Consider the following 121,896-nt stretch of genomic DNA (forward strand, 5'->3'; position numbering starts at 1 on the left):
TGTTTCAAAGGTCCAGATAAAAAATAACAGCAGAGCTTTCCTGTTCAATCAAGTAAAGCAGTCAAGGGTTGTCCTCTACTGACACAAATGATCCTCAAGAATGTTCTAGAACATTTTGATTTTTCTCTTTAAATTTTAATTTGAAAGCTAGCCTATTTCACTGCACATCAGAGAATCTAAAATTGAAAGGTAGAAGAGTAAGGTCATAAATTCAAGGCCAGCCTGTGTTTCATAGCATGCTCATGTCTAAACAAACAAACCAGAATGAAAAGGGTAAAAAGGTTCAAGAAAGAGAGGAAGCAACTGCATCTCATTTTCAGATGTATCTTCTTCACAGTTTCGCATCTCAAATTAGGATGCATCCTTCAGTCAATGGTTTCTCTGCACAGATTAGTGGCATTTTTATCCACAAGTGATGCATTCCAAAAGTGCCAATGAATGTTTGCAACCGCAGAGAACTGAATCCTGTACACTGTTCTTCCTAAGCGTTTATACAAATGATAAACTTTAATTTACAACCCTAGTGTAAGAGATTAACAATAACTAGCAATATCAAATAACTCAATTAGGATAAGTTAAGACTTAAGAGGTGTAACTGGAACTTCACATTTAGTATTTTCAGACTGCTGTCAATCTCAGGTAACTGAAGTGACAAAAAATGAAGCTGGGGACATCTGTATATAAAGCCACCACAGCCCAAATTAACATCATCTAAGATTATAGGAAACAAAAGAGCAACTCCTCAGCTGTCCTACGTGGCTTCCCAGAGTGACGACTCCATCCCATCTTACCCCCCATCACACACACAAACAAAACGTATGCATATCTGTCCACAAAATCATTTACTCCCCCACAACATTCAATAGTGAGTATCTCTGGCTCATATTTATTCTAAAAATCCCACTACTTTCTCTGAGATACCTTTTTTGACTCTCTGCTTAGCTGGTATAGCACTCCTTATGACTTCTGTAAAATGACTGCCACTACTCATATCTAGTCTTCTGGTCTGCATTCTTGCCAGATTCCTGTACAGAACCCACACATTACTCCTTTTAGATGAAGCTCTAACTCTCAGGACATAAACCACACAAGAAACCTACAGTAAAAACAAAACCAAACCACCAAGCACATCATATGAGGAAATATTCTCTCTTCAAGTACCCCCCACTTTTAAGATTTACTTTTACATGTATGTACACGCCATGCATGTATGGCATCTCCTGGAGCTAGAATTGTAAGTCATGTGGACCTGATGCTGGGAACCAAACTCAGGCGCCCTAGAAGGGTGGCAAGCTACCTTGACCGCCTAGCTGGCCCTCCAGCCTGTTCAGGAACCCTTACCTTCTCTGTAGAATATGTTCCAGCTCGGACTTTTGTTGTCAGTGCTTGTACTTGTGCAGTGACAGCCATCACCTGAAATTAGCCAGATTAAATCTGAATAGCTCACCCAGCCACACCTGTAATGTCTGTGAACAGGGGAGGATAACCACTAGATAATGCCAGTGAAGTGTTGTTGTTAAACACCACTGAACAGAGCCTTTCCAACAGTTCCCCAAGAGGCAGAAAAAAAACTTCATACTGCTCTCTAAAGCTGGGGGAGGGGCTCATTAAGAAACCAAGAGAAGGGGATGAGGAGCCAGGCAGTGATCATGAGGACTGTGACTTTTTTTTTTTTTCTTTCTTTTGTGACTTTTGCGACAGAGTTTTCTCTGTGAAGCTCTGGCTGTTCTGAAACTTACTATATAGACCAGGCTGACCTTGAACCCACAGAGTTCACTTGTCTCTGCCTCCCGAGTGCTGGGTTTAAAGGTGTGGGCTATTATGAAAACACGCTGAGGAGTGTAATTTTATCAATAGAATTTACGATGTAAGTGCTATTAAGTGTGTCACTATTGCCAACATCTGTTTTCATAGTTATTTGTTACTTAAATAAATGAGTTTGGGTATAAGTTGAAAAAGTTTGTTGGGGAGGAAGAGGCAATGGGGAGGTAAAGTGAGTGAATAAATAAATGGAAAACCAGCTTTCTGAATTTCTTTGGGTGCGGCAATGAATTACTTTGAACTTTCATGAAAAGCATGAAAGGCTTTTATTTTTCACTTAAGGTATTTTTGTAGTATTCAAATATCTGACCCGAATCATCAAAGTAGTGTGTGGATGAGACTTACAAAGCCAAAGTCAACCCCCGACTAATTTACTCTAAAAGGGAGACAATACTCACCTGCTCCTGGAGGTTTTTCAAAAGTGTTATCGAACTTGACACGTCTGACTCCAGCACCTCCTACAAAGAGGAGGGGACAGGTAAGGGTGGTCAATTTCTTACTCTAAGGCGATGAGGACGGCAGAACGCACTGCCTATCAAAGTCCCTCCTTTCCTTCAAACAGTCGAGTCTTTGGGTCGTTTTTCCCACACAGGGTTAGGCAGCTTCGGCTCAATGCCAGTCTCCTCCCACCACACCCCCAATTTACTGGAAAAGACCAGAGACTTGAGCACCAAACCTCGCGGCTGCCTTTGCTCTGCGCTCCCCGCCACATTGTACATGACGTTATCTCTGCTAATGTTCTCCGAACATTCTCCCACCTTAAGGCCGGGTCACGGCCCGCCATGGTCACGAGGCTCTCCCAACAAAGCTCATTCTGAAGAGTAATTTTGGGTTGGCCTCCTGTCTGGAACCACCCAACCCGCAGCATCTGACCCTCTCTCTCATCTGACATATGCTACTGCTGTGTCAGGGCGAGATCATCCATGAAACAAATTTCATCACTACTCTTCCATGGTGTCAATGGTTTGCCTCGATCCATGGAGTCGAAAGGAAGCGTACACATATTTCTTCCTTTCCGGGAAGAAGCAACGAGACAGAACTCACCGGAGCCGCCATCTTCACAAAGCCCACCCTTTCCGGCCCGAAATTCCTGGGAGCTAACGTGAGTTCAGAGTTTTGATAGACAATCATAGTTTGCAAATTTCAGCCAATGGAAATAAGAGATCTTTCGTTTCCGCTAATCAGAGAGGCGGGACCCCATCTAGCCAATGGAATAAAGAAACTGCCTAAATGTGTCAGACGCAGAGGCGTGCTTAATGCGTAAAGATGGGCGGAGACAGAAGCATGTGATTCGTGGTTTATAGAGAATGATTGATGCTACTACCAATAAATACTGCGTATAGGATTGATTGACAGCTAGAGCAACCAGTAGAATAAAGAAATTGGTTATGCAGCCCGAGAGCTCATTGGCTTCCAGATGCCGCAGAGCCAGTCTTTCCACGGCGTTTTCCGAGTAGTACCAAAACAGACCACGGGGTGGCGGCTTCAGGCTATTCTCTGATGCGGTAGGGTTGTTGGGCCTCCATTGGCCCCCGGACTTCCAAGTGCGACTTTCCTGGTTCTGTGATTGTCCTTGTACAACAGTGGAGCCCTTTTCATCCGTGATTCGGATGGTTGGGATGGAGGAGCCGGAAGCCACAGTTCAGAAACCGTCGGCCGCATCACTGGCCACCCTCCCCGTGTTTGTCTAGGACGCCAGAATTCCTCTCGAGGGAAAAATTGACAGGCGAGGAACCGGCTCTACCTGCGTGCCTTCCTCACTGTTCCATTCGTCCACCGCAGAACTTGGTTAAAACCCAGGCTGTGCATATTTCCATTGTCTCCTTCATCTTTTCTCAGTGCCTTCCAACACGCCCACTCCCTCGCTTCTCACGAGCTGGAGAACTCGGTGGGAGTAATACTCCCACCATCCGTCTGCATTACACAATACAGTGCTAGAAAGGTGGTGCCGGCTTGGATTTTCCTCGCGCAACCGAAAAGCGGACCTGAGCCGGGAAATCTAAAGTGTAGCTTTTGCCTTTAATCCCAGATCTCTTTAGTCAAGAGGCAAGCAGATCTCCATGAGTTTGAAGCCAGTCTGGTCTACATTGTGAGAGCCTGTCTCAATAAACAAAATGAAAACGGGGCTGGAGCGATGGCTCAGTGTTCAAGAGCACATACTGATGAGCGTTCCATTCCCAGCACCATGACAGGCAGCTCACAACTACCTTTAACTCCAGCCCAAGGGGAATTTTAGTTCCTTCTGACTTCCTTAAATACAGACATGGGCATACATAAAAGTAATTGTTTTTTTAAAGCAAAAAAGAGTAATCCTTTTTGTATCTTGAATTCTGGGTGGAACATTCTAGTTTCTACCTATTTGGGAGCTACATACAATGGGGCAGAGGATTCGCCTATGATATTTATTTGCTGTTTAAGGTTCATTGGGAGGCTCAGAGCACTGTAACAGCCTACTTAGTCAAGAGTTTTGGTATTTTTCTGTCTTTTTTTTTTTTTTTTTAAAAAAGATGAATTTATTGTATGTGTGCGGCACATGTGTGGAGGTAACAAATGGGAGCTGGGTCTCCTTCCACTATGTGAGTCCTGGAAATAGAACTCAGTTGGTCAGGCTAGTGGACAAGCGCCTTGGCCTGGAGCCCTCTTGTCAGCACTTTTTCTGTATTTATTAGGATTCACTTGTGAAACTTCTGTCTTAACACTATTCTTCCTAACTGAAATAAGATTTTACTTTTTTTGGAACTTGAAGTTTGTCATATGCATTATGGACAAACGATTACAATATCTGAAAAAATAAATAATACTGCTTTTTAAAAAAAAAAAAAGATTTGTTTATTTTATGTATGTGAGTGCACTGTGGCTGCCTTCAGACACAACAGAAGAGGGTCTTAGGTCCCATTAAAGATGCTTGTGAGCCACCTTGTGGTTGCTGGGAATTGAACTCAGGACCTCTGGAAGAGCAGTCAGTGCTCTTAACTGCTGATACTGCCTTATTTTTTATCATTAAAATACCAGTCACCTCGAGGTTGGAGAGATGACTCAGCGGTTAAGAGCATTGGTTGCTTTTTCAGAGGTCCTGAGTTCAGTTCCCAACACCCACATGGCAGCATACAACTGCCTGTAACTCCAGTTCCAGGGGATCTGACACCCTCACACCAATGTATATTAGATAGGGTTAAAAAAAAATGAAGAAAGGACAAAAAAAATTTAAAACATACCAATCACTTTGTATGTTACAAGAAATATTAGAGCTAACAATGCAATAAATCTTTATAAAGTTATTTCAGATTGAACCAGCAAGCAAGATCACAAGAGCATTAAATCTGCCTGTTTTGTCTTGTGTTGCTTTCAACAGCTCCATATGCTGGTAAGTACCCAAAACATTTACAAGTATGTACTGGACAAAGAAAAGACGTTAGGAGTACAAATTTAATTGTGATTTTAATTATTAAAATTTTTACCATTTTTGAAATTTTCATGAGTACATATTTACATAATTTCACCTCATATTCTTCCTCCTCCAGCTGCTCCTGTGTCCTCCTCTCTCCATCTCAATATCATAATTTCTTCTTATTTTACATATATACCTGTACCTGCACACACATGCAAGTGTAGATAGATAGATAGATAGATAGATAGATAGATAGACAGACAGACAGACATGCAATGCTGAGTTAGGTATAAATAAGTGCTGAGTCTGTTGCTTATGTGTGTAGGGACATATGTTGTGCTGCTTAGTTTTTTGGGAACCTCACTGAGAAAATGCCTTCATAAGATAGGCCTGTACTCAAGTCTGAATAACGATAGATGGGGGAGTGGGCACTTACCAAGTGGTCCTGGGTTACATAAGAAAACGAGATGAACAAGCCATGGGTCAAGCCAGTCAGCATCATTCCTCCACAGTTTCTGTTCTAGTTCCTGCCTTCAGGTTCCTGCTTGAGTTCCTGCCCTAACTTACCTCAGTGATGCAGAGTCAGAAGATGAAGTAAACCATTTCTTCCCCAAGTTGCTGTTGGTCATGGCGCTCATCACAGCAACAGGAAGCAAACTAGAGCTTATGGGTTTAAGGATGAACATTGGGATTGGATAACCTATGAGGGGCACATCCCTGGATTCTTAGCAACAAATGGCAATGGTGTTGTCATTGTACTAGCCTTGTTTAGACAACCATGTTGTCAAGATTTCACAGGTGCAGTGACCTGTCATGGTGAAGGCACTAGCCTCTAGCAGATGTACCTGTCCTTTGGCTCTTAAAATTGTTTTACTTGTGCTGGCTAGTATTATGTCAACTTAACACAGGCTAGAGTCATCGGAAAGGCGGGAACTTCAGTTGAGAAAATGCCTCTGTAAGATCCAGCTGCAGGGCATTTTCTTAATTAGTGATTGACGTAGGAGGGCCCCATCCATCGTGGGTGGTGCTATCTATGGGCTGGTGGTTCTGGGTTCTGTAAGAAAGCAGGCTGAGTATGCTATAAGGAGCAGGCCAGTAAGCAGCACCCTCCATGGCCTCTCCATCAGCTCCTGCCTCCAGGTTCCTGCCCTGTTTGAGTTCCTGCTCTGACTTTCTTCAGTGATGAACTGTGATGTGGCAGTGTAAGCCAAAAAGAAAAAAAAAATTTCTCCCCAACTTTTGGCCATGGTGTTTCATCATAGCAATAGTAATCCTAACTAAGACACACTCCCTCTTCCCCAAAGTTCCCCGAGCCTTGGGTTTAGGAGTTGTGCTGTAGCTGTATCAGTTAGGATGACTACCCACAGTTGTTCTCTGCATTTAAAAAAAACAATTATTTTTAATTTTAGAAATGGGTTGATTCTATATTGCTTAAGCAGGCCTCAAGTTCCTGGGTTCATGGTGGAGAAGTCTTAAATTAAAAGCATTTCCTTATGAATTTGGGAGTAGGACAAAGCCCAGAATAGTATTAATTAGGTATTATCTTAAATCGCTAAAGCTAGAGTCTGTCCAAGTTTTGAAATTTTAAATCAGTTGAACTTTGACATCATTAGAAATGTTCTGAATTTTATAGTGACTATTTGATAGTTTAAACTGAAGATCTTTAAATAGTACATAATATGTGTATATATAATATATATATAATATGTGATATATTATATATGTATATATACATATATATGTATAATATATATATTATATATATATATATATATATATATATTATATATATATTATATGTGTGTGTGTGTGTGGTATGTGTATGGATGCATGTTTGTCTGTGTTCCACATCTTTGCCTGATCCCTGAGGCGGCCAGAAGGGGGCACCAGATTCACTGGAACTAGAACAGTTCCAGTGAACAGTTGTGAACAGTTATGAACAGTTGTGAGTTGCCTTGTGGGTGTAAGACTGTAAAGCAGTGCATAGTAACTGCGGAGCCATCTCCTCAGCCCAGATTCTTCCTTTTTTCATTCCTCCTCCTCCTCATATGCATCCCTGAAACTCCCTAAGTAGTCCAGGCAGGCCTTGGACTCACAGAGATCCGCCTGCTCTGCTTCCCAAATGCTGGAACTAAAGGTGCATGGTACCACGCCTGGCTTCAGTTCTTTCAATTAAAAAAAAATCTCTTTTTAGTCTTCTCACAGTTTTCTGATAGGATTTCTGTAACTGAAATAGTTTCCTGTTTTGTTTGTTTTGTTTTCTGAGACATGGTCACATCATAGCCCAGGCTGGTCTTGAACTCTTGATTCTGTAGTATACAGACATATAATCCCACAACAAGCCAGCTCAAAATACTTGTCTGGAGGCGTATTCTTTAACCTATGTATTATTTAATTGCTGCTGTTGATTCCTGATTCAGTCCCTGTGTCTCCAAAGCAGTTATTCGTGACCCCTCTTCTTCTCAACGGTCAGGGGTGTTTACAGCATCTTGATGAAGGTTCTTCGTGAGTTTGAGTAAAGTGTGTATGTTGTTGTCATTGGATAGAGAAGTTTTTACATGTCAGTTACCTCCAATCAATTGATTACTGTTTGGTTCGATTATGTTCTTGGTGACTCTGCCTCTGAGATCTATCGTTTAGTAGAGGGAGTTGAAATCTTCAGCTGTGCTAGTGGAATTATCTAGATCTCCTTGCCCTTCTGTATGCTTTTGCTAAGTAGTCTGGGCCTTTCTCCATAGGTGTTGATACAAGGATAACAGCTCTCACTTCAAAAGGAGTAAGAGATGGTTTATTCTGGAACCATGGGTGGACTGTGGCCTGGGCACACGGATTCTGTTACCCCAGTACTGGGTTTCAACATGGTAACAGTTTGATGAGATTGTTCCAGTACCAGAACAAAAGGAAACCATAAATCAAGGCACTCTTAAATACATGGGTGAGCATCGGGGAGGCAGGTCCAGCAAAGAAGCCTCTGCTTGAGTCACAGATGCTGTGGAATGTTCTTGCCTCTGGGTTGGTGGAAACTGTATTCCACAAGGATGTCATCTGATAGTCATCAAGATGCCAGGTCAGATACAGAGTGGGCTATCAGTGGCCATTAATAGGGCTACTGATAGTTAAGGTAAGTTGGCCCTGTATCTGCAGTGTTCCAAATTCTCCCCCAAACACGGAAATTCTAATCAGTTTATCAGTCTAATAGAGTCTTTAACATAGGCAAAGCATTTTCCTGGGACTTCAGTTGCCAACAGTAGAAACTATTTTGTCTTCTGGGAGAATTGACCTCATTATTATTTAATGCCACACTTTATCTCTAATAATTTCTTTCTTTAAGGTCCTTTTAATCTAAAATCAGTATGATTACTTCATCTCTCTTTTGGTCTATTTTTCGTTATCCTTTTACTTTTTTTTCTGCCTAAGCTGATTTTGAATTTTGGATCTTTTCCCTCCTGCTTCTACCTCCTGATACAGGATATTGGCATGTGCCATCACACCTGTCTTTAAATTTGAATATATGTGTCCTTATAGATAAGAAAATGTTCTTATTTGTTTTAAAGATTTTAGTTACATATTTCTATGTGTAGGTATTCTGTCTGCATGGTGTCTGTACACCATGTACATTCAGTGTCTATGGAGGCCAGAAATAACTCACCCAGATCACATAGTACAGCTGAGATTTCTAATATCTGAAGCCTCTTCTCTTAAGCATTAAACCATTCTGCCTCATTCTAGTATAAAGCAGGGTCCCAGCTTCTGGGCTGAGACTTAGAAAATCATAACGCCAGAGAAGTAGACAGGAGCCAGAAAAACTAAGCATGAAAATGTATATGGTATTTGGCAAAGGAAACAAGACTGGGGCTCAGAAGTAGGGTGATAGTTCTTGCCTTTAATCCCAGCACTGGGGAGGCAGAAGCAAAGACAGAGAAACAGGTTTCTCCCTGTCTCACAGAAAAACCCTGTCTCAAAACTCACTCTGGTTCCCAAAAAAACTAGACCTCAGTTCCCAGATTGTACCAAGATGGGACCCAAATCTTAGGAACAATAGAAGGCAGATTTCCAGAACCAGGAGCACAATAGCAACTTGATGCTGAGACTCCAGGGTGGGTTTGTCTCCTCTAATCTTCTGGGCTCTGAAATGGGCCCAGAAACCAGGCTATGACTGATACTATGCTTGTGGTAATTATGGGAGGGAACAAAGGAATTAGGAGTCAGGACACCTCATGTTCTGCCTCCCAGGCTCATTCTCACTACTCAGAGAAGCCAGGTCTGCCTAAGGCTAAACAGTACCCTTTGGGCATAGCAGCTGCACCCCTGCGCTGTCTTCTTTCCAAATCTTCATTATCCAATTCTCTCTCACACTGGGTCCTCACATACTCCATGTTTGTAAGACAAGATTGTTATACATCTTGGGGCCTTATCATATTGACTGAACTCTGTCAGGCTCTGTCAGAATTGCTTTATAGTTTCCTTTCATTTTCTGCCTTGCCTTGGGTTCCTGGGAGGCCACAGAAACAATGAGAGGCCTGGGTTAGTTCAGTATGAGGTGGGCCATGGAAGACACACAGAGCAAGGGACACAGGGAACAGGGTGCTTCTAATGCTGTTGCCCAAGGAGCATAGTTATCCAAAGTACACAGAGTCAGCTGTGGGCTCACAGGCTGCTCTTTTGTCAGCGACTATATCAGAATCATAGAACTTTTGATTGACTCTGGGCTAAAGGCCACTTTCAAACTTCCACAACAAAGGGGAGATGCAAGAGGGGCCTTTGGTGTAAGTTAGAGTTCAAAAAAGAAAAGCGACTAGATACATTCTGAGCACGAAAAATGTAATGTTTTGGAATCAGCTTTCAAAAGCCATGATCACACATCACTGTTGGGAGCTGACTCTTAGCAGAAAGCAGCTATCATCTTTGCAGCCATCTTGAGCCATATACCCTGACAAGAGACTTGTTTTTCAATAGCCTACAGCAGCTGAGCACACTCTGATAAATATCTTGTTTATCCCACATAGCTTGTTTTGCTTTTTAGTGGCCCCAGCTGCAAGGCGCACGTGATATCCACACCTGCAAGGCGCACATGGTATCCATGCCTACAAGGCAAGTGGCAAAAGCGTATAAATACCCTGGATTTCCCTTCAATAAACAAGACTTGATCAGAACCCCTGACTTGTCTCCATTCTTCGTGTCTCTTCCCCTCCATCCCCACTCTCTCTTGCTAGACCCTGACCTGTGGACCAGAACAGCAGCTTGGGCCTAGACACATCACTACATCACTGATACTGTTGCAGCAGGAGAAAGCCCTATTAGGCCATAGTAAGATAGTTTCCTGGTAGCTTAGGGCCCACTGTTGCTTCTACTTTAGGCAAAGCCTGTCTAAGTGACCCCAAGAGAAGGAAAGTCCATGGACAAATAAGAATTGCTAGAAGTGGGTATTGAGCCAGGTGGTGATGGGAGGCAGAGGCAGGCAGATCTCTACGTTTGGGGCCAGCCTGGTCTACAGAGTGAATTCTAGGACAGTAAAGGCTACACAGAGAAACCCTGTTTGGAAAAAAACAAAAACAGAAAAGAAAAAAAGAAGTGAGTATTGCCAGCATCCTCTTATTCTTTTTGGCCAGGTTGATTCTCTTTTAAGAATTTGAGTCTTTGTGGGGTTTTTTGTTTCTGTTGTTTGGTGTTTTTGTTTGTTGTTTGGGTTATTTTTTGGTTTTGTTTTTGAGATAGGTCTTGGAATGCAGCCCAAATTGTTTTTACTATGCAACCATATTGTTTTATTCTTTTGTTTGTTTTAATGACATTGGTGAATTTATTTGTGTGTGTTCGGGTATTTGTGTGGTGAGGCGTGCCAGAGCACATGTGTTGTGATCAGAGGGCAACCTGCACCTTCTCTCCTTCTCCCATGTGGGTCCCAGGAATCAAACCCATGCTTGTCTGTAAGCACCTTCACCTGATGAGCCATCCCACGGCCCCTTGTTGGCTTGGTTTTAAATAGGATTCTGAACTGATCAGGCTGGCTGTAAGTTCACTATATAGCAGAGACTGTCTTTGAACTTCTGATCCTCCTGCTTCTACCTCCTGAGTGCAGGCATTCCAGGTGTGTGCCATGGTTGATTCTTTTCTGAGAACTGATTGTCCTCCAGCCTTTGGATCTTTGACAACTGTTCATATGCAGGTGACTTGAAGAGATCATTCTGGGATTGTTGTGACATGAGAAGCCCCTCCAAAAATTATAAACGTCTTTTAGTTTTGTTTTTTTTCTAGTTAAAAATCATCTCATGTCCTACACAGTGGCATATGTCTGTAGTGCCAGCTACTTTGGAGGCTGATCCAAGACGGATCTCTAAGCCAGAAATTCAAGACCAGCCTGGGTAATAAGATGAGACCCCAGCTGGAAACAAGCCAACAAACCATCAGCTTTAGATGGAGACTTTGAACTGCTAATGAGGCAGCACAGTGGAAGGACTTTACCTCTCTTGCAGTACAGACATCCATTCATCTTTAAAATGAGGATTGCTTTTATATTTTGAGAAAAAGGAAAAAAGGGGTGAAGGAAGGAGGGAGGAAGAGAAAGAGGAGAAAGAGATTCAAGGGAAAGACACAGAGGAGATGCAAGCAATCTGTGCCCTCTCTGCTGTGCTCTCCCTGAGTAAGGTCCAGAGAATCCCATCTGTGTCCATCAGCAGCGCGCAGTGCCACAGGAACAGCAGCTGCACGCCGCCTTTGGTACCTTATTCAGCATCCATTTATTCCCTTCAGATTTGTCAGAGGCAAAAGAGCTCCAGATAAAATACATGCAATAGCTTTTGTTATTATAAAAAAATAAATAAATCCTGAAAACAATGAGCAACACTTAAGGGGACTAAAGGCAAGAGGGAGGCCACAGGGAAAACACAAAAGGAGAAAACAGCAAAAAGACAAAGGTTGTTTCCAGCGAAACTGGGCAAGTCCCTGGCCTCCCCAGAAAACATGGAGTCTATGGCTCCCTGTCTAATATCATGGATCTAGTCCTCTAGAGCTCAGGCCACAAGACATAACACAGAAGCCACTGTCTTGGGTCTCTCTCTTTCCCTCCAGAGTGCTCACAGCACTGGCCAGCAGCCAGGGATGTGTAACCTGGAAGTCCAGTCCTCTGAAGAAGACCCCTCCGCAAGCTCACCTGCCAGGAGCCCTCCCCTCTGCCCCACCCTCCAGCTTGGCCAATTCTGCCTTTCTGTTTCTACACTTACGCTGCTACCCATAACTGTGGCCACATTGAAGATGTGTTTATTTATTGATGTGACAACTCAGTACAGGTCTTGGCTTCTAACTCTCTTCATATCAGGGGGTGGTCCACGTTCACAGTGTGTGTGTGTGGGGGGGGGGGTGTTCAGTGACCTTCCAACCCCTTCCCACCATCTTCCCACACACTTCTCTAGTGACACCACCCAGAAGCCAGAACGACCTTGCTTAGCAGATGATCACACAGACACGACTGTCTAACTCTAGCCAAGGGCATAGGGGAAAGGACAGAGCCCAGGCCTCTCAGATGAGAGGACTCAGGGCTAATAATAGGAGGGGAGATTAGGAAAGGATTTGAAGTGCATTGTTATCTCACAGGAACGGCCTTCAAGAGCCGCTCCCAAGCTTTCCCAAGAGCTGTGCCACCCCCTCTGCTGTGGGGCTGAGGAGCCACTGTCATTTCACCCTTATCTGCTCCACCCCCATCGGTTCCTCACCCCACCCCAAGTTTCCTGAACCCATTTCTCTTCCTCGATACACTTACTTCCACTACTTCCCACAAGTCTTTCCACCCCTGGCACCCTCGGCTCCCACGTCTAGCCAGTCCCGGCTCCACCGTCCCACCTTCTCTCCTCCCCAGAACATCACTGTTTCCAGTTGTGGCTTGGAGATTGGTTTTCCAGGCTTGGGCCCTTTGGCTTCCTCCCTAACACACATGTGCCAACTTTGCACCCACTCTTCCTCTGCCTCTGCCTTCTCTTACAGCTGAGCTGGGCAAACACAGGCAACAGAGGCTGAGGTGGGGCTAACACGCTCCAGTTCTAGCAATCAGTGCTTGGCATGAGGCACAGGAACACCTCTGAGAACAAGACTGGGGACAGGCTATGGCGGCACCTCCTGGAGCCCAGCCATGGCTATTTTTAGGAACCTAGCACCACAAAAGGACCTTTGCTTTGTTTCATTCCACCCTCACAGAGTTGCTCTTGGCAGCTAAGACTGTAATCTCAGAGACAAGGGGCCCAGCACGGGCTCTTGCACAAGCCTAAACCTCTGCCCTGGTTTCTCTCCACCAGGAGGCACTGCCCTTGGGCAAGGTCACCTTCCCTGTGACACACTGTGGCAATCATCTGATATTCCTTCTACAGTCTTGCCCTGATCAGATACTGTCTTAGATCTCAGTTGAGCCTACCTCAGGCAGCCCTACCTTTGCAACTTTGCAGATGGCCTCTCTGCTCCTCTCTCCTACTCTCCAAAAAAACAAAAAACAAAAACCCAACCGACCAGCAACAAAAAACTCAACCAGGCTCTCCTGCTCCCTCTCCACTCTCCCTCTTCAGAATGGGTCAGCTCTTCCAGCTGGTTAATTCTGAGCTCTTTGGTAAAGGCCCATCTCTTCAGACCTAGGGAGTCTGTCCAGCTCTCAGTTTCTGTTCACAGACCCCAGAGGTAATCTGCCTGCAGCCCCTGAAAAGGATCCTATGAAGCAAGCAGCAGCCAGACCCTGATGTCCCTTCTTCCAAATGTGACTTGGGAGCCTCAGATTAGGGGGTGACTTATTACCTTTTCCTACGGTGTGTGTGTGTGTGTTTGTGTGTTCACTGACTGAATCAGTTTCTAATTCCTCTTCCAAAGTTTCAACACTCAGTGGTGGGCGAATTGTCTGTGCAGCACAGGAATGTCGGAGAACATTCTTAAAGAACAGCAAGGGCCCAGCCCAGAGATCACAAAGTCATCTCAGGCCTAGGTTATAGGGTAAGCCTCTAGAGAAGTGGTTCTTAACCTGTGGGCCACAACTCCTTTGACAAACCTCTAACTCCACAAACTTCATAACAGTAGCAAAATTACAGTTACAAAGTAGCAATGGACACAGTTTTATGGTTGGAGGAAGTGTATGGAAGGGTCTTTGAGAAGGTTGGGAATCACTGCTCTAGGGCACGTCTGGCTTCAAACATTGTTTTTCTAGGATAAATCACAGACACTGAAGCACAAGCAAAGGCCCACCCCCAGGCTAAGCATGGCTTATTTCCCAGTCTATGGACCTCCCACTTTACCTTGAAAGCAGAGGCTGAGGTACTCAGGCCAATCAGTGAGAGCCCAAGATGGAGGGGAGGTGGCTGCAGCAAGCTCTGCTCCAAGCTGCCTCCATGCATCTGTGAAGGTGAAAAAGGAGCCAATGACCCCCGAATCTATGAATCCATCTCATAGTGTCTGAGTATTTACAAGCTACCCTCCTAAGTGCCAGAAAGAGAGCTGGAAATAAGAAAACAGTGAAGCCAAAAGGAAACAGAGAGCACACACCAAGGACATCCTTTATCACCCCTACTCCAAGTGCTCAGGGCTCCCTTATCTTAAAAACAAAATAAACCATGCTATCTGACCCACTTCCTGTCTCATTCACTCCACTGGAAGCTGTAACCCCCACTGCCTGCACTTTCTATCTGTTTCCTTTATTAACTCCCATGTACTCCGCTGAAATCCTTCTCATCCTTATTCTTTAAACCAGCAGCCAGGTGCTGCCTTGTGATTTTGGAAGCTGCTTCCTGCAAGGCTACCCAAGTTCTCTTCTCGGTCTTCCTGTCACTCTGCCTTTCTTTGGAATCTGACACTACCGGCCACCTGCTCCTCTTGAAAGACTTCTGTGATTTCTAGGAAACGAGTCTTGCCTTATTCTCGTTGACTCCTTTTTCTTTCTCTCTTCCTAATCTTTAGTGTGTGGTGATGGATGTGTGTATGCACATGCAGAATGTGTGTAGGCACTCTCGTGTCACAGGGCACACATGGAGGGCAGGGCACAATGTGTCAGAATCGGTTCCCTCCTTCCACAGAGGTTTGAGGCAAGGCTTCTCTTCTGCTTTGTCATGTTTTCAGAATTGGCTGTTCCACAAACTTTCTTGCTTCCCGAATATTCTCCTGTCTTCGATTTTTATTTTGCCACAGGAGTGCTAGGGTTACAGATGCTTGCTACCACATCCAACATTTTATTATTAAAAAATATATTTATTTTTATGCTAAGTGTGTGTGTCACATGTATGCCTGTGCACCGCTGGCATGCAGTGCCCATAGAGGCCAGAAGAGGGCATTGGCCCCAGGAAAGGAATTACTGATGGCACCATCCCTGCCTGGTGGGTGCTGGGCACTGAATCTGAGTCCTCTGGGAGAGCATCAGTGCTTTGAGCCATCTCTAGCACACATCCAGCTTTTTAAAGTGGGTTCAGGGATCAAGCACAGGTCAGGCTTTTGCAAGGCAGGTCCTTTTGCTATGGTACCACCTCACCTTCTGTTCTCTGTGAGCCTCTCTCCTTTCCTCCTTCCTTGGGCTGTGATCTCCCTCAAGCCCTTTCTTTTTCTCTCCAAGATCATCATGCCTTACACTACCATAGGATAGCCAGCTCTTACCCACCAGCCCTACCCGCCAGCCCATAATTCTCACTGCCTACTGGGACACAAAACCATCTTCCATTGGTCATCCACTGTTACCTCTAATTCACTCATACCAAGTCGCTGTCCTCCTGTCTAAGGGATTGCCCCATTTGTGCCTGCCCTGTCCTTGTTGATGTGCTTCCCAATTCCCCAGAGCCAGTCTGTTGAAATGAGTTTTATCCCTTCCTTAGGAAAGTCCTCCTCCCCCCACACATTCTGGCCCTTTCCCTTTCATATCTGCCGACCTTGACTGCTGCTCTAGCCTCTGCTACGGTCTCCTTGCCTCCAGTCTCTCCTCCCCTCGGTACCCAGCTGGCCCCTCAAACTGTGCTTTCAGGATAGCACACTGTCTGTCACAGTCGCAGGTGACAGTCTCTCCATCGTTCTCAGGATATTATCCGTTTCGCTGGTCTAAGAAATCCGGCAGATCAGTAGAAATCACTTTGGAACAAAGCAGACCTGGGCTTGAGTCCTAACACCACATTCTCTGCCTGGCTTTGGACAAACGAACACTGTTTGCCCTCTGAATCCCACTGCTTATCTAAAGAATGTATTTTGAGTGACAGTTGCTTGTACTGGCTGAGATGTATGTAGAACAGAGAGGGCTCACATATAGACAATAGGACCCTCTATCTTTTTCTTTCCACCCGATGGCTCCAAAACCATACAGCACAGTCTGACAAGAGAGATTTCCCTCATGTCCGTTCTAGCTCATCCCCTGACCCCCATTCACCGACCATACTTTGGGCTATACCGATTTCCACACAAGCTGGGAATACAGTTTGCCATACAATGCTTCTTAAAACCTTTCAAACTCCAGGTCTGTGTCCTCACCTCTAAACACTTAATGGTGTCATTCCTATAGACCAAGAGGTTCGAAGGTCTTGGCTCATTCTAGATCCAGACCCTATTTTATTGCAGACACTTGTGAGCTGCCATGTGGGTTCTGGGAATTGAACCCAGGTCCTCTGGAAGAGCCAGAGCCTGCAGTGTTCTTAACATTTCTCTGCTCACCTTTTTGTTTGTTTGTTTGTTTGTTTGTTTGTTTGAGACAGGCCTCTCTCTGTAGCTCAGACTATCTTGCAATTCAGGCTGGCCTTGGACTCACAGAAATCTACCTGTCTTTGCCTCTTGAGCACTGGAATGGCGTGTACCACCATGCCCAGCATTTTTCCTCTTTTTAAAGAAAGATTCATTTGCTTTTGGTTTTGCCTACATGCATGTATGCATATTATGTGTGTCCCTGGTGGCAGCCAGAAGAGGGCATCAGATCCCTTGGAACTGGAATTACATAAGGTTGTATGCTGCCCTGTGGATTGTGGGACTCAGACCTCTCTCTGCTCCTCTGCAAGAACAGCAAGTGCTCTAACCAGTGAGCCATCTCTCTAACCCCATCCTTTGCTCTTTTCCAGATTGCCCTCTTTTAAAAATGTGCTTACTGTCCTGGTTTTGTGGTTGTCCACTCAGCACAGCTAGGATCATTTGAAAAGAAGAAACCTCAACTAAAAAAATGTCCTCATCAGATTGTTCTTTTAATCAATTATTGCTATAGGCGGGCTCAGTCCATTGTGGTGGTGCCACCCCTAAGCAGGAGCTCTTGGGTGTTATAAGATTCACACTGAGAAAGCCATTGGGGAGTGTAAGCCAGTAAACACGATTTAGTTCCTGCCTCCAGGTTCCTGCCTTGAGTTCCTGTCCTGACTACCCTCGGTGACGGAGAGTGACCTGACCGTTGCTTCTGATCATGGTGTTTTATCACAACAGTAGATAACCCTACCAACTAACTAAGACATATACTAAAGAATTTTCTAAGTCGGCTTGAAGATAGTAACACCAGCAGAATCACACCCGAGAGCTGAGAATAAGGTAGCTACTTAGTCCTCGAAAGCTGGGTTCCTTAGCAGTCAGACTAGTGCCAAAGTGGCTCTCTCTCACTGACAGGGTCTTACTTTGTCTCCCTAACTAGCCTGGCATTCTCTGTGTAGACCAGGCTGGCCTCAAACTCACAGAGATCTGCTTGCATTCTGTCTCCTGAGTGCTGGGATTAAAGGCCTATACCACCTCACCAAGCTAAGTTTGCCCAATTTTTCATGTCAAAATACTCTAGCATTCTCCTTCAGAGGTTTCTAGACCCTTAGCATCCTTGGCTGATGCTAAGATCAGTAATATCTGAAGGGTCCCTGGCTGGCCCACCTCCTGAGGGCCATAGTTTAACCTGCCTCCTCCCCATAGCCTGGCTCCCCATATCACCAGCAGCTTTCTGCATTAATTAATGCTTCTCCTCAGCTCCCATTTGTTTTCCTGACAATGTTGCCATTTTGTTGGGCCAGCTTTTGGTGAGCTTGGGGTACACCTTGACCATGAGAAAAGTTTTACAGACAGCAGGGCAGTGGTCTCCTGACTCCAGGCTATCCTGTGGAGATGAGTTGAGTCTAGGACTACCTGAAGGTCTTGTCTTCAACCAATGAGACATGGTGGGCTGAGGAAAATGCCAGGGGCCAAAAAGAACAGCCCTGATCTCTGTTTATCCCTGTTCTTTGGGATAAAAACTTCCCACTGTGAACTCTGTTATGTGCTAATATGTGAGAGGCCCCTCACCTGTGAGTAGTCTCCATAATCCTTGCAAAAAAAGAAAAAGAAAAAAAACACCTTGATGGCAAAACTGACTCAGGGAGTTACATGACTGAGCTAGACCATACAGCTAGAAAATGTGGAGCTGGGTCTCAGAGGGGATCTCTGTGCCCCTAGAAAGCCCCCTTTTAAGCTCCCTCAAGCTTCTAGACTGGCCACTCCACACAATGCCCTCTCCAAACACTCTTGAAGGAGAGGTCTACCTGCCTACACTCTAATTGAACTGGTCTGCCTCCCCAGCTGGTCCCTGTCTATCGGAAAGCAGAAACTGGGGCGAAGAGAGTCTGGTGTATTGAGTGGGCGGGCCAGTATGCAGAGTACAAAGCATTTTGGAACCAGCCTGAACACAAAAGAATGACAAGAAGGAGCAGCTGTTTGTAAAGAGAAACCCGAAAGAGACTAGCTCAGCTCCCTAATCCTGGCCCCCCCTGGAGCCAGCGATAGGTTCCCCAAGGTCAGGGATTGAGGCAGCTAGGAGGCTGGCTTCCACTCCTGAGTCCCCTCTCCTGCTCTCAAACAACCGGGCCTCCTTCCTCCCCTTGGACCAGATGCCCTACCTCTTTTGTCTCCTCCTGACCCTCTCCCTTTGGGTTTTGAGATTCCTTTCAGAGTTCTCTTTTCATGCTCAGCTCTCTTTTAGTTTACGCCTGTGTACCCCCGCCTCCCCCTAATTCCCAGTAGTAATTTTAGCAAACTTTCCGCTGGTCTCCACTTGCATGTTCATAGCAAATGGCTCCTGTTTGGCCTGACATTTGATCTGTGTGGTGACAGAGCCCAGACAAAGCAGGCACAGTGCCTGGCGAGGGGAGGCTAGGGAGGTGGATCACCTTCCTTCCATCCAGGCCTTATTTGGTCTACCTCAGAGAAGCAGCCTCCAAGCCCAGTGCCTCTTTATTTATAGCACTTGCTGTCCCTTTGTCTTGTCTCCTGTCACTCTGTAGTGTGCTCCACAATCACCACCCACTCCTCACATGGGTTCGGGCCCCCATTCTCCCCACTAGAAATGTCATGCATGCAAAGCACAGGCTGTGCTCTTAAAGCCTGGGTCCACTGCTCCAACAATTGGACAAAGGTGCCTGGAGCAGGAATCTTTGCTTAGGTTCATTGGTACATATCCCTATTGACTATAACAGCGCCAAGCTCATAGCTGGCCCTCAATAAATACATAGGAAAGGATGGGGAGCAGAGCAGCAAGCAGAAGGAAGACCAAGTATCTGGGATATGAGAACTTAAAACTATGAAAGTGGCTTTTATACTCTGCCTTGGGGCATTGAGAACAATACTCTAAAACACCTATAGACCAAAGCCCTCCAAACCTGAGAGGAGGGGGAGGGTGTGTGACTAAGCTGTAGAGATGGCTACCCAATCCCACAGCCAAACAGGTTGGCCCCACTCAAAGGCACTGGCTTTAAAATGGCTCCTCTGTGTCCCGGTCATTCTTTATCCATCTCACTGCATGCACCTGTGCCTGAGCCCAATCCCTGAGCATGGCGGGAAGGCACCTTCCTGTGTTGAAAACGCTGGAAGAGTACAGAAGAGCTGTTGCCTTCCTCTGGCCATGGAGGTTTCTCCTAGTGAGGTTGCTCTGTTAATACCTGGCAGGGTCTGGAAAAGAGCCCCAGAATTTGTTCTGCTGGGCATGTTAGCAGTAAGACCAGCTCTTCAGCAACTGCAACTGCATGCCTGAGGACTGCAGAGCTGCAGCTGCAGTGGGATGCAGCCCCTACAGTCTCTGGTCTCCCCCCTTCTCCCCCCGCCCCCCAGCATCCTAACCCTGTGCTTTGGTTACCAAGAAATCAGACAGAAGCCCTTCCTGGAATTTTCCTTCCCTGCAGAGCCTACCCCACCTTCAAAATGTACCTGCTCTGCACCCCATCCCCCAGGCCTGCCTCTCTCTTTCAAACTGACATGTAATCAACTGGATTAATCTGCATGCGCTCAGAGCTGTGTTTGAGAAGAAAGGGGATTTCAAACTAAACCACGAATCTGTTGCCTAGACACCAAGCAGTGAAGCTTCCACAGTCCCTGCTGGAAGAACAAGAATGAGGCTGGGTGCCAGCGTTGCTTCCAGGGCCTACAAGGAAAGGGAAGATCTTTCCTGGCCTGTCCCTCTCTCCACTAGTAAGAACAAAGATTGCATCCATGTCTAGACAGAGGCCAGGTGGGCCAAGCAACTGTAGCTGTATTATCTATAGCCCTGGGAGGCTCAGGCCTCGTGCCTCTCAAATCTGCAGGGCATTGCTAGAACAGGAAAGGCTTTAAAGCAGGACCATTAAGTAACTGGTCCTCCCCCACAAACAGCTTTAACATTGCTTCCTTGGAATCCCTAGCCCTCCTCCCCGCAACTGGGATCAACTTCCTATCTGCTGAGGTTCCCCACTTTGACTTTTGCTCCCCTGAAGCTGTGTAATCTTAGAGGAAACACCCCCACCTCCATAAAGCAAAACACTTAAATGGATCACTGAAGATCTGCCTGGCTCTGAAGCTCAATGATCCCAGAGACACATTGCCTGCTGGCCCAAGGCAAGCAGCGCCTGAGCCAGAGTTCCTGTGTCTAAACTCTGGTCCTAACAGGAACCTACCTTCTATCTGCTCCAATCCAACCACCATTCCAGGGCCATGCCCCCAGCTCTGCCCTGCCCCTCTCTGCTGCTGTGACCCAACCCCTTCCCATCTCAGACAGATGCAAGGCTCAAGCCAGGAGAGTGGGGAGGATACTGGAAATAGGGCCAGGCTAGTACTGGGAGCAAGGCTTCTAAGGGGCAGCAATGCCAGGGTCAGCAGGGCCCTCTTGTAGGCCAGCCAGGGCCCTGCCTGCTTGAGGTCATGGTGGTCGTGGTCAGCTTACTAGCTAGTGAGCTATGGAATGTAAGAGATATTTTTGCTTCACTTTGAGCTGCCCCACCCCCTGGAACTCAGACCCTGAACATGCCATGCCACAACAATGACGACCACTTCCAATTGTTTCCTAGCTGGGGGAGGAGGGGGGAGTACTGTTTGGACAAGGGAAGGAGGGGGGAGTCGGGGGAAATGCTTTTAGTGACAACAGCCCTTTCTAAATCTGGCTAGGGACTGGGTGCAGGTGGGGGATGGGGCACCCTGCTGCCCCATATATACAGCCCCTGAGACCAGGTCTGGCTCTGAGCATTCTCCTGCTGTTTCTTTACTTGCTACCCTCAGGTAGGAGTGGGAGCTGGAGGCCTTCCTGTGGGATAAGGGGCTCCAGGTTCAGGAAGTGATTCCTCTAGAACAATGGGCTTCTGGCATGTAGTACCAGGTTATTATTGAACACTCCTGTGCAGATCTAAATATGCATGCTTGTGCTGTAGGAATGTGAGAGTCCAAGTGTTCCAAGGGGGTGGATATCTATATGTGTATATGGCCCAGAATGCAATAGCAGTGTCTACGTGAGCATGTGAGTGCGTGCGAGCGTGCATTTGCGAGTACAAGCACACATGTCTTAAATGTAAGGACCAGTATATATTTTATCATATAAGATACATCATGCCTAGTTACAAGCATTCTGGGGGAAGAGGGACAGAATGGTGATGAATAATTTTTAAGGAAGCCAGCTCTGTGAATACTAGAACCTGTCCATGTTTGTGGAAGTGTCTGACTGTATACGGAGGAATTATTATATCAATATGTGTGATCCTGTGTGTAGTCTCTGAAGCAGCAGCTCACAGACACGCAGGTGTGGGGGCTCTGGTCTTCGTATGCTGAAGAACAGGCAGCCACAGGAGCCTGCCTATGTGCTGGGCTGCTGTACAGGAACACTGTGTGGAGCAGGCATGCTGAGGATGGAAGAAATTTATGTTCATGTCAAGTGTGTGTGCAAACAGCAGGCATGCATGTTCATCAGAGCGTGTGCAGAGGATGCTGGGGTGTGCGAGGATAGTCAGAGGGAGAGCAGTTGGAATCATAAGACTCGAGTCTGAAGTTTGGACTCTTCTACTTGTCTTGTGCTCTGAGAAAAGTAAGGCCTTCAGCTTTGACTTCCACACGTATCCAAGGGGCAGCCACCAAGTAAAACAGTAAAAGTGCATTGTCTGGACAAATGTGACCGTTGTTGTTTTGTAGGTGGCTCAAAGAAAGGAAGCCTCGGCAGACAGATACAGGTAAGGGCAGAGCAGCCCCTAAGGGTGGAGCACTGGGGCTTGGAGACACCAATGTTGTTAGTCTTTGGGAGAAAGGAAATAGTGTGAAAAGGAAGGGTGACAGTGACCAGAAAGGCTGCCCAGCGCTGCTAATCACTTCCATGTGCTGAAGAACAGAACCAGAGAAGAGGGAGGTGCCAGAAGCCAGGCTGGGCTGCAGCCTGTCCTGACACAGTCTCTTCTCTTTCTCCAGTTCTCCTACAGGCCTGTGCCTACCTCTTTATCACTAGACACGTTTGAGAATCCAAGGTGAGAAAAGCTGAGGTCCAGATGTTGGGAGATCTGGGAAAACTGAACATAGCAGCCCAAGGCCCTCATGCTCCTCTCTGCCTGCTTGGAGAAAATGGGCCAATTTTCAGAAGCTCTATACTCATGGCCAGTGAGGGGCAGGGACTGTTGACAGTCAGAGATTGATACAGACTTCTGTCTCTGCAAGAAGCTCAGGACACACCCAAAGAGTGCCCCAGTTGAACAAAAGTAAAGCTGTCCCCTTTGCCTGGCACAGCTGCCAGGCTGCTCTCTGGTTTAGGGGTAAGCTTGAAGAAGGGTAAGCTCCTGAGTGCTGAGCATGGTGCCAGATTTGGGAGCTGCCACTGATGGGGAGAGCCCAAGATGGGGGGAGGCATGTAGGTAACAGCTGCTCCTCACCCCAGGCTCAGCCATGGCGGATGCAGAGATGGCTGCATTTGGGGCCGCAGCCCCCTTTCTGCGAAAGTCTGAGAAGGAGAGGCTGGAGGCGCAGACCAGGCCCTTTGACCTCAAGAAAGATGTTTTTGTGCCCGATGACAAAGAAGAGTTTGTCAAGGCCAAGATTGTGTCTCGAGAAGGTGGCAAAGTCACCGCTGAGACAGAGAATGGCAAGGTAGGTGTCTGTACTGGTATGGAGGACTCAAGAGAACCCTACACCTGGGGTGCCCAGAGAGGGGACATGCATGCACACCCGAGGACCCCCAAGATTCCTGTTTTTGGGGGTAGGATGGGGGTTCAAACTCTCCCAAAAGTCTCCTTACTCCCAACATCTAATTCCAGTCCCTTCTTAGCGCCTTACACTATCTCCCCTACTCCGTAACTTGCCCTACCACCTTCATGTTGATGGAGCAGGGCAGATACATGAGGGCCTATGTTGGCTGTTACAGACGGTGACTGTGAAGGAGGACCAGGTGATGCAGCAGAACCCGCCCAAGTTCGACAAGATCGAGGACATGGCCATGCTGACCTTCCTGCACGAGCCAGCTGTGCTGTACAATCTCAAGGAGCGCTACGCTTCCTGGATGATCTACGTGAGTACAGCACCAGTCCATCCCCCAGAACCTAGAGCTTCCTGGGCAACAGCAGTCTCCTGAAGACAAGCCACCCACCTGCCTGCTCTGTGTCCTGGAAGCATGGCACTCTCCCTACACCAGCCCCTGCTCTTTTGGCTCAGTTATAACATCAGAACGATTCTGAGCTTCGCCTTTTGTTTCCTTCATCTCCTGGGGTCTTTCTCTAATCCTGACAACCACCCCTAACTTCCTCTTTCTTACCCCCAGACCTACTCAGGCCTCTTCTGCGTCACCGTCAACCCCTATAAGTGGCTGCCAGTGTACAATGCAGAAGTGGTGGCTGCCTACCGGGGCAAGAAGAGAAGCGAGGCCCCACCTCACATCTTCTCCATCTCTGACAACGCCTATCAGTACATGCTGACAGGTAAGCCTGGTGCCCTGACCTGGGTCCTCTCAACCTGAATCCTCACCTGGACTCTCATCCCTCAACCCATTGCCTCTCCTCCTCTCTCTTCCAGATCGGGAGAACCAGTCCATCCTCATCACGTGAGCATAGCTCCAGAATCCTTGATCTCAGAATCCCCTGGGGAGTACCCAGACTCCTTTGCATGCACCTATGGTCCTCCACCCACATACCCATCTCTTCCTCTGATCTTTGTGCTAACTCCTTCCTTTGTGCCTCTCTCCCTTCCCGTCTTTCTCTCGTTTTCTCCTCTTGCATCCTCTCCCACTTTCCTCTAACTCTTCATTCATGCATGAGCTCATTTGGAAAAGCCCATGTATCATCCTTCTTCATTTTCCTTATCTTTCTCTTCAGAACCTTTTCTCTCCTCTCCACCTACTCTTCCCAAACAGCCCTCTCCTCTGATTGACGTGACGCCTTGTCGTCTGTGGCACCATCTTCCTGTTGACTAACCTGATCCTATGTGCCAGTCTCTAACAACTTCCTGATCAGAGTGCCTCCTCTCCACTGGAATAGATGCTCTCCCCTCCCTTGAGGCTTGCTGGTCTTAACCAGTGTTTTTACTGCCTATTAAGCCTTTGTTTGTCACAACAGCGGAGAATCTGGAGCTGGGAAGACTGTCAACACTAAGAGGGTCATCCAATATTTTGCTGTTATTGCTGCCATTGGGGACCGCAGCAAGAAGGACCAGACCCCAGGCAAGGTAGGCCTGCTGTCACCTAAGGGCCTGCATTACAGAAAAAGAGTAGGAAGCCTTCACTTCCCATCCTTCTTGACCCTTTCAGGGCACCCTGGAAGATCAAATCATCCAAGCCAACCCTGCTCTGGAGGCCTTTGGCAACGCCAAGACAGTTCGGAATGACAACTCCTCTCGATTTGTGAGTGATACTCTACCTTGCACTTGGGACTTGTGCTGGCTGAAGGCTGGCCTCAAATGGGAGCCTTTCCCAGGCTCATTGCTACTCTCTCCTATGCATCTCTTCAGGGGAAATTCATTCGAATCCATTTTGGGGCAACAGGAAAGTTGGCATCTGCAGACATAGAGACCTGTAAGTTCCACGAATTTGCCAGGGTTTATTTAGGCGGAGCCCACCCTGGTTCTACGGCTTAATCTTAATCTCTTCCCATAGTATGCATTTCTTCTTTCTGTCTCTACATCTGCCTCTCTGCCTGAGGCTTTCTCTGGCTCTTCCTCTACTATCAGTGCATGTTTCCTCTACTATCAGTGAAAGTTTCTCTCTAAGATGCTTTCTTTCCGTCTGGGTCTCTGCCTCCACCTTCATGTGTGACCTCTGCATCCATACACTGGTCTCTCCCTCTGTACTTTGCTTCCATGGTCCCCGTCCCTTTCCCTCTTTGTAGCTACATTCTAACCTCTCATTCCTCTCCTTCTATCTGCCTGTTCACAGACCTTCTGGAAAAATCCAGGGTTATTTTCCAGCTGAAAGCAGAAAGAGATTATCACATTTTCTACCAAATCCTGTCTAATAAAAAGCCTGAGCTTCTAGGTGAGTCAAACTGAGACCAGCTATTTCCATGGCAACCTGGTCCTCTCTGCTTAAGGTTGGGTCCTGTGATATGTTAGATTCAATCTTGGGGGTCAAGTCTAGCCCTATCTGAGCCGTTCCCTTAGCCCGTTTGCTATAGCCAGCAGCCCCCAGGATAGCCAGGGGTCGTGCACATCCAAACCGCATTCCTTCCACCTCAGACATGCTGCTGATCACCAACAACCCCTACGATTATGCATTCATCTCCCAAGGAGAGACGACTGTGGCCTCCATTGATGACTCTGAAGAGCTCATGGCCACCGATGTAAGTGTGTAAGCACCCAACCGCGGGGCAGGCGCTTAGTGGTGGCACATGGTGCCAGCTTAGGAACACAGCCAAGACACTGGGTATCTGATTTTTAAAGCAGCACGAGCCCCATGCACCCTGAGAACAGGGTATGCTAAGACACATGTTCTGAAGCAAGAGAGTAGCCAGTCTTTGGTGTTGTCAAACCAGAGTGTGCTGAGAACCGTGGACAGAGACAGGAAAGGTAGAAAATAAAATCACACCACTCGGGAAACAGGAAGGAGAGCCCTAGAGATCTTGGGGGCTGAAGTGAGCTGTTGGGTAGAGGAGAGATACACACGGGTATAAAAACTTAGGCAGGGAAAGGACTGGGAACATAGGCGGGCAGCCCACAGCAGCTACAGAGAACAGCTATGACCATTGACAGTGGACGGTGATAAGGCAGGACCCGATCTTCTATTGCTTGTCTCTGGTTTGGAGTCCCTCTCTGCTTGTGGGAATCTCATACTTTACAGGGAATAGGGAGACAAATTCAAGTTCTCTCTCCAGTGTATGTGGGTCTCATTAACTGGTAACACTTCCTTTTCTGGGATTCACTGATATGGGGGCTGCTTACAGAGTGCCTTTGACGTGCTGGGCTTCACTCCAGAAGAGAAGAACTCCATCTACAAGCTGACAGGCGCCATCATGCACTTTGGAAACATGAAGTTCAAACAGAAGCAGAGGGAGGAGCAGGCGGAGCCAGACGGCACTGAAGGTGAGAAGCAAGAAAGCCGTGGAGTCACTGAGGGCCATGTCTGCGGAATGTGTATCCCTGTAATAACTTTGCTACCTGCCATTTCCTTCCAGAGGCTGACAAATCAGCCTACCTCATGGGGCTGAACTCAGCTGACCTGCTTAAGGGGCTGTGCCATCCTAGAGTCAAAGTGGGCAACGAATATGTCACCAAGGGGCAGAATGTCCAGCAGGTGGGTTGTCTTTGGATGATAAATGAATGGTGGAGAGGTCACAGCATGGTGGAATATAAGCTTTCAAATTCATCCTTCCCAAGAGTGTGTCTCATCTGGATTTCCCTCTTACCCTGCAGGTGGCATATGCCACTGGGGCACTGGCCAAGTCAGTGTACGAGAAGATGTTCAACTGGATGGTGACACGCATCAATGCAACCCTGGAGACCAAGCAGCCACGCCAGTACTTCATAGGTGTCCTGGACATCGCCGGCTTTGAGATCTTCGATGTGAGTCTGCGAGCCCTGGCCTGGGACACCACTTGTTCCTCACCCACCCACTCAGACCTTCAGTCATGTGTGGAGGGCCAGTCATGGGCCAAGCATGGGGGGACTGGTTAGAGCCAATCGCTGTCCCTGCCATGACCTGGGAGGGGACCAGCCATGTCTGTGCCGGGCTTGGGCAGGTGTGTGGCACAGTCCAAGGCTGACCCACCCCGCTGGCCACTCAGACCCTCAGTCGGCCTGCCTGACTGGCTGCCTCACCCTGCAGTTCAACAGCTTTGAGCAGCTGTGCATCAACTTCACCAATGAGAAGCTGCAGCAGTTCTTCAACCACCACATGTTCGTGCTGGAGCAGGAGGAGTACAAGAAGGAAGGTATAGAGTGGACCTTCATCGACTTCGGCATGGACCTGCAGGCCTGCATCGACCTCATTGAGAAGGTAAGCCCTGCCTCCACCACCTGAGCCTTCCCCCTACACCTTACACGGACACTTCAGAATTCCAGATAAAGTGATGGCTCACCTGCTTTCTGAGGAGTTCAATCTAAGTATCAGAAGTGGGACTCTATTTTTCAGAGTTCTGTGTTGTTCAGAATATCCATGACAGAGTGCTGATAGCTCTGTTTCCAGGGGCTTGAGACTGGCCACGTGAAGGATGGGCATCTAGAAGCTGGTCTTCCCCACCTCTGGCTCTGGGTTACACACATCCAAAGATCAGGAAATGAGACAGTGGTATGGGGGTGTTATAAGAGTGGTTTTTTTGTTTTATTTTTGATTTTTCAAGACAAGGTTTCTCTGTGTAGCCTAGGCTGTCCTGGAACTGGCTATCTAGTTCACGATGGCCTCAAACTCAGAGATCCGCCTGCCTCTACCTCCTGAGTGCTGGGATTAAAGGCATGTGCCATCACCACCTAGCTAGTGTACCTATTTTTAAACTCAGCATCACAGGGATCTGGATGGCAGACTGTGATAGAGACATCAGAAGCAGCCACAAACTCAGATTTGATAAAAAAAAAAAAAAAAAAAAAAGTCCCTCTGACATCAACAAAAATCCCCATCTGTGGAAAGCTTGCTTGTCAGGTGTCAAATTGTAGACAGCTGCTATCCGCGAGCAGAGCCTGGTCTCTTCATAACCTACGTGCATGTCTAAGTAAATACTGACATACAGACAAATAGCTCAAGTGAAGCATACTCAACAGTTCTCTCCTTACACTCTCAGCCCATGGGCATCATGTCCATCCTGGAGGAGGAGTGCATGTTCCCCAAGGCCACAGACATGACCTTCAAGGCCAAGCTGTATGACAACCACCTGGGCAAGTCCAACAACTTCCAGAAGCCTCGCAATGTCAAGGGGAAGCAGGAAGCCCACTTCTCTCTGATCCACTATGCTGGCACCGTGGACTACAATATCCTGGGCTGGTTACAGAAGAACAAGGACCCACTCAACGAGACGGTGGTGGGTTTGTACCAAAAGTCCTCCCTCAAGCTGCTCAGCAATCTATTTGCCAACTATGCTGGAGCTGATGCACGTAAGTATCCCAGGGCATTAGCACTCCAAAGTTTATGCCATAGTTCTGAGGCATATCGATAGCAAAATTTCATCATTTCCCTTTCACAGTACACCCCGAGGTGTACAGAACAGACTCAGTGAGATAGACCTGGGTGGAGACACTGGAGCCGCCATATTGAAAACTCTTGTCTGGTGGCCAGGAAAGAATGTGAGGAGAGGCTATAGGTCTCTACCCGCTACTCCTTGCCTCTTTATGTGCCCACTAATTACCCTTTCCTTGGCTTCCCTTCCCACAGCTGTGGACAAGGGCAAAGGCAAGGCAAAGAAAGGCTCATCCTTTCAGACCGTGTCCGCTCTGCACAGGGTGAGTGTGTGCTCAGCCCCAATCTACCATGGCTCCCCATTCATTCTGGTGCCTTGGTCTCAGCTCCTTGTGTCCTAGATCCCCAGCTCCTCATAACACCAGTTTTTCTGGGTTCAACCTTGGCTCCTTCCATGCTCTTGTCTTTCTTCATCTCCCAGCCTCATCTCACCTCTCTTCACTTCTCACCCTGACCAGCCTCTCCCTTCACCTGTGTCTTCTCCAGCATCCTTGTGTCTCCTCAATTCCATACTCTCTTCTTTTTTCCCTCCTCTTCGTTTCCTCTTTCTCCTTCCTTGCTCTTTATTTCTTCCTCTTCTTCTACCACAGGAAAATCTAAACAAACTTATGACAAACTTGCGCTCCACACATCCCCACTTTGTACGCTGCATCATCCCCAACGAGACTAAGTCTCCAGGTGAGCCCACAGACTTGCGCTATCCCACCTTGAACAGGCACTGTCTCAGAGATGGGACCTTGAGTAATCTCCAAGTCATGGTGGTTTCCAAGTCACACTCTTCTCCCGGACCATCCCTCCGAGCGTTACCCTGTGTTGGGAGTGTACCTCAGAGTAATATGTGAGGCGCTTCTATGGAAACCACCTCATAAGTGACTTCCAGGCATTAATGAGACAGCTAAAGAATGTCTATCTGTTTTTAAACACTGGAAACAAAATATCAGGAGACCCAGGTTCAGAGCCTGGCTCAGATTTCAGTGAGGTCAGAGATCTGCATGGCATTCAATTTCTTAGTCCATTCACATAGAATAAGAGATACGTCTGTCTTGAAACCACCCATGATAATAAGTATAAGTTATATAAAGTAATAGATGAAAGAATATTTTGATTGCTATTAGACATGTGGCTAAGGGGGGAAATGAAACAAATGGAGAATTGGTGTTGGTTGACTGACTCACTGAAGTAAGCAGATAATATGTGCCAGGGTCTGGGTGAGAAGCCAGAGGATGGAGTTAGTCCAACACTCTCCCCACTCTCTCCTCCCTGCTGCCCCAGGGGTGATGGACAACCCCCTGGTCATGCACCAGCTGCGATGCAATGGCGTGCTGGAGGGCATCCGCATCTGCAGGAAGGGCTTCCCCAACCGCATTCTTTATGGGGACTTCCGGCAGAGGTAAGGGGTTCCCCAGGGCTCAGGGAGCCAGGGGTTGGCTCCCTTTGTGGGAGTGGGGGCATCTATGGTGGCCCTGGAATTCTATAGGCAGAGCAGAGCCACACAGAATGCAAATGACTCTGAGAACTTCCCTCCCAAGGTACCGCATCCTGAACCCAGCAGCCATCCCTGAGGGGCAATTCATTGATAGCAGGAAAGGGGCGGAGAAGCTGCTGGGCTCCCTGGACATTGACCACAACCAATACAAGTTTGGTCACACCAAGGTGAGGAAGAGAAAGAGACAAATTAGTTAAAGATATCTCTTTTCCTTTGGTTCTACATCTTTCCCTCCCACCTCTTACCAGTCATCTTCAAGGCTATCTCTAAACCACGTGCTAGCTTTCTGCTCCCAGAACCACTTTCCCACCCCATTTCCAGCTGCCAACGGCATCCTCCTCCTAATTCTTCCCTCAGTTGCCCCCAAATGCCCACCACTTCCCCCTCACACCGAATCCTACTCATGCCTAACACTTGTCTTCTCTGCAGGTGTTCTTCAAGGCGGGGCTGCTAGGACTCCTGGAGGAGATGCGGGATGAGAGGCTGAGCCGCATCATCACCAGAATCCAGGCCCAGTCCCGAGGCGTGCTTTCCAGGATGGAGTTCAAGAAGCTGCTGGAGCGCAGGTGAGATATCTTAAAGGACCCTAGCCCTCCTGATGAAGGAGACCCCTAGCCCTCCTGATGAAGGAGACCCCTAGCCCTCCTGATGATGGAGACCCCTAGCCCTCCTGATGAAGGAGACCCCTAGCCCTCCTGATGAAGGAGACCCTAGCCCTCCTGATGAAGGAGACCCCCTAGCCCTCCTGATGAAGGAGACCCCTAGCCCTCCTGATGAAGGAGACCCCTAGCCCTCCTGATGAAGGAGACCCCCTAGCCCTCCTGATGAAGGAGACCCCTAGCCCTCCTGATGAAGGAGACCCCTAGCCCTCCTGATGAAGGAGACCCTAGCCCTCCTGATGAAGGAGACCCCCTAGCCCTCCTGATGAAGGAGACCCCTAGCCCTCCTGATGAAGGAGACCCCTAGCCCTCCTGATGAAGGAGACCCCCTAGCCCTCCTGATGAAGGAGACCCCTAGCCCTCCTGATGAAGGAGACCCCTAGCCCTCCTGATGAAGGAGACCCCTAGCCCTCCTGATGTAGGAGACCCCTAGCCCTCCTGATGAAGGAGACCCCTAGCCCTCCTGATGAAGGAGACCCCTAGCCCTCCTGATGAAGGAGACCCCTAGCCCTCCTGATGAAGGAGACCCCCTAGCCCTCCTGATGAAGGAGACCCCTAGCCCTCCTGATGAAGGAGACCCCTAGCCCTCCTGATGAAGGAGACCCCTAGCCCTCCTGATGAAGGAGACCCCCTAGCCCTCCTGATGAAGGAGACCCCTAGCCCTCCTGATGAAGGAGACCCCTAGCCCTCCTGATGAAGGAGACCCCTAGCCCTCCTGATGAAGGAGACCCTAGCCCTCCTGATGAAGGAGACCCCCTAGCCCTCCTGATGAAGGAGACCCCTAGCCCTCCTGATGAAGGAGACCCCTAGCCCTCCTGATGAAGGAGACCCCTAGCCCTCCTGATGAAGGAGACCCCCTAGCCCTCCTGATGAAGGAGACCCCTAGCCCTCCTGATGAAGGAGACCCCTAGCCCTCCTGATGAAGGAGACCCCCTAGCCCTCCTGATGAAGGAGACCCCTAGCCCTCCTGAGGTTCAGGCTAATCCAGTGACAATGTCAAGAGAAAGACTTCAGTGAGCCCAGCAGGAAGAAATCATTAGGAGGGGATCTTAGGAACACAAGCTGGTCCTTAGCTTTTGAAGCCCTCAGAGAGGGTGAGATAAATGAAGGAAAGGGGGATTTATCTAGGAATAAGGGCCTCAGATGGGAAGGAACAGGGGAAGCTCCACGCCACTCTTCTCACTGTGCCTGCAGAGACTCCCTGCTCATTATCCAGTGGAACATTCGGGCCTTCATGGGGGTCAAGAATTGGCCATGGATGAAGCTCTACTTCAAGATCAAGCCGCTGCTGAAGAGTGCAGAGACAGAGAAGGAGATGGCCAACATGAAGGAGGAGTTTGGGCGAGTCAAAGAAGCACTAGAGAAGTCTGAGGCTCGTCGCAAGGAGCTGGAGGAGAAGATGGTGTCCCTGCTGCAGGAGAAGAACGACCTGCAGCTCCAAGTGCAGGCGGTGAGGACGCATAGCCATTGTTAGCTCCTCCCCCGGCTTTGGTCATGCGCCTCACAATCCCACACCTCTCTCTACCTAGGAATGTACAATCTTGTCACTCACAGGCTGAGGATTCTGGTAGCACACTTTCAAAGACCTCCTCAGAAGGAGAAAAGATAAAAAAAAAAAAAAAAAAAAAGAATCTCCTTTTAAATACACAGGCTTAGGCATATATGGTGACACACCCCTGTTATCCCAGCACTTGGGAAGTGGAAGCAAGAGAATCAAGAATTCAAGGTTAGCATTGGTTAAAGAGTGAGTGCAAGGCCACCCTGGGCTGTAAGAGAACCTGTCTCAAAAATATACATGTGTGCGTGCACATGAGAGCACGCGCGCACACACACACACACACACACACACACACACACACACACGAGGGGGGGGGAATCCTAGGGGAAACTATAAGTAATGTTTGAGCCTAAATTTCTTCGTTTTAGACAGGAGCCGCCTGCCTGTCTCATAGGTTAAAATTCACAGAGTGTAACATCAGCCAATGCAATTCCTTAAAGCTAGGAGACTAGAGGAAAAGGCTTTGAGTTCCCCCCACTGCTCTCTCCCTAGCGCTCCCATCCTAACCTGCCTCCTTAGCCTCCTGAGGCTCTTCTCAGACGACAAGAAGCCGAGGTCCCTCTCCCCTCCACCTGTGAGGACAAGGGCCCATCCCCTCTGACCAGCCTCCCTTTCTGTTCCTTGCTCCCAGGAACAAGACAACTTGGCAGATGCAGAGGAGCGTTGTGACCAGCTCATCAAGAACAAGATCCAGCTGGAGGCCAAGGTGAAGGAGATGACCGAGAGGCTGGAGGACGAGGAGGAGATGAATGCTGAGCTCACTGCCAAGAAGCGCAAGCTGGAGGATGAGTGCTCAGAGCTCAAGAGGGACATCGATGACCTGGAGCTGACGCTGGCCAAGGTGGAGAAGGAAAAGCACGCAACGGAGAACAAGGTGAGGCCGGCTCCCTCAGGTCCCAAAGAAAGCACAGTATGTTCCCTATGATAGCATGGAGGTTCCTCTAGATGTCCCCAGGACAGTGTCCTTTGACTTAAAGGGAATGTGGGATTTGTGTTTGTCAGGTGAAAAATCTGACAGAGGAGATGGCTGGTTTGGATGAGATCATTGTCAAGCTGACAAAGGAGAAGAAAGCTCTGCAAGAGGCCCATCAGCAGGCCCTGGATGACCTGCAGGCTGAGGAAGACAAAGTCAACACTCTGACCAAGGCCAAGGTCAAGCTGGAGCAGCAAGTGGATGATGTAAGCAGACTGGGCATAATGGGTTAGATGTAGCGTGTCCTTCTGTGTTGAGAGGTATGTGTGAATGGGTGTGTTTGGGTGGGGGTGTTGGGGCACTGGAAAGTCTTTTGTCTATTGACATCTTCCCAGAATAAAACTAGGGGGTAGAAAGCATGAAAGCATGAGGATTATCGACTTCAAAAAAATGTGTCTAATCTCACTGTTATGATCAAGAACAGGGATAGCTTTTTTGCTTTGGTTTGTTTTGGTTTGTTTTTGTGTTTTCGGGACAGAGTTTCTCTGCGTAGCCCTGGTTGTCCTGATAATCACACGGTTGATGATGCTGGCCTCAAACCCACAGAGATACTCCTGCCTCTGCCTCCTGAGTGCTGGGATTTAAGGCATGAGCCACAATGTCCGGTCTAAGCTAGCTTTTTGTTAAAGTTGAAAATTTAAACCCACATAGCTCTTTGATCTTAGAGGACTGTCTTAGAGATTAGCTCTTAGAGGATTACCTCATAAGAACACTATATCTCTTTGATAAATTGTTAGACTCTTTGAGGAGGATCTTTGCAGAGTCTGGTTCCGAATGACCACTGTTCCCTCAAATGTGTCTATGTCCATTAACTACTCCATTACCATTCTGCTCTAATAACTCAGTATCTGTCTCAGTCGCAGGACTAAGAGCTCCCCTCAGATGGGCACTTGAGTTTACTCAGTTTTGTGTCTCCAGTACCCTGCACAGAGCCTGGAACCCGTAGGTACTTACAGGATGCTGAATGAATGATTAAGGTTTTGGAATCTTATCCCACATTCATTCATTCATTCATTCATTCACAAAATAATCTGTTGAGCAAACCTTTCAGTCTAGACATTCTCGTGGTTCCCTGGAAACATTGTTCCTTTCTAGAGAAGTGCCCAAAGTCCTGGATTCTCTAAGGATTTCCAAAATATAGATGAACAAAACTCAGGTCAGGATGTCCTACCTTGTGGTTCATCGTTGGCTCTTCTCTCTGCCAGCTGGAGGGATCCCTGGAGCAGGAGAAGAAGGTGCGCATGGACCTGGAGAGAGCCAAGCGGAAGCTGGAGGGTGACCTGAAGCTGACACAGGAGAGCATCATGGATCTGGAGAATGACAAGCAGCAGCTGGATGAGCGACTCAAAAAGTACCGTGTTCCATACTGCCACGCCCTTTATCCAGCCCAGCTCAGTACCGTGTTCCACACTGCCCTTTATCCAGCCCAGCTCAGTACCGTGTTCCACACTGCCACGCCCTTTATCCAGCCCAGCTCAGCTCTCCACAGTACAGGCTGACCCAAGCAAGGGCCATCCTAAAGACACTGAATGCTCAAACTAGGAGCAAAGGCTCCCTAACCCAAACATCAGGTCCCATGGTCCTCCCTAGTAAGGAGTCTCACTTCCATCTCTCAAGCCCCTTGTCCCTGCGAGGCCTTTGGGAGAAGTGAAAATAAAAGCTTGCTTTCTTTGTGAGCCCTTGGTCAGATAGGAAGGAAGGCTGCACATAATTTCAAAGGAATTGCTCTGCTGTTCAAAAACTGAAGGGGTTAGGTTATTTCTTTTTTCTAGGTATATTCTAGTCCCATTTTTTTTATTATTATTATTGTAAGTCCTTCCCAAAGGTGCGCACACAGACTTGGTGAATAGTGAGCTGCAAAAACATATTTTGGTATTTCAAAATCTGATATACTTCCAAGAGTGGTTTAGGATGCCCAAAGGGTAACACCTGCTGTCGGGGTCAAGTCCAGTAAGAATGTAACAGAAAGCCCTTTCATTACACTCTGACTGGACTTGGAAGGATCTTATAGTACTTCAACTCATATTTGCATAGGAGTCTCCACACTTCCCTAGGCAGAGTTTGTTGAGTGAATGAATGAATTAATTACATATGGTCTTAATAGTTTTTCAAACTTCTTTTTTTATATTTTATATTTTTATATTTTATATTTTATTTTTAATTGTGTGTGTGTGCGCACACACACACACACACACACACACACGTGTGCGCACTGCTCACAGAAGTCAGAAGAGAGCACCAGACCCCCTGGAGCTGGCCCATCAGGCAGTTGTGCGCTGCATGGCATGAATGCTGAGAACTGATCTTGCTTCTTCTGGAAGAGCAGTGCTCTCAACTGCTCTCCGCAGCAGCCTCTCAGAATCTTTACAAAGATGGTGTCTCTCACTCTACTTTACCAAAGAGACGGCTAAGGCTCAGAAAGGTTAAGGGGTGGAGAGGGAAGTGAGCCTGATCAAGGCACATGATCTAGGTATGAGAAGCCATCTTCATGAAATGCCTAAGCCAACAGTGACAAGTTAAAGACCACCAGCACCAAAGAGAATGAAAGAAAGAAAAAGGCCTTTGCAATAGTCTCATTACTTCACAGAGGAGAAAACTTGGGATAAGAGGGGAAAGCTGGAGAGACAGCTCAAGCGGTTATGAGCACTGACTGCCCTTTCAGAGGTCCTGAGTTCAATTCCCAGCAACCACATGGTGGCTCACAACCATCTGTAATGGGATCCAATGTCCTCTTCTGGTGTGTCTGAGGACATTGACAGTGTATGCTCATACATTTAATTAAGTAATTAGTTAATTAATTAATTTAAAAAAGAGAGGAAGGCCCCACAGTCCCCCAGTCTGCTACCCCACTCAGGGCTTTTCATTACATTCTTCCTGGACTTGACCCCGACAGCAGGTGTTACCCTTTGGGCATCCTAATCACTCTTGGAATTATTTTTTTGCCTGCACTTTATTGGTTTTAGTCTCCAGTCTCTGGTGAATTCTCCAGGTGCCTACCTGGCCTGCTACCCACCCCCCTCCTTTCTTCCCTGCAGGAAGGACTTTGAGTTAAATGCACTCAATGCCAGGATAGAGGATGAGCAGGCTCTGGGCAGCCAGCTGCAGAAGAAGCTCAAAGAGCTTCAGGTAAGGCTAGGAGTATGCTACTCCTGCATCACAGAGCTGTGTGCCCTCGAAAGGAGAGAAAATGAACAAGGCTTCCTATGGGGAGTCCCCAGTTGGGGCTTATATGATCCAAGGAAGACACAGGAAGAGACGGGGGGGGGGGGGTTAGGAAGGTCTAGACGGCAGAACTCCTGATTTCTTGTCTAAAAGTCTGTCTAGTCAAGAGATCATAAAACTTCATGGCAGACCTCTTAGTCTCCATGTCACCTGGTGGCTTTTGAGGTCCCTTCAGCCTCGATGGTTCTTTCCTCTGTAGTAGGCATTGAATTAGGTCTTCAGCTATTTTATCAAACAAGTGTGGTTTCCTCAGTTACATTTTTGCTACTCTCCCCCCACTAAACTGCCTGCAAAACCCATGAGACACAGATTGGCTTTCTTGTCCTTCTCTAAGGGATCTGCTTCCTTCTAATAAAGAGAATGTGCAATGCTCGAGCCTAAAGGAAAACTGACTGGGCTGTGCAAGACACCTTCCCCAATGCCTTCTGTGTCCACCTCTCCAGTAATACAGCAAACTTACTTGCTGTTCTCATAGGCCAGGGGTCTTTTAGAGTCCCAGGGCCGGGCCTCAATGGAGGGATCCAGGAAGCAGGTCAGCAGGTCTGAACCCCTGTGCCCCTGACTAGGCTCGCATCGAGGAGCTGGAGGAGGAGCTGGAGGCCGAGCGCACAGCCAGGGCCAAGGTGGAGAAGCTGCGCTCAGACCTGTCCCGGGAGCTGGAGGAGATCAGTGAGAGGCTGGAGGAGGCCGGCGGAGCCACATCCGTGCAGATAGAGATGAACAAGAAGCGCGAGGCCGAGTTCCAGAAGATGAGGCGGGACCTGGAGGAGGCCACGCTGCAGCATGAGGCCACGGCCGCGGCCCTGCGCAAGAAGCATGCAGACAGTGTGGCCGAGCTGGGCGAGCAGATAGACAACCTACAGCGGGTGAAGCAGAAGCTGGAGAAAGAGAAGAGTGAGTTCAAGCTGGAGCTGGATGATGTCACCTCCAACATGGAGCAGATCATCAAGGCCAAGGTGGGCCCTCCAGCAGCTCTCTCCTCTAATCCCCTCCATCTGCTTCCGGTGTCGATCCTTTTCCTTCCTTGACAGCTCATCTGGTTGCCCCCTTAACTTCCATGGTTTTCTCTTTAATTGCAATCCTTACTTTGTTTTCGTTCCTTCCCTCACCTACTCTGTAACTCCTTCCTCTCTCAGGCTAACCTGGAGAAGATGTGCCGGACCTTGGAAGACCAGATGAATGAGCACCGGAGCAAGGCTGAGGAGACACAGCGTTCTGTCAATGACCTCACCAGCCAGCGGGCCAAGCTGCAGACAGAAAATGGTGAGCCCTGGGCTGGAGCTCCATGAGCCCCTACCTCCTGAGCCATCCTGGCCTTGGGTGTTCATGCTCCTCACATGCCCACAGCCTCTCCACAGAAGGGAGACTAAGGGTTAGGGGCATGGTTGAGGGTAGAGAGGGACTGAAGGTACCTTGGTGACTCCCCAGGGGAGCTGTCCCGACAGCTGGATGAGAAGGAGGCTCTGATCTCTCAGCTGACCCGAGGCAAGCTCACATATACCCAGCAGCTGGAGGACCTCAAGAGGCAGCTGGAGGAGGAGGTCAAGGTAAGGCTTGGACTCCGTGCCTGACCCGAGCATAGAATGTACCAATTGGCCTCGAATCTGGACCTCTTTATTCTCTAAGAGTGAGGCCTGTCTGGTTCACAATTCTCTACAAACTGAAAGAAGGAAGTAATAACCCAGCCTTCACTTAAGTATCTTTTAAAATCTGTTTTCCGGGCTGAGAGAGGCCCTTTGCCCTCCTACTGCTGTGCAAGGGGTTGAGGGTGGAAGGGTAAAGAGGCAGAAAGGAAATTATCTAAGGCAGCAATACTCAACCTTTGGGTTGCAACCTTTTTGGGGTTGCATAATAAATATGCATATCAGACGTTTACATTAAGATCTATAACAGTAGTAAATTATAGTTATGAAGTAGCAATAAAAATAATTTTATGTGAGTTCACAACGTGAGGAACTATATTAAAGGTGGCAACCTTTAATTAGGTTGGTTGAGAGCTGCTGTCCTAAGGAGATGGGGGTTTTGGCCTTCTTGGGTGCAGATACGGGGTGCAGGGACTACACAAAAGGGTCCTAGGATTATGAGAGAATCTGAAGCCTGGGAAAGAAAGGCGGAGCCTATCCCAAGCACAGTACTGAGTTCATGGTAAAGAGATAAGACCCATGAGTTCTTAAACCTCACGGGGCTATGGCTGGGGAGATAGCTCAGTCTGGAAAGTGCGTGCTGCAGGAGCATGAAGGTGTTTGGGTTCCAAACTGAGTTCAGTCTCCAGCACTTGGAATCTCAGCATGAAGATGGCAGAGACAGGCATGCAGCTTGCCTTTACCACTCTGTGGATTCGTTTCCTTCTACCCTTCTCCACCCCTTTTCTTCCACCCTTTCAATACCCTAACACTGAATAAGGAGGAAAAAAAAGGATAGAGAGGAAAGAAAAGAGATTCCTGGATAAAGGGAACGACATTATTGTTACACTGTTGCTTGCTGATTAGGGGCCTCGAGTTTGAGTTCTTATATTACTGTATTTTTTAAAGAAACCAAAATTCTAAAATTATCACTAGACAGGAAGAACTCTGAGACTGACTGGTAGCCAGCCCAGTCAAGTTGGTGATCCTTAGGTCTCAGTGGACTTTGTCTCAAAAATGGAAAAAACAAAAAAACAAAACTATGGTAGACAGTGTTTGAAATGATTCCCATGGTTGACTTCAGGACACCGCAACTCCGCCCCACAAACCCCAAGCTTAGTACTAACCTACCTCTTACAGTGTGGCAATTTTAAGGACAACTTCCTGCTGTCTCTGTTTGCAGCTGTAAATGCACTGGGTGATCAGATCTGTTGCAAGGAGCATTAGGCAGTGGGCACAGAACTTTGTAAACAGGGCAGCACCTCTTTATCATTTAGGGTCATTCTTGCTCAGCAAACCACACCAGGTTCACTGGAGAGTTGGAGGTAGCTGTGGCCAAGGGAGCACGTTGCAGCTAGAGTAAAGGGACAGCAGAGGTGACCTTATGGAAAAAGCTGACCGACTTCCTTGATGCCCACCTCTTCCCAGGCCAAGAACGCCCTGGCCCATGCACTGCAGTCAGCCCGGCATGATTGTGACCTGTTGCGAGAACAGTATGAGGAGGAGACAGAGGCCAAGGCTGAGCTCCAGCGTGTCCTGTCCAAGGCCAACTCAGAGGTGGCCCAGTGGAGGACCAAGTATGAGACGGACGCCATACAGAGGACGGAGGAGCTAGAGGAGGCCAAGTGAGTCCTGGGTAGCCAGCCCTGGCTGAGGCTCTTCTGCAGCCCACACATAGGGGACTCTTAGGTACCCCCACCTCCTGCTCCTCTCAGGGAAGCTTTTTGCTCGCGTTATGTTTCTCATCCGAATATAAGACGAACAAAAGGTTTGTCTGAGGGCTGAGTGCTCCCACCTGGGGTACGGTGCTGTAAGGAATGGGGCTGATGCAGCCAAGAAGGATCAGGCTCATGGTCCTCACAGGTGCTATGTCTTCACGCTCTGCTACTGAGATTTGCCTGCCAAGCGCCCAACCTCTGAAGCCTGACCTCAGGCTTTTCTGAATGCTTCTAGATAGTCACGGATAGTCTTTTGAAAGTCACGTGTTTTCTTCTTGTCCAAACCTACTTCCTCCATTCTTCCCATCCCTCTCTTCCCGGCCACCCTCCCCACTTCCCCTGCTGCAGGAAGAAGCTGGCTCAGAGGCTTCAGGATGCAGAGGAGGCAGTGGAGGCCGTCAACGCCAAGTGCTCCTCACTGGAGAAGACCAAGCACAGGCTGCAGAACGAGATCGAGGACCTGATGGTGGACGTGGAGCGCTCCAATGCCGCCGCCGCCGCCCTGGACAAGAAGCAGAGGAACTTTGACAAGGTAGGCTCTCAGTGGGGCTGCAGACACCGAGCATGCTGGTGGTGGGGTCCTGCTCCTTGGAGGCGGGGGAGGAGGGCTGAGTCAGGAGAGGGCCTAGGGCAGCTCTGGACACAGTGTGCTCCTGCCTACAGATCCTGGCTGAGTGGAAGCAGAAGTATGAGGAGTCCCAGTCAGAGCTGGAGTCTTCCCAGAAGGAGGCGCGCTCCCTGAGCACAGAGCTCTTCAAGCTCAAGAATGCCTATGAGGAGTCTCTGGAGCACCTGGAGACCTTCAAGCGGGAGAACAAGAACCTCCAGGGTGGGCGAGCTGAGGGACAGGGGAGGGCTGCAGGGAAGGGGAAGGGCCATGCCTCTATCCTTGAGGGCCCTAACAGCAGTCCAGACAAAGAAGCACACCCCTCCCCTGTTGAGACCACAGAAATTCCTGACGGAGTCACTGTGTGCCTCCACAGAGGAGATCTCAGACCTGACTGAACAGCTGGGCTCCACTGGGAAAAGCATCCATGAGCTGGAGAAGATCCGTAAACAGCTGGAGGCTGAGAAGCTGGAGCTGCAGTCGGCCCTGGAGGAGGCTGAGGTGGGCATGCAGGAGGGAACAGGGCTAGGTAGGGACCCGATCGAGACTTTGGTCCCTGCTCCTATCTTCCCCTTGCCAGAATTCCTCCTCATTGGTCCATTGCCAGGGTCTAGGATGGTGCTGGACATAGCACTCACCCAGCAAACATTTGTCAATGTCAGATGGGTTCAAGGTCACTCAAGTTCCTTCATGAAACATTTTATTTCCTGTACCTTAGAGAGGCTCCTATTTCAGCTCTTCCCTCTTTCCACCTCTGCCTGCCTGTGTGTGTGTGTTTTTTTCACTCTGTGCTTGATTGCCTCCGTTTCCTTGGCAACACTTTTCATTTTCCTCTTTGTCTTCAAAGCTGGCTCCCTCCTCCCTCCTGGGAGTCTGCACCCCCTTCTCTTCAGCTTGCTTTCATTTATCTTGTGCACACACTCTCATTTTCTTCCTCTGCGTTTCTTACTGAGTCATGTATACCATTCCCAAATGTTCTCTGTATCATAGTTTTTGGACAGACCCTTGCTTCTGCCCTGGTCTCTGACTATATGCCTGCAAAACCTTTTCCCCACATCCTTTCCAGGCCTCCCTGGAGCATGAGGAGGGCAAGATCCTTCGAGCCCAGCTGGAGTTCAACCAGATCAAGGCAGAGATCGAAAGGAAGCTAGCAGAGAAAGATGAGGAGATGGAGCAGGCCAAGCGCAACCACCTGCGGGTGGTGGACTCCCTGCAGACCTCCCTGGATGCGGAGACTCGCAGCCGCAATGAGGCCCTGCGGGTGAAGAAGAAGATGGAGGGTGACCTCAATGAGATGGAGATCCAGCTCAGTCATGCCAACCGCATGGCTGCGGAGGCCCAGAAACAAGTGAAGAGCCTCCAGAGTTTGCTAAAGGTACTCGGAGACTTCTGGAAACAGGAGGTCACCTCACCCAGGGAAAAGGTGGCTTCTATAAAGGCTAATTAGATGGTAGAGACACTGGCTCTCTCTTGTTATGCCATCATTGTAGAGATAGCTGACAGGCCAACCCTAAGCAAACACAGTGGACTTTCCACCCACATCCAATCCTGTGGGACAGCTTCATGAAGGTACCACAGCTGCCTGTCTAGCTTACACTAATTTTTCTGATCCTCAGGACACTCAAATCCAGCTGGATGATGCCGTCCGTGCCAATGACGACCTGAAGGAGAACATCGCCATCGTGGAGCGACGCAACAACCTGCTGCAGGCAGAGCTGGAGGAGCTGCGGGCTGTGGTGGAACAGACAGAGCGGTCTCGGAAGCTGGCAGAGCAGGAGCTGATTGAGACCAGCGAGCGGGTGCAGCTGCTGCACTCACAGGTGAGGGGGTACCCGTAAATTCCTGAGCTCAGCAGATGACCAACAGGGGAAAGAGCCCCTCAGAAATGCCCAGAGTTTTTCCTCTGTCACTCTCTTCCCAGAACACCAGCCTCATCAACCAGAAGAAGAAGATGGATGCAGACCTATCCCAGCTCCAGACAGAGGTGGAGGAGGCAGTTCAGGAGTGTAGGAATGCAGAGGAGAAGGCCAAGAAGGCCATCACAGATGTGAGTCCCCTCCCCTGCCTACCCACTCCAGACCAGCATCTCCCTAGCCTGGGCAGTGAGCCCATGAGGACCTGAGCAGCCCACATGCCCTCCCCTCCCGTGCACAGGCCGCCATGATGGCTGAGGAGCTGAAGAAAGAGCAGGACACCAGCGCCCACCTGGAGCGCATGAAGAAGAACATGGAGCAGACCATCAAGGACCTGCAGCACCGGCTGGACGAGGCAGAGCAGATCGCCCTCAAGGGTGGCAAGAAGCAGCTGCAGAAACTGGAGGCCCGGGTTCGGGAGCTGGAGAATGAGCTGGAGGCTGAGCAGAAGCGCAATGCAGAGTCAGTGAAGGGCATGAGGAAGAGCGAGCGGCGCATCAAGGAGCTCACCTACCAGGTTGGGCAGTACTGTAATCACGGCCCTTATACAATGGCCTAGAGCCACAGTGACAAGCAACCAAGGGGAATAGAGAGATGCTGAGACCTTTCCCTAGACAGAGTTGGTGGGCAGCCCCTGGGTGTCCTTCCACTCTGCGCAGTCATGGACTCTTGTCCCCTGCCCAAGAGGACCATGATTGAGCTTCATAGCCTGTGTGTTCCACCTTGATATGTACCCTCAGCCCATTCGCCAGAGATGTGCTCCAGACAGGCACAGCTTCAAGCAGCAATGCCCCTTTCCAGCAGAAAATTTATAGCCAGTCCTGCTACCAAAAACACCAAAGCCATTCACATAAGTCTCAAAACGTTTCAGGTACCCAGGGCCGCATAAACCCAGCTTTGCATAGTGTTCCATTAGAGTGTGTTTCTCTTTCTGTCTAGCAGGCTTCGCCTTCTAAGCACACTTTGTCCTTAGCCTAGATCAAGTTCGTGTCAGCCCATCGCAGCCCAGGAAATGCCATCATGCTCATGACCCCAGAGTCACTCCCAGTACATGCTGGGCCCAGAGCCAGTGGGTTTATGCTCCGTGGTGTTCCAGGGCCTTCAGAATCCTGCTCCCTAGGACAGTGTACATAAGTCACTGCACTTTCAGGCATTCCACTATTGGGTTCTCTTTTTATAGAGTTATTTAAAATACTCCCATTCCAAGTGAGCTTGGTGGTGCATGCCTGTGGTCCCAATACTCAGGAAGCTGAGGCAGGAGAGTCATGTGTTTGAGACTAGCCTTGGCTGCATAAAGAGTCCATGTCTCAAAAACAGGTGCTCCTTGAGTAAGAAATTATAAGCAAATTCAAATATTCTATGAGGACCAGAGAGCAAGCATTGACTCAGAATGTAGCATTTGGAGTGAAGAAGACAAGAGAAGCCAGGGTGGGGGCTGTCCCCTAAGTCCATGCACTCTTACCTCCTTCCTTCCTCTGACCTCCAGACAGAGGAAGACAGGAAGAACCTACTGCGGCTGCAGGACCTGGTGGACAAGCTGCAGCTGAAGGTGAAGGCCTACAAGCGCCAGGCTGAGGAGGCGGTGAGTGACCCTGCCGGGGTTGAAGCCAGGGTTGTACCCAGGTTGGGTACCAGCCCCCCTAGACCTGAAGGCTAAGAGACCCACCCTTCTTACCTCTTCCCATTATCCACTCATAGGAGGAGCAGGCCAACACCAACCTGTCCAAGTTCCGCAAGGTGCAGCACGAGCTGGATGAGGCAGAGGAGAGGGCGGACATCGCCGAGTCCCAGGTCAACAAGCTGCGGGCCAAAAGCCGTGACATTGGTGCCAAGGTGGGTTCCTCCCCTGGACCTCACCTATCAACCCCCACAGCAGGCAATAGTCCTCTGTTCCCTCAGACAGCACTGTTTCATTTAGTCCCTAGCTGAACCACAAAGCCCCAAAGGCTAAGGTTGATTGAGTTCCCAGTGATATCTAAAGTTCTCTGTAACTTCATTTGCAGTGATTCTGGGAACCCCAGATCAAGAGGAGTCAGAAACCTATAGGGCCCCAATTTATACACACCCATTAGATCCAGTTTCCTCCAGCTACCATGTCTACTTCCCACCTCATTCTGGCTTCTATCCTTGAAACTCAAGCATGTAAGAATATCCCAAGGGCTACATTGATCACACAGAGGCAGCTTCCCTCCAGCCTACTCAAGAGCCCTTATTTCTAGAACTTTCTCCTTCCACACTGACCCCTAGAAACATATCCCCGCCTACAGAGGGTCACAGGGCCCTGCAAGGGTCACACAAGGGTCTCCACCTACCAGGTGCCCTAGTCTCAACTTCAGTTTCTATGTGCTGTCCCCACAATGCTGGCCTCCTCAGAGCTAATTTGGACTTTGTTTTTATTTCAAAAGGGCCTGAATGAGGAGTAGATCGTGTGCTACCCAACCCTAAAGGTGTTCGTGAAACCCTCAGACCTGGAGCCTTTGAAACAGCCCCTTAGGCAGAAGCAAAATAAAGCAATTTTCCTTAAAGCCAAAATCCTGCCTCTAGACTCTTCTTCACTGACCTCAGTCCCTGGGCTCTAGGGCAGGGAGGTGGGCCTTGGAAGAAGGAGGGGAAGCAGCAAAGGCTGCTCCCCAGGACCCTGTGAAGTTTGGAGCCTTCCTGGTATACAGCACTGGCTCATAGATCTTCCTCCAGCCAAACAAAGCAAGAAGTGACTTCCCCAGGCCCAGTGCCTGTCAGGTTGAAACAGGATTTAGAGACGCCTCTGAACTCACCTGGAGCGCTGAGTCCATCTACCACACACCTCTGTGCCAGTGCTAATCAGTATCCGACACTGCTAATATGCAGAGCTGGGCCACAAAAGGCCTGGCGTGAAGAACTAACTGACCAATGACTTTTCAGTCATTGACCCATACAGAGGTGTGACCCCCTCAGCATATGTGGTAATGTCCCCTTAGACCCCGTCTCAGGCAGCTCTCTGAGAGGATACAAGATGACAGATGTAGTCACATGGCATTCCAAACACAGCTATCCACAGTGGCCCTTGCCCCTTCCACTTAGCCAGGAGGACAGCAACCTTAGACACCTTTCTTCCTCCCCATCCTCCCAGGACCCAACCCCTGGTCTATGGTATTTATTTCTTCTCCTTCATTTTTCCTGCCGTGATTTCCATTTGCAAGGCTCTTTACCTCTGCAGCAGCTGGAAGATAGAGTCTGGTCCTATGTATGGCAAGTCATCTCAAGAGAAAGCCGACAACAGAGGGACCAGATTTTGGAAGGAGGGGGAACTAAATCACTGGAGGGCCTAGGGGCAGAAAAAAGAGTCTGCTCTTGCTAAGCAAAGCTAGTTCCCTAGATATTCTGCCACAGCTGGGATGCTGAGGGTAGGCTTAGGAATGCGAGTCCGATAGATGATGGGATTTGAAGACATCTCTTTGAACCTGGTCCAGCTCTGGTCTGACTCTCCCCTCAACCACACTCATAGATACACGTGTGCATGGCCAGACTCCTGTTCAACAGCTCTCTCTCTCTCTGTGTCCTGACCACTGAGTTAGGCAACCATGGGCCCTGTGCTGAGGATGAGAGGTTGGTTACCAATAGCAAAAACAGCAGGTGGGGGAGGACAGAGAATGAAATAAGGAGGAAGGAAAGGCCAATCAGATGCAGTCAGAAGAGATGGGGAACCAACGCGTGGCTTGAGCAGAAGAAACAGAAAAGGAAGAGATTCTGGGTAGAAGGATGCCACAGGAAGAGCCCAGGCCCTCCAAGTCTCCTTGTTATGCCCTCATATCTTATTCCCTCCCTAAGCCCATTCTTCTTCCTCGAACAGACCTGAGCAGCAGTGAAGAGAACTGCAGACTCTAAAGCGGAGCACAGTGGGAGGAGATGTCCAGGGAAGTCCAGGGAAACTAAGAGCCAGAGCCTAAAAGGGCAAGAGATGAAGGTGCTGCAAAGGCGGCCAGGCTGTGCATACACAGACGGTCAAGGATTGGTGGTAGATCCCAAGAGAAGGATGATGCTTAGAATGGGTGAGGATGAGAAGATGCTCCGAGGGGAGGAGATGAGAAGGAGCCTGGGACAGAGAGGCTGGAAGCGCTGGAAGCGATACTGTAAAGGGAAGAACCCAGGCTACCTTTAGATGTAAATCATGTCGGAGAGAAGGGAAGGTGGATAGAGAAGAGGAAGAACCTGGGGCAAGACATGCAAGCAAGGACAAGCCAGGTTGAGTACTCGGTGAGATCGGCGTGCTGAAGGCAGAGCCCCAGTATGAGTGTCAGAACAGTAGAGGCTAGGGCTGATGTCAAGACAGGGAACAGAAGGTAGACACAGGAACAGACAGAGATGGGGGAGCCAGGTAACAAAGGGATGGTTTCTCTCACCTGTGACCAGAGCGTCCATCTGTGTCCACATACTCTAGAATGTTCATCAGACTGCAGGGCTGGCTTGGGAGGCAGCTGAAAAGAGTATGTGAGAGCCAGGGAAGACAAGGGGGCCTAGGAAAGGAAGAAGAGGGCAAATCAGGCCACACAAGAGGGCAGAGCCCAGAAATGAGTTAACTCCTTCCTTGTTGTATCTTCCATAGGAGGCAATGGGAACTCCATGCCCACCATCCCCTATGAGCCCCCACTACCTATACCAAGTTTGGCCTGAGTGGCATACTAGGTTCCCTGAGGACAGAGCCTGGCCTTTGTTGCTTGGACCTGACCCAGGCTGACCCAATGTTCTCAGTGCCTTATCATGCCCTCAAGAGCTTGAGAATCAGGCAGTGACATATTAGGCCATGGGCTAACCTTGCAGCTTGAACACAGGAACCTCAAGTGACCTCCAGGGACACAGCTGCAGACAGGTGGCCTTTATCCTCTGAGAGCAACCATTTGGCATAGGTGCCTGCAAATGGGAATGCAAGATTGAATCGGGTCCCTTCAAGAATACAGCATGCAAGATATAAGACCCCTGGAGAGGAGTGTATGCTCCTACACACCCACCATAATGGAAGTGAAGTATCCTAGGGGGCTGGCCACCTTGGGAAGACACCACATCACTGAGAGTGCTGTACCCAGAAAAACTGACCACTGTGTGTCCTACCCACCTCCACACTCTAAGGCTATATTGAGAGGTGACAGTAGATAGGGTGGGAGCTGGGAGCAGGGAGAGCGTTCCTGGGTGTGAGGGTGTGGGGGAAAGCCAGAGCAGGGGAATCTGGCTTTGTCTCCTGAACACAATGTCTACTTAGTTATAACAGGCATGACCTGCTAAAGACCCAACACCTACGACCTCTGAAAAAACGGCAGCCCTGGAGGACAGAGGTTGCCTCTGGGCCTTGGGTGCTTGATGGTGCCACAAAGGCTGGCATGTATGTGAGTATAAGGCCCCAGGAGGGTTAGAGAAGGGCACTTGGGAAGGGGTAAGTCTACAGAGCCCCTACCCATGGAATCTGGAGCCTGGGGCCAACTGGTGTAAATCTCTGGGCCTGCCAGGCATCCGAAGCAGCACCTGCATCCTCTGGCAGCCTGGAGAGGCGGAAGGGGCAACCCCCCACTTACACCCCTTCTCTCTCAGCCCCAGGATTAACACCTCTGGCCTTCCCCCTTTCCCACCTCCCGTCAGTAGTGGAGGGTTTCAGAGGGAGGGTAAAAACCTACATGTCCAAACATGGTTGTACATGATATATGCATCAGTGTGTGTAGAAGCAAGAAAGAAAATCTGCAGGCTTAACTGGGTTAATGTGTAAAGTCTGTGTGTGTGCGCGCGCGCGCGCGCGCGCGCGCGCATGTGTGTGTGTGTGTGTGTGTGTGTGTGTGTGTGTGTGTGTGTCTGACTGAAAATGGCATGGACGTGCACCTGTTCAGTTCTGTATGTGACGTTACCAGACTGCAGGTTTGTGTGTAAATTGCCCAAGAAAGAGTGGGTGAGTCTCTCCCATGATTTAAAGAGATTGGATGATGGCTGGCATGTCAGGGACCATCGAAAATAGAATGGAGACTCTATATGTGCCCCTAAACCAAGGTAGCAAGGTCTTTGGAGGACACCTGTCTAGAGATGTGGGCAACAGAGATCACAGACAGTATCTGTACAGAATAAGGAGAAAGAGGATGGAGGTGTAGAATTCTCTTACTATCAAAGGGAAACTGAGTCATGCACCTGCAAAATGGATGCCCTCCCTGGACATCATGACTTTGTCTCTAGGGAGCCAAGCACTGTGGAACTGTCTGAGAGAGTAGGAGGCACCCCTCAGCCTGAAGCTGTGTAGATAGAGAGAGTGGGAAGGGGGAGGTAGGGATGGGAGCATGTGTGTTGGGGGCAGGGGACAAATATTAGGCCTGTAAGAGAAGGTGACCCTTACCCAGTTGTTCAACTCACCCTTCAGATTAAAAATAACTGAGGTAAGGGCCATGTGGGTAGGGGAGGTGGCGTGAGACGGTCCTGTCTCTCCTCTATCTGCCCATCGGCCCTTTGGGGAGGAGGAATGTGCCCAAGGACTAAAAAAAGGCCATGGAGCTGAGGGGCGAGGGCAACAGACCTTTCATGGGCAAACCTCGGGGCCCTGCTGTCCTCCTGTCACCTCCAGAGCCAAGGGATCAAAGGAGGAGGAGCCAGGACAGGAGGGAAGTAGGAGGGAGGGTCCCAGCAGATGGCTCCAAATTTAGGCAGCAGGCACATGGAACAGGGTATAAAGGGGCTGGAGCGCTGAGAACTGTCAGAGATTTCTCCGACCCAGGTAAGAGGGAGTTTAAGGGGGGGGGGGGGCTCTCCAACCACACCAGACCTGTCCCCACCTAGAAGGAAACTGCCTTCCCTGGAAGTGGGGTTGAGGTCAGTCCGAGATCTGCTAGGATGGCCTTCCACAAGCCTGGGAAGTTCTCAGTGGCAGGATGTTTCCACAAGAAACACGGGATGCCCTTTCCCTTACACTGCCTCCTCCTTCCTCCTCCTGGGGATGCCCCTCCCTTGTCTTGGTTTATTTGGCTCTTAGTCTCCAGCAAGGTTTGCCCTGCACTATCTACTCCATCTCTCCCTACTGTCTCTGTGCCTTGCCTTGCCTTCTTGTATGTTCTTCCTTTCCCACCCATTTCTCACTCTACCTTCTCCCCTTCTCATTTCTATCCTTCCTTTCCTTCTGTGTCAGAGTGCTGGGAATCAAACCCAGGGTTTCATATACATTAGGTAAACAACCCACCAGTGAGCCATGGCTTCAGTCCTCCTGGGTGCTTTCTTACCTGACCCACTCCCTGTCTTGTCCTGTTCCATCCTGGTCAGGATCTCTGGATCAGTCTCAGCTTTTGCTACTCCTCTTCTTGCCTGTTCTCTCCGTCCAGCAGCACCTCTGTGGTGCCTCATTCCAGCTGTGGTCCAAATTCTGCAGGATTCTCTGTGAAAAGATTACCCAGGTGAAAATGCTCCCAGTTTCCCCTGTAGACAGCAGGTCATGATTCTCCTGAAAGCCAGGCTTCCAGCCCTCTCTTTCTCTGCCCAGCAGCCTGGCACTCTTAGTAAACTGCAGTCACCCTTACCCCACATAGACCTCTAGCAGAGAAGCAGATGCTTTACATGGAGTCCTGGTGGGAGAGCCATAGGCTATGGTGTAGAAGAGGCAGGGAAGTGGTGGAGTAGGAAAGACAGAACCTCACATAGAGGTTCCACACCAGAATGACGATCCCTCCTATCTCCCCCATAAGAGTTTAAGAGTGACAGAATGACGGATGCCCAGATGGCTGACTTTGGGGCAGCGGCCCAGTACCTCCGCAAGTCAGAGAAGGAGCGTCTAGAGGCCCAGACCCGGCCCTTTGACATCCGCACAGAGTGCTTTGTGCCTGATGACAAGGAGGAGTATGTCAAGGCCAAGATCGTGTCCCGGGAAGGGGGCAAGGTCACTGCTGAAACTGAAAACGGCAAGGTATGTGCAATGGTGGCAAGACAGGGGGGATGGCTTGGGGAAAGGGGTCAGGGTGAGCCTCTGTAGTGGGAGCTGAGGAGCCTGAGAGGAGGTGCGGATGCCCAGATGTGTTCCCTTGAGAACTGCAGGATCAGAACCCTCTCAGGGGGACCTAAGCAGGTGCATCAGGGTGTCACTCAAGGGATACTCTCTTACCAGAAAGACACTGTCTTCCTCCTCAGATAGGTCTTTAGACAAAGGCACCAGCATAGCATTAAAGGCAGCTCCCCTTTATAGCACTTGCATCCCTCCTGTCTGTGCCTCAGTTTCCCCCAAGAGTTCACTTTCTCAAATTCCCTTCTCCTAAACCAAGAGCAAATTCAGACCCAGATGAACAACAACAACAAAAAAGCAGAAACTTTTGAGCTGAGAGCTGATTCCTGAGGCCAGAGATATACACAGAAACCTTGTTACCTGGGTGCTCAGTCTAGCCATGACAATTACCCACTGCTCACCAGTAGAGCTCAGAGCTGCACGCCTCACAGATTTGCTGCCTGGATGTTGCTTCCTCAGGATGTGTGGATTGATAGCCACAACCTACAAAGGATTGTAATCTATCCCAGTTCAACAAGCTCTGGTCACTATGAAGTGAAGGCAAACGTTTAACTGTTAAGAGCTACCACCTTGTCCACTGTAGGAAAAAAAAAAAAACCACTTAAATCCCTGTTGGCAGGAGTTATTGGTATCAAGATATAAGAAATTGATGCCAATCAACCTCCAATTTTTTTGGATAAGGAGTACATGGTTGGGGCATGCTGCTTGTCCAACAGGGAAAGGCTTTCCTGGAGCAAAACAACAGTGCTCATGAGAACTATATCAGGAGATAGGCCCAGAGGCTCAGCGTACATCTATTTTAGAGCTGCTAGCCCTCAGCTTTACCTTAATATGTCTAAAACATGGAGGCAGGAAAAAGATGATCACTGGACAGGGTCAGGCTGTCAGGAGAAAGGAACCCTAGAACATCTCTCTTTACAGCTTGGGAACTGAGTCCTAGGGGACCTAGGGGCAGGAAGCTCAAGCCTTTGTCAGCTAAGAACTAGGGGAGTGAGGCCACGCCAGGGACTAGGTAAGAGCACAAGGCTGGTGAACGAGATCTGACAAGAGCCCATGGGAAGGTAGTCATCCATCCTATCATCCTCTCTGCTTCTCTAGACGGTGACCGTGAAGGAGGACCTGGTGATGCAGCAGAACCCACCCAAGTTCGACAAGATCGAGGACATGGCCATGCTGACCTTCCTGCACGAGCCGGCTGTACTGTACAATCTCAAGGAGCGCTATGCGGCCTGGATGATCTACGTGAGTGGCTGCTACACACTGCAGGGACTCGGTCCAGGCCTACACAGGCCAGGGGACTAGAAAAGAAGGTGTAAAAAAAAGCTCCCCAAAGTCCCAGTGTCCTCTCACCCTGCCCGCCTGGCTCATCCTAGCAGAATGAAGGGAGCCAGCTCAAGTGGCCAGGGGTGCCTCTGACTGCCACAACTGCCTGTCTTAGTCTTCCCTTACCAACCACACACTGGCTTTGTCTTCTACTCCAGACCTACTCAGGCCTCTTCTGCGTCACCGTCAACCCCTATAAGTGGCTGCCAGTGTACAATGCGGAAGTGGTGGCTGCCTACCGGGGCAAGAAGAGAAGTGAGGCCCCACCTCACATCTTCTCCATCTCTGACAACGCTTATCAGTACATGCTGACAGGTAAGCCTGGTGCCCTGACCTGGGTCCTCTCAACCTGAATCCTCACCTGGACTCTCATCCCTCAACCCATTGCCTCTCCTCCTCTCTCTTCCAGATCGGGAGAACCAGTCCATCCTCATCACGTGAGCAAGCACTAATCCTCCACAGGGATTTCGGGTGGGGATGGCCAGGATGACCCCTGAGTACAGTTGGGAAGGAGAGTCTTCAGGCTATAATTGCAAGGGTATGGGGGGAGGGGACTGGGCTCTTTTTAGAAGGCAAATCTCATGCTGTGCTGGGCTCTGGTGGCCTAGGCTAGGAAAGGACAGGTGTGGAGAACTTCGTATGAACAGTAGTGGAATTCCTGGGCTCTGACTGTCCTATGTTGCCTCAAGTGGAGAATCCGGAGCGGGGAAGACTGTGAACACAAAGCGTGTCATCCAGTACTTTGCCAGTATTGCAGCCATAGGGGACCGTAGCAAGAAGGACAGTCCTAATGCAAACAAGGTGAGCATGGGTCACAGGCTTGGCTGAGGAGATGCAGGGAGAAGAACAGGGCTTGGGAAGATCAGTGCAGATCTTCCTGGTAGGACGCATGCTGAGACCTGTGTGGGGCCTGAGGACACATCAGCTGTGCATCCATCCTCACCATACCCCTGAGGATCAGGTTAGGCTCCCAGCCAACCAAAACCTTCTAGAGGTGAATGAAAAGTCAGCCCTCAAATTGCTGCTCCTTTCACAGGGCACCCTGGAGGACCAGATTATCCAGGCTAACCCCGCTCTGGAGGCCTTTGGCAACGCCAAGACTGTCCGGAATGACAACTCCTCCCGCTTTGTGAGTGACCCTGGACCACTACTATAAATGACCTCAAACTTGTCAAGAAAATGGGAGTTCTATTTTGCCAAGAGTTGATACGCTTAGTTGATTATTCTGCACCTGGATTTTGAGTATCATTAAGTACTTATATATGTAGACATAGGCACACACACACACAGAGTGAGAGAGAGCAAATGAGAGAGCGAGTGAGAGAGTGAGCGAGAGTGAGAGAGCAAGCAAGAGAGAGCTCGAGGGAGAGCAAGAGTGAGAGAGCGAGTGAGAGAGCAAGTGCAAGAGACACACACACACACAGAGAGAGAGAGAGAGAGAGAGAGAGAGAGAGAGAGAGAGACCGAACCCTCCTGACTCAGTCTGGCTCCTTGAGTTCTGGGAACCCTGGAAAGAGATCAAAGTGTCCACAGATATGGACAGAGCTGATCTGGGTCATATTTAAGATCTCTTACCAACATTTCAATATGTTCTGGGGCCAAAAGCCTGAATTTCTGCATACTGAGCACGTCACCAGCCTCCCAAGCCCTTCATTTATGAAACAGGGGTAATGACATCTACCTCATAGAACACTGAAGGGATGAAGGGACATGAGGTGAGAGCTACGAACTGGAGGCCTCTGACATGAACTAAGCCTGGCCGCTGTTTTCCCCTCAGCTTCTCACTGATATCTGGGTTCGAGCAGCCTTTTCTTAGTTTTACTGATACTAAACTGTGACACCAAATAGGCCTTTTACATTCTAGAACCATCAGGACACTCTGGGTTGGTCCACGCTTTGATTCCATACTTCTGTCCAGTGCCATCATGCTGTTTGGTCTACCCACAGGGGAAATTCATCAGGATCCACTTTGGAGCCACTGGAAAGCTGGCTTCCGCAGACATAGAGACCTGTGAGTACCGCCATGCTTGTTCTCTTCCCCTGGGCAGCCCCACCTCCTCACTCTGACTTCTGCCTACCTTGTGGTTTTAATATTCTTTACTGAAATTAGTCTCTTCCTGGGTTTCATGGCCACCATGTGAGAGCCTCCTGCTCTGCTCCCTGTTCTTTTGCTAACTCACCTCTCTTCTGTCACCCGCCCTCCTCCCCTCTCCGTTCCTTAGACCTTCTGGAGAAGTCCCGGGTGATCTTCCAGCTAAAGGCTGAGAGGAACTACCACATCTTCTACCAGATCCTGTCCAACAAGAAGCCGGAGCTACTGGGTAACCTGACCTGACCACTGCCCATGCTGTTCCCAGAACCCACCCATGGGGCTCCTTCCCTGGCTCTGTCCAGTCTCCTTGCTCCCTCTTCCCTCTGATCTGCTCTTCCTCCTCCTTCCTCCCAGCTGGTCTGCACCTGTCTTTGATGCCCTGCCAAGTACTTTGCTCCTCATTTTGTGTCTTCCCTCTCTTCTCCGACATGGTCTCTCTCCTTCCCCTTTACTTCTCTTCACGTGGGTCTCCTTTTCCCACGTCATGCTCCTTTTTCACTGTGGCCTTGGGGATTCTTTCCTGGATCCCCCACCCCCACCCCGTGCCCTCACTGCTTTGACCTTCACTGACTGTCCTCTTCTCTATCTCCTCCCTGCCCTATCTCCCTCCCCACTTTCTCCATCCCCCCCTCCTTTTCTTTCTCTACCTTCTTCCCCCACATCCCTGCCCTGCCCTCCCTGCTTGACGCAGACATGCTGCTGGTCACCAACAACCCGTACGACTACGCCTTCGTCTCCCAGGGGGAGGTGTCCGTGGCCTCCATCGATGACTCTGAGGAACTTTTGGCCACTGATGTGAGTGGGGAGCCTGGAGATGCCCTGGGGGGCTCTGGAGAGTTCCCGGACCACCCTCCACCCACCCTCTCCCTCTGTCCCAGAGTGCCTTTGACGTGCTGAGCTTCACGGCAGAGGAGAAGGCCGGTGTCTACAAGCTGACAGGCGCCATCATGCACTATGGGAACATGAAGTTCAAACAGAAGCAGAGGGAGGAGCAGGCGGAGCCAGACGGCACTGAAGGTGTGAGGGAGGTGCACTGTTGAGGAAATCCTAGGTGTCGCACAGACTCAAGAGGTCCACTGACCTCAAGTACTGAAGTTACTCCTGACTGAGTCTCTTGTGCTGTGCCCAGTGGGCCTTTCAACAAGTCTTGAGGAATTAGGTTGGCAGCAAAGTAGTCTGGACTATACTACAGAAAGCAGGGGGGAACTGGAAAATATGAGAAGCAGTGGTCAGCATCTTCACCTAGGGCTAGGCCTGCCCCCCAGGCCTGCTCTTTAGCTAGAGCCCAACCAAGCCCCTGTCTGACTGGAGGAACTGAGGCTTATGGGATAGAGAGATGGGGTGGACGGTGGGGTGGAGCAAGGACATGGCAAGTAGACCCACAGCCACACTAAATCAAGTTACCTGGGACAAGGAGTGGAGGTATTGAAGGTGCTTCCACTCTCCTTGTCAATCAGATGCAGACAAATCTGCCTACCTCATGGGGCTGAACTCAGCAGACCTGCTCAAGGGCCTGTGTCACCCTCGGGTGAAGGTGGGTAACGAATACGTCACCAAGGGGCAGAGTGTACAGCAAGTATACTATTCCATCGGGGCACTGGCCAAGTCAGTGTACGAGAAGATGTTCAACTGGATGGTGACACGCATCAATGCAACCCTGGAGACCAAGCAGCCACGCCAGTACTTCATAGGTGTCCTGGACATCGCTGGCTTTGAGATCTTCGATGTGAGTCTGCGAGCCCTGGCCTGGGACACCACTTGTTCCTCACCCACCCACTCAGACCTTCAGTCATGTGTGGAGGGCCAGTCATGGGCCAAGCATGGGGGGACTGGTTAGAGCCAATCGCTGTCCCTGCCATGACCTGGGAGGGGACCAGCCATGCCTGTGCCGGGCTTGGGCAGGTGTGTGGCACAGTCCAAGGCTGACCCACCCCGCTGGCCACTCAAGACCCTCAGTCGGCCTGCCTGACTGGCTGCCTCACCCTGCAGTTCAACAGCTTTGAGCAGCTGTGCATCAACTTCACCAATGAGAAGCTGCAGCAGTTCTTCAACCACCACATGTTCGTGCTGGAGCAGGAGGAGTACAAGAAGGAAGGCATAGAGTGGGAGTTCATTGACTTCGGCATGGACCTGCAGGCCTGCATCGACCTCATTGAGAAGGTGAGCCCTGCCTCCACCACCTGAGCTCCTTTCTCTGCCAACCCAAAGTAGTCATTCCATCCCTTCTACCCTCAGGAAGCCAGAATCCCCAGAATCCCAAGCTGCTCCCCAGACCCAGCTTCATGTACTGTGAGGTCACAAGCACCCACGGCTGCTCTCTTCTTCCCTCAAACCTTGAGTCTTGTTCCATGCTATGATGGTCACCTCCCAGTGACTCCTGACCCTTCTCTACCACATAAGAAACATCAATCATGGAAAAGTCCTAGACTGAAACTGGAAGTTTCATACCTTTCCTGTTTGCTGAGAAATAACCAATTCTCAGCCCGTCTCCTCAGGAAAGGAGTGCTGTCCCTGTGGCATAATGATTGCCTGCAGGGTGCCTTGCCTTTTGCTACAGGTCAGAACTCAAGTGTCTGACCTGCATGCAGTCAGTCACTGTTCACTGAAAAGGGACCTTCCCACAAGCTGAGTCATTACTGGAATTCTACACCAAGGTTCTCCCAGACACCACAGAACCCCTAATGTTTGGGAAAGGTATATATGCATCATCCTAGAAAAAAAAAAAAAAAAAAAAAAAAAAAAAAAAAAAAAAAAAAAAAAAAAACGGTCTCCAGCTTTACCAAAGTCTCAAAAGAATTCTAGCCCTGAGAAAAACTAAGAATTCCATACTCTGAAGGCAAATGTGTTTTTCAGAACCAGGATCCACCCACCAACCCTTAAATTGCTGCTGACAGGGGTCTGACTGCCCCTGGAGCCAAGTTCTGTGGACACACATCTGTCCCTAGCCTGAAAAAGAAGAATGTTTCTAGTCTTTGCAGGCTTTAAGGGGAGTAACTAGGAACACATAGCTACTTTGCTACTGAGGCAAAAGAAAAAAAGATATGTAGGATAGCTCCAGATGTAACTGGATTTAAGTTCATTAAGAGTATTGTCTTCCTATCTTGGGCCAAGAGGTTCTGCCCAGGCACACATTGATCCTTCAGCAATGCAGGTCTGTAGCCTTCTCCTTGTCAGAGTGTGGGAGTCCAGGAAGTTGGGAATGTAACTAGTCATCCTTTCTCTCCTTGCTCTATGCTGTCAGCCCATGGGCATCATGTCCATCCTGGAGGAGGAGTGCATGTTCCCCAAGGCCACAGACATGACCTTCAAGGCCAAGCTGTATGACAACCACCTGGGCAAGTCCAACAACTTCCAGAAGCCTCGCAATGTCAAGGGGAAGCAGGAAGCCCACTTCTCCTTGGTCCACTACGCTGGCACCGTGGACTACAACATTATGGGCTGGCTGGAAAAGAACAAGGACCCACTCAACGAGACGGTGGTGGGTTTGTACCAAAAGTCCTCCCTCAAGCTCATGGCTACGCTCTTCTCCACCTATGCTTCTGCTGATACCGGTAAGGGGGTAGCCCCCACAGTGGGCTAGGGGATTTCTACAGGTGTGGGGTCCAGATGCAGCAGGGGAGCCCAACACAGTCCATCTGCACTCCCCTGTACTTTTACCTACCTTGTGTCCTAGGTATGGGCACACATGTCTGTCTCCTGAAGTCTGAGAACAACTGGAGGTCAGGAAGCATGGCAAACACATTACTGTCAGATGTGCAGCACAGAAAAATGCATAAATTGCTTTTAATACAGGTTGGCAAGATTGCTGAACAAAGGATAGGGCAGCTGAGCCTCCAGTTCAGACAGAAAGAAAATGGGAGTGGTGGGCAATGACTAGGGTGAAGTATAAGGGAGTAGATAACAGGAGGAGTGTGACAGCGGCTGCATAGGAGATGGAATGTCAGGGCACAGGTAGTGTTTTCACACCGGCAGGGAGGCTATCTTAGAGGCTACATCTTAGCCAGCAACGGCCCCAGCTTTTAGAGGTAGTTACCTCCACCTTCATGGAAAATAGACTTGAAAAATTGTTTGACCAAAGTCACACAGCCCTGAAGACCACAGCCCTGGCCCTGCCTGGGAGTGCCTGTGTTTTTAGGGTCTTGTTCTTTGGTCCTTCTCACGTTATTAGGTGACAGTGGTAAAGGCAAAGGAGGCAAGAAGAAAGGCTCATCCTTCCAGACAGTGTCTGCTCTCCACAGGGTAAGAAGGGCCCAGAGATTCCAGAACACTTGTAGTGGGTAAGGCCAGAGCTTACCTCTGGGCTGCAGCACTCTACTCTGATGCTCCATGTATGGGACAGAAAGAAGCTAGTGTTACATGATTGTTTTGGAGTATTTAACACTATGAGACTGAACTCACCCTGCTTCCTTCTGATGGTTCTGGTGATGGAGTATCTGGAACCCCGGACTCAGAGGCCCAAGGGAAGGTTCATATGGGCTCTAACTCTCCACTCTACTCTTCTCCAGGAAAATCTCAACAAACTGATGACAAACCTGAGGACCACCCACCCTCACTTTGTGCGCTGCATTATCCCCAATGAGCGGAAGGCGCCAGGTGAGCCATAGGGAAGGCTTTAGTCGGGGTGCTGCCTGGCATCCACTTACCCAGAGGCTGATCTCCACCTTTTCTGCTGCCCCAGGGGTGATGGACAACCCCCTGGTCATGCACCAGCTGCGATGCAATGGCGTGCTGGAGGGCATCCGCATCTGCAGGAAGGGCTTCCCCAACCGCATTCTTTACGGGGACTTCCGGCAGAGGTAAGGGGTTCCCCAGGGCTCAGGGAGCCAGGGGTTGGCTCCCTTTGTGGGAGTGGGGGCATCTATGGTGGCCCTGGAATTCTATAGGCAGAGCAGAGCCACACAGAATGCAAATGACTCTGAGAACTTCCCTCCCAAGGTACCGCATCCTGAACCCAGCAGCCATCCCTGAGGGGCAATTCATTGATAGCAGGAAAGGGGCGGAGAAGCTGCTGGGCTCCCTGGACATTGACCACAACCAATACAAGTTTGGTCACACCAAGGTGAGTCTAGAGCTCTACAGAATGGCCACAGAGCAGGTAGTCATGCTGAGTGATACAGCTGAGACTGGGAGGCAGACTAGCACAGTCTCCACCCCTCTCCTTTTCCACTCCCACAGTCAGACCTAGAATGCACAGGTGATAGGTCCCTGGGAGCTTACTGAACATTCTTCCACCCTCCTCTACCTTGGTCACCCTTTGTTGAGGCTGTGCCCCCACGTTCGTTCTGCCCTCAGGTGTTCTTCAAGGCGGGGCTGCTGGGACTCCTGGAGGAGATGCGGGATGAGAGGCTGAGCCGCATCATCACCAGAATCCAGGCTCAGGCCAGAGGCCAGCTCATGCGCATTGAGTTCAAGAAGATAGTGGAACGCAGGTGAGGCCGGCGTGGAGGGCAAGTGTCAGATGAGAGGAGGGCCAGCAGTGCCGACCAGTTACAAGGATCTGAATTCAGATCCTGGCTCCACTGCTTGCTGTGATGTGGATAAGTGCATCTACTGCAGTAGATTTCATTTTGAACTATTTTGTAAAGACTCCATGACACTTTAAAACACCAGATGAATTAAGAAGGCTGGCCTACTGTTTACAGATGTGTAAATTAGTATAGGATTTTGAAAAGCATTTTATTCTCTTTTTCAATGTACATAGTTTTTTTTTTTTATTAGATTCATTTATTTATTGGGGTAATGCCTTGTCACATATGTGAAGGTCAGAGGATAACCCACAGAGTTTGTTTTATTGATTGATTGATTGAGACAGGGTTTCCCTGTGTAGCCCTGGTTGTTCTTGAGGTCGCTCTGTACACCAGTCACAGTGACAGCAGGCTTTTTTTTCCTGTTGTTCTACTATGTGAGTCCAAGGGATAAACTGAGGCCACCAGACAGCTTCTCCTTGCTGAGCCACCCCAAAGGCTCTTACTCTCTCTCTTTATGGAAATAGCCCACATTTACGTGTTTCTTTTGTATGTGCACGTGTATGTGGCATGTGTGAACATGTGTCTGTGCATGAGGCATGGTGGAGGTCAGAGGACAATATGCAGGACCAGATCTCTGCCCCTCCCATGTTCAGTCGCAGGGACTAGACTCCAGCTGTGGTGCTTGAGAGCTTAGTTTGCCTGCTGTGCCATCTCCCCAGCCTGTTCTCTTCCTTAAAGTTGAACTATCACATCCTTTTAATTTTGTCATGTTTTTGACAAATTCATATGTGTATATAATATTCGGTAATCATATTCACCCCATTTCCCCCGCCCCCGACTCCTGCGGGCCCCTTTTCATTCCTAACCAAGCCCTTCTGCTTCTGTGTCTTTATTTTTGTCATCACATACCTCCCATCCCATTCCTGAACACAGTCTCACAGAGAAACTCTTCACATGTAGACCAGGAAACAAAAGAAAAAAAAATCAATCTTCATGGCAGTTTTAATCTAAAGAGCAGAGATGTAGAAACAACCTCAATTTCCATCTAAAAGAGAGTGGCTAATTAGTATTCCAGCCATGTGGTGAAATACTATGTAACAGTGAAAATGGTTAAGCTACAGTGACATGGTATGATACACTTGAGTTTTAAAAGCGTAAGTCACTAAGGGCATAAAAACAATGCATCCAAGCAGACATACAGTATGACAGGGAATTTGTCTAGGAAGCTCAGAAATCATGAAAACAGAAGTGCATTGTTTAAAGTGATCTTTGGGCATTGCTTAAAACACTTTTTTTCTTGAAGAAGTAAGAAAACAAGGAACCGAGGACGTGGCTCGGGTAGTGTTTGCTTGCAAACATGAGCTCTATGCTCCTTCTCCTGGTGAGCCAGGCGTGGCTGCCTAATCCATAACCCAGCACTGCGAGCAGAGAGACAGCTGGGTCAGTAGAGCTCCCTGCATACCAGCCTAACAGTAATGGCAAGGCCCAGGTTCAGTGCCTTAAGGCAGAGAATGACAAAAGGAGACACCTAATGTCCTCCTCTGGTCTCTAAGCGCACATGGGCATGTTATTCATGTGTGTATAACTATATACAACACATGCACAAGCATAAATTAAAAAAAAAAAAAAAAAGCTGAGATGGGTTCCAAGCAGAGTTGGCTTGGAATTCACTATGTAGACCAAGCTGACCTCAAACCATAGCAGGACATCTGCTTTTGCCTCCTGAGTGCTGAGATTAAAAAAAAAAAAAAAAAAAAAAAAAAAATGTACACTACTACACCCAGCCAAAAAATTTTTTTAAGTTAAAATGAAAACCAAGTTCAATAGCAGTGGCTGCTTCTAGTTGAGGCCCAGAGAAGGTGGAGAGAGGAGTCCACTTCCAGCTCGGTGGCTGAATGCTCCATCTCCTGCTCAGCTGGTGGGCTCCCAAGCAGTTATTTTGTTTTTAAATTTCATTACACACACACACACACACACACACACACACACACACACACACACACCCCACAGGCATTCTAAGATGTAAATTGCTACATAGTCTGTATTTGAAGGTGTCCTGAAAATGAACACTGAGCACGGTAGACTTCTCAGTGGCTTCTTTTACTACTGTTCTCCCAGTAGGGGAATGCAGACCACATTTTTGTTGAAATCATGGGGAGTGAGACTACAATGCCCCTTGTTCTTTGTGCCTACAGACTTGCTTAGATGGAGGGAGCCAGTGCAACTGGTCCCACGACTAAGGAGACTTCTTTCTAGAGTTCTTCCTGATTCTACTCTTTCTTGTCAGGGATGCCCTGCTGGTTATCCAGTGGAACATTCGGGCCTTCATGGGGGTCAAGAATTGGCCATGGATGAAGCTCTACTTCAAGATCAAGCCGCTGCTGAAGAGCGCAGAGACAGAGAAGGAGATGGCCAACATGAAGGAGGAGTTTGGACGAGTCAAAGAAACACTAGAGAAGTCTGAGGCTCGCCGCAAGGAGCTGGAGGAGAAGATGGTGTCCCTGCTGCAGGAGAAGAACGACCTGCAGCTCCAAGTGCAGGCGGTGAGGACGCATGACTTTCTCTTCTCTCCCCCTTTGTGTCTCCTGGATCATTGCCCATCTCATCTCCAGAGTCTGGGAATCCTGAAGCTCCAGCCCTTTACAAGGCCCTGCATCTTTCCTCTCTTTAATCTCTTTAGTCATTGACTTCTCCTGGTCCATTCCTTGCCCCCAGGAACAAGACAACCTCAATGATGCAGAAGAGCGCTGTGACCAGCTCATCAAGAACAAGATCCAGCTGGAGGCCAAGGTGAAGGAGATGACTGAGAGGCTGGAGGACGAGGAGGAGATGAATGCTGAGCTCACTGCCAAGAAGCGCAAGCTGGAGGATGAGTGCTCAGAGCTCAAGAAGGATATCGATGACCTGGAGCTGACGCTGGCCAAGGTGGAGAAGGAAAAGCACGCAACGGAGAACAAGGTAAGGCCGGCTCCCTCTGCCTCAGCTCAGGTTGCCAAAAAAATTCAGACCAGAGTATGGGCCTAGTTGGTAGTACCTTTTTACGATGACACGGTGACAACCTTTGATCCTAAAGGCATTGTAAATTTATTTATGTGTTTGGTTTTATTCTTTTTTTGGCAGGTTAAAAACCTAACAGAGGAGATGGCTGGGCTGGACGAGATCATTGCCAAGCTGACCAAAGAGAAGAAAGCTCTGCAAGAGGCCCATCAGCAGGCCCTGGATGACCTGCAAGCTGAAGAAGACAAGGTCAACACTCTGACCAAGTCTAAAGTCAAGCTGGAGCAGCAGGTGGATGATGTAAGTGATAAGAGCCACATTCCACCTCTCTCAGATCAAGACTTTGCAGCCAGTGCCTGTAGGGGAGGGATTTCCCCCTCTGCATCTAACTGTATGACCCCAGGAGCTTCTCTGTTCTCTGTGATTCCTCATCAGGCCAGTCTCTGAGTACCAACCCCAATAGACTTCAAGTTTAAGGCATACACTGTGCTAGTCTTTCTAGCACTTATTCATTTTATTCTCTCTGCCAGCTGGAGGGATCCCTGGAGCAGGAGAAGAAGGTACGCATGGACCTGGAGAGAGCCAAGCGGAAGCTGGAGGGTGACCTGAAGCTGACGCAGGAGAGTATCATGGATCTGGAGAATGACAAGCTTCAGCTGGAAGAAAAGCTCAAGAAGTATGGGCCGTGGTGGGCAGGAGGGGCTTGACATGGGATATGTTTCTGGCCTGGTAACCATGGCGTAGAGTGCTGTATTTCTACTGGCTTGGTTTCCCTGGACACACTGAAAGTCAGGGCAGTCAAGGCTCTACCCCTTTGCTGCCTGGGTCAGGGTTTGGGGGGCTGGTTCTGGCATAGAGCAATAAGACAGGCCCAGAGGAAAGAATGGCCATCAGTTACACATCCCTTCTGCTCCAGGAAAGAGTTCGACATCAGTCAGCAGAACAGTAAAATTGAGGATGAGCAGGCCCTGGCTCTTCAGCTGCAGAAGAAACTGAAGGAAAACCAGGTGACCTACTTCCCAGGGTGGCCAGAGTCTATAGGGGGTGTTTAAGGTTCTAGACTATGTCTGAGACTCCAGGCAGCCCAGGACCCAAGCACTCCTAAATACAGGAATACTAGCTTTCCCATTATTGAGCAAGAATATGTCATCTTAGCAAAGCTGTTTTGAGGGAAAATCATGTCTGCTAATAGAGCTTCTTTTCCCAAGATGCTCTCTGTCTGTTGGTCCTTCTGCTCTGGAGCAACTGAGAGGGCTCCGATCCTCCCTATTATCTCTCTGCACAGGGATGAGGCAAACCCTCACAAACCCTCCTCCCAGGGGCTGCTCTGTTCACAGTCCTTGGGTACTAACCCCAGCCTCTAACACAGGCTGAGAACCACAGGCATTGCTGAATAGTTAGCGCCTACTTCCTGGAGTAAGTCACCTAGCCTCCTTGACACTCACTCTTCTCACCTGCACGATGGCAGTAAGTCTGTAAACTGAGGCTTACCTGCACTCGTGTGTGGTTTGTTTTCCCATCTTCTTGGGTACACCATTTTTATTTTACACAGAATACTGAGCCATCCCCTGGGTCTTCTGCCACAAGTGTGGGCAAGTTCTTTGGCCTCTAGATAATGATGTTATTCTCACTGGGTCTTGGCACTAGGCTATAGCACCTCCCTCTTCTGTGCAGGGTCTGTGCTTCAAGTCCTACCTTCTCTACCTTGAGAGCAGAGGTGCAGGTCCCCTCTCTCCTACCCCAGGGTCTACTCTGTGGTTCACTAGAGTTGTTCATTGCACCAAAAAACAGAACCACACAAATCTTTCCTATAAAGACAAAAGACCAAAATGGCAGATGAGCATGCTCCAGGTTTAGTCACGACGATGAGGTAGGGGTATGAAGAAGAGGATATCTCGATGGTACAAAGCCTGGCTTGGAAAGGAGCAATCAAGCTCCAGTCCGGGCCTGAATGTAACCAAAGAGTCCACAAAGCATGGAGAATACAGTTGATTAGACTTCATGGTTAGTTCAGATAATTACAATAGTATTTGATGGTCCTTGAGGCAGCTTTGCTGCAAATGTTAGTGAAAACATGAGTGCTTATTTCCTTCCCTTAGAGTAAGCAGATCTGAGTCAGGTGAAACTGTGGGCTCTTTGAGGCTGCAGACACTCAAGATGAGTCTCAGATGCTGTAGGGAAATCCTCCAAACTTTGGCATTGGACAATTTCCTAATAATGACCAGTCTGTTCTAGGGTGTTTAGCATTACCCCTTGCTTCTACCTACAGCCACCACAGCATCCTCCACACAGTTCAAACATCTCCAGGCATTGCCAGCTATATTTAGTGGCTGAAAACCAATGGTACAGATCTAGTACCTGGGAGCCTTTTAGAGTCCTGGGGCCGGGCCTCAATGGAGGGATCCAGGAAGCAGGTCAGCAGGTCTGAACCCCTGTGCCCCTGACTAGGCTCGCATCGAGGAGCTGGAGGAGGAGCTGGAGGCCGAGCGCACAGCCAGGGCCAAGGTGGAGAAGCTGCGCTCAGACCTGTCCCGGGAGCTGGAGGAGATCAGTGAGAGGCTGGAGGAGGCAGGCGGAGCCACATCCGTGCAGATAGAGATGAACAAGAAGCGCGAGGCCGAGTTCCAGAAGATGAGGCGGGACCTGGAGGAGGCCACGCTGCAGCATGAGGCCACGGCCGCGGCCCTGCGCAAGAAGCATGCAGACAGTGTGGCCGAGCTGGGCGAGCAGATAGACAACCTACAGCGGGTGAAGCAGAAGCTGGAGAAAGAGAAGAGTGAGTTCAAGCTGGAGCTGGATGATGTCACCTCCAACATGGAGCAGATCATCAAGGCCAAGGTGGGCCCTCCAGCAGCTCCCTCCTCTAATCCCCTCACAGCTGTGTCATCTCTTGTCATTCTCATTCCCTTTCGTGCCCTTTGGCCTTCACCTCCTGTGTATCCTGCCTCTCCAAAGCCTTCATGGACATTTATCTACTAGTCTTTCTTCAATGCCTTTCCTTCTTCAGACTGAGTCCCTTCTACTCTGTGTCACCCTCCAGCCTGTCCTCTGAGCTCTCCCCATCCTTGCCCTCCTTGCCTTCTTCTGGTCTGGGTCCACACAACCCCTCCTCCCTGCCAGTCCTGGCCCTTCCCACCTTCACCTTTCATCTGCTCCTTAATGCCTGAAGGCAAACCTGGAGAAAGTGTCCCGGACACTGGAGGACCAGGCCAATGAATACCGCGTGAAGCTGGAAGAAGCCCAGCGCTCCCTCAACGACTTCACAACACAGCGAGCCAAGCTGCAGACAGAGAATGGTGGGTGCCCTTGACCATCCCCCACCCTGCCCCTGGTAGCTTTGGTTTTCCCTTCCAAGGCCCAAGAACCCTTCATTCCACCTCCAGGCGAGTTGGCTAGGCAACTGGAAGAAAAGGAGGCATTGATCTCCCAGCTGACCCGAGGCAAGCTCTCCTACACGCAGCAGATGGAGGACCTCAAGAGGCAGCTGGAGGAGGAAGGCAAGGTGAGGCCCAGATAATGGCAGTGGGACAGGCTCGGTAGCATCCCTGGACACACCATTGCCTCCAGGAACACACCTGGATGCAAAAGATAACCTATTAACCTATCTCCCTACAAAAAGACTCTCCTGGTCATTTAATGATTCCTTGTTTGTAAGGGATAGAGGTAGGCAAATAAAAATCACTCAAAGGCATTGAGACTCCACCTTATGTGGGTAAGTCTGGGTCTTGACTGAAGGCTTCAGGATGTAGACATAAGAATCTAGAGACTGGAGGGGTAGGTTTGCTTTAATCTCCTTGATGCCCACCTCTTCCCAGGCCAAGAACGCCCTGGCCCACGCACTGCAGTCAGCCCGGCATGATTGTGACCTGCTACGGGAACAGTATGAAGAAGAAATGGAGGCCAAGGCTGAGCTCCAGCGTGTCCTGTCCAAGGCCAACTCAGAGGTGGCCCAGTGGAGGACCAAGTATGAGACGGACGCCATACAGAGGACGGAGGAGCTGGAGGAAGCCAAGTGAGTCCACTGTGACTGCCCCTGGATTTGCCAAGAGAACGGATCAGAGCATCTGCTGTGGAGACAGGCAGAGTAGATGCAGGAAAGAGCTTTGGGGTAGGAGAACAGAGGATGGGGAGACCTGGTGAGCCACGGGGGTGTCTGATAGAAAGCCTGAGTCCTGCAACCTGTAACACCTGGCTGGCCCTGCTTGCTTCCTTTGACGGGTGAGCTTTTGGCCCGGGTTATACCTGACACTCACGTATAAGACGAGCAAAAAGCTTGTTGGTCAGAGGAGCTATCATCACTCAGCCTGGGCTTGAGGGAAGAGGGTTGGGGTGCGAGCCACCCAGATGTGCTGTATGTAGGGGGAGTCTGAGCAGCCTGTAGTGGAAGACTGTTCTACATCACCTCCTCTAGGCTGGAGTTCCAACATCTTAGGGAACTGCGGGGAGAAGCTGGGTCTTTCTCATCAACAGTAGGAAGGAGGGGATCCTCTCACAGCCTTTTGGCTCCAAGTTCAGTCACATACATTCCCCTGCTGCAGGAAGAAGCTGGCTCAGAGGCTTCAGGATGCAGAGGAGGCAGTGGAGGCCGTCAACGCCAAGTGTTCCTCACTGGAGAAGACCAAGCACAGGCTGCAGAACGAGATCGAGGACCTGATGGTGGACGTGGAGCGCTCCAATGCTGCCGCCGCCGCCCTGGACAAGAAGCAGAGGAACTTTGACAAGGTAGGCTCACAGTGGGGCTGTGGACACCAAGCATGCTGGTGGTGGGGTCCTGCTCCTTGGAGGCGGGGGAGGAGGGCTGAGTCAGGAGAGGGCCTAGGGCAGCTCTGGACACAGTGTGCTCCTGCCTACAGATCCTGGCTGAGTGGAAGCAGAAGTATGAGGAGTCCCAGTCAGAGCTGGAGTCCTCCCAGAAGGAAGCGCGCTCCCTGAGCACAGAGCTCTTCAAGCTCAAGAATGCCTATGAGGAGTCTCTGGAGCACCTGGAGACCTTCAAGCGGGAGAACAAGAACCTCCAGGGTGGGCGAGCTGAGGGACAGGGGAGGGCTGCAGGGAAGGGGAAGTGGGGCAAGGTGTATTGATCTTTCTGGTCCTCTGCTCCTCAGAGGAGATCTCAGACCTGACTGAACAGCTGGGAGAAGGGGGGAAAAATGTGCACGAGCTGGAAAAGATCCGCAAACAGCTGGAGGTGGAGAAGCTGGAGCTGCAGTCAGCCCTGGAGGAGGCTGAGGTAAGGGCCTAACTCTCTCTGCACTCTTCAGTTGTCCTACTGTATCCCTCTTACAGAAGCCACCCTGACCCCAAGTCACAAATCTATCAGCTCCCGTTCTTAGTAGAAGGTCACGTGCCCAGGAGCCATAACTGCCTCCATAGGTGAGGTCTTCGCATTGGACAACGCCACAGTCTGCTTTTTGGCACAGAAGACTTGCTTCCCAGTTGGAGTCAGGCTAGCATAGCTCAAACCACTGGGAGGAACACAGGCTCCATGGGCAAATGGCCTGGGTTTGAAGCCTGGCTTGAGTCCTCATCTGTAAGATAAAATTAATGTATAAGCTATGATTGTGTGTATGATTATTATGGAGATTAAGTGAGATCACAATCAAGCACTTATGTATGAGCCATGATTGCTGCATACTTCTAAGAACCTGGAACAGCCCCAGATTAGGGCTATAGAAACTTCAACTTTCTGTGATTTTTTTTTTTTAAATCAGGTGGGTCAGGAACTTCTGCTTTGTTAGTCCCAAAGGCCTGATGACTGAGAAGTCCTAATCTGGGCTGTAGAGATGGCTCAGCCATTAAAGGCTAGGCTCACAACCAAAAATATAAGAGAAGTCTGAACCCTCTCTTTTACAGAGGAAGATCAGGAGTCAGGAGGCCTCGGAGGTTCCCTGCTTTCTTTCCCACAGCAGCCTGGGTTCAGGACCTATCACCAAAACTCCTTCCTAGGCCACAGTCCTGGTTAAAGCCTGTCATCCCCTCATTCCCCACATCCACCCAATGCAGCCTTGATTACCTACCTCTGACTCCTCTCCCCTTTCCAGGCCTCCCTGGAGCATGAGGAGGGCAAGATCCTTCGAGCCCAGCTGGAGTTCAACCAGATCAAGGCAGAGATTGAAAGGAAGCTAGCAGAGAAGGATGAGGAGATGGAGCAGGCCAAGCGCAACCACCTGCGGGTGGTGGACTCCCTGCAGACCTCCCTGGATGCGGAGACTCGCAGCCGCAATGAGGCCCTGCGGGTGAAGAAGAAGATGGAGGGTGACCTCAATGAGATGGAGATCCAGCTCAGCCAGGCCAATAGGATAGCCTCAGAGGCCCAGAAGCACCTGAAGAATGCTCAAGCCCACTTGAAGGTAACCGGAGCCAGGCCTCTAGAAGGTGGTGAATCAGAATATGTATAGTGCCCAGAAAGATGATAAAGGTCTTCAACCACACCACTCTGAATACACCCACTCTTGTCTGATCTTGGAAGCCAAGGGGGCTGGGACTGGTGAATGCTTGAATAAGAGATAGTAAAGGACAGGGAATCATAAATGGGCTAACGTAAATATGAGAAAGCGGGAACTACTTACCTGCTGGGTTTGTAGGCGTGAGAAACAGTGCCCTCTGGTCCAGTAGAGCCTCAGGACAAGAGAGTAGAGAATGAGATAGGCGCTTATCTTCCTGATGACAAGAGACTGTTGGATGGGATCAGGTGGGGTGTGCCAGACCCAAAATGGGAGGTCTATTGGCATGAGGTCTAGGCCCTTTACCTTACCTTCCCCATAGGACACCCAGCTCCAGCTGGATGATGCCGTACATGCCAATGACGACCTGAAGGAGAACATCGCCATCGTGGAGCGACGCAACACCCTGCTGCAGGCAGAGCTGGAGGAGCTGCGGGCTGTGGTGGAGCAGACAGAGCGGTCTCGGAAGCTGGCAGAGCAGGAGCTGATTGAGACCAGCGAGCGGGTGCAGCTGCTGCACTCACAGGTGACAGAGTTAGGGACCCTGTGCAGAAACCCACTGAGAGTCAGAGCCCGGGATAATTTTGGAGCAAGTCAAGCAGGATTAAGTATTCTTGGGTCAGCCCTCATCTGTTAGTAGCAGCTGGGAGAACTATTATCTCGATCGAGAGGAACAGACTTAGGAGCTAAGTATGTCACGGCTGAATGGTGGTGCCTGTGAGTCACAAATCTGGGAGCCACGGACTGCATTTTGTCATCTGATACCTTGATCTATAAGACAGCCTCCAAGCTGATTTGAAAAGATAGGAACTTGGGGGTTTAAAGATGCGTAACTGGGGCTGGAGAGATGGCTCAGCAGTTAAGTGTGTTTGCTGTTCTTTTGCAGGATCCCAAAAATTTGGTCCCCAGCACCCAAGTCAGGTGGCTCACAATCTCCTACAACTCCAGTTCCAGAAGATCTGAGACTTGTGGCCTCTGTGGGCACCTGTACTCCATGTGCATACTCACTCACACACTCATGCGCATACACACACAGCACACACTCACACATACACACATATTCACACACACATGTACACACACATGCACACACACACACAGAGGAAGACATTTTTTCAGAAGCAGAACTACATCTTCTTGTCAGGCAAACTGTGGGGAGGAGAGTGTTTTCCATACTCCCAATAGCTGTGCCAAACTATTGCAGTGCCAGGTGTGGCTTTGTTCCAGAATTTAGCATACGTGTAAATGACACCATCCAGTGACTGTGTCCTCTGCTTTAGTCAAGGACACTTTTCTCTAGTTATAATCATGTCTAGTTATTCTCTGAAATCTTCCCATTTTCCTTGGAATACAGCTCTGTTCCTATATGCAAATATATTCCTAAGCACTCAAGGGTAAAACTCCAGACCGTGAGCTGCTGGGGACCATTCTCCAGTGCTGAGTAATTTTCTGGACCATATCCACTCTCATAGGGAAAGGGAAAGTGAGGAGTGCAAGCCAGGCTTGTCTAATCTTTTATTGGTGTTATTTGTACCTGTTTATGTGTGTGCACACGGGTGCCCTGTACATGTGCACATATGTGTGCATGTGTGAGGAGGCCAGAGGTTAACACTGGGCACCTTCCTCTGTCACTCTCTGTCTTATCTCCTGAGATGAAGTGTCTCACTGAATTTGGGGCTCCTCGGCTGGCTGGGTGGGCTGGCCAGTGAGTTTCAGAGTTCCATCTGGCTCAATTTTCTCTGAACAAAAATATGGAACTAAGCAATAAAGTGTGCATTTGGTATTTTTTTCTACTCATATCTAGAACACCAGCCTCATCAACCAGAAGAAGAAGATGGAGGCAGACTTGACCCAACTCCAGACAGAGGTGGAGGAGGCAGTGCAGGAGTGTAGGAATGCAGAGGAGAAGGCCAAGAAGGCCATCACAGATGTGAGTCCCCTCCCCTGCCTACCCACTCCAGACCAGCATCTCCCTAGCCTGGGCAGTGAGCCCACGAGGACCTGAGCAGCCCACATGCCCTCCCCTTCCGTGCACAGGCCGCCATGATGGCCGAGGAGCTGAAGAAAGAGCAGGACACCAGCGCCCACCTGGAGCGCATGAAGAAGAACATGGAGCAGACCATCAAGGACCTGCAGCACCGGCTGGATGAGGCAGAGCAGATCGCCCTCAAGGGTGGCAAGAAGCAGCTGCAGAAACTGGAGGCCCGGGTTCGGGAGCTGGAGAATGAGCTGGAGGCTGAGCAGAAGCGCAATGCAGAGTCAGTGAAGGGCATGAGGAAGAGCGAGCGGCGCATCAAGGAGCTCACCTACCAGGTTGGGCAGGGAAGATCCGGATGGAGCAATGGCTTTACAAGCCCACTTTTGGGCTCAAACAGGGCTCTGCTGTGCTGCACTATCAGTCACTAATGCCAGGCACCACTTCACACCAGCACCTTTAGATGCTAGCTGCAGTTTCTCTGACTGGACACCTAGGCCTTAGGGCACCATCTATCTCAGAGTGTCTGAGAACACCATCTACATAGCTGAGATTGGCCATTGGCCTGTTATTTTCCGTGTCTAGGAAGAGAAGTCTAAGGAGATGGGTGCATTGGTCCATTTAAGAAGGGGATACAAGAGGCAGACCTATTGTAGACAAAGAGGCAATGGCATCCTAGAACATGACATAAAGATAGTAATGACCAAGGGCATTGGAGCCACAAACCCTGTTGCCCAAATTCTGGCTCAGGAGAAGGTGTCAGAATACTGGGCTATGTTGGATAGAATAATCTAGATGGTGATAATGTCAGCTTTCTTTACTATTCTTCTGGTCACTTTGAAACATTGGCTAAAAGTGCCCATGTTACTGCAAGGGAAACTCTTCACCAGGCAGACCCTATGTCTCCATATGACTAAAGTAAGAGGTTCCCCAGAGGATTAAAGAGATGCCTCATTGATTAAGAGCACTCACTGCTCTGCCAGAAAACCCAGGTTCAATTCCCAGCACCCACACGGCAGTTCACAACTGTCTGAAATTCCAAGGTCAGACACCCTCACACAGGTATACATGCAGGCAAAACACCAATGCAAATAAAAACAAAGAAACATATAAATCAAAATTCCCTGAGGCTCTGAGAACCTCCCCCTCTCTTCCAGCACCTGGACACTCATTAATTTGTGGGTCCCTGACTGAAAAAAATCCCTTTGGGCAACCCCTTGACCTGAGCCACTGGAGGGGGAGAGGCAGCTGAGGCCTGGGGTAGGAACAAAGTAAGGGAGGAGGGACTGATGACCACAGTTGCTCCTCTCACCAAAACTGGCATCTCCCTCCCTCTCACCCACCTTCAGACAGAGGAAGACAAGAAGAACTTGATGCGGCTGCAGGACCTGGTGGACAAGCTGCAGTTGAAGGTGAAGGCCTACAAGCGCCAGGCTGAGGAGGCGGTGAGTTCAGAACTGTCTCTCCATCTTTTATCCACACATCTGCTAGTGAAAGCCAGTGAGCATCCACCACAGTGGGGCCGAGACAAAGCCAGTGAGCATCTGCCACAGTGGGGCCGAGACAAAGCCAGTGAGCATCCGTCACAGTGGGGCCGAGACAAAGCCAGTGAGCATCTGCCACAGTGGGGCCGAGACAAAGGTCTGCTCTAACCTTCGGCTCAGACATTTATTCTGCATGTATGATCAGAACTGTATCTAGCACCCTAAGTTCCAAAGATCAGTGCTGTTTCTGCCCCGAATCTGCCCACTAGTTGCTTAGAGTCCACATACCATTAAGACAAAGGGACAGCGTGGAGATGCAGGACAGCAAGAGGCCAAAAGTTGGATCTGGGCCTAAACAGGAACCTGACTAAATACCAGGTAATAGAGAAGACACTTGGGTGGATAGAAACATGTGGGTGTGGTGTGGATGAAAACCTCCAAGTCGGCAGGCATCTGAGACGCAACTGGAATGGATGCAGTGAATCTGGATTCTCACGGAGCACGCCAGGCAGCACAGGTTCATTTGAGGCAGTGGGTGGTGATGAAGGATCTTAAACACTGAACACCATTGAGGAGGGTGCCAAGCAGGACATGCCTGGGAGAACCGGGTGAGGAGTAGCTCAGGGACATGGACCATGAGAACCTGAGAGCCCATTCCAGAGTTCTTCTCATCCCAATCTCCAATCCCCTTTATCTGCTCGTAGGAGGAGCAGGCCAACACCAACCTGTCCAAGTTCCGCAAGGTGCAGCACGAGCTGGATGAGGCAGAGGAGAGGGCGGACATCGCTGAGTCCCAGGTCAACAAGCTGCGGGCCAAAAGCCGTGACATTGGTGCCAAGGTGGGTTCCTCCCCTGGACCTGCTAGTCATGGTCTCACCAGGATGCTCCTGCATGTATGATGCTCTGAACAGCTACATGTGTATCCCATGTGCATTTAGACATAGACTAGGCAATACATACAACTGGAGGGTCCCACAGACACCTCTAACCTGAGAATACACTCTCCACCCAAAGCGGCCCCAGATCCATGTTCTAAACTTCAAAACCCCTGAGGTTTAACCCCTCCCTTTCCAAGAGCATCTTCCTAGAGCCACTGAAATCCCTAGAGATTCCTCCCCGGTCCATCTTGCCCATTGGCTTCACACCTCTTATTCCTTTCTCTGCAGAAAATGCACGATGAGGAATAACCTTTCCAGCAGAACCTCACTGTTGCTGATCTACAATAAACACAAACACTCGACTCTGTCTGTATCCTCTGTCCTTCCTACCAATGGTCTATCTGGGTGGGGAATCTTGGTGGCCCTGGAGGAGGATGGCCACGGCAGAGACTGTCAGAGCTGTAGGATCCAAAGCACCCCATGTCTGTGGAGACCAAAAGGGAAGCGAGGTGTCTTGCCTCAGGCAGCACAGTCACAGTCCCAGCTCCACTTGTACAAGTAAAGAAAGGAAACATTTCCAAAAATGGGAGAATTAAATCCATTGATATGATGGATGGCCAAGCCTCCAGGAGGTGGAGGCAAGAGGCAGGCTCAGCTAGAAAGCAAGTTCAAAACCAGCCTGGGTAATGTGAGACCCCACCTCAAAGACAAGAAGACAATAACCCCTTAAAGCGTACAAAGAACAGAGGCACTGAAAGGGAGCCAAGTCAGACCCAGGAGGATGGAAGTTTGGTGCTAAGGTGGAAGCCACCCTTCCACAGCTCATCCTCTTAGCCGGCAGAAATTAAAGTTGCCCCGGGCTATGTGTTCTCTCCAAGATGATCTTCCCACTGATACCCCAAGAGTCTCTGCACTGCTGGGGATGGATGCACAGGAAACTGCTGTGGGATGCTCAGGAAACAGCTGAGACCCCACTCCAACATCTGCCCTAGCTCTGTGAGTCAGGCCTCACCATGAGGACATTCCAGGACTCAGGGACCAGGTGCTGCTGAGCCCAAGTCATTATGGGTAATGGACCAAATAAGGACAGTCCTCACCTTGTGTCCATTCACATGGGCATGCATAGATGCATGTACAGACCCACAGTCGGACACCTCTCTCTCTCTCTCTCTCTCTCTCTCTCTCTCTCTCTCTCTCTCTCTCTCTCTCTGTGTGTGTGTGTGTGTGTGTGTGTGTCTGTCTGTCTGTCTCTCTGTCTTTATGTCTCTGTCAGTCTGTGTCTTTCTGTCTCTCTGTCTGCCTCTTTCTCTGTGTATCTTTCTCTATGTCTGTCCCTGTCTCTCTGTCTCTACTCTCTCTGTGTGTCTCTGTCTCAGTGTGTGTGTCTTTCTCTCTGTCTATTTCTGTCTCTGTCTCTGTATCTCTCTCCTCCTTGGAGGACTAGACACACAGCTGCTCATGGATGGAGCTAAGATCTCTGGCTGGAAAGTCAACCTTGCTGTCCTCTGGGTATTTGGACAAGGTTCTCCAGACCCTCTTTTTACCCTCTCAAACCTACAATCTTCTCCCCATTTCCCCAGCCCAAGCTCTCCATCTCTCCTCTGAGACTATGCCCATCCTACCCCCATTCTCCTGACCAAGGGCAGTCATCTAGGCTCAAGCACAGACTATGCAGAAAGCCTAAGAACCATAAACAGAGTCCAGAGAAACCCAAAGTCCAGTAGGCTCCTTCCCTGGAATGACTGCCAGGCCTGATGAGGTAACAGAACACAAAGACAGGAAGACAGGAAATAGGAGGCAGGAAAAATCTACTCACAAGGCAAGTATAATCATCACAGGAAAGCATGGCACATCCCCCAAGTTCAAGATCCAGGGGACAGTCAGGGCTTGAGGCCAGAGCTCTCGACTGAAAGGCCCATCCCGAAGGAAGAAAGGCATTTCAGGAGAAGGGTAAAACATTACAGAGAGAGGGCAAGATGTCAGCTGGAATGGACCCACATATATGAACCATGATGGGTTCCTCCAGCCAGGTGGGGTGGTCGTGTCTAGACTAGATTATCACGGACCAGGCAGTTCCTGTCTCAAACTCCTTTCCAAATGGACTTGCCCTTTCAGGCCCAACTGTTACCTTAAAATCCCTGGTGTCAAGCTTACGCTCTGCAGAGAGGAAACACTCAGCAAATGTGTTCTGAGACTGTGGCAAGCTAAGAAGGGGGGTCCACTAGCAAAGGCATGGGCCCCTTGTTTTCAGAGCTTCAGGACTCACAACAGTACTGTTTCAAGGTCAAGATGTTGTAGAGCCAGCTTTGCCTCAAGGAAGTCACTTCCCCATAACTAAGCCCCAGTTTTCTTTCACAGAGAGTGAGAGCATGTGACCAGCTCACACCTAAGAACTTTTCTTTCAGGTGCTGGTATTTTAGGAATTTCTCCTAAGACCTCTGGCTGTCCTCTCCACTCTGTCTGCCGCCCAGCCCTCCCCATACCACAAGGGGGAGCTCTACACAAACCCCAGAAAAGGACCATTGCCCCAGGTTCGCTTGGGTCAGGAAGGCCTAGACATCTCACTCCCAAACAGCACAGCACATAGCATTTTGGTAATCTCACAATCCGCTGATGTGTCGGGCTAAGGTGCAAAAGTTTTTCCCTTGAAGTATCTCTTCAGTTCCCTCCATCTAAGTGGCACTCCCTCACCCCACAGAGGGATCTTGGCTCTCTGGAGCACGTTCCCACGAATAACTCTTTGGCTTCCTAGTCTGTGTAAGTTCTGAGGAAGAAGAAGACCCACCACTGGGATTTGATTTTTTTTTTTTTTTTTTTTTTTTTTTTTTTAATTTGGGAGTGACTTGGAAGCACAGCAACCTGCCCCAACCCCCAGAACTTCACCACTTCCCACAGATCTCTGGGACATCTCATGCACACATCTCTGAAGACACGGAGTAGATGGTGGGCAGTTGGGGTTCAGTGAATTCAAAGATGACAAAGATGGGCTCCACGGTTCCTTGTGTCTGGTCATGGGAGCCAGGGAACCCTGGAATCACTGCTGGTCCCCTGTAGAGAAGGAGCCAGGCAGGGAAATCATGTATGCCTGCAGTATCTGGGACAAGAGGTAGGGGCATCTCCTCTCTTAGGGCACAGACAACTCACCCTCTGTGGTCCTGGGCATCAACTCAGTTCGGTAGATCTTGAATGCATCATAGGCAAAGACAGAGACCAAGATGATGCCAAAAACCTGTGGAAAGGGATGGGGGTGGGGCAGCAGAGGCCATCAGACTAGAGGAGTGGGGAGGGGGAATGGGACCAGAAGTGAGGGAATGATATATGAGCAGGCACAGGCTTTGTTTTGGGCACAGGAAGTGTGCCAATAGCAGCCACACATCCTGGGTGCTGGAGAGCACTGTAGGAATGGACTCACAAAAGCAGCAATGGCAGCTCCCTCCCTCGAGGTCACAGCAGCAAAGGAGACCACCAGGAAGATGATGATGGCGCTGAGACACCGGAGGAAGTCCTAGGGAGCCAGAGGTAGGGGGAGGAGGGTTTGGAGGATGCTGGAAGGGATCATTACCTGGGGATCTCCCAAACTAGTCAGCTTTCCCTGTCTGGTCCTCAGAGATTGAATTCCTGCCCAGGGATGCCCCCAGACACATGCCAAGTACTTCCAAGGGAGTGAGCTCAGAAACCTACCCAGAAGATGGAAGCAGATAAATCTAGGTCAGCCAAGAGGCAGAAAGGAGACCAGCAAACATGCCACATGGAGCAGGACTTTTATGTGTGGGAGAACAGGCCTAAGGTCTGTACATCTGCCTTGACAACCCTCCTTGACAAGGGCAGTCTCACGGGCCAAAGTTCACGTTTGAGCACAGGACACAACATGAGTCAAAGCATAGCTCAGTTGTGGAAATGAAGGGGAGCCACAAGACTACAGAAAAACTGGGCAATCGGAGAGAAGAAAGAGACCAGGATGGGGTGGGAGAGGCAGTGTTCCTCACCAGACAAGGCCAGTTAAGCCGATCGAAGCGCTGGTGGTACTGCGTGGCGTAGAGGAAGAGGAAGGCCAGTGTGATGAAGAACTCAAGCAACGCTGCAGCCATGTAGGCAGAGATGGAGGCCGTGAAGCAAATGAAGATGATGAAGGTCAGGGCCTGCAGGACCAAGTGTGGGGAGCTTTCTGAGGAGACATGCACAGGCTAGGCCATGGTTTGGCTGTGGTTGGGAGCTCCTCTTCTCAGCAGGTACTTTTACCCAGCCTCAGTGAGAAGGAAGAGTTCTCAATGAAGACAAAGAAGTGACTCATCCCCAGTGTCAGGGACCATCAAGGACATCTTCATCCTCCCACTCCTGCTATCCCAGGAATCCCAGCAACTCCATCAGTTTGACCAATCTGCAGAGCCCCAGAGCAGTTCCCAGGGGCACAGAACACACCAGCCCACAGCACCTCTGCTCCACGAAGCTTTCTCTACTCCTGATAGCTAAAATTCATATAACAAGAACAGATTCCATGCTGAGAGAGGCTGAGAAGTCAGGAGCTTGCTGCATATATGATAGCAGATAAGAAAGAGGCCCAGTGTTAGCACTGTGATCTTACTCAGTAACCAGGGAAAGCCTGAGACTAGATGGTAGTGGGCCACAACTGACAGATAAAGTGTGGCTGTCAGAAATCCTCTTGGATACTTAGACATGTCAAGAAGTAGCCCTCCTAGAAGCTGGAGAGAGACAGACTGGCCTTCTTCCTGTCCGTCCTCTTCCCGCCCCCACCCATGGCTCATTCCCTCAGTATCCTAGAAAGCTATCTTCCCATCTAACTTCCGTCTTGCGGTGAATGATGCATGCTCTAACTGCCTCCAGATAGAGAAGTAGCTAGAAAGTTGAGAAGTGCAGAAGGTAAGCCTGGGAGTGAGAAGACAGAAAACCTGGGAAGGGGGCTGTGAGATGCTGAGCACAGGAGGCCAGCACAGAGCTATGCCAGAAGGCTGGGATGGGAGAGGTGGGGGCACAAGGTTGGAGGGGCAGCTGTTACCAGCTCAGTTTCCAGCAGGATGCCTTTGAGGGAAGACAGGAAGGTCTTGTCCACTCCGAAGCCCTGGAGCCCTGCAGCTGCTCCTTCCTCTGGGGGCCGCTCCCGGCGATCCCAAGAACTGAACATCTCTGTGAGGCTCACGGGACACAACACAGACTCTCCCTCACCAGATTCCCAGCAGCCCAGGAAGGGAAACAGAAATCTGGTTAGAGAAGCTGACAGAAACCTGAAAGTGAAGCTTGGGCCTGCTGTAGGACTCAGGGGAAAGGCAGTACCCAGGGAAGGCCTGCCCGGATGAGCTTCACCCAGCTGCCCAGAGTGCCTGTGCTCTGGCCTGCAGGGCCCCTAGGAGGTATGGGGAGGGGTGAGAAAGAGATGGTTAACCCTCCTCTTCCTCCAGCCTAACCCACCCTGAAGAAGGAAAGAAGGAGCAGGGAGAGGAAGAGATGGGAAAGAAAGCAGAGGATTTGGGGGGTGGAGAAAGACAGACAGAGCAAGGAGTTCCCAGCAACCAAAGCCTGAAGATGTTTATGCCCCCTTCTGTAACCGTAACCCTCTTATTCGGCTGGGCCTTTCTCTCTTTTCCTTTAAGGGAGGTGGGAACTGGAGGCCAGCCCAGGCAGTACCCTGCTGGACCAAGCTGCAAAAGCCAGAACCAGAGGACAAAGGAGGATTGTTGGGGAGACAAGGGGGCGCTGTGTGCCTACTGCAGTGCCTCAATGGCCTTCTGTCTCTCCTCCATGTTGAGTTGTCTCACCCCCACCCTTGTGTTCAGGGATGGACCAGGGGAGGGGAAGGATGGATGTAATGGCCACCCAGGAAAGTAGGGAGAGTTGCAGAGTGGAGGAAGAGCTAGAGGAGAAAGGACACTGCTGAGGTTTACAGGATGCTCAGGTACCACAGATGGCAAAGACAAATAAGACCAGTTTAAAATATAGATATTTATTTGGATAAATCTCTTCACGTTCGATAACAGCTTTCTCCTCAGAACCATCCGATTCAAAGTAATGACATCTGGCTACATGCAGAGTTGGCATTCACAAACAAAAGCAACGAAAGGAAATGGGGGAAAGGTGGAGAAAGTGCCCATGCCGGACTGGGGGGTTCAGAGGAAAGGAAAAGCCAGCAGTACGGCTTCCAGGGTCAGCAGGCCTTTGGAGTTCATTCCTGAGAGGAAATGCCACAACAGCATCTTCCAGCAGCACAAGCTGAACCTGCTCCTTCCCAAAAGTGCTTTCAAAAAGTGCAAAAGTCAGAGTGTCTCCCCAGGCCCTCCATCTTGTCCCAGGAGCCTGCTGCTTCAAGTAGGGCTTTGGAGAGCTGGAACATTCAGGTACCCTAGCCCACGTTGGCAAGGGGATTGTACACCTGTCCCACTCTCCCAACACGGGATCAGCCTCAGGCAGGTGGCAAGCATGACTAAGCCATTACACGGGGCCGCACACACACACAAGCCAAGGAGACTCGGTAGAGCCTGCTCTCCAAGCAGTAGCGGCGAGGGGAACCTTCCTCGCCGTGGCATGGCCGCCGGTAGAAGACTGTCTGGTTGTGGTACAGTGGTACTGAGTTGCCCAGTGGGTCCATGTGGGAGCCTGTCTGTAGGCTGACGCAGTGTGGGCACAGGCATCGAGCATGGTACAGATCCTGGGGGACCCGATTCAAGTCCCTGTCCAACCTGTGAGGACAAAACTGATCAGTCCTGGAGGGACAGGCCAGAAGCAAGGGGCAGGTAGGGTGGAGTAGCTGGAAGGAGCAAATGGTGTGGTTGGGGACTCAACTTCTTAAATCTGTTCTGGCACCCAATACTATGTAACTTTGAATGCTACCCCTTCCTCTCAGATTTACTTCTCCCACTATTAATGTAGGTAGGTGGCAAAAAAAAAAAAAAAAAAAAAAAAAAAAAAAAGCTTTCTTACTGGCCCTCAATGCCAGGCCATAGCTGTGACAGCTTCTTACAGCACAGAGGAAAGTGAAGAACATCCTGCCAGCCTCCACCAGACCAGCGCTGCACTGGTCTGATATGCATGAGGCTTCTTAGTAAGGTATTACATCTTATGGTGTTTATCTAAATTACGCTATTGCAAACCTAAAACCTGCCATGAGGCCGGGATGGTAGCAGGTGCCTGTAATCCCAGCACTTGAGAGGCTGAGGCAAAGACTGCCATGAGTTTGAGGCTAACCTGTGCCACACAGTCGACAGGCACATATAAAGGAATACATAGAGAACACCAAGTGCTTCGTTTTGCTGCTCCCCAGGGAGAGCTGCTTCATGTCCACCCTCCAGCCATTAGCAAAGCATGTATTACAAGTACATTGAGGTCATGGGAAAGACTTTTTCTTTCTTACCAATTCAGAAAAGATTTGTGGCAACAACAAAAAACAGATCAAAACAAAAACTGCAAAGAAGATACTTAAAAAATATTGTATCCACTAGCCTAGCAAGAAGCAGCAGTGAGGTAGAATCATTTCTTATACAAGCCCTGGGATACTGGGGTCCAACTACGGTAAGCATTTCCCAAAGTAGATTCCATAATAAATACCTTGAAATTTTGTTGTTATTTGTCTGTCTGTCTGACTGACTGACTGACTGACTGACTGACTAACTGAAAAACAAAAGCTTCTGTAATCCACAAAGTTTGGGGAAAACTAATGGTTTCTTTTAGTAGGCCTCTTGCCAACTGTAATGTATAGAGAGGATTGATTGAATCTTCAAGGGATGGGGCTCTGTGGCCTTTTACAAACTCAACTTGACGCCCATTACTTTTTTTCTGAGAAACATCTTATGGACCAGTGTTGTATAGGCATATGTTGTAGAAGTGGCTAAGTGGTTATCGAAGGTTATCCCTGCCTTTCTGAGAATCGGACAGGTGTAGCTGAGACACCCACGCCCCCAAGCAGACCTTCCACGTAGCCTCTGAGACTACTCTGAAGCATTATGAACTGGTGTCTTAGACACAATATCAGTTCAAGCTGACCAGCTCCCTATACCAGGACTGTCTCCATAACCCCTCAAAGGTAAGGCTAAGCAACTGAGACACGTGGGGGAGGGGTGTATAACCATGTGAAGACACAAGAATGAAATCATATGTTTGGAGTCTCCAAGACTCTAATTTGTAAATTGTTTCTCTGTCCCAATTTCATACCATGGCATAAATAAAGAGTTACAATATGTATGTGACAAACTGTGTAAAAGACTAAGAGAACTGTAGCTTTGATTAAAGATAACAAGCCTAAGGATCTAGCCTCCCACCTGCCCCACAAGGGTTGATTGACAGCGTTTGGCATAGGCTTTGTCTCTGTGTTAGTAATATGTAATATTACTACTTGATACTTTAGAGAAATATGAGTTATGGTGGAGACCAAACAAGAAACAGAATCAATATAAATATAGGCTCTACATACATTGTTGTATTTGACCTATATATTAGCCTATAGAATATAATTTAGAGAAAAGAAGGAAGGAAAGAAGGAACTTTGAAAACATCACCCAACATAATGAGGGCAGAGCTGAGTGAGAGTCAGATTCAGGCCTGTGTAGCCCCCAAACCTATCTGGTCTGCTTACTTAATTAAAAGAGGCTGGTAGGTCAAATTGGGTAGAATTGCCCTCCACCCCATCCCTCGTACGTCACCCAGGGGATACATGAATACATTCAGGAGGGAACTAAGTACACTTACTCATAGCTCCAAGGAGAGATGGCCCTGCTGTTGAGGGGGCCATCCTTGCTGGCTCTGCAGGATTCTGGGTGGTGGGTGTGGCTCAGAGGCTCTGGGGGAGGCACAGAGGCAGAGGTCCACTTCAGCCACTCCTCGCGGGGTTCTTGTTCTTTGCTGGGGCAGCAGTTGGGCAAGTGACCGCAGTCCTGGATCCGCAAACTGACGGTGTGGGTTCCCACAATCATTGCCAAGAATGCAACGGCCTATGAGCAAAGGCCAATGAGAAGGTGACTCTCAGGTCCCCATCCTATAGGAGCCCCGCCCTCCACCCCCTGCAGCTCCCTGAGAGCAAAAGCCTGGAAGACCAGGCTTCCTACACACTCAATACCATCTCTACTCCTTTCTCTCTCAGCCAGTCCTCTGCTAGACATCAGGGCCACTCACCTGGTACATGCCGGACAATGCTCACCAGCCGCTGGTACTACCCTGCCTGACAGGCCTTCTGGAAGCAGGCTGACTGGAGCAGCTGAGGTGTCCTGCTTTTATTTTCAGCAAACCTGTTTTGTTTATTCAAATTTATTTCCACTATCTTTTAGAGGGAGTGACTTGAGATTAAAAAAAAAAAAAGAAAAACCAAAAGAAAAAAAAAAAACCAACAACAACAACAACAAAATTCAAAACCCAACCCTGGAAATGTTCCCAAAAGTTGTTTAAATGCTACCCTCATGGAAGTTCTAATGGTCATCATTATCAGCCTGGCAGCTGATTGGGTAAACTTTGTTCCTTGCATTTTCCGGGCGGGGGTCGTAGTAATAGCATTCTGCAATTCTGTTTCTGTCTCTGTGGGTTGGCATGATGGAATTTCCCTGATGTTTGCTAGCTCAAACTGAAGAATGCCATGTGGTCTCCTTTCCAGGGACATCATTTCCAAGACTTCAGCTACTCCTGCCTAGGATCTGACCTCCGGCTGTCCCTCTTCTCATTAGATGTTTCTGACCACCTGTCTTAACAAACACTTACCTCCTCTTAAGCTTATTCGGCTGCCATGCCCTTGGTTCTGACCCCAGCCCTTTTGAGTGTGACTTCTCACTGTCCATTACTGCCCCCAATCGCTCTTTGCCTTCTCACTTTGCCACCCTGTCCCCATCCCTGTCCCTAGACTTTCCCTGACCTCTTCCTGGGATGAGGATGCAGCCCTCGCCCTACAATGCTACCAGGATATGCCTGAAGGAGTTTTCTGCTTGGGTGGGCAAGAGTGACGGAAGAAGCTGTGGGTGACTATCTACCTTGCACAAATGAGAGAGTGGAGCATGGAGAAGAGGATACTGTGGTACCTATGACCCAGCAGGAGGTCTCAGCCTTGCTCCCAGAGACAAGGCTCACAGCAAGGATAGCTGCCATTCTTGAGCCATGGGGAGTCCACTCAGCCTCTGCACTCTCATGGGACCCTATTGGCCAGGTGGGTATGTGTATACTCCAGAAGACAGATTCCAATGACACAGGCCAATCAAGGTCTAGCCTGCTGGGGAGGAGTGTGCAGACACCAGCCAGTGTGCTTCCTCCAGGCCTTTCTCTGTTTGCCCAGGGACCTTCTGCCCCACCCTGACACACTCATACACACTGTCTCTAGAATAATGTGTGATGATTTGCATGTGCTTTCCCTCAGAAAATACTCCTGAAGTAACCAAGGGATCAGAAAGTAAACAAAGGGAGCCAGGAATAATGCATACCATAGAGGACCGCTCTTTCAGATGCTGTGGGACAAAACAGTCTGGAGGCAGCGGTGTCATGGCAACAAAGGGCATTCTCAAAAGTTGGAAGAAAGTGCTTTGGGTGAATCTTAGGGGCCTGGAACAGTGGGAGGCATTGAGGAGAAACCACTGGTGGCCAGGGTTAGGACACTTGGGAAGAAGAATGAGGCCAGGAATATCTTCAGCAGATGCCATACCCACCCTTGCCCCAGTGCTCCCACCCTTGCCCCAGTGCTCCCACCCTTGCCCCAGTGCTCCTGGATACCATCTCCCTTTATGCACTCCTGGTCTTGTTCCTGTGCACTTGAGTGTGCCAGACTTGGTGCTGAGCTCTAGACACATCATCTTATTATCCTGACAATAAAACAAAGACACAGAAACTAACATCCTCATATTGGTGATGAGGAAAGTGAGACCCAACAGAATTTAATCATCTACTCAAGGTGACACAGTTGGAAAGAGTCTGAGCTAGCTTTCCATGCCAGCCCTCAGTAACTCCAAACCAAAGCTCCTAGCATGAGCCAATCCTCAGGCGGCTGTGGATGGAAGGGGAGCCCCCAGAGAAAATGTGTTTCTGTTCCCCTGGACTTGTGCTGGACGTGTTTCATTTGCACCTGCCCAAGACCACGAGGCATTCCTGTCCCCTTTGGCATCCAGCCCCACTGGCTGGGATCCTTTGTTCCAGCTTCCTGTTCCCCAGCCTTTGGTCTGGCACATGGCCTCAGGTGGCTTGTGGTGTTCCTTAGCAACTCCAAGCCCAGGGTCCTTTAGCAGGCAGTGCTGTTTCAAAGAGAAGGATTCCTATAGGTCTCCCCCTAGCACAACCCTAGGAAGCAGATCTTGGCCAATACAGAATGGCCAAGACACTCTTAGGCATAGAAAATGATCCCAGCTTCTTGTCTCAACTGCTGGTACTACAGAATGGAACTGGCCTGGGTGATGGGGACATTGTTCTTCATGTGAGGCATTTGGGGTTTCTCTCTACCCTCTGTACCTCAGGCCAGAGGAAGCCTCTGGAAAGAAGATGGAATATCCCTTCAATAACAGGCTTCCCCAGGGTTGGCTTTCCCCATACCATGATGACCAGGCTGACCCATGAACCCATTCTCTGAGCCACAGGCCCCCACCCAACCCTGCTTGCTCAGCCTCTGTCCTTATCTCGGTAGAAGCTTTGTGGGACACTTTAGGGTGACTCCCTGCTATGAGAAACATTTTCCAGAGGGTTTCCTCCTGGGGTGACTACTTTTGGAATCCTTGAGTCATTTCAGCTTCCAGGGAAGCCTTGAGGGGTGTGGGGGTGGCAATGGGGAGAATGCTGGAGGCAGGAGCAAAGCAAGGTTGGCCCAACATCTGACATTACGAGTACCCTCCCAACATGTCTCTACTTGCCTGGCAGCCAAACTGGGCTGGAAGTCCTACCTCATGCCTCTGGGAAAAGAGGTCAGCACCTGCCCAGAAAGGAAAGAAGAAATGAACTTTATGCTCGGAAAAGCTCTTGGGGCTCTCCGGGATTTCAGGTATAACTGTCCATCAGAAGGGTGCTCAAGCCCGTGCCTGCTGCCGAGAGTTTAGTCTGTTCAAGATCTCGGATGCTCCTTCGCTCCTGCTTCTTGGTAGGGATGTATGTGGTACAGTGTGAGTGTCCCTGGAGTGAGTGAGCTTAGAGGTGCCAAAAAGATTATCTACCCTGAACCTAAGGTCCTAAAAACGGTGTAGCATCCTTGGGATTGAGTTTATTTCTACTCACCTTATAAGAAGCCAGGACTTGGCAATTAAAATATTGGAATCCCCATGTACCTGCTGGTACATTGCTCTTGGCAATGGGGCATCCTCATCATGCTTTTCTGAGATACCCAAAATGGAGACCTCTAGAATAGTATTTCCACATTGGTGATAATGGCCCTGGATACAAGCTATTTTTTAAAGGTTTATTTTTATTATTTTAATTATGTATATTGTATAGGGGGGTTGTGTACATGAATTCAAGTGCCCACAGAGAGATCCATCTGGAACTGGGGTTACAGGTAAGTCACCTGATGTAGGTGCTGGGAATTGAACTCAGGTCCTCAAGAAAAGCAGTATGTGCTCTTAACCACTGAGCCATCTCTCCAGCACGCTAATTATTTTTAATGCAATTATTAAGTACTGAACAGACAAGCTCAGGAGACTACTTTCAAGGAGAACCCAATTTGATCTGGGAAACACATGGAGTTATCAGATTAAGAGTGCAAGGACCCAGAGATGGCATCTTTCCAAAGCTAACCCAGTTTTGCCTTCCAAGGCTAACCCAATGTTGCCCTATATTCATAGCCGCTGTGTTCATTCATCTGCTCACCAAATACTTATTGAGCATCAACTGCACACCAGACACTGACATTCTAAGTGCTAAGGAATGAAGAGGGAGACAAGAGAGACGGAGCCTCTTCCTCCAGAGGCTTACAGTGTAGGAGACAGATAGTAAACAATGAGGACGATGCCTTCCAATCATAACAGAAGAAAGCACGATGAAGAAAATGAGACAGTATTCCGACATAGGAAGGGCACAGAGCTGCTGTGGGGGGAGAGACTGGAGAGGGTGGGAAGGCACCGCTAACAGGAAGGCCTTTTTGGCATTGTGATGGGAAGGGTCAGAAGCAGACAGGACACTGTGAATGGAAAAACTAGGGGTGAAGAGAAGACTGGGATTCGAGGAGAGCGAACATGTGGGTGGGACAAGGAAGAGCAAGAATGGCTGGACCCTGCTGGGAAGACTTCCTTCTTTGCTACTCTCTGAATGTGGCCAAGTCAAACCATGGTGCAAGACCCCATGAGGCTGCTCTCTGCACAGGCGTCACCCCTTCCAAGCCGAGTTCTTGCCAACCGCACCCTGAAGCTAGAACTCTTCCTAGTTTGAATACCTGGGCACCTCCAACCTTAAAGGAGAAGGCAGAAGTAAGCGCACAGGATGCAGGAAATGTTCCCATTCCCACAGCTAAGAGCATCCAGTTTTCATGAAAGCATCGTTAGAGGAAGCATTTCAATCTATGTTCTTCTCACCAAGGCAACAGTTACAAGGGAGGAATTAAAACTACGAGATGGCCTATGATTTGACCAAGGTGACAGAGCTAATAAGCCAGGATTCACTCTCAAGACCGAAGCTGCCCCTACCTTAAGTCATTCATCAAGCTCTGAAATCCCTGCCCTGTCTCTCAAATTTCATCCTTGCCTAGACCTTTCACATCCTTCTGCTTAGCTTCTGCCCTGCATCTATTTCTCTGTGTCTGTCAGAGTGTTTATGTTTGGAGGCCAAGATGTCCTGCTTACCTTTGTTTTGTGCTGGTGACTCTGGGTAGGGGTCATACTCTCTAAGTCCTTAGCAGTGCCAAGGCGGTCAGATCCTGTCCCCTAGGACTGGAGTCTGGAGGATAGAAAGGCTTCCCTAGCGACCACCTCCAACCAAACTGACACTGAGACAGGAGAACTCTTACTCCAGATGGATCTAGAAACTAAAATTCCTTATCGTTCTAATGGCATCTCATGTTGAAGGTTTCCAGCCAGGGTATGAGATGCCCTCCAGGATTACTGCCCAGAACCAGCACAATTCATCCTGTGTTCATCCAGAAATGTTCACTGAACCACCCCTTAAGTGCCACCTCTCCCCTCCGCAGAGGGTTCTAGGTAACCAGGCAGTAAACACTGTCCCCACCGGTGGTTCTGTAAAAATGCTGTGGTTAAGTCTGTAGAACACTGTGGTGGGGGAACAGTGGTCTCAACGCCTCCAGTTCACAAAGGTCCTTAAGTAAGATTTCATATGCTCTCTCCTAAAGAGGTTACGACTGAGCTCTCTGTCTATTTTGTGCCTTAAGTGGTCATTGGTTAAACGTACACACTGGGAAGACATTATAGCTTTCCACTTCTGCTTAGCAGCTTGCTGTCTAAATACCGGGACAGCCCCCCCAAATATATATATATATCCTCGAAGAAAAGAAGGTGACTGGAGGGAGGCCGGCAGGAAAGGTATAGAAGGCAAGGAGCTCGGGTTGGACTGAAACTCCAACCCACCCCACCCCCACCCCCCAAGAGCTATGCCCTCTTCTGCCCACTGTCTCTATTCCAACTGCTCCAGGAGCAGCGAGGGCCAAGCTGAAGAAGAGAAACAGGCCCGGACTGGCAAAGGAGGCTAAAAGGCGGGGGAACCGGCCAGCCTGGGATATGATATGAGCCAGACGCTGAGGCTTCTCGCTTTCTCCCAAGGGCCAGAATCTTTGTTCACCACCAGACTCCATCCTAGCCTGTGGCCCTCTGGACCTCCCGGCCTCACTCCCGCCGCCCCCTGCACAATCAGTGTGGCGAAACCTCCAGGACCCTGGCGCGGCGGAAGCTGCGCGTCCCCTCCCTCGGGAAAGACAGATGTGGGGCTAATGAAAGGGAGGCAGGGAGAGGCGTGGGGCTGGCGGGGGAGAGCGGGGGCGTGGCGGGCAGAGCCGAGCTCCCCGGAGCGCGCAGACCAGACCACCCGGCGGTCTGCTGCGCGGTCCCGAGGAGGAAGGTGCGGGGGAGAGGGGCCGGGCTGGGGCGCGCAGTTTGGCCCGAGGGTCGGGAGCTGAAACTCAACACCGCTTCAGAAAGGATCGTCCCCTTTCCCTGCAGCTTCCCCTTCCTCCTTCCTCCCCCTTCTCTTAATCCCCTGGCCTGAGCCCCTCGCGAGAGGAGTGGGCCCGAGGGGAGGGGAGAGAGAGCTTGCTGAGGGGGAGCGGGAGCCCGGGCAGGAGAGGGAAGGGGCACCGAGTGCAAGGGGTGAGCGGGGCCACGCGCGACCCCGGACCTTTTCTAACCCTCAGTGTCCCCACCTCGACCCTAGGCGAGCCCACAGGACTGCTCCTCCCCTTCTCTGTTCCCTTTGCTCTGTGGTCTTTTTCTTCGTTCCCCAAGACACCTGGAGCTTCCCTAAGCTTTGGGACGCACCGAGGGGCCGGTCCAGGGTGTGTGAGCGGGGGACTGGGGCCAGTGGGGTGCCCGGGGCAAAGGGTGGTGCGCGCCCTTGAGCGCTGAGACTGAGAGGTGTCTGGCGGCCACCTCCAAAACCCGGCTGTGCTGAGAAGGAGTGCGGCCGGGAGAGGTCGCCTCGGCGCGGGCCTGGGCAGACGGCCCAGTTCCACCGCCACGCGCTCTTAGGCCTTTGGCGCCGGCCTTTGCGCTGACTTGAGCGAGTTTGGCGACACGCAGCTCAGTTGTCGCTCCTCCTCCTTCCCCGCGGGTCCCGCCGCAGTGCCCCGGCTGCCACGACCACAGCCCTGGGAGCACCGCTCTGCGCCGCTGGGGGAGGGTTGGCCCCTAGAGTCGCTCGTCCAGCCCAACCACTCAGGCGGCTTCTCCCAGCCCTCGGGGCTAGCCTGAGCTGCCTGGAGAGGCGTCGAAAGCAGCCACAGCTCCTGTCTCTTAGCCTGGGAAGTGGGCTGTGGGTCCATGTGTGTCCAGGAGGCCTCTGCGACTTAAGGCGGCAGCTGTGGGGGCCTGGAGCCCCGAGAGACCCTGGGGACAGTTTAGAGCGCGCCCCTTGGATGAGGTCCCACAGCGACGCCCAGGCCCGCCTTACTCCTCCTCCTGCTTGGCCAAGCTGTCTCCTATTTGGAAAGTTTTGTGGGTTTTCTTTCTCTTCCTCCAACTTTCGGGGAGGCATCTCTTCAAGCGCTACAGCTTGGGGTGACCTTCTGGCTTGGAGGCCAGGAACCATGGTGTGGGGCAGCCATCGCTGAAGTCAGCGAAACTGAGCCTGGCCTGAAGCAGGCGACGACGCTGGAGGCCAGAGCCATGGCCATTGCCACGTCGGTGAGTTCACCAGGGAAAGGAGGTTTGTCAGGTAGAGACCTCCAACCTGCTCTTCGACACTGTCGCGTTTATTTCTACCCACTCTGTGATCTCCTCTCCCTGAAGCTGTGTCCTCTCTCTTTTGTTCCTTTCTCCCTTTCAGCCCTCATACCCTGTGCCTTCTGGGTCTGGGTTGGCCCCTCCTCCTCTCTCCCTATTATCTTTCTTTATAGTGGCTGTGGATAGATGAGGGATTGGGGGGGGGGGGAGGGCGGAGTGTAACCCCATCCTATTTGCTCTTAATGGGTGGAAACAGATGCCTACTGGGGGTTGGCAAGGGCTTGTAATTGGGAGGTAAGTAAAAGGAGTTTTCTGACAAAGACCAGGAAGCCTAAGGAAAAATGGAAGGCCAAGGAAGCCCAACTCTAAAGGATTGGGAGAAATGGAGAAACAGGCACGTGAACAGGCTGGGGAAAATAATATAGAGGAGGGGAGATGATGTCAGCCCGCCTCGGGCCACTTTCTGGTGACTGGTGACGGGGACAAAAGACAGGGACAGTTGGCGTGTTGGAATTGCGGGAGGAGGCCTACCAGAAAGTGCAGTGGCACATTGCCACCCGAATAAGTCAGCCATTGCCTCACAAGTCAGCTGGGCCCCTAGGAGGCGATAAAGAAGGAGCGATCACACCCATAATCCATCATCCTATCAGCAGCTCTGGCCTGGGTTTAGGCAAACTGCAAAGCATGGCCCCATTGGATAAAATTCAAACCTAACACAGGGAGGAGCCATACAGCCGCACCTCTGCTTTCTATCTTGGTGTCTGTAGAGCAAATCCATTCCTTCTCAGCTTCTCCAGCCCTTGCTGGGGATTCCCAGGGGAAGCCAGGCTGCCACCTGCTTTCCTGGACTCTGTCTAAGGGAAGAAAAATTACGGAAGTGAAGGAAAAGCCTGGAGCCACAGAGCACCTTGAGGATGAATCCAATTGTCATTCCTTAGACTAAACCTTCCAGTCCTCTGGTGGCAGGGTGCCTTTGGGAGTGTCAAAGCTGCTGTCAGGATCCTGGAGTGACTGTCACTCTTGAAGTTCAGAAGGTATTTGGGTGAGGAGTTTTTGTGCTAATGAAACTCACGGGATCATAACAGTTAATATTTATACTTTACACACCTGCTCCTCCCACCCCGCTAAACTTTGTCATGATATTTTGGTGCATTGTCTCATTCGGCTTTCAACCTTATAAGGACATGTTATCATTCAAAACTGGGTATTTGGCTGTAGATAAGGAAGTTCCACAATGGAAGATACTACAGTACAGGGATGTTTAAAATCTCCTTAAAGGCATCTAAGCAAGAAAGGGACTCAACCCCAAATCCGCCTGCACTGACAACATTGTCTTTGATCATTGGCTAAATCCAAAATACTAATTTCTAGTTTTCAATTAGAAGGAAAGGTACAGGGGCTGAGGACATGGCTCAGTTGGTAAAGTACTTGCTGCATAAATTAGGGACCTGAGTTTGACCCCCAGCACCCACACAAAAAGCCATGTGCAGGGAACTCACTCACCTGTAATCCCGCACTGGGGAGGCAGAAACAAGAGGATTGCAGAGGCTTGTTGACCAGCTAGTCTAGCTAAGTCAGTGAGCTTAAGGCCCAGACTCTCAAAGGAAAACCAATGGAGCATGATTAAGGAAGATAGCCACCACCAACCACTGGCCTCCAAATGCATGTGCGCACACACGGAAGACAGGGAGAGTGCAGGGCCAGCCAGCCATCTGTGTTGTCTGTTTAGCATGCTTTCTTCTTGTAGCCTTGCTTCTTTTAGAAGTCACTATATAATCAGAAACAGTGTGATGAGGGCCAGGCATGGAGCTCAGTGGTCGACATTTGCCTGGCATGCAAAGGGACCTGAGTTTGACCCCAGCACCTTGGAGAAGGAAGGAAGGAGGAAGGAAGGGAGGAAGGAAGGGAGGAAGGGAGGGAGGGAGGAAGAAAGGGTGGATGGTTGCTTGGGAGCAGAAGAAATGAACACAGTGGTTGCACAACTTGCTTCCTAGCACAAAATGGTCCCAGAGGAGCAGCATGTCTGAGTGAGCCAAGCATCCTTCCCCCCTACAGTCCAGTAGCATCCTGCTACAGCCCGAGTTTAGTTGTTTATTTGATGATAAGGAGGAGGATGTTTTTTATAGTACTAGAGGTTGAACCTAATGCCTCAAAATGTCCTAGGCAAGTGTTCTTTCTGTGAGCTACATACTCACATACTCAGATTAGCAGCCTTTTTTTTTTTTTTTAAAGCAAAGTTTTATGTAGTCTAACCCTGATCCTTCTGCCTCCACTTCAAAAGTACAGGGATAACAGGTATGTTCCCCGACAATCCCAGTGGATAAAGATAGAGCCTTTTGTATGCTAAGATAACCACTCCACCAACCGAGCTACCTCCCCAGTCCCCCAGCCTTCTTTTTCATATTGAGATAGGATCTGATAAGTTGCCCAGGCTAGCCTCAAACTTTCAATCCTCCTGCTTCAGCTTCTCAAGCAGCTGAGATTATGGACCTCCACCACTAGACTCAGTTTAACTAAATACTTTGTATTTGTTTATTTTAATTATATATATATATATATAATTATATATATACTCTGTGGGTGGGTCTGTACATATGAGTGCAGGTGCTCACAGAAGCTAGAGGTATTGAACCCCTTGGAACTAGATGCGGGCAGTTGCAAGTCATGCATTATGGCTGCTGAGAACCAAAGTTGGGTCTCTGGAAGAATAGTATCCACTTTTAACCACTGAGCCCCTGACTGGAGACTTGACTTAATTAGTCCACATGGCTACCTGGCCATCAGTATCTAACTGGCTGTTCCCCTGTGCTTCTGAATGAGCCACACTACCTGAGATCCTACTGGCAGGCAGTCATTTAACAGTCACAACTGAAGCTGAGTGTGCTCCGAGTGGAGTAAGCTTGATTCTCCCCAAGGACGTTACAAAACAGGAGCACTGAGAGGAGTGAGAACTGAGAGAGGTTGGATATAGGAGCCGATATAAACACCCTACTAGGAGTCACTGTCCCTCTCTCCTGCTGTACTAGTAAAATGAAATCTTAAATGAAAAGAAAAAGGGCGGGCTAGAGAGGTGGCTTAGTAGGTAAACGTGCCTGTTGCCAAGCCTGAGGACCCCAGTGTAATCCCCAGAACTCACATGGTGGAAGGAGAGAACCGACTCCTGCACCTGTGCACTCTGGCACTCATGCACACAAACAAAATGATGTAAAAGAAAACCACGGTGGCTGCAGAAGGGCATAGGGAGCGCCCTTGAAAGAGAACAAGCTTTCACATCAGACTGCTCTTCTGGCCACGTCAGCCATATGCCATGGATCAAGCCTAAACCTGCCCCAGTTTGCCTTCTAAAATGCAGATTTTGAGAATTAGAATTGATGTAAAGACTTAAGAGTCTCTGGATACTTTGTGTTTGTGACTCAGTACCTAAGTTCATGCCCTCAATGGGGAAAAGCTTAGGTTCCTGTCTAGACAGGTCTGCAGACTGGATTCGAACCTTCACAGCAGTTCTCCTACTCAGCTCTCCCAACTGCTGGGATTACAAGCATGAGCTGTCATTCCCAGCCCTGTTCTGAACACATATTATAGGATATATACATTTCTCTTCCCCATGCTTCCTCAGCCTCTTCTGATAGTACCGTATTTGTTCAGGCTAGGAACAAAGCAACGACTTCTATTTGTTTGTTTTTTTTTTTCTCAAGTATGCCTTAACACTTGGTCTAGATGTCTTCCAGACTCCTCCAGAAAGACGGGTCTCTAGAGTTGCTTAATCTTACCTTTTACTTGGGGGAATAATCACTGGAGGACAGGGGCAACATGAAAGAGAGTCTATGGGAGATGCTAGCCAGACCTCTTCATGTGTTTTAAAGAAATTCTTTAACAAATGTGTATTGAGGACCAGTTCTGAGTGGGACCCTATTGGAGGGGTCATGGAGTATAGCAGCCCTTGTTCTTACAGGGCTTATAGTTCTGTAATAGCAGAACTCAATAATAACAAAACCTAAGTAATAGAAAGTGTCTTGAAAGAAACAGTGGGTGGATCCAGGCACAGAATGTGATAGGGAAGAGAATAAAGGGAAGCCTCTTCCTTGGAGGAGACATTTTCTCAGAACTGAAGGATGTAAAAGGATCGGTAAGATGGAGTCAAGAGAGTACTTGGAATAGAGGAAATATAAGTGCAAAGGCACTAAGATGGAAGAAGGACAGGTTAAGAAAAGAGAAGAGTGTGCCCTCCATGATGCTGGCAAGGCAGAGCCTAATCAGGAGCAGCTGAGTCAGGAGTGAGACATTTTAGTTTAACTGGAAGGGGAGGCTGACTCGTTTCCACGTGGCCTGAGCCGTGTGTGAGAACTGTTCTCCTCTAACCTCTCCCACCAGGCCCAGCTTGCCCGGGCACTGTATGACAACACTGCTGAGTCCCCACAGGAGCTGTCCTTCCGCCGAGGGGATGTTCTACGGGTACTGCAGAGGGAGGGAGCTGGCGGACTCGATGGTTGGTGCCTTTGCTCCCTGCATGGACAGCAGGGTATTGTCCCTGCTAACAGAGTGAAGCTCCTTCCTGCTGGCCCAGCACCCAAGCCTAGCCTCTGCCCAGCACCTCCCACCCAACCTAGCTCATCATGTCCCACCCCAGAGCGTGGCTGTGAGGAGCAGGAGGTAAGAAGTAGAGCCTCTCATCCTGGGCCTGGCAATCTTTGCCCTCTCCAGAGCCTGGGGACAGATTTTCAGGGAGATCATAACTGAGACCTTGACACTTGACCTTTCACAGGTCGATGTCTTTCTGCCACCTGCTTCTAAGCTCAGCACAGGAAATGTGGAGGGAGGAGGCTAGAAAGTCTATAAGCTCCTGAAATTGCGTATCTGTTTCAATTACTTCCATTCCTGACACTCTCACTGCTTCATCCCCCAGGTGTATGTGATACCACCACCAGCTCGACCCTGCTCTGCCTCAGGACTTCCAGCTAGATCCTGCTCACCCTCTTCTGACTCCATCTACAAGGTCCCCAGAGTCAATGGGATGCAGCTGACTGCCTCCAGAGATGTGGTAGAGGTTAGAGTTTTGTGTATGTTGGCTGAGGCCCAGAATCCTCAGGGGTAGTCTACCGCTGAGCTGAAGGCTAATGCTGATCCCTCCCACCAGGTCTATGATGTGCCTCCCAACATCCTCCGGGCTCCCTCCAACTGTCCCTATGATTCCCCAGCCTCCTTTTCCTGTCCTGTGGCCTCAGTTGTCCCACAGCCCCCTGGAGAGGATGAAGCTCCCTACGATGTGCCTCTGGCCTTGAAGTCACCTGCAGAGCTGGAGCCAGATCTGGAGTGGGAAGGGGGCCGGGAACCAGGGCCTCCCCTTTATGCTGCCCCTTCCAACCTGAAACGGGCCTCAGCCCTGCTCAACTTGTATGAAGCACCGGAGGAACTACTGGCAAATGGGGAAAGCAGGGATGCAGATGAAGGCATCTATGATGTGCCTCTGCTGGGGCCAGAGCCACCATCTCCAGAGCCCTCAGCAGCTTCTTCCTCCACTGACCTGGACACTGTGGCCCAGCTTCTGACCAGAAGCTCTCCACCCCAACACAGGCCCAGGTTACCGTCCACTGAGAGCCTGTCCCGCCGACCTCTGCCTGCCCTCCCTGTCTCTGAGGCTCCTGCTCCTTCTCCAGCTCCTTCTCCTGCCCCAGGCCGCAAGGGCAGTATCCAGGACAGGCCTCTACCCCCTCCTCCACCCTGCCTGCCTGGTTATGGGGGCCTCAAACCTGAGGGAGATCCAGAGTGCAGGGAAGTAGACAATGATTCAGCAGGCCCACACAATGAATATGAAGGCATCCCAATGGCCGAGGAATATGACTACGTGCATCTTAAGGTGAGATCCTGGGTAACCCCACCAGAAGGGTCTCCTTAGTTATCTCCCTTTCGCCTGGCCTCATGCCCAATAGCTTGGGACTCCAGCACTAGCCCACACTCCTTGAGTGAATGCCACATGCCCTAATCCCAGAATGAAGGTGAACAGTTGTCCCCTGAAGGGCAAGGACTACAAGCTCTGATGCTGGGAATACTTTCCTGAAGGACTGAGCCAGAGGCAACAGGGGGCCTGTATTCAGCTCCCATTCCCTAACACTAACCAGTGATTCCTCTTTAGGGTATGGATAAAGCTCAGGGTTCTAGACCCCTGGATAAAGCTTCCCCAGCGGATCCTGAATTGCAGGAGAGGGGACTGGTGGAACAGAAGGTAAACCTGGAGGGGTGTGCTAGAGAAGATGGACTGGAACTTAGGGGAATGGGTATTCTTAGCCAAACCATCAGTGAGACAGGGCAGCCAGGGCTAAATACATTTGAAGCTAGGACAGAGCAGAGAGGAGCTGGGAGTCAACAGAAGGTGCTGGAACGTAGAAGAGTCTATTGGGAATTCAGGAAGACAGGAAAGACTGTGCTGGAAGGAAGTCGGGTAGTCAGGAGAACTGAAAGAATTTCTGGGCAATGGGTCAAAGCTGGCCAGGTGACTTCTCTCCAACAGTGAATTTCTGGGTTCCTAAGAGACTGGCTCCTAAGCTGGTCTCCACCAGTGATTAATGTGGGGTTCTATAGCAATTGCTTTCTCTTTCTGGTCCTCCAAAGTGAGGCAGTTTCCACTGTACCAGATTTTAGCCAAAGGCCAGAAGGACATAATAAAGTACCCCCCATTCCTTAGGTATTTCCCAAGTAGCCCCCTATTCATCAGGTATTTCCTGAGTGTTGGATCCTGTGCTAGGAAGGCTGCCTGTGTCGTCACGGTCACAGGTAATGTTCATGTGGCGCTTATACAGAATGCAGTATGCTGTGCTAAGCCAATTCAACATGTCATATATCAAGAGTCTGGAGAGATGGTTCAGTGGACAAAGGCATTCGCTGCCAAGCTGAGTGACATGGATCTCACTGAGCACTCGGGTGGTGGAAGGGGAGAGCAGACCTCCACATACATGCTATGGCATGTTTGCACCACACATGTACATAGTCTCTCACACACCTCACACTAAATGTCTAAAAATTAAAATAGATATCAGGGTTCTTCTTATTGGTGTTTTCAGGCAGAATCTCACTGTGTAGCATTTGAATTCAAAGCAAGCCTCCTGTCTCAGGCTTTCAAGTGCTAGAGGTACAAGTGTGAGCAACCGACTATGCTCAACTCGGATTTGATTTGTAGAGTTGGTATGAACATAACTAAATTTGATTATACATGGATGCTCTGAGTTCTTAAACATTTAGATGTAGATAACATTTTTAGGGTTTCTTTCTTTTCTTTTCTTTCTTTCTTTTTCTTTTTTTTTTTTTTTTTTTTTTTTTTTTGTTTGTTTGTTTGTTTGTTTTTCGAGACAGGGTTTCTCTGTGTAGCCTTGGCTGTCCTGGAACTCACTCTGTAGACCAGGCTGGCCTCGGACACAGAAATCTGCCTGCCTCTGCCTCCCGAGTGCTAGGATTAAAGGCGTGTGCCACCACTGCCTAACTACATTTTTTACTTTTTTTTTATGTGGCTATTTTAAACCACATAAAACATGGCTTGCATTATGCAAATGTTGGACAGTATAGAACCATGCTCCTGGTTTGCTTTGCTCATTGCAGTTTGTTCTCATGATGCTGGGAAGCAAGTCCAGGCCTTGCACACACTAGGCAAGTCTAAAACGAGAAGCCCCATCCCCAGCACTGGGCTACTCTGAGATAAGGGACCAAGGAAGTTCAGAGACTTCTCTGAAGTTGCCTGGGATTATTTGAATTCAGGTCTTTCTGGAATCAGCTCTGGGCACTTTACTGCTGTCTCTGAGAGTCTATGTTCTTTGATGCTGAGAAAAAATACAGGGATTATATTCAATAAAGAAAAATGGAGGGAGGGAGGGAGGGAGGGAGGGAGGGAGGGAGGGAGGGAGAGAGAGGGGCAGCAAGAGTAGAAGTGATCACTTTGTCCTCACTGACCCTCCCCTCCATCCATAGGAAGCCCTGTCCCCAGAGGAGCCACTGGTCCTGTCCACTGGAGACCTACAGCTTCTGCATTTCTATGCAGGGCAATGCCAGAGCCACTACTCAGCTCTGCAGGCTGCCGTGGCAGCTCTCATGTCCAGTACCCAGGCCAGCCAGCCGCCATGTCTCTTTGTGCCCCATGGCAAACGAGTGGTAGTGGCTGCTCACCGCCTGGTATTTGTTGGGGACACCCTCGGCCGGCTGGCAGCCTCTGCACCTCTCCGAGCACAGGTGGGAGCTGCAGGCACAATGCTGGCCCAAACTCTGCGGGCCACTGTGCTTGCTGTCAAGGGGGCTGCCTTAGGTTACCCATCTGACACTGCGGTCCAAGAGATGGCGCGATGTGTGGCAGAGCTTGCAGGGCAGGCCCTACGCTTTACCACCCTACTTGCCGGCCTGCTCCCCTGAGGGTCTGTTCGTCCAGCCTTACCCTCCCCTGCCTGCAGAGCGAGCCCTGCGCTCCATATTGAAGGCAGCTAGAGGTTCATCTCTTTTGGTCCTTTTAGCCTCTCACCGAGGCATCTCTTCCCCCATACCTACTGCTTTTTGTATGAGCCATTTTGTATAAATTATTTATATTTAATATTTCTTGCTTTGTCTAGGCAGGCATCAGGCCATCTGGGGTAGGGAGGGACTGGATTCTCCTCATCATCCTGGGTGGAGGTCACTGTACTGCCTTCTTCTGCCTTTGGGAGTTTGAACACAGAAAATCAGGTGGCTGAAACTTGGCGCCACACAGAGCCTCTCTCCTGTTTCTTGGCTGAAGATGACAATGTAATAGTCTGGGAAACACTGGGGAGCTTCTCTCCTCGCATGTCAGGAGAGCTGGCCACAGGCATGGCGTGCACCTCAATAAACCCTGCCATCTGGTTCCTGACTCTGTTTCTTGAAAGCCTGAGGGGGAAGGCCTAGCACCCTTCCCCATTCCTGTGAGGATCACTGTGAGGAGTGATTTTGCTTCTTAAAGACCTATTCGATAGACTTGTTCTCAGCTCCTGCAATGGGCCAAAGGTACAGCGAGTGTTCTCTTCCAGCAAAGATAGACAGCAAGTCAATTACAGTGAGTGCATCTTTTTTTAAAAAGCTAGCCAAGTGTCTATGTTGCATGCCTTAAATTCTAGTCCTTGGGAGGCAGAAGCAGGTGCCTCTGGATCTGTGAGTTGGAGGCCAGCCTGGGCTACACTGTGGGACCCTGTCTCAAATAAGTTGCTGGTGATGGAAATCAGTGGGTGATAGGAAGAGACTAGGAGAAGGGAGCGACTGGAGAAGGAGTCTTAGGAAGGCCAGGAGCTGATGCCTGAGCTGACCTGGGAGGAAAGAACCAAGAAGGGTCTGTGGCTAGTGTTTGCAGACTTCATTGTCACACAGTGTTACTAAATAGGTCCAGATGTGGAGGATTTCACCACAACAGCCTCAAAAGGTACTTCCTTCAAGAGCACTCCAACCAGAAAGCTAACCTCAGTTTCCGAACCCCAAGCCACCTGTAGCCAACCAAAAGGCCACTGCTGGCTGATCAGGCTTCCTTGGGGTCACTTTCCCCAGGCTTCTCTCACTTAGAGAAGCTGAGGCTGCAGATGAATGCAACAGGTTAGATGTCCTTGGAACATTGATGAGCTGACAGTTGATGGCTGAAATGATGTTCAATCTAGCCATTAACCAAAAGAAGGTAACCGTCAGCTTAACTGTTAACCACAAGAAGGTAACCATCAGTTTAGTCATTAACCTCAAGAAAGTAACCACCACTTTGGTTTTGTCTCCCCAAGACCCTGGCTAAGTGGCACCAGTGCATCTCGTGTTTAGGTCATAATCTTTGGATCTTGGCACCCCTATGCTTTTTGCCTCTTCAAGATCTCATCCTACTTGAGTGAAACATTTTCAGATTTGGGGGCCAACAAATTCACCCCTATACATTGAAGGCTATTCCTATCTTCCAGATAAGCTTTCCTGAATGAACCCTAAACTTGGAGTCTTTCATTCCGATATTAGATGTGTGTGAGTAAGTCACTCCAGCCCTTCTTGTCTTTAGCTTTAGTATGAGAGTGATCAAAATGATCTTAAAGGGCTTGTTTGTTTGTTTGTTTGTTTGTTTGTTTGTTTTTCAAGACAAGGTTTCTCTGTGTAGCCCTGGCTGTCCTGGAACTCACTCTGTAGACCAGGCTGGCCTCGAACTCAGAAATCTGCCTGCCTCTGCCTCCCAAGTGCTGGGATTAAAGGCGTGTACCACCACTGCCCGGCTTACAGGGCTTTTGAAAACAAGAAAATGCTTAAAGAATTAATAAGATGGGCTATCACATGCATCTTCAATCCCAGCACTTGGGAAGCAGAGAAAGGTAGATTTCTGTGCCCAGTCAACATAGTGAGACCATGTCTTAAAAAAAAAAAAAAAAAAAAACACCAAAGAAGTTAAGGAAATATTCCAAGATAGAGAAGGATGGAGACCAACTAGTCCCAGGGAATTCAGGCTATAAGAGATTAAGAGATAGGAATTCTGAAAGAGACATGGGGTTGGGGGTGGGGGATGTTCTGAGGGCAATTTTCATTAGAGAAGAAATCTTGTATTTGGAAACTTTCAGAACAAAGAAAGTAAGCAGTGATTCTGTGGCTTGGACTTCCATTGCGTTCATAGGAGAAATGAAAGATCGCCGAGACTCGATACTCCTTTCTGGCTTTACCTGGGATTGAGGGTGAAATATCTACCAAGTATTACATCTCTAAAAGGAATACCCATATATGTCTGGGTATCTAGCTGAAAATTATGGGTCTGAATGATGCCAAGATGTGTGCATTTTCAGCAATCTCTCCAGTGGTAAGGATGCTGAGGGTCCATCAGCCACACCTTGGATAGCAAGTTGGGCTCAGGAGAGGTTTCTGTGAGGCAAAGATGCTTGAACTGATTGCCAAAGGATGAGGGAACCTTAAAGGAGAAGTCTTTGTGTCTAGGAACCAGCTTGTGCAAAGGCCCTCAGATGCTGGAAAAATAAAGATGGCTACCAGGTGGTTGGAGTAAAGAGTGGGGTGAGAGGTGAAATGTGGCTACAGAGATCATATGACCAGGCATGTAGGCCCAGGTGTGCTGCATTGTCTAGAATATTTTTCTTGGTAAGAGAAGTCATTAAAGGCAGTTGAGCAAGAAAAAACAAAAAAAAAAAAAAAACAAAAAACAAAAAAAAACCCCTAAATCAGACCTCCATTTGGGATCCTGGCAAGGTGGTTCAGCATGCAGGCCTGAAAATCACTCTTTTCTCCAGAACCCATGAAAAGATGGAAGACAAGAACTGTCAAGTTAGCCTCTGACCTCCAACAAACGCAGCACGGCATGCATACCTACACCTACACGTTATGCACTTACACAGTAATACATTTTTTTAAAAAATGAAGCACCTGCATTTTTAAAAAAGATATTCCATCTGCACCATAAGTAATATGGAGAGAAGCAGAGTGGGTTCTTGACACCAGTTGGGAACTAAGGGTCCAACAGTCAATGCTGAGAGAATTGTGGAGTAATGTAGGAAGAGTTTCATAAGGGTCTTGACAAAAGATGAAGGCTCCAAGGGCACACGCCCGACCACAGATGGGATGGTGAGGGTGCCATTGTCTCAAAGAGGGAAGCTTAGAAGACACCCAGATTATGGGGAGAGTGTTGCATAATTGCGCTCTTGAGGCCTCTAAGAGACATTCACACTTTTGGGGGCTCCCAAGAGGGTGCTTCACTGACTCGGGACTCTGAGAAGAGGTGGGAATAGAAGTCAGGTGCGGCTTGCCTGGATCGATGGTGTCTAATACAAATAGCGCAGAGGGAAAGGGATGAGATGGGAAGGCAAGCATAAACGCTGAAGAGGAGGAAGAGTATGTGACTACCACGGAGAAAAGGAACAGGAGAAACAAGCCACAAGGTGAGACTTGGCAGTCAAGGGAGGAAGTTTAGAAGAAGAGGTAGTCAACAGTGCCAAACGCTGCTGGAAAATGGTGATCCAACCAAGTTAGGAGTGGGGAAGGAAACGCAGAGACTTGTTCCCCTAAAGAGAACGGAAGCTGGAGAGCAGAAGCAAGGTGCCAACGGATTTCTCCGTCTGCATAAACCACACTGCAATTACTGAATTACCCGTCTGCCTCCCCTAGAAACCACCTCTAAGGGCATTTTATCCATCCTGTAATCCTCCGGGCCTCACACACTGCCTGGAATACAGTAGACACTTAATACATTTTATCAATAAAATTAATGTAGAAGGGTGGAGAGTGGATGGATGAATGAGTGACCGGGAAGAACTGGAATAAGGAGGCATCTCAGGCGTTTGTCCCCGCTATATCCTTCACTTTTTTTTTTCAACCGCAATGGCCTGCAGCCCCAAGAAACGAACGACGGAGACCCCCCAACCCCTCCTTCCACGGGGGCCTTGGCCCCCCTTTATCTCTGACGAACAGTCTGGACCCAGGTTCTGCTGACGTGAGAAGGGGAGGAGAGTCTGGAGGAAGGGGAGGGGAAAACAGCGCAGAGACCGTAGAGACGGAGGAGGCGCCCGCGGCTGCAGAGCTGCAGAGCGGGGTCTCTTGCCCCTCCGCGTCCCAGCCCTCTACACGTAGCCGGGCCAGACAACAGCTCATTCTCTCGGCGCGGCCCACAGGGCCCCAGCGGTCGGCAAGCTGGCTCCCCGAGTAGCCACCGGGACCCCCGAGCCCAATGGCGGGGGCGGCAACAAAATCGACAGCACCGTGGAGATCGCCCCCGGCTCCAATGGAGTAAGTGTCTGCGCCCCGGGGCCTCCGGCTACCTCTCCCCGCCCGCGCCGCGCGCCCCGCCTCCCCACCCGCGGCCCCCGCGCGCCCGCGGCCTCCCTCGCCTCACCTTCTCTCCCCCATCCCTCGCCGCAGCAGGTCGGGAGCCTCGGAGATGCGGTCCCCCCCGAGCAGCTGCAGGGTGAGCGGGAGCGCCGGCGGGAGGGGGATGGCGACGCGCTGGGCAGCAGCCTGTCGCTGGCCGCGCCCCCGGGCCCCCTCAGCTTCGAGGCTCTGCTCGCCCAGGTGGGGGCCCTGGGTGGCGGCCAGCAGCTGCAGCTCGGCCTGTGCTGCCTGCCCATGCTCTTCGTGGCTCTGGGCATGGCCTCAGACCCCATTTTCACGCTGGCGCCCCCCCTGCACTGCCACTACGGCGCCTTGCCCCCCAACGCTTCGGGCTGGGAGCAGCCCCCCAACTCTAGCGGCGTCAGCGTCGCCAGCGCGGCCCTAGCAGCCAGCGCCGCCAGCGGAGTCGTCACCAGTACGGACCCCTCGTGCAGTGGCTTCGCTCCACCGGACTTCAACCACTGTCTGAAGGACTGGGACTATAACGGACTGCCAGTGCTCACCACCAATGCCATCGGCCAGGTGAGGTGGCCGGGCGGGACCTGGAGTGGGAGCGGGCCAGGGCAGTGAGGACCCGGCCTCATGCGACTGCACCACTCTCACGTCCCCAGTGGGATCTGGTGTGTGACCTGGGCTGGCAGGTGATCCTGGAGCAGATCCTCTTCATCTTGGGCTTTGCCTCCGGCTACCTGTTCCTCGGTTACCCCGCGGACAGGTGAGGATGTTGTGGGGGGTAGGGCTGTTAAAAAAGAGGGGTTTCGGACATTGCTAGCCTGAGCAGCTGGGTTTGCAAGAGAACACGGATGGTTTCGTTGTCTGTACTCGGCAGTCTCCTCTGGACGCCTGTGTAACTACTGTTTCATCCCCCATCAAGAAATACTTCTATACCCACTAACACACAAGGAAATGACCTCACACTCGTGACCTCTTACCCCAGTCACTGTCAGAAGATCTGTAACCATGAGACAGTGGAGTGGCTTCATCTCGAAAGTTAACAACCGATTCTTCAATCAAAACCTGGCCTCCACATTTCATGTTCCATCTCCCTCTCATTGCCCTTACAATCCCAGATTCATCTTCACTGGCTAATAACCAACCCAGGCTGCTAGCTCGTCCCAGTGGCCACATTACTAAAACTTAATGTTAATTCCCAAATATAACCAGCTCCATTCCCATTGACCAATAAGTTAACTTCACAAACGGATGACCCCATCTCTGACCAGGGCACCATCCCCTACAGTTGTCAATTATCTCTGCTAGATACTCTCTGAAGTAACTCCTACTTGCATGGCTGCCACTCACTGTCTCTGCCTTGTGGATCTACGACTCCAGCAGGGCCTCACAAACCAATAGTCCTATCTTCATGGCTGGCCAGAGCTTTCAGGATCCTCTTGGACCTAAACTCCTATTTCCATGAATCAGTGGAAATCAGTATCTCATCGAAAGAGCGGTTCACCCGGCTAACTAGGCTAACTAGTAACCCTCTGGGTAGATCCAGATCCCTGTTGTCTGCTTCTGAAAACCAAGACTATTGACATGTAATCTATAGTCCCGCCTAAGTGATTCATAGGTTAATACTTCAAAATAGTGGTCAGGTTCCTGAAAACCAATAGCCATCCTCACTGCTTAATAACCACATATACCTGTGGGCCAGTGGTCCTAAACCCACAGAGAAGTAGCCTGCCCTCAGGCTTCAGTAGCCTCATTCCTGTAGAATAATGGCCTACTTCCCAGTGACGGACAATGACGGACAAGGTCAAAAGCCTTAACCAATTGCCTTATTCCAAGGTATTGGTGCCCCCTGGCCCTTCCCAAGTACCATTGACCTTGTCTGTCTTCATCTCCCATGGATCATTACTCATCTCCCAGCCTGGTAGCCCTGTAGCCCTGTCCTTGCTGGCTTGGGACCAGTGACCATCATCAGCCACCAATACCCACCACAGTGTCATCTCCTTATCCCTAGTGTCTCTTCTCATAGATTAACCTATTTGTCCCCATTGGCGCCCACTAAGACCTTCAACTGTTCCACCACTAAAGATCAGTTCTCCAAAAAGAAGTATTTGAATCCCATGGGTCAATAGAGCCATTCCCCTGAGTCAGTAGTTCCTCTTCTGACCAGTGACTCGTCCCACTGCCTACCCATATGTTTAATTAGCCCCAACTTTATGAGCAGTGGTCTCATCCCCAAAGGACAATAGCTGTATCTTCACTGATGAATAAGTAGTACTCACATGTACAAGTAGCCACTGGTTACCTCCTATCTCTCTGCATAGATCTGTGAAACCCAGCACTAGGTATGACTGATCTGGGTGATCTGAGCAAGACCAGATCTATCCCCTCTCATGGAAGCTTTTACCAACAAAGATGAAGGCTCCAAACCCCTAAGCAGGATCTCATTCTCCCCCCTCATGGTTGATCTCACACCCATGGTTAAATGTCCTAATCTTTGACAAATAGCCCTGTCCCCAAGAGTTATGATCCCCTCCTATAAAAGCATAGCTGCAGGCCGTTGCCCGGTAGTTAGACAGCATGCAGGCATAGCCCCTCCATATCCCCTGCTATCTTTTCTCTTTCCCTCTTTCTCTTTCTTTCTTTTCAGTTTTAGATAAGGTCTCTGTGTATAGTAGTCTTGGCTGCTTTGGAACTCGTGAGGGTGGCTTTGAACTCACACAGATCTGCCTGCCTCTGCCTCCCAAGGGCTGGGATCAAAGTGGGGACCACCATCCCCACTCTGTCATCCATCGTTTCTAGCTTCAACACAACTCTTGCTCCCTGCATCTCATCCTCATACCAGCTTTCAAGTAGGCAGCTAGGCTCCACCTAATGCCTCCTCCATCAGAGAGTCTGGGTGGCCAGCAGCTCTCCCTACTTTCCAGGTTTGGCCGTCGTGGGATTGTGCTGCTGACCTTGGGGCTTGTGGGGCCCTGTGGAGTGGGAGGAGCTGCTGCAGGCTCCTCCACAGGCATTATGGCTCTTCGATTCCTCCTGGGCTTTCTGCTAGCTGGTGTTGACCTTGGTGTCTACCTTATGCGTAAGTGGTACCTCTCTCTGCCTTGGGTTTCATGCCTAATTTTCTACATCTCCCAACAATTTCCACTGCCCCTAGGTCCCAGATTTCAGCTGTCCAGATGCCCAGGCCTTTTAAAGAGTTTAGGCAGGGGACCCTGCTGCTTCTCACACTGTCCTCCCACTGCCCATGGTCTTTAAAATCTTGACCTGGCTTTACTTTTGTTATACAATAGAGCCTTTTTTTTTTTTTTAATGAAATATTGGCCCTATATGGCTGCATATGGCTGTAATCCCAGTTCTTGGGAGACTATGGCAGAGAGGTTGTAAGTCCAAGTGTGACTTGGGCTACATTGTGAGACTTTGTCTCAAACCCCACTCTAAATGAAATCCTGAGAAGTTTGTGTGACCTTGGACGAGGGTCAATATGAAGGTCAAATAAGAGACAGAATGTAAAAGGACTTGCAAACTAAGGATGCGGAACACCCAGGTGCCTCTGAGCCTAAAGTCTAGTTAGGTTTGAGGAGGAGACAGGTGTAGGCTCTTCTCACCTGTGTCAGTCTGTGGGAGGTGATGGCTGCAGCCTCGGCTGGGACCTGACCTAGCTTTCTGTCCTTTCCTCTACCCCTCCCTCTCTTCTCCCTCACACCTCCTTATTCCCTGGCTCTCCTCCCTTCATCCCTGCTGTATCTCCAGGCCTGGAGCTGTGCGACCCAACCCAGAGGCTTCGGGTGGCCCTGGCAGGGGAGTTGGTAGGGGTGGGAGGGCACTTCCTGTTCCTGGGCCTGGCCCTTGTCTCTAAGGACTGGCGATTTCTGCAGCGAATGATCACCGCTCCCTGCATCCTCTTCCTGTTTTATGGGTTAGTATCACCCTTCACCTCTGGCTAGTTCTTGCCATCTTTATCTCCAACGTAGTCCTTAGTCCAGAAACCACTCCTCTCCACCAACTACCCTGTCCCTCAGAGGTGGTAGCTTCCTGTCCCTTCATCCAGAGAAAGCGGGCTTTACAGTCTACTTTACCACCCTGCCTGTAGCTGGCCTGGTCTGTTTCTGGAATCAGCACGGTGGCTGATAGTGAAGCGGCAGATTGAGGAGGCTCAGTCTGTGCTCAGGATCCTGGCTGAGCGAAACCGGCCCCATGGGCAGATGCTGGGAGAAGAGGCCCAGGAAGCCTTGCAGGGTGAGAAGCATGGGGTCCCCGTGTGTGATGACTTCTGCATGGTTGTAGCTGTACCCGAGCAGAGTCTCCATCTCTGTGTGGCAGACCATGGGGTCTCAGCTGTTTCTAATAGCTCCTCTCTTGTCCCCCAAAGAACTGGAGAACACCTGCCCTCTCCCTGCAACTTCCACCTTTTCCTTCGCGTCCCTCCTCAACTATCGCAACATCTGGAAAAATCTGCTTATCCTGGGCTTCACCAAGTGAGCCTGGCTGTCTGAGCTGAGGGCCAGGCCAGTAGCTGGGATAGGGGCTGATTGGGTGGGGGGAGCCTCTCGAAACCCTGCAGAGGATGAAGCTGTGGGAAGCTGTGAATTGGGGTTCAGACGCTGTTCTTTGCTTCCCCAACCTGTCACACAGCTTTATTGCCCATGCCATTCGCCACTGCTACCAGCCTGTGGGAGGAGGAGGCAGCCCGTCAGACTTCTACTTGTGCTCTCTGCTGGCCAGTGGCACAGCAGCCCTGGCCTGTGTCTTCCTGGGGGTGACTGTGGACCGTTTTGGCCGACGAGGCATCCTGCTTCTCTCAATGACTCTCACAGGGATTGCGTCCCTGGTCCTGCTGGGCCTGTGGGATTGTGAGCATCTTCTCTTTTCCACCTTGTGGGCCCAGCAAGGGACTCTCAACAGACGTGTCTCTGAAAGGCTTCTAAGACTTAGACCCTCCCCAGACTGCTGTCCAGTTGTGTAAACTTGTCTGTTCCTCCATTCCATTACCGAATGCCCAGAGCCCAAACAGCATGAAGCAGAGGGTTTGAGACCCAAGAGGTTGACATCTGAGACTAGGCCAGCTGTGAGCTCCCCACCTCCACTCATATACCCTTTGGTCCCCAGATCTGAACGACGCTGCGATCACTACCTTCTCCGTCCTTGGACTCTTCTCCTCCCAAGCTTCTGCCATCCTCAGTACCCTCCTTGCTTCCGAAGTCATCCCCACCACTGTCCGGTAAGAGCAGAGGTGACGGTGGGGCAAGGGGCAGGGCCAGCCAGGCCTTGAGACCTTTGGCTGAAGTAAAGGGATAAAGGGTGCAAAAAAGAAGCTGTTGGAGAAGAGCTGAGGTGAGGCTCACAGCTATAGGCTCAATGCCTTCTCCGTGTTTCTCAGGGGCCGTGGCCTGGGCCTTATCATGGCACTTGGGGCTCTCGGGGGGCTGAGTTGTCCAGCTCAGCGCCTCCACATGGGTCATGGAGCCTTCCTGCAGCATGTGGTGCTGGCAGCCTGTGCCCTCCTCTGCATCCTCAGCATCATGCTGCTGCCAGAGACCAAGCGCAAGCTTCTGCCAGAGGTACTCCGGGATGGGGAACTGTGCCGTCGGCCTTCCCTGCTGAGGCAGCCACCTCCTAACCGCTGTGACCATGTCCCGCTGCTAGCCACTCCTAACCCTGCCCTCTAAGCAGCCTCTGAGCCTGGTGGGAGGCTGGCCATACAGGAAGGTGACAGAGGGCTAGCAAGATAGACAGGAAGGCAAGGCCACCCCATGCAAAAGGCTCAAAGGCGCCTCACACCAGCCAAGTAGGAGAGCTCAGAGGGCCAGTCCCAACCCCACCTCCTCCCCGCTGCTTTCTGTTCACTTCGTCAGCAAAAGTCTGGACAGGGGGAAGAGCACCACACTATAACCATTAGGCCTGGGCTTCATCCTGTTCCCAAAGACATTTCCCAGACCTTGCTCTTTCTCTCTCTTTCATTCTGTTTCAATAAAAGACATTTTGAATAAATGAGCATATCATAGCCTGGACTTCCCTCCCTGTGTTGTCCTTTCATCTCTTGGGGAAAGACTTCTCAGTGGAACATACACCAGTAGCAACATTGTCCTTCTCACTGTGCCCTGCCCAGAAATGTCAACTTAAAGCAAGAACAACCACTCACTGCCTGCTCTGGGCCAGGACCCTGCTAAGTGCTTCACATTTTGTCTCTATCCTTACAACTGCAAGGTAGGTGTTTGGAGCAATTAAGGTTGTGTTGTTAGGAGATAGAAGAATTAACTTTAGGGGCTAGAAAGATGGTTCAGTGGCTAAGAGTGCTTGCTGCTCTTCCAGAGGACCTGAGTTTGGTCCCCTGCACCCATGTGTGTCTGCTCACATCTACCCATAACTCTAGCTCCAGGGATCTCATACCCTCCAGAAGCACCACATGCAGATGCCTACAGTGATGTACGTGTGCATTAAGATATGGTAATCTCTTTCATTGACGCTGGTGTACTTAACGGGAATTTATCAGATGTGGGACAGGTTACAGGGAGAGCTCAGTGTGGCGAAGCAAGCGTGTATAGCATGGGCAGGCATCTGCAGAAACTCCAGTAGGATTCCTTCTGGGAAGCCCCTTGCAAGTCCTCTCTAGCTAGCTTGAGTAGAGCACTGTTCCTCTCCTAATACTGAAGGACATGGAAAAGGAAAGAAAACTGCAGTTCGTTTCTAGGACTGGGTGTTTGAAAATGAGCAATAGCTGTCTACCACAGCATTAACTCTTCCCTGTGAGAAGATTGTGTTCAAGGACTTGATAACTTGTCCGAGGTCACAACACTAGTGAGGCCCAGTTAGAGCCCAGACAGAGTCAGAGCTCTTCGAGGTACAGTGGCACATGCCTTTAATCCTAGCTGTGGTGGGGCAGAAGCAGGAGGATCTCTAGTTGGAGCCTAGTCTGGTCTACATAGTGAGTTCTAGGCTAGCCAGAGTACTGAGTAAGACCCTGTCAAAACAAACAAACAAACCAAAAACACCAAAAACAAAAGGAAAAGGAAGAAAAGAATAAAAGAAAAAGTCGCTAGAGCTGGTCTCTGCACTCTAGCCTCTCCTCTTAAACACTGGGGATTCCCTCAGCAGTGAGAAAAGGAGTCTCTTGGCAACCCTGGGAAGTAGCAGTAGAAGACTGCAGCCCAGTTGGTGGAGTGCTTTCTTAGCATGCACTAGCCTGAGGTTTGGTTCTCTGTGCATGTGGTGTACACCCTGAATCTCAGCACTCCGGAGGTGGAGCCAGAGGATCAAAAGCTCAAGGAAATCAACATGGCTGGCCTACAGCACATGAAGTACTGTCTCAAAAGACAAAAGTCAAGTTAACGGAAACTCCACAGTAGGAATATTAATAAGAAGGAAGAAATTTGTGGTCAGGAGTACCAAAAGACTGCTTTGCTTTGGAGACAGGATCTTTCTATATAGTCCAGGCTGGCCTTAAACTTGCCATTTAGCTCAGGCTAGAAGACTCTGCTTGAAGGACGTGAGGCACCTTCACAGATAAGCCTTCAAGTGGATTCCTTACTCTGTGTGCCTAGCTCAAGCCAATTCCCCAGGCAAAGCAGATTCCTGGAGGTTGAAAAGGGTGAGGTTTATCTTAGGGTGATTCTGAGAGAGGGCTTTTTAGGAAAATGGAAGTCAGGCCAGACTCTTCTAGAAAAAAGCGGTTGATCATGTATCTCTCTGCAGCACTGGGGTTCCCCTTTGCCAGTTCACTTCTGAGGCCACACACTATTAATAAGGTCATGTTACCGGGCTCCAAAAAGAGTTTCTGGAGACCTCATGGGAGCATCCTCATTTGGTCTTCATGGTCCTTTGATAAGGAGGCACTCTTCATTCCTGCTCCATCACATTACAGAGACAGTGTGAAGGGGGCTTGCTGTGCAGGGGCAGGGCCATGGTTCTAAGCCAGGCCTCTGGCTGTTGCTTCTCCCCCCGGTAGGTTACATACCTATTAGGTCTATAATACTAGAATATAGGCATGTATTCTATAGAGCAGCACACATGGAGTCATGTGACTCCAGTGTTGCTTAGCTTTGGGTGAAACGAGACAGAACCACAGTCTCCACTCCAGAGATAACAACCAACAAGATGCTATGTAAGAGGGTACTTGGTCTAGTTTTTCAGTTTTGTTCATTTTTCTTCTTTGATTTTATTTTTTGACTATTTTCAAGACAGGGTTTCTCTATGTAACAGCCCTGGTTGTCCTGAAACTCACTTTGTAGACCAGGCTGGCCTTGGACTCCCAGAGATCTGCCTACCTCTGCTCCCCCCCCCCAACCCCCCCCCCCCCAAGTGCAGGATGGCATAGCCACCACACCCACCTAGCTTTTTTTTTTTTTTTTTTTTTTTTTTTTTTTAAATAAATAGAGTCTCTTTGTATCTCAGGTTGACATCAAAGTCGCAGTCCTCCAGCCTCCTGGGCACTGTGATCCATGGGGCTTTACCACCAGTTCTGGCTAAGAGACGGTTCAGGGAAAAGCCTCATTCTGTACTGCCACCAAAGAAAGGTTGCAGAGGAAAAAGAAAACTAACCAGAAAGCTCCTATAGCTCCTTGTACGGGAGGTAAACGTGGACAAGAGAAAGGTAGGGGTCACGGGGAGGTACAGTCACCCTAGTTGCTAGTCCAGTGGAGACAGTGTGTGTAGCTCAAACAACTGACATCAATGTCACCAACCATAAGACCTTATTGGATTCTAACCCTATAGAAAAAATGACTTCCCACGAAGATGTTAGAAGACTATAGCTTGGAGAGGCAACGTATTGAAGGTTACATGGACTGGCTCGTGAAGTAGCCAGATTGCAATACTGTCCTTTTCCTGCACAACAGACAGAAATGCTGAGATGGGGGTTTGAGATAGGGTCTAATACTTAGCTGGCCTAGAATTAGTTCAAGCTGGGTTTGAACTTACAGTGACCTTCCTGCCTCAGCCTCCAGGTGCTAGGACTATAGGTATGAACCACCAACCATATCTGGCTCAAGACAAGAAATATGAGTGCCATGTGAGAACGTATTTCCCTAATAGTAAGTTCATTAGGAATCCCCAGGAATTTCAAGGAAATGGTTTTCAGGCAAATAAGAGACATGACTCTTCTTCTTAAAGTTCATTCTGGTTGAAATATGAACTTTATAAGTGTTTTAGTTAGATTTTCAACTAAGAGTCATAATGATTTATTGAGAGAAAATCAAAAGAATATAAAGGGTACATTTCTAACTTTACAAAGTTGTATGAGGCTGGAGAGATGGCTCAGCAGTTAAGAGTACTGGCTAGTTTTCCAGAGGACCCAGGTTCAATTCCCAGCTCCCAGGTGACAGCTCACAACTGTCTGTAACTCCAGTTCCAGGAGACCTGACACCCTCATATAGACATATATGCAGACAAAACACCAAAGCAAGTGTCTTAGGGTTTTACTGATGTGAACAGATATCATGACCAAGGCATCTCTTATAAGGACAACATTTAATTGGGGCTGGCTTACGGGTTCAGAATTTCAGTCCATTATCAAGGCAGGAGCATGGCAGCATCCAGGCAGGCATGACACAGGAGGAGCTGAGAGTTCTACATCTTCATCTGAAGGCTGCTAGAAGACTGGCATCCAGGTAGCTAGGATGAGGGTCTTAAGCCCACACCCACAACCCACAGTGACACACCTACTCTAAAAAGGCCACACCTCCTAATAGTGCCACTCCCTGGGCCAAGCATATACAAAGCATCACAGTGTGTGAAATAAAAATAAATAAAAAGTTGTATTATGAAGTAGGCCAACAAAATAGCTCAGGGCAGGAGAGTGCTTGCCACTAGATCTGACAACCTAGGTCCCATCACCAGGACCCACAAAGTGGGATAGAAAAACCAGATCTAACAAGTTGTCCTCTAATGGCCCCATTTACATCATGGCACACACACACACACCTGTATCTCAACACACAATAATATGTTATTCTCTCTTTTTTTAAAGATTTATTTATTTTATTTATATGAGTGCATTGTAGCTGTCTTCAGACACACCAGAAGAGGGCATCAGATCCCATTACAAATGGTTGTGAGCCACCATGTGGTTGCTGGGAATTGAACTCAGGACCTTTGGAAGAGCAGTCAGTGCTTTTGCTCTTAACTGCTGAGCCATCTCTACAGCTCAAAAGTATACTTTTTTATACTGCTTTTGTATTCTGCAAGTTTAATACCCTTGTATTCTTTCAAAATGAGATCTCACTATGTAGCCCCAACTAGCAAGGAACTTAATGAGTAGACCAAGCTGGCTTCAAACTCACAGAGATCTGCCTGTCTCAGTCTCCTGAATGCCATATTTAATAAGAGGTTTTGTCAAAGATCTTTTCCTGTCTGACTCTAAGAGAGTTATAACCTACTATGGTCTGAATTTGGTAGCTCCAAATTTATATACTGAAGCCTATTCCCAGGTGTGAGGCTCTCTGGGAGCTGGCAAAGCCACAGAGCCCTGCTTTTATAAAAGTGATTGGTGCCCTTCTCCAAAGATAACCCTGTGACTTTTCTTGCACTTTCTACCATGTGAGATGCAGCAAAATGTCACCTCTGACCTCCACACTGAACTGGCCAACACCCTGAGCTTAATCTCTCAAGCCTCCTTCAGAATGAGAGGTAAGCAACTTTGTGCACTTTCTAGTGTGATACTTTCTCTTCCAAGTCACCCCCACCTTTATGCTTTTATTTAAATATATATTTAAATTACACTTCTAGGACCAGGAATATGGTTGAGAGCATAAAAGTGCTTGCTACACAGGCCTGGTGACTTGAATTCCATCCTTGCACCCCACATAAAGGTAGGACAGTACTGTCTCCACAGGGTTGTCCACCTGCACCATGACATGTGTGTTCCCCCTCATAACAATTTTTAAAAATTAGTTGTATTTCTAAAGTCAGATATGGTGGCTCGTACCTTTCACCCCAGCAGATAGAACTCATAGGACATTGTTGTAAGCAACAGAAATTGGTTTCTCAGTTTTGACTCAATGGGTGAAAGTGCTCCTGACTGTGTCCACTGGGTCCCAGTCACTATGACCCACAAGGCAGAAGGAGAGAAGCCAATCCTGCAAGTTGTCCTGACTACTGCATGAGTCAACCCCCCTCCCCATACTAAACAGAAGAACAAAATTTAATAAAAACTTAGGGATTTTTTGCAAGTTTTTTTGGTGACACACAAAACAGAGGTGCGACAAACAGACCCCATCCTTCAGTAAACTCTCATTACAGAATGACTCTGTTTTTCTATTTCAATCATAACATCCTTGCCAGAACCCACACTTGGGAAATGCTCAATACTTAAGTGCTTTTCAATAAGCCTAAAGAGGGAAAAAGGCATGAGAATTTCATGAATTGATGTCTCTTTTTTCTTTCTGATGTAGCACCAGTTATCCTAGAACTTACTATGTAGACCAGCCTGTCCTTAAACTCACAGAGATCTACCTGTCTTTGCATTCTGAGTGCTAGAATTACAGTCATATATCACTATGCCCAGCAGATTTTGTGAATTAATGTTTATGGTGAGGTTGTGATTGATGGAAGATAAGCCAAGACAACTCAGTATTTGTTAAGATAGAACTTCTCTAACCTGATTGGTATTAGAGAAAAGCATACTTGGGCATGGTAGTGCATACCTTCAGTCCTAGCACTTAGGAAGCAGAAGCATGTGGATCTCTGTGAGTCTGAGGCCAGCCTGGTCTATTTAGTGAGTTCCAGGACAGTCACAGCTACCCTATCTCAAAAACAACAAATCTCCAAATCTAGCCAGGTGGGCTAGTGTTACTTGTATGTATATGATTTTAAGACTGACCACTTTGTATTGGATAACCAATTAGGGTGATAATCCCTGGGGAAAACTATTTCTCCCACTCTTGGCATTTCTTAGTTGCCTGTAGTTCGTCTAGGCCTGAGTCCCCATGAGAGTCCCCACTTTCATGTTAGTGTGTCTACTGGTGGTGTACTTGCTCAGATCTTGTTCAGATAGCCATTTGGTTGAGGTATTATCATACATGGTGAAGTTTCCATATCATTTCTAAGAGTCACAGTCTTACAGCTGATTTCTTCATTTCCTGATTCTCTGGCCCTTATTGTCTTTCTCCCTCATCTTGTGTGATGTTCCCTGAACCTTATAGGAGTCGTATTACAGATAGATCCACTGCAGTTGGGCATCCCACAAACACATGTTTTCTGCATTTTGATTGGTTGTGACTTTTTGTAATAATCTCTGTTGAAGAGAGCATTTTGTCAGCCTAAGTGGGATAATTTCATTTAAACTATATTTATATGTATTATGGAATTTTCATCATTATTTTTACCCCTCCCCAGTTACACCACATCCATGATTTTGACAGAGATGTTAGGGTAGCCATAGCAGGCTAGAGAATCAGTGTAAATCATACATGAAAACACCACAAATTCAACTGGAATATATATCAGATGCATGATACAAATGGGGCAAGAAAATATGATTAGGGCCAACCTTGTAAAGGTCTTAGTTCTGAGTTTTTGCTTATTGGTGGCATCACATATATTCTTAGCAACAAGAACAAATGAGTGCCCAAGTAGTAAAAGAATGGAGAAGATAACAAACATGATAGAATAGAATGGAGTGGACATAAAAGAATTAAGACCATAGAGGGGTCAAAAAACTCTCATCTGGCAGGTATGGTGGTGCACATCTGAAATCCCAGCACTTGGAAGGCAGAGGCAGGAGACCAGACCAGCTTGGACTACATAGTTAAACTATCTCAAAACACCCAAAACAGTTCACAGAAACTAATTTGTTCTGAGAGTGGTGATACATACCTTAAAATGCGCTATCACAGGTAGAAGTAGGCAGATCTCATGAGTTCCAGGCCAGTCTGTTCTCCACACTGATCAGATCTTGGTCCTCCAAGAATACATAGTGAGACCTGTCTCAAAACAATGTGGAGGGATCTTTCAGAACTAACCATTTAGTGCCCCCTAGTGGATAAGTGAGACCAGAGAAGCATTTATTTGTAACAAATTAAGTGTTTCACATTCTTGTTTTGTTTGACACAGAGTCTCACTATGTAGCTATTACTGTCCTGGAACTATGTAGATCAGGCTGCACTCAAATTTAGAGAGATCTACCGGCCTCTTTCTCCCAAGTGCTGGGATTAAAGGCGAGCACCACCATGTCTGGTTTCACTTTCATATTTTTGAAGACAAAACCAAATAACCAGTGGGTAGAAACCCATGCCATGGAACATGTCAAGGATCTGATTCCCCAGAACTTCACAAACTAGTCCTCTTGACACAAGTCCTCCTTCCTGTCCTCTAACAACTTAAAAACAGAAGGGAAAAACAATAAGTCATCCTCTTTAACCCAGATCTATGTGAGCAATCCTCTTGCATGGGGTTAGTCTCATGTCAACCACCACACTCAGGCTCCTATTATTCTAATGAATACTCAACTGTAGACTGCTTCCTGTTAGCCAGTCTCCGCAGAAGTATCCAGAGATCATATATTTCAGCTTTATCTCAATAAAGGAATTTAGACAAGTTGTAGTACAATGATTAAATGCCAAAATACACTGGTGGTTAACACTCTTGCAAGCAACGGGAGAGGTGTTAGGTTCAAGGATGCAGAACACAGCTCTTAGTTCTGCAGGGCATGTAGACCAAGTCAGCATCACAACTAGCAATGGCAGAATGGATATTCTGAGGCTGGAGTACATCCTGGGTTAGAGTGATGGTTCAATGGTTAAGAAACAGTGACTGCTTTTCCAAAAAACCAAGGTTTGATTTCCAGCCCTCACCAATTCCATGAATTCTCACATCCCTTTTTGGCCTCCACAGGTAGTACCATATGGTACACACAAGCAGAACTCATTAATAAAACCAGTAAATCATCTCCTTGACAACACAAGTCTTACATTAGATAATGTAGTACCCATGATTTCAGTCGGACCTTACAATATAGACTGTAACCCCCTCTGGCCTGCAACTCTGCAGGCACACTGGCCTTTAACCCAGATCTGAAGTGCGAAGACAAAAGGTGTTTTAAGTCTGCTCAGACAGGGGTCTTTGTTTTACATTTCTTGAGTCCATCTTGAAACAAGAGTTAAAAAGACCCAAATTTAGAAATACGATATATAGTCCATTTGCACGCATCTGAACAGTTTTCAGTTGTCTCACTATATAGTCCTGGCTACCCTAACTATGTAGACCAGGGTGGCCTCAAACTCAAAGAGATCTGCCTGCCTGTATCCCAGCACTGGGACAATGGCCACTCTTGAGGGCATTCTTTTACTCACCAAAAGATCATTCTTAACTGAATATAATGTAACTTAGCTTCTACCTCAATTTACAAATGTAACCCTCTCTGAAACACCAGTATTCCCCCCCCCCCACCCACACACTAGAAACCACGTGACATATGAGAACTGGTGTGTAATGATACACACAGCCAAAGGGCCAAACAATTTTTTCATAAAACAACTTTATTCATGACACATTATTTAAAAAAAAAATTCCCATCCCCTGGAAATGAGTTAAAAAAAAAATAAACAAAAGCCACCCGCCCGCCACCCTGTTCCCACTTCCTCCCATTCCCTCCAAATAAAAGGGAAAAAAAAAGTAAAGAAAAAAAAAATAAAACAAAACAAAAACACCTGAAAAACAAAAACACCCCCAAACTCCCCAAAACAAAGTAGTGCATTTCCCCAAGGGTAAGGGGAATTTACACTGGAGCCGCTGGGAGCGAGATCTTCCGGCTACAGAAACCTGCAAAGAAAGACACTCAAAACAGAAAAAGAAACACAAAAGGAAACAAAATAGATCACCAGGCAAACTGGAGGGGCAGGGAGCCGGAGGAAAGAAGGGCAGGGTAGGCGGAGGGAGACCTGGTAGGACAGGAGCAGGCAGGCAGGGACTGCAGAAGGCAGGGAGAAGACGAGGAAACAAGCTCAACTGTTTGGTGTCCTTCCAGAGCCCTGGGTAAAAAAAAGCCCTCCTACCACCCGAGCCCACCTACCCTTGAGCAGGCCCAGAGAGGATGAAGGGGAGCAGGGAAACAGGGAGCAGCTTGCACAGTTGAGATGTGTCCATGACGAATCCCCAGAGGGAATATGTAGCCCCTGCCCCACGCCCTGGGCCTTCCCTTACTCCCAAAGCAGGTCCCTCCTCAGTTAGTTACGGGATCCCCCCTTCCACAGTATATCTTTTTTTTTTTTTTTTTTAATATTTTTTCCATCAAGGTCATCTTCTGTTTTTCTTTTTTTTTTTTTAATTCTTTTTTTTCCTTCTTTCCTCTTTTTTTCCTCTCTCTCCTCCTAATACACACTTTTTTTAGTAAGGGGAATACCATGATGTCGCTCTAGCCCGGCCCCTGGAAGAAAGAAGGAGAGTTAGGTGTTAACAGGGTTACTAGAGAGTTCAGTGCAAGACCCTCCCCATGGGCCCGCAACTGCCCCAGTGACTGAAGGGAGCACCTCAAAAGTGAGGTCTCAATCCAGGAATAACACAACTGACAAACTGGGGGGCCTTGAGGTGGGAAAGGGGGCAAGGATGTCCATCTAAGATACTTAGGGACAAGAAAAAGGATCCATTGTTTGTCCAGTACTCCACAGCACTTAAACCCTATCTGGTAAAGAGGCAGGGTTTATCTTAATGTGCAATTTAAATGCAAGGACAGAAGTAAATAAAGCACAGCCACACTATGGAGCCACTAGGCCCCATCCGACAGCTAACCTTGGGAACAGTCCTCCCACACGGCTGTGGGAGGACGAGGACCAGGCAGGAGCTGGATCCTTCCACGCATGGGAAAAGTAACCAGGTCCAAGCAGTGCTTTCCCCACCCTGAGGCCTTGTAAGTCAGGGCAAACACTTTCACTGACACCAATTCCCAAACAGAAGGCTGAGGTAGGAAACATCTCAGAACAAATCCACCCTCATCAACTTCTGTCCAAGAAAACACAGAACTGGCCTGCAACTACTTCCTTACTCTGCACAAGCAGGACCAAGTCCCTGGAACCAAAGGGAGGACAAGGGAGTAAGGGTCCTCAGACCAGGAGAGAGTGAAGCCTAAGGGCTCATGGGAGGTGGGCGGGGAAGAGGAGCAGCCCATCTATCCTGACCTGTAGATTCGACCCCGGGGCCTGCTGTTAAAACCACTGTAGAATCGAGATCGGGAGCTGTTGTAATTGGTAGTCCGGGCACGGTATCGGGCACGCGGGAAACCCCGGTCTGTTGTGCTGATGCCTGGTCTGTTGGTTCGTTTGGGAATCACCTGAAAAGGACAGAGAACAAACAGAAAGCCTTGGAGTCAAGCCGGAGAAACTGTAGAGAATGGAGATAGCCAGGGTACTATGCTTACCTTGATTTGTCTTCCTCTAAACAGGGACTCATCTAAGGCCAGGGACGTCCTCACTGACTCTTTGTCTGAGAACTCTATATATGCAAACCTGGAAAGAATAATTTAGCAATTTTATCAGACTTTACAAATAGCTTACAGGTTAAACCCAATTTGTAAATACAGCTAATTAGAATATAGTATGCTAACGTTTTAAAATAATTATTTAAATAACAGTGTTTATTAAAAACTTCCAAGTATTATTGAGTATAGTGAACAGTTTGTAATCCCAGCTACTCAGTAGGCTGAGGCAGAACCTAACTTCATAGTCTGTCCAAGCTACAGAGTTGCTAAGACCAACCTGGGTAACTTAAGAAACCCATTTCACAGTAAAAAGTTTGAAAAGGTGTGAGTGTGTGATATGCCTCAGTAAGAGGACCTGCCTAGCATACATCCTGAGTCCAAAGTTCAGTCTCCAGTACCACCAAAATTAAAAATAAAACACAGATTTCCATATATACATATACAAACAGCTGGTGCTGACTAGATGCTGCCCTCCCTTAAGAGTTTACAATCCCACCCCTGCCCAGTCTTTAGTTTATTACCTGGTCTCTGAAGGCATTTAATATACAACTGCTGATATACAGAGACATTTAACAGGCAAAACCTACTTGTTTTAACAAGCAATTACTATTCTTTGGGAAATGTAAGTTAGGGCAGTCATGGTGGTATAAGCCTAGAGCCTAATCCCAGCACCGGAAAAGGGAGGCAGGTGGATCTCTGAGTTTGAGGACAACCTGGTCTACAGAGCTAATTCCAGGGTAGCCAGGGGTAAACAGAGAAACCCTGACTTGAAAACAAAACCAACCAACCACATAGGTCAAACTTTTAAAAATGAGTTAACACTACTTGAGTAGATCAACAGCTCACACACACACAGCATGTTCAAGGTCTTGGGTTCGATTCCAAGCTCAAGAGAATGGTGGTAGCGATATGAAAAGTGCTATGTATTTTAAAACTGTGACTAAACTGATCAACTTATCCCCCTACTTACCCTTTGGGATGGCCACTAAATTTGTCACAGAGTATAGTAACACGGTTGACTGAACCACAGCCATGAAAATGGGCTTCCAGCTCTTCTGCTGTTGCACCATAGTCCACCTAGGAAAGGAACACTTTACAAGTACTGGGGAAACTCCTATTTGAACAGGTAACAAAGTTAAGTAATAAAAAACAATGTCCCCTAAACCCAAAGCAGATTCTCCCTTAATACATACATTGCCAACGTAGATAGAACGGGCATCAGCCTCCATCTTCTCCTCAAGAGACATGATCACTGGGCCAGCTTTTAGAGGAAAAAAAAAATTACTTTAAGCAAGCACAGTTTCTGCCGGATCAATACATATACACTTCCACCAACAGGCAAAGATTTTGGTATGCTTTTACTATACCGATTACCTAGAACAATGCCCAGCACATAGTAGGTTTCAATATACATTAGAGAAACCACCTCTTAAAAACCATAGAAAAAGGTGTTAAGTAAGATTTTACATTTCTCAAGTCGAGTCTCTATTCAATAGCTTTGGCTGAAATGCCTCAGAGTGAACAGAACGGAATGGACTGAAATCTGACATTTTTAAAGAACTCCCTCCCAGCCAACAGTCATCTTCTAAGTCCTAACTAAAGGGTCTCTAACTGAAAAGTGATAAGACTTGAAGGTCAAATGCCAGCTGGTAATCACAAGAAGGGCACAGACAAACTAAGAACAAAGAGAAACACATTTATAATGAGACAAAGAAAGGCATAAGATTATCGCTACCAAAACAGCTTGTGTCTAACAAAGGTCAGTAGAACACATAATGGACTATGACCACAGCACCTGCCCAGAAAAATTGCTCGGACGAGCAGCTTCAAGGTCCCGAGCCTCTAAAGCCTGGCTGCGGTCTTCCCCCACCTCCCGATCAACCAAAGACCCGGACTGTACGTGCATGAGGCGATTTACTCACCATTGCCTGGGGGTGGACTCATATTCATCTGCTTCTCTACCTCGTTTTGTAGCTCCTTTAGCTTCTCAGCCTCTTCCTCCATCTCCCTGACTCGAGCTTTGATCGCTTCTAGCTCCTACAATGAATGAGCAGGGCATGCAGTTAACCACAGACGCAGGGTAGGGGCTGTGCCGTACACTTCGTCTGGGCCGGGCCACAGCCATGCTCGGCCATTTCCCTCGCCTCGTGCGAGGGTCGTGATTGAAATAGAAAATAAATTTTAAAAAACACGCAGAAAAATAAAAAGAGCCAATTTACCTTCTCTAGAGCCACCCTAGACACCCATGATGCCCCATCAGGCCGCTCACGAACGGCCTCGGCCCGCCACCAGCCACGTTATTCCCCGCCCAACCCCACCCCCCGCCTGCCTGCCTCCTGCCCGTGCTCTGGGCCTCCCATGACCCGGCCCGCTCGCTCGGCCTCCTCCCCTCACCGGGTCCTCAATGGCGCCGTCCCCGGGGTCGGCCTCAACCAGTCCCGGCTCTTCCTCCTCCTCCTGACTGCCGGGGGCTCCCGAGCCGGGCCCAGGGCCCGGAGCTCCCGGAGGGGCGCGGGGCCGGGGCGGCTCCTCTTCAGGCTCGGGCTCCGGCAGCAGCTCCCCAGGCTCCAGCTCCTCAGACTCCAGGCCGTTCCCGTAGTCCCCTGCGCCCCCCGGGTCCCCCTCCCCGGCCTCCCCACCGGCCCCGGGCACAAGATGGCGCCGCCGCCCCGGCCCGGAGCCCCGACCGCCCGCAGCCCCCGCTGCTGCTGCCGCCGCCGCCGCCGCCATCGCCGCTCAGACTGGGGCCCGCCGCTCGGCGATTGGAGAACTGAGCCGGCCACGCCGAGGACTCATTAGTCAGTCAGCCTGCCCGTTACCCCGAGCTTGAATACTATTGGGGAACTCTACTTGGCAATCAAACGAGGCCCCACCCCTAAGGCGGGCCATTGTGCCAAATTCTCTGAACCCGGTAGGTGAAATATGCCTGTCAATCAACACATCCCACCTCCTGTCGAGTCCTTAGGTAACAATACGCCCGCACTGTGACGATTTTCCGCTCATCCCCCGCCCATGGGCGGGCCCACAACATGGAGGATGCTCCGCAATTGGCCCCTGACCGGTGA

General features: G+C 49.4%; 8 protein-coding genes and 2 long non-coding RNA genes across 15 annotated transcripts in view; 4 read left to right on the forward strand and 6 right to left on the reverse strand.

Annotated features, from left to right (window-relative positions):
* The window catches only part of Ngdn (neuroguidin), an 8,324-nt gene extending 5,339 nt beyond the window's left edge, over positions 1–2,985 (reverse strand). The window contains exons 1-3 of the mRNA XM_034499045.2: positions 2,866–2,985; positions 2,220–2,279; positions 1,342–1,413 (exon numbers count right to left, since the gene is read on the reverse strand). Of these exons, the coding sequence (XP_034354936.1) occupies positions 1,342–1,413; positions 2,220–2,279; positions 2,866–2,952 (219 nt within the window). The 5' untranslated portion in view covers positions 2,953–2,985. The remainder of the gene's footprint in view (positions 1–1,341; positions 1,414–2,219; positions 2,280–2,865) is intronic.
* An 18,567-nt stretch (positions 2,986–21,552) lies between these two features.
* On the forward strand, positions 21,553–45,294 carry LOC117705089 (myosin-7). Its single transcript, XM_034497425.2, has 41 exons — positions 21,553–21,649; positions 22,550–22,587; positions 22,820–22,875; positions 23,280–23,488; positions 23,763–23,906; positions 24,156–24,312; positions 24,407–24,434; positions 24,946–25,054; positions 25,137–25,229; positions 25,337–25,400; positions 25,761–25,859; positions 26,060–26,163; positions 26,764–26,902; positions 26,995–27,113; positions 27,233–27,382; positions 27,645–27,815; positions 28,594–28,903; positions 29,181–29,248; positions 29,576–29,663; positions 30,258–30,375; positions 30,515–30,638; positions 30,901–31,037; positions 32,325–32,580; positions 33,320–33,562; positions 33,691–33,867; positions 34,867–35,012; positions 36,697–36,787; positions 37,450–37,839; positions 38,020–38,146; positions 38,312–38,430; positions 39,934–40,130; positions 40,572–40,755; positions 40,887–41,052; positions 41,207–41,331; positions 41,897–42,205; positions 42,447–42,650; positions 42,752–42,877; positions 42,985–43,260; positions 44,230–44,325; positions 44,442–44,576; positions 45,149–45,294. The coding sequence occupies exons 4-41, from the start codon at positions 23,288–23,290 to the stop codon at positions 45,164–45,166; spliced, it is 5,808 nt and encodes a 1,935-aa protein (XP_034353316.1). The 5' UTR covers positions 21,553–21,649; positions 22,550–22,587; positions 22,820–22,875; positions 23,280–23,287; the 3' UTR covers positions 45,167–45,294.
* Positions 26,767–34,974, reverse strand: LOC117705090 (uncharacterized). The gene is made up of 3 exons (XR_013109360.1): positions 34,833–34,974; positions 27,898–28,066; positions 26,767–26,896 (listed from the first exon to the last, which is right to left on the reverse strand). It is a non-coding gene; the product is annotated as an uncharacterized LOC117705090 (long non-coding RNA).
* Positions 45,295–50,000: 4,706 nt separating the features above from the next.
* On the forward strand, positions 50,001–73,752 carry LOC117705073 (myosin-6). The gene is made up of 38 exons (XM_034497394.2): positions 50,001–50,131; positions 50,420–50,637; positions 51,829–51,972; positions 52,212–52,368; positions 52,463–52,490; positions 52,743–52,854; positions 53,090–53,182; positions 54,001–54,064; positions 54,276–54,374; positions 54,837–54,940; positions 55,024–55,162; positions 55,603–55,871; positions 56,135–56,305; positions 57,387–57,696; positions 58,314–58,384; positions 58,651–58,738; positions 58,824–58,941; positions 59,081–59,204; positions 59,438–59,574; positions 61,901–62,156; positions 62,329–62,571; positions 62,734–62,910; positions 63,141–63,286; positions 63,527–63,617; positions 65,059–65,448; positions 65,780–65,906; positions 65,994–66,112; positions 66,426–66,622; positions 67,149–67,332; positions 67,464–67,629; positions 67,716–67,840; positions 68,652–68,960; positions 69,376–69,579; positions 70,858–70,983; positions 71,091–71,366; positions 72,378–72,473; positions 73,217–73,351; positions 73,679–73,752. Exons 2-38 carry the CDS (start codon positions 50,437–50,439, stop codon positions 73,697–73,699), a joined length of 5,817 nt encoding a protein of 1,938 aa, XP_034353285.1. The 5' UTR covers positions 50,001–50,131; positions 50,420–50,436; the 3' UTR covers positions 73,700–73,752.
* LOC143441721 (uncharacterized) lies at positions 65,084–68,767 on the reverse strand. Its single transcript, XR_013109361.1, has 2 exons — positions 68,628–68,767; positions 65,084–68,138 (listed from the first exon to the last, which is right to left on the reverse strand). It is a non-coding gene; the product is annotated as an uncharacterized LOC143441721 (long non-coding RNA).
* On the reverse strand, positions 73,243–79,007 carry Cmtm5 (CKLF like MARVEL transmembrane domain containing 5). 3 transcript variants are annotated; one of them, XM_034497396.2, is made up of 5 exons: positions 78,405–78,997; positions 77,377–77,529; positions 76,803–76,895; positions 76,535–76,619; positions 73,243–76,438 (listed from the first exon to the last, which is right to left on the reverse strand). In XM_034497396.2, the coding sequence occupies exons 1-5, from the start codon at positions 78,528–78,530 to the stop codon at positions 76,425–76,427; spliced, it is 471 nt and encodes a 156-aa protein (XP_034353287.1). In that variant the 5' UTR covers positions 78,531–78,997; the 3' UTR covers positions 73,243–76,424. The 3 variants fall into 3 exon arrangements, with proteins under 3 accessions (XP_034353287.1, XP_034353288.1, XP_076787115.1); XM_034497397.2 differs by lacking the exon at positions 77,377–77,529 and having other exon boundaries at positions 78,405–79,007; XM_076931000.1 differs by lacking the exons at positions 73,243–76,438; positions 76,535–76,619; positions 76,803–76,895 and adding an exon at positions 76,902–77,067 and having other exon boundaries at positions 78,405–79,006.
* A 318-nt stretch (positions 79,008–79,325) lies between these two features.
* On the reverse strand, positions 79,326–102,516 carry Il25 (interleukin 25). 2 transcript variants are annotated; one of them, XM_076931002.1, is made up of 4 exons: positions 102,482–102,516; positions 82,505–85,259; positions 82,082–82,323; positions 79,326–80,079 (listed from the first exon to the last, which is right to left on the reverse strand). In XM_076931002.1, the coding sequence occupies exons 2-4, from the start codon at positions 82,511–82,513 to the stop codon at positions 79,824–79,826; spliced, it is 507 nt and encodes a 168-aa protein (XP_076787117.1). In that variant the 5' UTR covers positions 82,514–85,259; positions 102,482–102,516; the 3' UTR covers positions 79,326–79,823. The 2 variants fall into 2 exon arrangements, with proteins under 2 accessions (XP_076787117.1, XP_076787116.1); XM_076931001.1 differs by lacking the exon at positions 102,482–102,516 and adding an exon at positions 91,162–91,551 and having other exon boundaries at positions 85,201–85,259.
* Positions 88,312–98,508, forward strand: Efs (embryonal Fyn-associated substrate). Of its 2 annotated transcripts, XM_034497464.2 has the most exons (6): positions 88,313–89,619; positions 94,030–94,308; positions 94,562–94,702; positions 94,793–95,512; positions 95,789–95,878; positions 97,612–98,508. In XM_034497464.2, the coding sequence occupies exons 1-6, from the start codon at positions 89,602–89,604 to the stop codon at positions 98,044–98,046; spliced, it is 1,683 nt and encodes a 560-aa protein (XP_034353355.1). In that variant the 5' UTR covers positions 88,313–89,601; the 3' UTR covers positions 98,047–98,508. The 2 variants fall into 2 exon arrangements, with proteins under 2 accessions (XP_034353356.1, XP_034353355.1); XM_034497465.2 differs by lacking the exon at positions 94,030–94,308 and having other exon boundaries at positions 88,312–89,619.
* On the forward strand, positions 102,088–108,437 carry Slc22a17 (solute carrier family 22 member 17). The gene is made up of 10 exons (XM_034497466.2): positions 102,088–102,375; positions 102,508–102,999; positions 103,089–103,192; positions 105,354–105,508; positions 106,180–106,345; positions 106,520–106,665; positions 106,799–106,904; positions 107,062–107,279; positions 107,536–107,647; positions 107,807–108,437. The coding sequence occupies exons 2-10, from the start codon at positions 102,712–102,714 to the stop codon at positions 108,093–108,095; spliced, it is 1,584 nt and encodes a 527-aa protein (XP_034353357.1). The 5' UTR covers positions 102,088–102,375; positions 102,508–102,711; the 3' UTR covers positions 108,096–108,437.
* An 8,441-nt stretch (positions 108,438–116,878) lies between these two features.
* On the reverse strand, positions 116,879–121,576 carry Pabpn1 (poly(A) binding protein nuclear 1). Of its 2 annotated transcripts, none has more exons than XM_034499026.2 (7): positions 121,226–121,576; positions 120,754–120,868; positions 120,025–120,092; positions 119,802–119,908; positions 118,772–118,859; positions 118,533–118,684; positions 116,879–117,784 (listed from the first exon to the last, which is right to left on the reverse strand). In XM_034499026.2, exons 1-7 carry the CDS (start codon positions 121,559–121,561, stop codon positions 117,745–117,747), a joined length of 906 nt encoding a protein of 301 aa, XP_034354917.1. In that variant the 5' UTR covers positions 121,562–121,576; the 3' UTR covers positions 116,879–117,744. The 2 variants fall into 2 exon arrangements, with proteins under 2 accessions (XP_034354917.1, XP_076787124.1); XM_076931009.1 differs by lacking the exon at positions 121,226–121,576 and adding an exon at positions 121,051–121,136.
* Positions 121,577–121,896: the final 320 nt, after the last annotated feature.

Source organism: Arvicanthis niloticus, chromosome 3 (assembly GCF_011762505.2).
Source record: "Arvicanthis niloticus isolate mArvNil1 chromosome 3, mArvNil1.pat.X, whole genome shotgun sequence".
Taxonomy (NCBI): domain Eukaryota; kingdom Metazoa; phylum Chordata; class Mammalia; order Rodentia; family Muridae; genus Arvicanthis; species Arvicanthis niloticus.

What these genes read in the sequence shown, in the direction of transcription:
- LOC117705089 (XM_034497425.2), top strand. Translation starts at nt 23,288, where the DNA reads ATGGCGGATGCAGAGATGGCTGCATTTGGGGCCGCAGCCCCCTTTCTG. An exon ending in ATCTGCAGACATAGAGACCT is followed by an intron (nt 25,401 to 25,760) that starts GTAAGTTCCACG and finishes GCCTGTTCACAG; the next exon opens with ACCTTCTGGAAAAATCCAGG. An exon ending in AGAAGCTCAAAGAGCTTCAG is followed by an intron (nt 36,788 to 37,449) that starts GTAAGGCTAGGA and finishes GCCCCTGACTAG; the next exon opens with GCTCGCATCGAGGAGCTGGA.
- LOC117705073 (XM_034497394.2), top strand. Translation starts at nt 50,437, where the DNA reads ATGACGGATGCCCAGATGGCTGACTTTGGGGCAGCGGCCCAGTACCTC. An exon ending in ACAAGTTTGGTCACACCAAG is followed by an intron (nt 59,205 to 59,437) that starts GTGAGTCTAGAG and finishes TTCTGCCCTCAG; the next exon opens with GTGTTCTTCAAGGCGGGGCT. An exon ending in AGCAGATCATCAAGGCCAAG is followed by an intron (nt 65,449 to 65,779) that starts GTGGGCCCTCCA and finishes TAATGCCTGAAG; the next exon opens with GCAAACCTGGAGAAAGTGTC.
- Cmtm5 (XM_034497396.2), bottom strand. Translation starts at nt 78,530, where the DNA reads ATGTTCAGTTCTTGGGATCGCCGGGAGCGGCCCCCAGAGGAAGGAGCA. An exon ending in GGCTTAACTGGCCTTGTCTG is followed by an intron (nt 76,896 to 77,376) that starts GTGAGGAACACT and finishes CTGGCTCCCTAG; the next exon opens with GACTTCCTCCGGTGTCTCAG. An exon ending in GAGCTGCCATTGCTGCTTTT is followed by an intron (nt 76,620 to 76,802) that starts GTGAGTCCATTC and finishes CCCTTTCCACAG; the next exon opens with GTTTTTGGCATCATCTTGGT.
- Efs (XM_034497464.2), top strand. An exon ending in CCTCCAGAGATGTGGTAGAG is followed by an intron (nt 94,703 to 94,792) that starts GTTAGAGTTTTG and finishes CCCTCCCACCAG; the next exon opens with GTCTATGATGTGCCTCCCAA. An exon ending in ATGACTACGTGCATCTTAAG is followed by an intron (nt 95,513 to 95,788) that starts GTGAGATCCTGG and finishes ATTCCTCTTTAG; the next exon opens with GGTATGGATAAAGCTCAGGG.
- Il25 (XM_076931001.1), bottom strand. Translation starts at nt 91,390, where the DNA reads ATGCTAAACAGACAACACAGATGGCTGGCTGGCCCTGCACTCTCCCTG. An exon ending in TCCCCAGTGCGGGATTACAG is followed by an intron (nt 85,260 to 91,161) that starts GTGAGTGAGTTC and finishes CTTTCTGGGCAG; the next exon opens with GTGCTGACCTCTTTTCCCAG. An exon ending in CAGCCCAGTTTGGCTGCCAG is followed by an intron (nt 82,324 to 85,200) that starts GCAAGTAGAGAC and finishes CTTTGCTCATAG; the next exon opens with GCCGTTGCATTCTTGGCAAT.
- Slc22a17 (XM_034497466.2), top strand. Translation starts at nt 102,712, where the DNA reads ATGCTCTTCGTGGCTCTGGGCATGGCCTCAGACCCCATTTTCACGCTG. An exon ending in GGCCCAGGAAGCCTTGCAGG is followed by an intron (nt 106,666 to 106,798) that starts GTGAGAAGCATG and finishes TGTCCCCCAAAG; the next exon opens with AACTGGAGAACACCTGCCCT. An exon ending in CCTGCTGGGCCTGTGGGATT is followed by an intron (nt 107,280 to 107,535) that starts GTGAGCATCTTC and finishes TTTGGTCCCCAG; the next exon opens with ATCTGAACGACGCTGCGATC.
- Pabpn1 (XM_034499026.2), bottom strand. Translation starts at nt 121,561, where the DNA reads ATGGCGGCGGCGGCGGCGGCAGCAGCAGCGGGGGCTGCGGGCGGTCGG. An exon ending in ACGGCGCCATTGAGGACCCG is followed by an intron (nt 120,869 to 121,225) that starts GTGAGGGGAGGA and finishes CATTCATTGTAG; the next exon opens with GAGCTAGAAGCGATCAAAGC. An exon ending in TTTAGTGGCCATCCCAAAGG is followed by an intron (nt 118,860 to 119,801) that starts GTAAGTAGGGGG and finishes TATTCTTTCCAG; the next exon opens with GTTTGCATATATAGAGTTCT.